Source organism: Perognathus longimembris, chromosome 9 (genome assembly GCF_023159225.1).
Source record: "Perognathus longimembris pacificus isolate PPM17 chromosome 9, ASM2315922v1, whole genome shotgun sequence".
Classification (NCBI taxonomy): domain Eukaryota; kingdom Metazoa; phylum Chordata; class Mammalia; order Rodentia; family Heteromyidae; genus Perognathus; species Perognathus longimembris.
The window spans coordinates 45,327,980-45,472,158 of record NC_063169.1 but is presented as its reverse complement, the minus strand read 5'-3'; the positions used below and the strand labels follow the sequence as shown (position 1 = coordinate 45,472,158).

Below are 144,179 nucleotides of genomic sequence, written 5' to 3'. Positions count from 1 at the left end.
TCTTTTGCCTTTATGACCTTGTTTTCTCCAAACTCAAATGGCAGTAACAATACTAATAACTAAAAGTCCCTGTAAATGAAAGCTCTGGATTCATTATTTTTTATCTTTTTTCTCTCCTAAAAATAGTCACTAAGATTATTTGAATTTTTCAATTTTTAATCTTCCTCTAACATTTGAGCCTCACCTGGTTATAGCATGCTCAAATGAGCTACTCTACATGGAAGGGCTTTGTGAGCCAAATTATAGATATTAGTGTCTCAGAGCAGCAAACTGTAGGGAAGGTGGGAGTGAGATTCAGAAAGGAAGGTGAAGTAGTCACAAAGGTTGGGTCTGCACATTCTGCAGGTATAAACAGGGCTCCCCCACACCTCTGGGCTACAGAATATTGCTTCCTTAATTCCTACATGCTGGCTTCAGAAGTCTAGAATCAATAAAAGACTGAAAGCTTGCTGGCCCAGGCAGGGACTGGACTATGGATTGCAGCAACATTATCTGAATTCATACACCCAGCAAGACTGCTTCTCACCTGTGCCTATTTCATCTTTTCTCTAGTAAAAAAAAAAATACAAGAAACAGAAAAAGGGAGTAGTTCTATCCGTTTGTTCAAGACAGCCTACAGAGGAAAGCTAAGTATGGACTGCAGTGGCCATTCACAACTATTTAAATTCTATGCTCTAATTTCTACCCCCTTTCCTTTCTCCTTCCCATCACTTAGGGTCCTCTAAACTCATGTGTCTCCAGTGTCATCCACTTTGTTTTTCTTTTTACAGAGAACATTTTCAAATTTTTGGAGATCAAACCTAGCACAGGGCCTTTGCACCTGCTTGGCAAAAATGCTCTACCACTGAACCACATCCCCGGGTCTACTTGCCTTCTTTGTCTCTGGTTCTCCATACTGGTCCCAGCATTCCCTAAACTCACTCACTCACTCACACATTGTGTGTGTGTGTGAGAGAGAGAGAGAAAGAAAGAGAGAGAGAGAGAGAGAGAAAGAGGTATAGACAGAGATAAGGGGAGAGAGACCAAGACAGAGATTGTGCACCTTATTCCAAAATATTTGTTTTCTTCTTTCTTCATATCCATAGACATTTGATAGGTCTTCTGTATTCACTCCAAAAATATTGTTGAGGACATGTCTGGTTTCTTGCCACTTCCTCTTCATTTTTAATAATTGTATTTAAATTTTGTACCTTTTTAGCAATATCTACCCCCCTCCCCAATTCCTGGCAGCAACCAGCAGTTCTACTCTGTGCCACTGTGAGTTTGACTTTGTTAGATTCCATGTAGATATGAGATCATAGGCATCTGTCTTTCCGTGGCAGGTTTATTTCACTTAACATAATGTCCCCAGCTCATCCACGTGGCCTCGTGCAGTACGTGTCTCCATCATAGTTATATTTTCCTGACCAAAACTGCCAAAAATCTCACTTGTCTGATTTATGATTTTACAACATTTCTTTAGCCTTTTTCTGGCAACTCTTCAGATTCTGAACAGTCTGAGCACAGAACATTATTTTTATCGGTGGCCTATTTATAATAAAAGTACTGCAAAATCAAGCCATTAGTTCTCTTTCTTTTCCAGATTTTTCCCTTTCCTAAACCATCATCTATTACTCTTCCCTTAAAACTTACCTCATGTACAAAATTACTCATGACCATTTTCTTGCCAGAGAAACATCTCAGAATTACTCTGGGTGCCAGCACAACCCAAGTCCTACATTATGTTCATGTCCATGGATTAGGTCTCTCTCTCTCTCTCTCTCTCTCTCTCTCTCTCTCTCTCTCTCTCTCTCTTTCTCTCTCTCGCTCTCCCTTTCTCTCTCTCGCTCTCCATCTTCCCCCTCTTTCTCTTTCTCTCTCTACTTCTCTGTGTGTGTGTGTGTCTGTCTGTCTGTCTGTCTGTCTCTCTCTCTCTCTCTCTCTCTCTCTCTCTCTCTCTCTCTCTCTCCCTGATCTTTCTCCACTTGCATTTTACAAGGCAATGGAGTTTCTTTCCCCTTTTAAAAAACACTAAATGAATCCTTACTGCTCTTTTTTCATTTCAAGATTCTGGGATTTAGAGCAATCAACTTGCTCAATAGAAGCAACTATTCAGCACCTACCACATGCAATGCACAGTTCTCAATGTGGCTATATAAATCATAGTTGTTCACCTTTTAGAAAAGTATAAATGAGTTGCAGAGTCACATCATGAATAAGCACATAATATACTAAGTAGAGTACTGAAATCCAGACCCCTGGGGACCATTCCAGTTCGCTCTCTAACTTAATTTGGAGAAGTTGGTGGTTTGTTTTTGTGTAACCTCATCACCACCACCTGTAACAAAGGACCTCTGAGGTTGACCTGTGATCCAGAGAGTTGAACTGCACCTGCAGAACCATATTTGAAAGGATGAATCATCTTTAAAAGATCACTGTATGGAATAGTAGTTAATTCACTGTTCATTTTAGTGACTCCTGAAGGAACTTCTATCATTTATTATATATATTCACAAGGCTAGTCTTCTCCCTGTTGTCCCTGGGGTCCCTGGTTTATGTCATGTGGAGGGGAGGGGGACTAAATCTGAGTATTGCTGAAAAGGGGAATTGAATAACAGAGCAATCAAAGGGGAATGCCTGAGGTTAGACAGCAGGTTAGGGCCAGAGCCAGGAATAGCCATCACAGGATTCCTGTGCGATAACCAGGCAGCCTGACCTCCGGCCAGGGTTCTCTCTCCTATAGTGATAGAGGCTGGAGAGTTTATCAGTGCTCATGCCATCTATCTTCTCCTTAAAATGGGGCTTGGGGCAGCAAGAGGAGGCCAGCCTGAGACTCCATGGCTGCAGGGCATGAAGGCAGTGGCTGCCTTCCAGAACTTTCCAAGGCCCCTGTGGTTGGCTGGCTCTTTGCCCAAGAGTAGTGGGAGGGGCACAGGCCATCTTGGTGGGAAGACTGGACAGCCCTGTGTCTCCTTTTCAGTCCTGGCTGCCCTAATCAGTCTCTAGGTAATGGATGCATTGTTTTCAAGAGAGCATCACAGCTGGACAAGGTGCTGGGGGCCAGAGAGGGCACATTATCCTTTATGCAAGCAGCAAGCATATCAAGTTGCATATCTCAGCAGTCATACTTGGTCTTGGATACTTTCTGAACTTTGAACAACATAGGCAATAATGTGGATGGCATGAATGAATGATGCTGTCAGAGGGCTGTGCAGGCAAGTCTGGATAGTTACTGCTATGGAGGAGTGGGGAATCTGGGAGCTGTCTTGTGGGACATCAACATAGCATGAATGTCTACAAGACTGAGAAGCAAATGCTGCCACAGCTTAAGTGTAAGCTCACATAAGGCTCCTCGATGTCAAGCCTGGGCAGGACTAGTCCTCTCCCTCCTACCTGGCACACAATGACAGAAAACTGAAGTGAAGCACTGTTGAGGTTTCACATTACCTCATTTGTCATATTGCAAGGACCCAATTGGCCTTCCAGAAATAAATCTGCAGTTTCCTGTAGGCAGGAGCTTTTCCATGTATGACTCATGCCCATCCAGGGCAGGACCCTGGGTGAGTGAAATGTAATCAACTTTAAAAAAAAGTTTTTTAAAAATTACTTATTTATTGTCAAAGTGATGTACAGAGGGGTTACAGTTACATATGTTAGGCCATGAGTACATTTCTTGTACTCTTTGTTACCTGTTCCCTCATTCCCCCCTCTCCCCCCCCTTTCCCCCTCCCCCCCTGAGTTGTTCAGTTGGTTTACACCAAATGGTTTCGCAAGTATTGCTTTGGGAGTTGTTTGTCTTTTTTATCCTTTGTCTCTCGATTTTGATATTCCCTTTTACTTTAAAAAAGTTTTAATGGAAGTTTCAATTGTATGAAACAAAGGCATCCCCAAACGCCTGCTGAAGTTTCTTCTTTGTCTTCTCAAATAAATGGAGTCACATCAAAACCTGAGTGTGGTATTTTTCGCTTTCCTTACTGGTTTCTGCTCAGTTTACTTTCTATACTCACAACATAACATGTAGTCAGTCCACTTGTGGAAGTAACTGAGAGTCTTTTAACTTTGTCTTCTGAGCTGCCTGGTATACCCTGCCCACTATCAACTCCCTTCCGTTCCTCCTCAGTGCAGGCTTGCCCAGGGATCTCTTAATTTTTGTGATTTCACAAATAACACCTTAGATCTAGCAATGATTCTCTATCCTGTCCCATCCTGTCTTTGGCCAGTACATGGTCTGCATGCTCTCATTTCCTGGATTTCCCTTCTTCCATTGTAGGAGGCTTGTCACTGATATATTGCCAGATGCTGATGAATTTACTGATGGGATGTTATTCTCTATATTCCATAGCACAAAGTGCAGCTCCTTTGTCTGGTAGGGAAAACTCTGCCACACCTTTATCAACATGATTCACCTCTTTTCTATTCAAACTCTTTATTTCAGTCAAAATTACCCATTGAAACCTGAAAATGCCTCATTCTTTTTCTTCCTCTGTATCCTGTCCCCTAGCTAAGGTACCTTTCTCCATCCTTTAGAGTTAAGACATGGTGTCTTTTTCTTGAGTACATCTCAAAGTATTAATTCTATGTCTCTCTTCAAAATGCCTAGATCATGAGTCCTGACATGCTGCATGCACTGTTAGCAATCTGTCTATACATCTTATCTCTCAATATCTATTGGATATTTATTAGGAAATGATGGACAAAGTGATAGGCTGCTTATCTACTTGATAAAGCCTTGAAAACACCCAATAAGTGTCAAGTCATGTTCAAAACCATTGGTTATGAAGAGCACTTAAAGAAAACCAGGAGACATTGAAAAATGTCCAAGGAATAGCCATATCTGTTGCTTAGCTTCTTCCAGTGTGGACCCTGCAATTAGCCTACCACATCTACTTCTGACGAAGGGCACACATTTGTGTAGTCTGTAGCCATGGAAGGACTGATGAGATTAACTAATAATTGAATAATAAGAGGACTATGCAGAAATCAAATAAACTAGCCAACACAAGTAACTGGGGTCAGATTCAGCCATACCTGAATAGGAACTAGTTGAGCAAACCTGAACGTCAAGTTGCCCTAGAAATGCTTCATTTGCTTACTGGAAGTATATGATAAGATAAAATCCTGAAGTCTTTCTTCAACATATATTGTAACTAGAAAATTCTGCTTTAAGCCAATTATCTTAAATTCTTTTGAATTTAGATTGCCTGGGTGTCATTAGGTCACATGAACTAGGAGGTCAGAGAGGAGAAACATAGAGGACAGAGAACAAAGGCAGACCATAATTTCAGAGTCAGCTGTTGTACAGCGAAGTGGGCTATGGAGAGGAGGATCTAATCAAAGTATCTTAAAAAACATTTATTATTGATTTTCAACCAAAAGAAATTGAGAAACATAATAAGAAAGAGTATCGTGTACGTTTGTACTGTTAGAGATCACGGTTTGGGGTATGGGAACAGATAAAAGAAATTAGATAGAATGAATCATCAAAATGGATATGTAACAACTTTAATTCCACTGGAGTAATCAGCTTTCTTTCTTCTGTAATTGCAATTATGCAATGATGTCTTTCTTCTGATAAAAGACATATTCACATTGGACTACAGCACAGGCTCTACTTATTGATGATCATGAACAAAAGTGTACAAAGAAAAGGGAGGGGGGAGGGGGGATGAGGGACGAGGTAACAAACAGTACAAGAAATGTATCCAATGTCTAATGTATGAAACTGTAACCTCTCTGTAATTCAGTTTGATAATTTAAAAAAGTGTACAAAGAGATAGACAGGCGAATAGAAATACTCAAAGTTAAGTGCATAACTCTATTTTTTGAAACATGAGATTTTATTTGAAGCTTGAGCACTTTTTAAAAAAACTGAACAGAAAATTATTAATCAAGAACATGTTGTGCCTCAGGATTGCTGCTTAATATGATTTTACCTATATAACTAGCTAACTACCTAACTAAATAAATAAATATAGGTCTTCTGCAAAAGCAAAGATATGCATGTATAAAATCATTTGCATGCAGGTATATACTGCTCTACAACTTGGCTTTATATTCTCGAATTGCTGAGGACAGCTTTCTGTGATGATTTTTAAAAAGTGATGGAATATGTATTGAAAGGATGTATATTGAGTTGGACATTAAAGAAGTACTTTCCTGGGATATTGCTTTTTCAACCATTGTATATTCCTCTCAATTATACCTATAAAGAACACCAGTAAAAATGATCAGCTCTTCATTCCTTTCAGAAGTTCTATAAAAGGCAAAAAAAAAATCAGTTGCAAGGTGTATTGTTAAACACATGAATATAAATTAATAATTTTGTAATTTTTACAACTAGTTAACTTTGAAAAAGTTGTTTAAGAATGATAAAATTGAGTACAGTACACAAACTTTCAAAAATATGAGATTGGGAATAGTGAGAAATACTCACTTTTAATCACTGAGTTTCCAAACAATTTACTTGAATTCACAGACAAAATTTTAAAGAGTTTTATGCAAACCTAAAAACATAGGCAATGCAGACACAACTGGCTGAGAATTAGTAGTAATTTGCTTAATAAAAAAATTCTGAAAAGGACTTGAAAACTAAGAAAATACCCCAGGGCTCACAAAATAATCAATGTCTTAAAATATTTATTATTGACTCAGGCACACATATTTTTTGGTGGAAATTATAACTGTGAAAAACCAAAGATGTGATTCACTCCATTTAGCTAGTTCATCAATTTATGAGCTCTTTTTAAAAGTAGTTTGCTTTTGACCTACTTTCCAGACATTCACTTGCTTGAGAGGGGTACAGGTGGCTGAAGTGTGTCCTTGGCTAAGACCATCTCTCTGTGGTTACCAGCACTTTGGCAACGATTTCTATGGAGAAAATTTGGCCTATGTTCCACTTACTGGTGTTCTGGAGTACCAAAACAGATGGTGGGCACCTCATCTCTGTATACAGATAATCTAAAGTATTATGATAGCATGGTATTGCTGGAATAGCAAGGATTGCTTAGGGTATCAAGAAGATAGCCATGACAAACTAATCTTCTTCCTCTTCCTTTTCTTCCTCCTTTTCTTAATCTTCCTTCTCTTATTTCCCTTTCTGCTCCAATTCTTGTCCCCTCCTAATAAAAACATATAATAAATTATTTATTACTATTGATCCTTTAGAAAAGCAATGGTTTTTACAATATTTCTCATTCAAACTATAACCACAGTGTCATTTTAGTTATTATTCCCTCCTCTTTTTGTTTTGTCTCTAAGGACATACATACTTAGAGTGGGACATGATACCTCAATAACCAGGAAACCTCACCTCCTTCAATCAGACTTCTATGAGAAGATCTCCAGAAGCAATTAATATCTCGCAGGTTGGCTCTAATCCAAATGATAGATAATAGCAAACCTGTGTGTAAACTAGAATTCTCAGTCAATGCTGCAGGTAAAATTTTGCAGCCACTTTGAAAAGCACTTTGGCAATTTCTAAAATGTTGAACTAAAATGTTAATATCAATCCAAACGAAATAAAAAAGCACATCTACATTAATATTTACCTACAGCAACTATTCAACTAGTCAAAAGGTAGAACAGTTATAACCATGTAAAATAGATATTATAATAATAATAGATATATTAATTTGCTCATGCACTCCTCACTCAGTTAGCTTGACATGTCCAAAGAAAGGAATACTACTCACTAGCAAAAATAAATAAAGCACTCACACCTGTCACATGAGTGGAAATGAAAGACCTCATGGCAAGTGAGCAAAATCAACTTAAACATCATAAAAGAATCTCACTGGTGTGAAACATTCATTAAAAGCCAATCCATAATAGCAGCGAGTACATTAGTGTTTTCCTGGAACTGGAATGGAGACTATTGCAATAGAAGAAGGCTTCATTCAGAGCGGTAATGGGAGCATGCTGCTGGTTGCACAACTATGCAAATTTACTAAAGAGTCTTAAGTTTTTTATAGGAAACAAGTGACTTAAAAAATGTTGCCATTCTGGAGAATGGATTTAAGTTCTCATATTTGTGCTCTACTACTTGAGCCATGCCTCCAGTCCCTTTGCTTTTTAGCTTATTTTTGAGATAGGATTTTAAGTTTTTGCGGGAGCTGATCTTGGACCATGATCCTCCTATCTCTACCTCTTTAGTAGCTGGGATTACAGAGATACAACACCATGTCCAGTCTAACAAGTAAATTTATGTCATGCAAATTACAATTTATGGAGGGGGGAAAGAAGAAAGGAAGGAAAGAAAGAAGGAACATAAAAGAAGTAGAGATAGAGGGGGGAGAGGTAAAGAATGAAAGAGGGAGAAAGGAAAGAGAAAAACGATGCAGCTGGAGTGGAACATCTTTCTAAGCTGTAGAGTGTTGCTCTATAAGCACTATGTACAATACATTGGAAACTGCAAGGCAAATATTCCACTAGACCTACCTATTTCTGGAGAAATGAGCAAGTTATAGACAGAGCTAAGGAAGTTCATAGATTGCAAAAGGTATGTGTGGAGGGGGGAATCTTTCCTTTCATCTATATTTGTAAAAGTAGCAAGAGCTATAAATATCTTTTCTTTCCTGGGATGATAATTTTATCCCTTGTAACCTCTCTTTAGTCCTAGAGAAAGGAGTCATTTAATTCGAGCCATGGGAACAGAAAGGTACCTCTATCTCTCTGTGTGTTAGCAGGCAGCCCCTCTGTTGCTACATTTTCTCTCACCTGCTCCTACATTAATCTTGCAAGAGAGGACAGAGAACTAGTGACCAATACAGTGATTTGACTCAGAGGCCTACAAGCTGTTGTGACCACTTGCTCAAAGTTGATGGACAGCTTGCATTCTGAAATCACTCTCAGGCCACCATCTGCTAACCCCAGATGCGCACAGCTAGGGAGGAGACCAGACTTTTCCAAAGTACTCACTACCTGTCCTAGAAACAAAGGGAGAGCTAACTACAGGGTGAACCTCATAGAACCCTGTCAAGTTGCTGCTACCCAGAACACAGTGTGCATATTCAAAGTCTGGCCAGGGCCTGTCCTAGAGCTAAGGAAACTAATAATGAAGTGACATGTCAGAGTTCTGAGTCCTTGGATTTAAACACATGCACACTTGTTCCTGTGTAGTTAGGGGAAAGGTCATTTTATCACCAAAGCCCACATACATTGGAAACCTTCAGTAGTGTCACCTTTAAGCCAGGGCAGTACTGTATTGTCTAGGTTAAAGAATAGTTTCCAAAAGAATATGTTTCTTTTTTACAGGTCAAATACCACACTGACAATGTGATAGACTGGAGCAAAAAGAGAGGTGAAAAATGATGAAACTGAGAGAAATTGCTACCTGCTTCCTCATCTTTGGAATCATATAGAGATTTCTTTCCTTTTTTCTTTTTGGCATTGGTTTTCTAAATTTAATTTTTATTGTCAAGGTGATGTACAGAGGGGTTACAGTTACATGTATAAGGTAGTGAGTACATTTCTTGTCCAATTTGTTACTTTGTCCCTCATTCTTCTCCCACCTTCCCTCCTCTCCAATTCGATCCTTCAGATTTGTACAGTTAATTTCCAACATATTATCTTGTGAGTATTGCTGTTGCATTGGTTCCATTTTTATCCTTTGTCTCACCATTTTGATGTTTCCCCTTCCTTCCCTAATTCAGATAAATGTATATGCAATATCCAGGGTACCAACATCAAATACAGTGATAACAGAGGCTAAACCATAGAGAGGATAAGCAAAAGAAATAATTTCACATAGTGTATTAAAAATAACAACAATGACAAACCACTTGTTTGCATATTTTGTCTTTTTTTTTCTGCCAGTCCTGGGGCTTGGACTCGGGGCCTGAGCACAAGGCTAACACTCTGCCACTTGAGCCACTTCTGGCCGTTTTCTGTATATGTGGTGCTGGAGAATTGAACCCAGGGCTTCATGTACACAAGGCAAGCACTCTTGCCACTAGGCCAGCACTCTTGCCACTAGGCCATATCTCCAGCCACGTTTGCATATCTTGAAGTGCATTTTGCTTACCATCATCTTATGTGATCATATACATAGCTATTGAGCTATTGTGATCATCCTAGGCATATATTAATTATTAGCAATGAAGGTAACCTGCACCAAAATCAATTCCAAATGGATCAAAGACCTCGAGGTAAAAGCAGATACTCTCTAAACATTGCAGGAAGGAATATGAGGAACACTAGGGCTCCTTGGCACAGGTCCAAACTTTCTTAATAAAGACTCAGAAACACAACAAATCAAATTGGACAAATTGGATTGCATGAAACTGTGGAGCTTCTGCATGGCAAAGAACATAATTTGCAAGATAAATAGAAAGCCCACAGACTGGGATAAGATCTTCACTACCAATACAACAGACAAGGGCCTCATATCTGAAATATACTTAGGATTCCCCCAAAACAAATCCTCAAAGAAACAGCTGCCCCAATTGCTAAGTGTGCTAAAGACTTAAAGAGAAACTTCTCTGTAGAGGAAATGAGAATGGCCAGGAGGCACATGAAGAAGTGCTCAACATCTTGGTCCATAAAAGACATGCAAATCTAAACAACATTCCACCTCACCCCAGTAATAATAGCCATTATCAAGAAAACTAATAACAACAGATGTTGTCAGAGATGTGGACAAAAGGGAACCCTACTATACAGTTGGTGGGAGTGTAAACTTGTTCAACCAGTCTGGAAAGCAATATGGAGGTTCCTCAAAAGGCTAAACATAGGGCTCTCCTATGACCCAGCAACCCCACTTTTGCGCATTTACCCAAAGGATCACAAACAAGGCCATACTAAAGCTACCACCACAACTATGTTTATTGCAGCATTATTTACCAGAGCTAAAATATGGAAACAACCCAGATGCCCCTCAGTAGATGAATGGATCACGAAATTGTGGTATATGTACAAAATGGAATTCTATGCTTCTAACAGGAAGAATGCCATTGCTCATTTGTAAGGAAATGGAAGGACTTGGAAAAAAATATTTCTAAGTGGAGTTAGACCCAAAGAACACACACACACACACACACACACACACACACACACACACACACACGTAAAATAGAAGCTCCGTGAATACTGGTTAACTCAACAGTAAGTAGGAAAGTGATCTTTCACCTCACCCCCAAGGGAAGAGTGCTAGGTCACAGTCAGAATGCTAGTACACTTAAAACCATCAGGAAGTATGCCACTTCCTAAACTGACATTTGGTCAAATAGCGTAGGATGCACATAGAACATTCTCCCCATCCAGGCACAGACTCACTTCAATCTTTTTGGAGGAAGAAACACAGGATAGATATGTCATATATGAACATACTCTGGTAACTTCAATCTTTACAAGAAGACATGACACTATGTTCCTGACCTACTTTTACAGTGACTGTCTCCATTCCACTGCTCTTCTACAGAGCAGAAGAGACCACTTTGGCATGAAGTCCAAGAATCCTCCTCCAACTCAAGTTCATAATATTGTCTAGCACAATTCATTTCTACTGTCTTCCTGGAACACTCCTCTCTAAGTTTTGAAGACATTCCACTTGCCTAGTTTTCCTTCTGCCTCACTGGATCTGCCTTCCTAGTCTCCACTTTCAGTGTTACTCTTGCACCTAAAGTGTTTAATAAAGAGTTCCTTGGATTTCTGTCTTGATTTCCACTTTTTTCTTTAGGAAATTCCACCCATTCCAATGAATTTTACTATCACCAGAATGCCAAGAACTCCAACATTTGTTCTTTGTAGCCCTCATCCCTTCCATGATCCTGACTAGCAGGACCAATTTCATACTTGAGTCCAGCAACTGCTCATCCACTGGTAAGTCAAAACTTTATATAGCCAAAAGTGGAAGTTTTGATTCCTCTTCTCTACTCTCACCCTACTGCCAAATTAGTATCACCTCAAATTTCTCTCACTCAGTGACTGTCCCAAGAGTATGCCACCGAGACAGTCAAGTGAAACTATAGGATCATGAGGTTCAGCTTGCACATCCCTTAATGGATTGTATGCCCTGGCACAGGGCTGCTTGCATGTGCCTAGATGAAAGAGGGCATCTTCTTTTGTCAGAGTGATGCTTATCTCACAAGCTGAGTGCATAAGCACTGGATTTACCCATAGAGACACCACTTTTATCTCTATAAAAGATCTGGAAAGGCGAGCTATAGACCTGTCATCCACCTAGTTACTATGGATAAAAATCTAAAGTCTTCTTTGGCACTTACTAATCTCTCAGGAGAAAGTTCTAGTGATTCCCCATCAGAGATGACAGACCAGGGTCATACAATCACCATTTATCACATGCTCTTCGACACCAGTACTCATTATCATACTCATTTCTGCTGATCTACTTTTTACAGCATAGCCAAATCCATTGCTGAAAACATCTCCCTCTTCCTTGTGTAAAAACCTTTTAATCATCCAATTATCCGTGGAATTAATATAAGTTATTTTAAAAAGCTCTCTATGATCTAGCTTTCCACAGTTTCTCCAATCTTCATTTATGGTCCTATTCTGTTCCCTTTCTCATCATGCACTCAAGACAGTAGTCTTTTGTCAGTTCCTCAGAAAGCCAAGCCTCTTCCTGCTTGAGAGCCATGCCACTAGTTCTCATCTGCCTGGAACATTCCTTCCTTGCTCTTCACAGGGCTAGCTCTTAATCTTAAAACCTCAATTTAAATACCATCCTCTCTAATAATCTAAAATGTGTCATTCCCATAAGTGCTTCATTCCAAAACTGTTTATTTCATAGAACCCAGAGAAATCTCTGGTTAATATATTTATTTGTTCACTATCTGCTTCCCACATAGACTTCAAATTCCTGAAGACAAATCCTTCTCCCCTCTGACATTCCATCCTAACTTCTGAACTTGGGCTGTCTAAATCATAATACACACTTCATTTTTTCTTGTTGAATGAGAAATTAATTGACCTAAGTTTGGAATGATAAAGGAGTTATCCAGATTAGATACCTTGGTAGCTAGTCTAAGTAAAAGAAGCAAATACAGTAACTAAGAAGATAGAGCACAGAACTGTTTGAGGAAGGCCTTTGGTCTGTTTGGGTAAGTGCATAAATAAGTCGAAATGGAAACTGCAAGCACTACTGAAAATAAATAGACAGGGCCATTGTATCCCAGAACAAACTGTATGGAGACATTCTGAAAGAGCTAGAAGAATCACTCTCTATTAGCTAAGGGTCTCTTCATATCCACGTATAACCAGAATCTTCTAACTGGACTCGCCTGTCATTGGTCTCTGATATAGAGTCATTTCAAAGTAGGAACAGACAAATCACTAGGATGTTTCATGATGACTTGAAACACCATCACTTGTTTTGCTGTTAAATATGTGAATGTGTATTTCTTTGTGGATTTAATTTCTGGTTAGGGAATAGTTGAAAATTTAATATCACATGCATTATAGAGATAGATTAGAGTAACTTTTTTCTGCTTTGCTGATTATCAGCTGTATATCTTGAGGAAGATAACACCTTCAGCCCTGTCATGTAGGTGGACAGGGATAAGTTTTATGATAGTACCTCAGAGATTTGGAGAGTAGTGGTATATCTGTGTGTATTTAAGTTATCACAAACTGGAAACATTTTGTATATAATATGTAACATTCCATTAAAAAGAAACCTGATTAGGAATATCCATTTGCTTGTATTAGTATAGACTGCCTCCAGAAGACTGTACAAGGATTCTTAACAGTGGGGATCTGAATGGACTGGACAGGGCTGAGAGATGGAATTTCACAGTATGCCTACTCTCTTTCTCCTCCTTCATCTTTTTTTATCTAGTTGGTAACAAAGCTATTTAAAAATATTTCACAGGCTGGGAATGTGGCTTAGTGGTAGAGTGCTTGAGCCCTGGGTTCAATTCCTTAGTACCACATAAACAGAAAAAGTGGTGCTGTGGCTCAAGTGGTAGGTTGAGTGCTAGCCTTGAGCAAAAAGAAGTCAGGGACAGTACTCAGGCCCTGAGTTCAAGCTCCAGGACTAGCAAAATTTTTTTTCATTGTCCTTTGTAACTATTATCTGTAGCTCAGGACTATTAATTTTTTTCCTCAAAAGTATAGCTCACGTTCAGACATATTTTTCCGTTTATGATTATTGTCTTTTGTATTACCTAGCTTGATACTAGATTTTACTTTCTTTCTTGTCACTCAAAGGACAAAGTCTCTCTCTCTCTCTTTCTCTCTCTCTCACACACAGTTTTTTTCTCTCTCTCTTTCTCCCTCTCTCTTGCCATGTGTTTCACCAATTTTTTATTTTTGCCAATTTAGCCTTTCTATCTCTATTTTGCAAGTATCTGGGATTGTGTGGGTCACTGAACTCAGCCCTCTCCTCTCTTTCTTGACAGTGTTCAAATGTATCATTCCTATCCTTAAGAAAACCTCTATCCTAGTCCTCCTTAGCTTACAATTTCCCTCTGTTCCCTCTTTATAGCTATTTCTTAAGCTATCCCATGTCTTCTCCCACTACTTTATCACTTGTGGCTGAGTGATATGTCTTAGGTTCTGGTTATGAGAGCTAAAAGCCATGTCTGCAGAAAGCATCACAGATGTAAAGGATACAAAGCAAAGATGCATTTTTGGATATCAATGAATGGTTTAATCTCCCAGAATAGCCTGCAATTGATTTATCCTTTGCAGCATTCAGAATATTTCTGCAGTCATAATCTTAAATGAAGTTTTAAAATAATTTGAATACCTGAATTTATGTGAAAAAGTCCAGACTCACGTATTCTCACTGAAAAGCTTGATAAGCCAGAGTTTTTCCCATATAGGCTTACTGCAAATTGATTTAACTATAGGCTTGACCCATGGAATTCCCTTGCACACTGACAGCCATGAGAAAGCCCACGCTTGCAGTGTGACACTCCTCCTGAAAATAGAGCAGGCGCATCTTGCCCTTTCTCACAGTCCTCTGTGCTGCATGAAAACAAGCATGCTTTTTGTCAGGGCAGACCAGGAAAGGCATATGAGAGCTCCATTTTCTCATGGTGCAGTAGAAGAAGATACAATGAGGATAATTCAATTGGAAATATGCCTAAGTGTTTTTTGTATCATCCCTGTGTTGGGTCATTCTTCTGAAGCCACTAAGGTAGGAAGAAAATCAAATGTGAAGAAATGCAGCTGAACATCCAAGGTCTGAAAGTGTGTATTGATAGAGATTGCCTTGACTTTTCTTTTATTCTTCCTTTCTGCAATAATATGGCAACCACTTTATCTCTTGAGTCAAAGAAACAAAGAAAAATGTTTATCAGCTCATACTCTTTTTTTTTTTTTGGCCAGTCCTGGGGCTTGGACTCAGGGCCTGAGCACTGTCCCTGGCTTCTTTTTGCTCAAGGTTAGCACTCTTCCACTTGAGCCACAGCGCCACTTCTGGCCATTTTCTGTATATGTGGTGCTGGGGAATCGAACCCAGGGCCTCATGTATATGAGGCAGGCACTCTTGCCACTAGGCCATATCCCCAGCCCCATACTCTTAACTTCAACATGTCTCAACCTATAAAGTAGCCATTCAGTGGTCCTAATATTTGATTTTCTTCCAGACACAATGAATAAGTAATCCACTCAAAGAGGGTTTTAGTTGTGGAAAGGGAACCTGGGTCACCATCCACACAGAATAAGCCCTCAAAGGCCCTGCACTGGAATCTATAAAGTAAGGGTGCTCTGTACCCTACAGTTATGCTGTCCAATTGGTAGAAAGTAGCATTTTCTAGGGCCTGGCCAAACACTTCACTGCTGATCTTGGTTTTGATCCTGTGTGTTACTCTACCCTAGGACAGCACACAGTATGTACTCAAACTGAAACAATAGGGAGTGTGCTATTTGTTTTTAATTAAAGTTTTATTAGAGGTTATTGAGATGTGATTAAACTGTTAACTAGAATAAAATGCATAGTTTATATTTCACTTCACATAATCAATCCATATGGTTATCACTTTAGGGCTGCATAGCCATCATTAACTTAATATTAATGAGTGGATTCTATATATTTATGTGTGTGTGTGAGTGTGTGTGTGTGTGTATGTGTACAGATTTTGCAGAGCTAGAGATGGAACCCAGGTCCTCATGCCTGCTGGGAAAGTACTTCACTGCTGAACTACACCTCAGCTGTAAACATTGTCTTTAAATGAATCATGAAGTACTATAAATTTTGTTTCCATATTAGGATTAGAACAGACTGATTAGTCACATTGCCTAAGATAGAATCACACTTCTGCTACTGTAGTGGTGGGATTGTCAAAAGTCACTTTGCCCAGTTATGCTTGTTTCCTCATTAGTGATAGATGAGGATGGAAACTGACAGAAAGCACAGTTATATGCAGTGGATGGCAAAAAGGACACAGAATGGAAATTCAACTGCTTCTCCCATGGATGAAATCCCAGGGTAACAATTAATATCTATGTGTAGCCTTAGAAAAAGCAAACAATATCTGTGATTGAGCTTTGGAGCCAGTCTAATTTTGCCCAGCAACACAAAAATCAGTAGATAAAACATCTTTAAATAGATCATGTCAAAAATTCTGGTGATTATTTTATTTGGTGTACTGCAAGGTATTATAGACATGATTATAATGTATCAAGACAGACTAAGACGAGAAAACTATGGCAAAATTTACACATTAAGAACACCAGCTGACCTTCAAAGCATCACCTTGATAGACACCTTTGTACAATTATTGCTTAAAATATTCTTGATTCTTCTGTTAGGGAAAGACCTCCAGTGACAATTTATTAATCAAATCCATTTTGGAGATGGACTTCCTCCCCATCCTCATATGACTAAAATATGCCAATTAAAAAGTCTTTTACAATGTGCTAGGCTTATCAATTGACTTTTTATAAAACTATATGTTGAAATAATAATAACAACAAAAACAACCAGTGGCTCAATTCCCATGAATGGGGAAGCTGAGGCTCCCAGATCAGGATCACTTGAACCCAGGAATTCAAGCTGCCCCTGGGCAACAAACAAGTTCCAGATCTTAGAGTTCTCTACCTTCCAACTTAACACATAACAAAACCTTCAAACAATATAGGAATGTTCTAGTAGAGGAAAAGCAAATGTCTTCCTTTAACCAAGGAAATTGACAGAAGTTGCTGTGGATTGTTCTAGTCGGGGTTCTGGGTGTATTTATGATACACGTAAACATAGGAGCCAACTCCGGGAGATGTTCACTAGGAGCAAAAAGGAGACTTCCATTCTGATTTAAGAGATCCTGCTCTTTTTTCCAAGGTTCCCTCCTTACAAATACTCTTTGTGTCCTTAGCCTTCCAAGATGGTGTTTTGGTTGAACCTTCTCAAGATTGCTAATCTCGGTTGGGTTGGGAGTGGTGGGGGAGAATGAGAAGGATGACACTGATCACTGATTAAGATGTACTTATAGGGCTGGGGATATGGCCTAGTGGCAAGAGTGCTCACCTCGTATACATGAGGCCTTGGGTTCAATTCCCCAGCACCACATATACAGAAAATGGCCAGAAGTGGCGCTGTGGCTCAAGTGGCAGAGTGCTAGCCTTGAGCAAAGAGAAGCCAGGGACAGTGCTCAGGCCCTGAGTCCAAGCCCCAGGACTGGCCAAAAAAAAAAAAAAAAAGATGTACTTATAAACTTATCTCTTGAATGACGATTCCTTTGTACAACTAATTAAATGTTATAAAAACATAATTTGAAATAAATAAAATGTACTACAATGATGAATTTACTCTTTTTGTGCATAAGCCTGAGACTTGAACTCAGGGCCTTAATGGTGACTATGAGCTTTCTTTGCTCAAGGCTAGTAGTCTACCAACTGAACCACAGCTCCCCTTTCAGCTTTTTGCTAGTTAATTGGAGATAGAGTTTCATGGAGTTTCCTGCACAGGCTGGGTATGAAACACATTCTTCATATCTCAGCCTCCTGAATCTATACGATTAAAGATAAGAATTTAGCCCAGCTAAATTGACTCTTTGATTGTAAGGCTATATGAATTCAAATAAAGTACTATTTAATTAGAATTATATCCTTAAAATTAAATCTTTTATAGGATAGAGGGAAATTTTAATTAAATTCATTTTAGTTTCCCATCACATCTGTCATTGATTTGTGACTATACCCCCAAACTACCCTTAAAAAGAATTGTTAGTGCTAATATAAATCCAAAGAATGAATAATAGAGCCAGAAAGCAATGAATGAATTATTCTTCATTCATTCATTCATCCATAAACCTTTTCTGCAATGCAGTACTGAAAGTGCTTCTACAGTATCTGTTCCATGGGTTTCAGTGACCTGTTTTTTCAAGCGATAGTTTTGATGGGAATGTGTATAAATTCCTGTATGTGCTCAATGAAAGTTACTTAAATTACTTTATAGTAACACCTCAAAGTAGAAAAGTTTCACAAAGATGCCATTCCAATGTCATATGAAAATTATGCTAATAATAATAGTTGTGAATAGAAATGAAACTTTAGATATCGGTGAAATTGAATGATGTCAATTTATCATTCAATATAACTTTTTAAAATCCCTACAGTATGATTATTTTGGTACTGTCATCACAAAGTACCACAAATGAGTGGCTTAAAGCAATAGCAGTGTATGACCTCATAGGTCTGGAGGTTGGAAGCCAAAACCAAGGTGTTGGCAGGTTTGTGATAGGGTCAAAGGTTCTCAGGAAGGAGACTTCTTGCTTCTTCCTGTCTTCCCATGGCTTCCAAAATCTTTTATGTTCCTTGGCTTGTAGTTGCCTCACTTTACTCTGTTTCCAAGGCAGATAGGAATATTTCCCTAGAAAGAGTCTACTTGTGAACTGCGGTGTCAGCTACTACCCAAGTGTTTCTGCCTGTCTTTCTGAACACTTGCCCTACAGATTTCAGATTTGCCCAGCAACCTGTTATAATCACTTAAGTCAAGACCTGGCAAAAATGTCATAGAAAATATCTATTCATCTCATGCAAATATGCATTTATTGTATGTGCTTACATTAAACATAGAGACATTGCTAGGTAGGTCTATTGCACTATTGCCAGCAGTATGGGGTTGGGGTTCTGTGTTTGGGTTCTGGAGCTGAGCAGTTTGGGCTCAAAACCTAGTTCTACTACTCACAGATTCTATCACCTGCAAAGTGGCACAATTTCCCTCCATAGATGCAGTTTCTTATGTGTGTGAAGGTGGGCAATGAGGATGTCACTTTATAAATTAGCTAATCCTTGTTGGTACTTTAAACAGTTAGTATCAGCTAATAACTATACTGGTGGTGTTTTGCACCTCACTTTTTCTGGCTCACGAAGCCTGTTAGGGTAATGTGGTCTCAACCTTCCAGTCTCAAGAACTTTAGTAACTGACAGTGAAATGTGGTAGGAATGTTCACACCAGCAAAACTGGCAGGTGCTGTAAGTCAATGATTTTGCTCCATTTTTGAAATAAGTAATATAATACCACTTATACTAGACTCTGAGACACTGAGCTTCTGGATGCGGTGTGGTCACCACATCTAGTATTAGGATTGGAACATACAAGTAATGACCTAGCTAAATGCAGGAGAGGCACCTAGAGCTGGCCAGAGTATGCCTAGCAAGTTGTTCTCAGCCAGAATTCAGAAGCAAGACACTTTTACTAAGCAGAGCTCAGAAGAGGAGGAGGAGATCAGGATCACCAGAGTGACACCTTCCTGGAGCTGAGAAAGGCTTGAGTTGCCTATAACTGGACAAACCCAGAGAAGTTAAAGAAGTAAGCAATATGGAAGAAAGGAGTCGCTTGTCAGGACTAGAGAGCAAGCCCATAGTGTGTGCCCTTCCAGCACCTGTACCTGTGCACAGCCCACAATGACATCCCCAAACACCATCCCATCTACACTATAACTGCTTGTTTTGCCCCTGGGCCATCCTCCAAGTCCTCAGTGCCTACCCCTGAAGTTTGCCCACCTCCTCACTCCACACAGACCCTGTGCTATGATCATCATTAATAGCTCGCTTCTAGGTCCTAGCTGAGTCTCTTTCTTCTTCTACTCTGCCAACCCTCAAGTCATATATCCAAGACATGGACTTCAGATACTCTGGAATACTAGCATCCAGGTGGGACAGAGTAACACAGCTTTCCCTTTACCTAATGGGTCCCTGACTATATTACTAAGCAAGTTCAAGCATGGTTCACCATGAACTTTCCTCCAGTCTTCCCAGAGCCCCCTCAGATACTAGCATTTAGAGTTACTCTTCTCTATTTCTGTTTTTTCTGTTGGTGAATTTCAGGTCTATTCCATGCCTCCTTCCTACTTTACCCCATTTCTGCAGCCACAACACATCAGAGTCACTTGGATACTTTAGCAACTCAGGAACCTTGTAATGATCTTGAACTTTTGTGCTCTACCACATGCCCTGTGCTATGCCAGATTTCATTGTTGAGTCTCTCAGGTGTCTGTAGAGTCACTTCTGCCTGTCACAATCATAAGTGGTGCCCTCCCAACCCAATTCAAACGCTGGGATCAGGAGATTACCCCTGGGCCAGAGACACAACAACATATGGCCTGGGACCACATAGCCTCCCTTAGCCACTCCAGCTCCCAGGAAGCCTCAGAGGAGTTCACTAGCTTTCTATTCATTTCTTTTCACTTTCCCCATCCCACAGAAATATGGCATTCTTCCTATTTTCTTCCTTGGGATTATGGAGGGCAGACTGGGCCCATTTAGTGTAGGGTCCAAACACAGAAGTGGCAATGGTGTAGGCCTGAAGATAGCTAAGACTGCTCAGCTTCTAGTGAATAAAGTTTCTGTTGAAAACTCCAGGGGGAAAAGGCCCTCAGCTAATAGTAGTTGTTATCATAAGTACATTAAGATTCATTCCTTGTATGAAAAAGAAACAATTATTGCAGTGACATGCCCGCCTTTTGTAAAAGTAATAGATACCCCTTCATCGTGACACTTCCTAACACCTGCCAAAATACTTACCACATTAAATTAAATCTTTAGTGTGAATAGTGACACCACACATTATGTAGCACACAAGCTAGACAATTGACTATCATAGTATTACTGTAAGAAACTACAGCCTGTGACTTCATTTCTCATCATTGGTTTAAAGATAATTTTTCCCATTCAATAAGTTGTTCTCCTATTTTCATTTTATCTTCAAATATAATTTCACTTTTATGAAGAAAATACTTGACAACAAACATAATTTGTCAAGTAAAGTATAACATTTTCAATTGCAGAACATTTTGAAATATCTTTTCAGAAAGAAGATTAGAAGGAGAAATAAACACTCACTGGAAACATAAATATAAACAGATGGACTAAAGTTGGATAATGCACAAAATCAGGCCAAAAAATAAAAAATTAAAAACAAGGAAGACTTTGATAATGAAAAATGTGTGGAGAATAACCTCCCTTGCTCTTATGAAGATTTAAAACACTTTCAGCCCAAACCAGACCAGATCCAAGCTGACACAGGCACCTGGTAAAGATGCAGGCCCCTGGTGTGGACACAGGCGCATGGCAGCCATCTTCCACAGGTAGGAGTCTGATAGCCACCTAGTACCATCTCCATACACCCTTAGACTCTGCTGCATCCTGGGACTTTAAGATGTGAAATAAGGCCCCAAGGGCCACTTTATCAAGGGCAAAAAGGCACAGTTAACCAAAGCCAGCAGTTATGCCTTCGCATTCCCATGAGAAACTCTGGATCCAGTTCATATACGTCACCAGAGTCTACAAACAAGACACTACAGAGTTTAAAAATACTGGCACTGCTTGAGATTTCCTGAGCTATTTTTAGCACTTTAGTCTCTCAGTATTTGAAGAGAGTCAAAAGGAGATGATGAAAAGAAGTCTAGGGGCCTGCTCCATCTTCCTGTCTCCCACATCTCCACCTCCACCCACCCCCAAGGTTCTCTTGGGCTTGTTTTCTCCCTAAGGAAGCTGCATCTCAAGGTACTCCTCCACCACCCCTGGACATCTGCTTGGATGATCTATTTTCTGCTACAAGCAGAGGACAGGAAGGAAGAGTTTGTTTCCTGTAAATAGAGGGAGAGAAAATTACAGCTATTATTGTTTTGACAACGGAAGCCCTCCCTGAAACTGGTACTACAGTTCATTCCTGACAGGCATCAGGCTCTGTTAAGAGCTCTCAGCAGAAATTCCTCCTAAGAGGTGCTGGAGGAAAGCTGAGAGGCTGGATGGCTTTGCCTCGGATGTCTAATGGTATGACGACGTGATTCTGGGCTATCCTGATACTGGGCTGTGGAAACAGAATGCAGCCTGTGTTTGATGACTGTTTTGCTACAAGCCTCTCCCACCCTGAATGAGCATGCTTCATCTTGACCATGAAGCACACTCTAGTTTATGCAAACATATATACCCCAGGGTTCAAAATGCCTTAGGAAGGCACTTTGTATCTACAATTTAACTGTTTCCCCCTGGTCTGCACTCTAAACCCTCATTTCTTTTTTTAAAAAAATTACTTATTTACTGCCAAGTGATGTACAGAGGGGTTATAGTTTCATATGTAAGGCAGTGAGTAAGTACATTTCTTGTTCAACTTGTTACCTCCTCCCTCATTTTCCCCTCCTCCCCTTCCCCTCCCCCCCCCATGAGTTGTACAGTTGGTTTACACCAAATATTCAAAACCTAATTTCTTTGGAATATTTTTTGGTATTCTTAAACTGCTTTTAGATGTATGCGTATTCGAAGAAAAGCTATGATTATTCACTACATTGTAGCATTCTGTCTCCGATTTTCAATATTTAATGTATTTACATAATTTCCAGAATATATTTGACCATAAACCTCAGACATGTACTTGCTATTTTAGGATGTTTTCAAATCAACTTTCTGATAGAGGCATAAAATTTCTTTGTGTATATGTACCACATTTTCCTGATCCATTTGTCTACTGAGGGGCATCTGGGTTAGTTCCATATTTTAGCTATGACAAATTGTGCTGCGATGAACATTGTTGTGCTGGTGGCTTTAGTGTGTTCTTGTTTGTGGTCTTTTGGGTAAATGCCCAAAAGTGGGGCTGCTGGGTCATAGGGGAGCTCTCAGTTTAGCCTTCTGAGGAATCTCCATACTGCTTGCCAGAGTGGCTGAACCAGTTTACATTCCCAATAGCAATGAAGTAGGGTTCCCTTTTGGCCACATCCCCTCCAACATTTATTATTGTTAGTTTTCTTGATATAAGACATTCTTACTGGGGTGAAATGGAATCTCAATGTTATCTTGATTTGCATTTCTTTTATGGCCATTCATAAGGAAATGGAAGGACTTGGAAAAAATTATACTAAGTGAAGTGAACCAGACCCAAAGAAACAGGGCTGGGGATATGGCCTAGTGGCAAGAGTGCTTGCCTCCCATACATGAAGCCCTGAGTTCAATTCCCCAGCACCACATATATAGAAAATGGCCAGAAGTGGCGCTGCGGCTCAAGTGGCAGAGTGCTAGCCTTGAGCAAAAAGAAGCCTGGGACAGTGCTCAGGCCCTGAGTCCAAGCCCCAGGACTGGCCAAAAAAAAAGAAACATGGACTCTATGGTCTTTCCTCATAGGGAATAATTAGCACAGGTTTAGGCTAGTCACAGCAGAGGATCACAAGAGCCTAATAGCTATGCCCCTATCAATGCATAAGATAATGTTAAGTGAAATGAACTCCACGTTATGGAAATTAGTGTTATATCACTGTTGTAATTACTTTCAACATGCCATGTGAAACCGTAGCTTCTATTGTTGTATCCCCTTCCTGTGGTTGTACCCGCACCATCACTGTATATACTGGTATTAGAACTAGGAAAGTGAAAGGGAATACCAAAATCGAGAGACAAAGGATAAAAAGACAAACAACTACAAAAGCAATACTTGCAAAACTGTTTGGTGTAAACCAATTGAACAACTCATGGAGGGAGAAGGAAAAGGGGAGGGGGGACGGGGGAATGAAGGAGGAGGTAACAAACAGTACAAGAAATGTACCCAATGCCTAATGTACGAAACTGTAACCTCTCTGTACATCACTTTGACAATAAATAAAAAAAAAAGAAATCAGCTTTTACCTGGTCAATATTTGTAATTTTAAAGTAAAGAAGGCAGGAGGTAATAAAAAGAGCTTATATTGTATTAAATAAACTTACACTGCATTCTCCTATTAATGAAGATGAGGTTTGTTACTCAAAGGAAGTGATTTTCTTCTATTAGGAGAAATACATTTTATATTGATGATTGAAGCAGGGCATATGTTCTGTTAAAAGTATGGGGAAAAGTTGTTTAAATTTCTTTGATGAACTTTCAATAAAAATAAGTGACTACAAAGCAGAGCACCTGGGGCTCGTGCCTGTTATCTGAGCTGCTCAGGAAGCTGAGATCTGAGGATCACAGTTTGAAGCCAGCCCAGGCAGGAAAGTCCATGAGAACTCTTATCTCTAAATAACTACCAAAATCCAGAAGTAGAGATGTGGCTCAACTGGTATAGTTTTATCGTTGAGCACAGAATATAAGATAAAGCACTCGGGCCCTGAGTTCAAGCCCCAGGATCAGCGCGCGCGCACACGCGCGCGCACACACACACACACACACAGAATAATACAGCAAATAAAAAAAAAAGACTACTAACAGGAGAAAGGTAATTGGATCATTTTTAAACTTGGCTATCTTGATATCATACCCTTCACTTGGCCTCTTACTGTTCCCTTTTTTTTCTTTTAGCATTATTTGCTAGTCTCTTGCCATCTGTTCATTGTTCTATCTACGCCTCCAACTTCAATAATATCTTTGTGGTTTCCTCATCTGTAATTTCAGGCATCATCAGTTACCTGTTTCTTCAAAGCTATGATCTATTTGATGTAAGTAGCCTCTCCAATATACGTCTCAACAGTTACATACAAAACAGAACTCTCCCCATCTGAATCCCAAGCATTTCTACTTGAGTAACTTCTACTGACATCACCTGACTGCTCAGTCAAGGTAATTGCTCCTAATCTTTCTTTTCCCTTCAGTTCACATATTGGATTTCCCAGCATTTTCGCCTAGGTAGGTCTGCTTCCAACCTATAGCCTCTATTTTCTCTCCTCATTGCTACTCTCCTATTCTAAGCCACTTTCTCTCTCACCTGAGCTACTGCAGAAGGTTCCACCTGGCAGCTGTATCAGGTGTATACACACCCCAAGCTACAGTCATCTCTGAAAGTGACAACAGAGACAAGTCATTCCTTGCTTAAGGTCCTTGAGTGTCTTCCTCAGTCACATTCAGAAGAAGTTCCAAATGTATTGTGTTGAGCTACATAAACTTTCCCTCACTTCTCTCTTCTACATAATTCAATGCTCTCTACCCATGTACTCTAGCCATCTTTTGCTTCTCTAGAGCCAGCCCTTCTCTACTGCTATGCCTACAATAGATGTCCTTTCCATGGCATTTTGTGTTTGTGGTTTCTTCTTGACATTTAGGTTTAAGCTTGGATGTCACCCTCTCAGAGAGTACAGACTAATTATTTTCCTAATTCTAACATTAAACTTATCATCTGATTATTCCTTGTTTGTTTTCTTACTAGCTTTTCCTCTGACTATATCTTAGGCTTATTTATGATAAATAAGGATGGACACATGATCATTTCCAAGGATACAGACAAAGTAGTTAGAGGAGCCCCTGGGATGCAGAGATACTCCATATTTGTGCCATTGATGTGAGAAAAACGTATGACCAAGGCCTGTAATCTTTCTTAGGAGGTCAGGACACTTTTCATGAAGAAAGACCGTGCAAAATATAACCCTGAATGATGAGTAGCAACTAAGTAAAAAAAAATTAGAGAAGATAGAAAAAAATCTAGACAAAAGAAAAATAAGTGTAATAACCTGTAGTTGGAGTCAGTCAAAGTGGCTCACACCTTTAATCCTAGCTATTTTGGAGTCAGAGATCAGGAGGGTTTTGTCAAAGATCATCCTGGGAAAAAGACGCTCTCATTTCAACCACTAAGCTGAGTATGGTTGTCACTTTGACACCCTAGCTCACAGAAAGCAGAAAGCACAGAAAGTAAGGGATTATGATTCAGGCTGGCCTGGACAAACAATTTTCTAAAAAATGGCTACACCAGAGAGCCCGGGCATGACTCAAGTAATAGAATGCATGTCTGGCAAGCATGAGGCCCTGAGTTCAAACCCGAATACTGTCACACACACACACACACACACACACACACACACACACACAATGAAATAACTGGAGTGGGGAGAAAAGATCTTGGTAGCTTCAATTAAACTAATAATGGAAGAGATACAGAAATTGAGACAGACTTGAGAGATATTCAGAGAGTAAAATGTTTTAAGTGAGATATCAATCTGGGTGTGAAAGTGTGACATAAGATTGGCATGGTGGCCTGTAATCCTAGCAACATAGAAGGTAGAGATTATCATAGTTTGAGACCAGCCTGGGCAAAGAAGTTGGCAAGACCCTATCTTGAAAAGCAACCTGGCTATGCTGATGTAATCCCAGCTAAGCAGGAGGTGATAGTAGAAAAGTTATTGCTGAAGGGCAGACTTAGGAGGAATCCTCTTGAGATTCCTTCTTTATAGCTGAAGTAGTGCATGACTATCAACCTATATGGGAGGCTGAGATAGGTGGATTATGCTTCTAGGATTATGCCTAGACAGAAAAAGTCCACCAGCCTTTATCTTCAGAGAAGGAAGTTGGGTACACTCACACATACCTATGATGCCAGCAACAATGAGAAGTCTTAAGTAGGTCTGTGACAAGGTAGGAGGCAAGACCCTACTCTAAAAGTTAGTGGTGAAATTGAACCCTTATTCCGGGTCCCACTGTTAGTCACTAGTTAAACATGAAGCCTCATTATCTTGATTTTCAGACCAGAATTCTTTCTAATATACATATGTGTTAATTTACACTGGGTCCTCAACTATTCCAGATGTTTGTGCATATGGTCCTAAAGAGTCTGCCAGGTGGCTAAATATGAACTCAAAAGAACAGGCAACAAAAGCAAAAATAGACCAGTGGCACTACATCAAATTAAAAAGCTATGCAGAGCAAGAGTAAAGAGAAGAGTGGCAGAGGGCTGGGAATAAGGCCTAGTGGCAAGAGTGCTTGCCTTGTATACATGAAGGCCTGGGTTCGATTCCCCAGCACCACATATATAGAAAAAGGCCAGAAGTGGCCCTGTGGCTCAAGTGGCAGAGTGCTAGCCTTGAGCAAAAAGAAGCCAGGGACAGTGTTCAGGCCCTGAATTCAAGGCCCAGGACTGGCAAAAAAAAAAAAAAAAAAAAAAAAAGAGTGGCAGAATGGGGAAAACCTGATACTAACTATACCTCGGATAAAGGGCTAATACCAAGATATCTCTCTCTCCCCCCCATATGTATACACATAATGTATACATATACACACATATATGTGTATATATACACATGTATGTATATATCAGATCTATTAATGCTAAGAAAATAAATCTCCTAAAAAAAGTGAAAAATGGGCTGAAGGCATGGTTCACTGCCTAGTATTACACTGTATTACACTGCCTAGCCATCAAGAAATTTAGAGTTCAAAAGTCAGCAAGCGGGGCTGGGGATATGGTCTAGTGGCAAGAGAGCTTACCTCATATACATGAGGCCCTGGGTTCAATTCCCCAGCACCACATATACAAAAAACGGCCAGAAGTGGCGCTGTGGCTCAAGTGGCAGAGTGCTAGCCTTGAGCAAAAAGAAGCCAGGGACAGTGCTCAGGCCCTGAGTCCAAGGCCCAGGACTGGCCAAAAAAAAAAAGTCAGAAAGCGAACAACAAAAACAGAAACAGACAAAAAAAAAAAAAAAAAGTATTACATCTGCAAAGACATTATTTCCAAATAGTTTCACATCCAGAATTACCAAGGATTAAAAAAAATTCAGTGTATGTTTCTTGGAGAACACAATCCACCCTATGGCCTGAGCCCTGACTACTAAGGGAAATGTGTGTGCACTTGCCTGTGTGGGTTCAGGTTATGACTGTGTGGGGTTTCTGTGAGTGCCTGTGTAATGAGGAACTAGAACCGAGTTCTAATTCATTGATCTCACTTCTGCTTCCTGGTTCATGTTTTCTGGTGGTTGCTTAGCTAGCTTTTATGCTGTCCATGACTCCACAATGAGTAATGGATTGTTTCCGGGCTTTCACTCCCAGTTTTAATGAATACCAACACTAATTAACTGACAGTAACATGTAGCTGCTCTTGGCTGCATGCATCTCTCACTGAGGTCATAACGACTGTTGGGACTGTAATTTATTACTGGGACTCTCAGCATGAAGACTATTTTTGCAAGTGCCAGAGCAATGCAAGGCAAGCCTTTCTTGGTAAGGTAAAATGTTCTGTTGCTCCTGGGCCTTGGCATAAGGACGCATCGGAGTCACCATAGTTCCATTGGAATGTGGTAAAGATTTCCAAACTCTACCATCTGCTGGGAGGGACTGATGACTACCATTGGAAGGACTACGGCTCATGTGCTAAAATCAGAAAGGGCAACAAAGCCTCCTTAACGATCAGGGCAGTGTCATTGGATGGTGATTCATACTGTTTGCCATAGCTTTATTCTGACAATGACAAAATTGCATCTTAGGAAGGAAAAAAAAAGCTTACCACAAAAGCAATCGCGAGGATTTTTGTTTAGGGGAATGGCAGACACCCAAGTCCTTGTGTGCCCTGCAGTGAGTGAGGTCACCCAGGCAGCCCACTTTAGGACCCAACTCTGCACTCCCTATGAACTCTACCAAATTAGCTTTACACGGTGGAGCTGTCTTGCTTCTCTAGAGGATCAAAGTAGCTGGACCCAGTCCCAGTATTCTGCAGATAACCAGTCACAGGATAGGTTTACACCCTGTCCTGCTCCTAGTACATCGTACTGCAGATTCCTCTGCATTTCCCACTCTATATCCATAAAGGAACTCTGTTCATGTATTGCTTTCTATTATCAGCACTAATCCGGTGACCTGGGATCATTTGTGTACCCAGCCCTCCTGTTACAATGCCTCTGGAACTGTGTAACTTTTTTCTCATGTGTGGAGCTACTGTTCCCAAACAAGTCCTTTTATCCTTCCTGTAATAACCTTTGTAATAGTAACAGCACCTCCTTGTAACACTTAAAATACTTGTCTCACAAGGACAGCGTGACAAGGGTAAATATGTCAGTATGATTTTTTTAAATGACATTTGAATTGTGCAAAATCACAAGACTCTCTAGACAAAGTAATAAATGACAATGACAGTGAAACAGATATATTCACACAAATAATAAAGAATGGAAGATAACGTAGGATAGAATGAATTTTGGTTCTTTGGTGATGAGTATTAGTGACTGATATGCCATGCTTAGATTCATTCTCTTTCTTCATTTGTTCAATACACATAAAGTAGAATCATGCTCCATGCATCTCCATGCATACAAATACACCGTTAATGTGGCCATAAAGTATTGAAACTAACTTCTTTAATGTCAACATTCAAATATCCAAACTATTGCCTCCCCCAATCCTAAAAGCCCAGTAAAACTACTTTTTGAGAAACATACTTGAATATCTTTTCTGAAAGCTAAAAAAAAAAATCAGATTTATAGTTGGGCATGATGGTTCATGCTTGTAACCCTACTTACTCAAAGGTCAGAGGCAAGAAGACTGAAGATTAGGAGTCAGCTGGGAAAAATATAGTGGTGAGACTATATCTTAAAAACAAAATAAAAGCAAAAGGGCTGGTGGATGGCTCACATAGTAAAACATTTGCCTGTCATGTACAAGGCACAGAGAGAGAGAGAGAAGAAAAGAAAGGAAAAAGCACATTAAATTATTTGCCTAGAATAAACTACATACTTAGATAACTGGTTCCAAATGACTTTTAATATTTCTAAAAATTAAGCCAGCCCTCTTATAACATTTACTGTTACATTTTTAATCTTATTAGATATCCATGGTTATAAAAGTGCAATGTGCTCTTTGTTACAGCTCAAAAAGATGAATAGAAGAATATTAATATTCTCCATTCAGTGTTGTCCCTCAACTCAGTCTCACAAACTAATGAAATACTGATGATAAGGAATAATATATAGCTCTATGAGTTAGCCTGGATGGATGCCAAAGTATATTTTAAAGAAAAAGAAGATATACATAGTATGGCCTGATATATATTCATATATATAAAGAAAGAGAGAGAGAGAGAGGCATAGACAGAGACAGAGAGAGACAGAGAGACAGAGATTCCTCAAAAGCACAATCATTGGGTCAGGCTGTATATATCACAATTTTCATTGTTCCTAAGAAGGAGAGATGCTTCAAAATAGTAAAACACTACATAAATTCAATCAACAGAAAAATTGAAAGCCCAACCTGACTTGTTTCCAGGACAAGAGAATATGAAGCATCTATGTTTGGTGAGAAGATATTTGATTGTATAAGAACGATTCTATCCCCATCCTGGACAGCAGTGCTTGTTAAGGTTGTTACATTGCCATGGTTTCTCATCCTTCAAATGTCTAAATGAAACTGAAAAATGTAAGTTACCATAACGCATGCAGAAAAATGTACTATAGGTACTATGTTAAATATAACCCAGGAAAAAAGTCCATGGGTGTTGGGCAAGGTGCTACATGACTACACTTCTAGCAGTTGGGACACTGAGGCAGGAAGATTGGAGATTAAGAGTTCAAACAAAAGAGCTGAAGACATAGCTCAAGTATTTGAGTACTTGCTTAGCAAGGTGTTATGTTCAGTCTCCAAACCCAGATTCTTTTTAAAAGCAGACTCTGTTCCTCACACAAGAGATCACTTGTGAGTTTGATCATCTTATTTTAAGACCACAGAGTATAAAATAATCCAAATTTAACATATTATTAAATCATGATAAATGTAACAATTTCACCCATTTGTGACATTCTCTGAAGTCATTCAATAAATAACCCCAGGGCTGGGAATATGGCCTAGTGGCAAGAGTGCTTGCCTCCTACACATGATGCTCTCGGTTGGATTCCCCAGCACCACATATATGGAAAACGGCCAGAAGGGGCGCTGTGGCTCAGGTGGCAGAGTGCTAGCCTTGAGCGGGAAGAAGCTAGGGACAGTGCTCAGGCCCTGAGTCCAAGGCCCAGGACTGGCCAAAAAATAAAAAATCAATAAAATAAATAACCCCAGAGTAATGTCTATTTTTTCACTGTTGTCATTCTTTTAGGCTTATTGCCTTCTGTCATCACAACTTGTCACATGCTGGCAAAATGTACAGTGATGAAAAATACTGTGTGTCAGTTTACAAAAAGTACCTTGTACAAACACCATCCAATAATGCATAAAAAGTTTACTTTCATCTCAATATCTTTACTACCATTTAGTGTCTCCAGACACGTGAAGGGAGAAGGAATACTCTTTGTACTTAATAAGGACAACCTAGGGCATCACTGAATAAAAGTTCTTGTTCCTTATAAAGCACGATATTTATTGAGTGCTTCCTCCTTAATAGGAACAGTCAGCATAAAAGACATAGGAGAAGACACAATAGTCATTGGTCACACACAGGGTGTGAACCAGTGAGTACATTTCCAGCAGAGATAGAGATGTGTACAAGTCACACTGGAAACTCAGACATGGATTGCCCTCAGTACTTAAGATTGTATAACATACTTGTGGAGAGTTTCCTACATAGTAATGAAAGATCAGCAATGCAGTACAGTGGCAAGGTACTGTCTAATCTAATAAATAATCAACTAGCAAGTTAAAAATCTGTAAGTTTGCTGGATGCCAGTGACTCATGCCTGCAATCCTGTGTACTCAATAGACTAAGATTGGGAGATTGTGGGTCAAAGCCACCCTAGGCAGGAAAATCTATAATACTCTTATCTGCTGTTAACCACCAGAAAACTGGAAGGGCACTGTGGTTCAAATGGTAGAGTGCTAGACTTGCCTGTAAAAGCTCAAGGACAGTACTCAAGCCCTGAGTTTAAGCCATATGACTGACCAAAAAAAAAAAAAAAATTCTGTAAGTTTATTTTGAAGCTCTTCATTTTGAGATATACTGATGTATTTATAGTGACACCCTAATGCTCATAATCATGTAAAAGATAAAAACAAATGTTTTGTGATAAGCCAGTTTATCATGTTACATTCCTGATGGTCCCCAAATGTGTTTGTATCCATGTGATAGTAAGGTCAGATTACACTGGGAACAGAAAACCTTACATTTTCATTTAGCTTTTCGTTGTCAGGGACTGATTTCCATGTGACATAACAATTATTCTTAAATTCAGCTTCAAAGATGAGCTATAAAATAAAAAATCTCAGGGAACTTTTTTCAATTGATTATGTGCTAAACGTTGATTACCTGCATATACCATGTAAAAGGAAACAGTAAATGATGTGGAGTAAGATGTACTTCCTTTCACTGTTTAGTTTTTAATCTAAAAGCATAATGGTATATAAAAGGAAAATGTTAACCCTTGAGCCTTGCTTTTGAAAAATCGTGTTTTTGTCAGTGTTCCCACTACATCCACAGAGGAGAAAATAAACTTGGTTTTCATATATTTATGTAGAACAGGAATAGTTCTTAAGAAGTGAATGTGAAATACTATAGTCATTTACCCAGCATCCTCCTATAAAGAAATTTTACAAGTCTCTAATGTATCCTCATTTAGCATTCATCACATACTTCTGAGTATAAATCCAAAAGAACTGAAATCATAATCACAAAGAAACTCCTAAATTTGTGGCAAAATTATTCACAATAACCAAGATATGGAAATAAACTTAATGTCTACCATTGGATTAATGCATAAAGAAAATGTAAATAAATAGGATGTCATTTACCTCCCCCCCCCCAAAAAAGGAAAAGAATCTTGGAATATTTGACCACATGAATGATCTAGAAGATATTATTCCAAGTAAAATACAGAAGGGCAGGTTCTGAACTATCTACTGACCTGAGATATCTAAGTTAATCAAGTTTATAGATACAGAGAATAGAATGATGGGTACCAGGACTGTACAATCAACAGAGCTATGATTTGGATTTGTTTATCCTCCAGAAGTTCATCTGCTAGAAGCTTGATTCTCAACATGACATTATTGAGAAACAGTGGGATCCTTCACACATTGGGTTGAGTGAGAGATAGCTAGTTCTACTCAATACCAACCAAATGAATAAATTAATGTTTCTCTCTCAAGATACTGAGCTAGTTTTCTTGAACCTAAATTCAGTCTTCAGGGAAAAGTTAAGTCAAGAGAACTAGAGTATTACCACAATATGTTATTATAAAATGCACCCCAAATCTCTTTCTCATGCTTACCTGATTTCTGAACACACTTCCTTTACCTAATGGTCTTGGCCATGTGTGATGCAGTACAAAGCACTCTCACTAGAAGCTGAAAAGATATGAGATGTCATCTTGAACCTGAGAACTGTAAGCTAAATAAACTTTTTTTCTTTATGCATTATCCAATCTCAGATTCTTCATTATAGTAACATAAAACAAAGGAAAACTATTGGACATGAAGTTTCAATTATACAAGGTGAGTGATTTCTACTTAATTCACTTGAGAAATAATTATCAATGGCTGCTAGCCTGGGGTGAAGAAAAAAGAATTTGGCTAAAAGAGAGAGAGGGAGAAGAAAGAGAGAGAGAGAGAACTAAACAGAAAAGAAATCCAGGCTTCAGTTTTCATCACGGGTGGCTGCACAATCACTTCAGGTGGTGGGTGTCCATTACTATTTGCTGCATCTGCCATCAGGTGGGCAGAGAGATTACAACAGAGAACAACACTGGGCCCAATTGTGTACTTCTGCTCTGTCCTTAGTCATGTGGTTATCCTTAACTGTGAGGGCAACTAGAAAATTCAATCTGATCTCTGCCTAGGAGGAGGAAAGAAACTGTGTGGCAAATATTTAGCTAGTCCTTACCAGCAATTGCCACTATGAATCCCAAATGTCAGCCTCACTCTTTCCCTACGGAAATCTTGACCTTCTCTTCATGAGAAATGACTCTCATACCATTTAGTACCTGCAGCCAGCCCAAGTCTTCTTCTTAAGGCTTTATGACCTTAAGTTTAAGTAATAAGCCCTTTGCTCAGTATTCAGTTTATAGACAGGAATATCACAGGCATAATAAGAACTTTTGTTTTGAAAAGGAAAGTAAACATTTGGTCAAATTTCTTGAATTCAGCCAGGCTTATTGTAAAGACATTCTCAGAAGTTCCTTCTCTACTAGGGACTACAAGAGTGCCTTCTTCTATTGCTCTTTCTAACTTCTCTCGTGGTCTTCCTTCAGCTAAGATTTCCCTTGTCATTCTTCATGGCTCCATCTGAATTTGGAGACATTGTCTCATTGAAAAGAAAAGAAGCCTTAGACTTGTTTCACCATGATGCAATATGGAGTCCAAAGGAAGTCTTCAGTGACAAATGGTGAAAAAGCTGTGGGTTGTTTTTGTTTTTTTGGTTGTTTTTTTTTGATGTGGGATTAAGCTTGCTTTGGTTATTTAATTCTCTCAAAACTTAATAAATTATTGGTCCATTTGCTTCTATTCAGTTCCGTGTGCAAATAAGCACACTCCTGGTTCTTTTGGAGCAGAGTGCTCCAGCCTGATTTATGACCAAGCTTTCTTGCCCTATGACTGTATCTTTCAACATACTGGCAGCTTCCCAAGACTATCTGAAACAATAGGTGGGAAAGCCATATCTTAATTTGTTCTTTCCTTAGGTCTAAGTCATTTTGTTGGACAAGAATACTTATTAGTTCTCTATCCTTCAGGACCTATTTCCTTCTTACAACTCATTGTTGTTGTTATTTTAGCACCATTTAGGTTTTCTACTGCTCCAATACACTAAATTTTAGGATGGATTTTCCCCTTTTCTTTTCTGTTTATAATTGGTTTCCTTTCTGATCTCACCTTTAATTGTAATACTTTGTTAAAGGGAATCAGTAGTGGTTGACACATTCTATCAATCATTTCTCTCAGTCACTTCCACTAGAGAGTTCAGTCGACACAAACTCCAAGTTATCACCAGCAGTAGTTTGAACAGACGGCTTAGCACTGTACAGCACAGATCACTACATTTCCTGCCTCCAGTTCCAATGTTATCACTGCCCAACATCTGATCTCCAGGACAATGCCACATATTCTAGCCCTTCCCCCTAGAGCCAATTATGTGTAACATTACCAAGGGTAGATTAACTTGTGTAAACCAACACTGTAAAGTATAACTGGCCTAAGAAAATAAAAGTTTATATCTTATTCCTACAACAGTCCAATGTAAGCGGTTTGGATTAGATGGTTCTCAGTTAAGTGGTGAGATTTGGGACCTAGACTCTTCCTGTTGAATAGTTTTGCTGCTGAACAGAGCCTCCAAGTACTCTGATAGATATTCTACCTTTATCCATCAATTGGTGGGAGGCCTCAATAGGAAGATCTGACCAGTCCTAAAAGTTTTACATTCACTTTAGCATACTTTTCAAAGGCCTACTGAATGATCTCTCTTCTGTAACATGTGGCCGGCAAAATCATTCCCCATGATGGGGGTACACATTGCTTTAGGAACAACTGAGAAAATTTGTTCTATTCCCCATCGACCTCCACAACTGTTTTCAGAACTTAACAACATGATTTAAGTTCTTTTTCAGAATAGTGAAGAACAGGGCAAATAACCAAAGGGAACCTGCAAATCTCAATAGACAGACAGGAAGGATGCTTTTAAAAATGTTAGTGGACTTCCTGCAAGTCCTTGTTCTATGCTTAGAGACAAGAAATAGTAGATGGAATAATTGTCTAGCGGGCTGAGAATTGGGGCTCTCGCATGCAATGATGCACTTTTACTTCAGGTTACCAATATTGTTCTTAAATATGTTTTATCTTTTACAAGAGTCTTAAAAATGAATCTCCAGAGACAAACTTCTCCTGTCTTCTTAGCATCCAGGAGCTTGCCTCAGGGTTGCATTCACTCAATGATGGGAATCATTTAAGTTTATCATGAGTTTTGATTTGAGGAAGCTGTAAATTTGGCATCTACATTTTATATTCAAATGAAACTCCCTGGAAAATTCCATGGAGATTGGCAGGGTAATCTGGGATGTGAGCTAACCTCTGAAGATATCAGAGTTCTTTAGTGCTTATGGATGGTTCCCTCACTCACCAGACAGCTCAACTTCAACATGAGGAACATAACATTACATGTCCAGAAGCAACTTACCCTGTCCCAACATGCTCTCAGCTGAGCTTTATCAAACACGTGTAAACAGAGGGAAGGATAAAGGGCTTCCATCCACCATTTCTGAAGCCTTCCATCTGCCAATATCCATAGTTTCTTAATGTGTGTGCTTGGCTGAAGGACCTCTATGTTCTTCCTATGATGGAGGCTGAGAATGAGAGCTCTGAAGATGGATGTTTCTTATTAGACACTGAGCTATCCCAGCCCCCATAATTTAGCTTTTTTGATAGACATTTTCATATAAAATATGATCCACATGTAATGGCAGTCTATATATCAAAACTCGCCACAGTGAATTCAGATAATTTAGAAATGGCGGAAAACATGTAAGAGACTTTCACAATGGGCTTTCCTTTATGTATGATATTTGGAAGGAAAGCTGTATGGCATTATAGGCTACTTGTTACTGAGTATCTGTGCTTTTAGACCTCTAGTTGAATATACTAGTCATTAATGATCAGCTTATCTATGCAGCCCCTGCTTGAATGTTCATGCTTTCAATATCTGCCTCTGCTTCCAGATGTTGACATTGGAAGGGTCCTGTTTCACCTCTAAGAGGCCATGAATAACAACACCCTGGAACTGTATTTCAGATATTGTATACCATTTATTGGCAATATAGCTCTATTTGTCAGTTATCGAGTTATCCATTTTGATGTAATGAATTTTGAGGAACTATAGAAGAAAGGAATACATTTGATAAAATGTTACAAGGAAGCCTTTTGACTAGTAAGATTTTTAAGTAAAGTGCTAAAATTCTGTTAGGATAGCTCTAGGGAGATGGAGATAGAGGCAGGAGGGTCTCAAGTTCCAGGACAGCCTGTGTTGCATAATGAGAAACCAGAATTAGGGATATAGCTCAATGGTAAGATATATGCCTTGCAAGTGATAGAATACAAAAGCTAAGCAAAAGCGAGGAGCAGTGAGCTCTATAACAATAAAAAAAACAAAGTCAAAATGAGGCAAAATCACTTTTGAGGGAGGAATAGTTTAAATGTAAACTCAATAGCTCACATATGCTTAGTCTAGATTTAAGTAATGCTTTAAAATTTGTCTCTTAATAAGTCACCAGGAGAATGTGTTTTGTGGACTGGCCTCATTTAACAGGGACTCTGCCTTTATTCAGATGCACCAGTGCATTAAAATCAGAATCTACTGTAACAGATTCCAATGCAGCCCCCAGATTAGTCACACAGAGAAATACACTATGGATTGAAATGCAACCTTTTTTTTCTTTTGTATGTGTGGTAGAACACAGAAGCTATTTTGTTTCACAAGTACAACATGATGGTTTTTATGGGGGAAGTGAAGAATAATGTGTCCAGTGGGGGTGGAATGTAATTAACTTGAATACAGAGTACTGGAATTTGGCCAGGACAATAGCACAGTTACTGAAAAAAATAAAGATTCTACTACAAACTGTATTCCAAATTAAAACTATAATAGTTTCCCCCAGATAGATGCATTCTCTTGGTTATTTCTTTCTTTCCCTCGCATAGGGGCAAAAATCCCGTAATGATATAGCCAGAGAATATATCAAGGACAGCATTTGCTGGGCACTCACTGTGTGCTAACCATTGTCTTCATGATACTGCTATGCTACACTGAACAGCCAAGCCCTTTCCGATACCCCCTCCCCCAACCCACCCATAAAATGCCTGCAATTTGGTCCCATCCTGGGCCTGCAAATATTTGTCAATGGCTCAGTGCACTTTCAGAAAAACAGATCCTGGAAGAGGCCAGGAGTGAGAAATAAGCTTAGGCATGGGAAGGAAATCTTGGTGTTCCTGAACTGTGGCCTCAAAGGCAGAGTGTCTGCAGGGAGCACTGGATTCATATGTCATGTTCTCCATGAACCTGCATACTCCCTGGTTCTAGATGCCAAAACCAAGATGAGTGTTTCTAAAACTTGAAGAGCTAAGTCCACTTGGTTCAGGTCTTCTTGTGTCCTCCCACCCTGTTTCCTTGGTCCAAGGCTATGGGTGAAAACCTAAAGTTAGTGCTCTTCACCACTAGACTACATAATCTCCATAAACATTCCAGGTAGATTGTTGGCTGCATGAGTGAATGTGTGAGAAACACAGATACCCTTCGGAAGTTTAGGAGAAATCGCTGTGCACATCAATCAAGTAAAACTGAAATAATTGTGGGCCAAAGGAACAAAAGAGCTCAGATAATCAGCACGATCATACCTAGATGTTTGGCTTGATATTTTTGTGACAGTCTCTGTGAGGTAGCTGTGGTAGGTAGCATCTCCATGACGACAGAATTTACCAATTCACAGTAGCACTGGAGGAACAGCACACAGAGACAACTGTTCTATCTGATACGGGTAGATTGAAAAGACAGGTAGATTGAAAAGACTGGTAGATTGAAAAGATTGCAAAAGAACTGAAACCAGTATAAGCAGCATCAGAAATTATCCTCCAATCACCTCTTCTAGGTTAAGTTGCTGATCCAGTTGAATGGTGGTTAAGTAAAATATTCCCAAGTTTATTGGGACTTTTAATATATTTTTTCTTCTTTTAAACCATGAAGTTTTTTTAAATTAAGTTTTCCTTTTATAATTATATAGATAGCAAGTACTCTTAGAAAATAATGTTAAGAATGTAATCTCTAAGAACTTTGTCATAGCAATCTTCCTGAACGCCAAATGAAAAACCAACCATAATTAACAACCATTGATACTTCATTGTACTTTTGTAGGCTTTTCTCATTACTTCTCTCTCAATTGTAGCTTCTCTTTTCATGTAAGACTTAAATAATCTCTCTCATACTCGTAGTGATCTTTGGAAGTATTGATTTTAATAACCCCATGGTATCCTGCCATGTAGATTTACTTAAGGTTGAAAATTCACTTACTAATTGTCCTATTATTCTCATTTTGTTTGACACTTTGTTCTTTCATAATGTTTAGTTATACTGTTTTTAATTGATTCATAATAAATATTGTACTTATTTTCTAATATTTTCTGAATTTAATATTACATTATAGAATACAGGTATATCTTATTATATACACAGAGAATATAAGATGTATAATAAATACAAGTTTTGAGGGGTTTTGGGTCAGTTGTGGGGCTTGAACTCAGGACCTGGGCTCTGTCCTTGAGCTCTTTTGCTCAAGGCTAGTGCTCTACCACTTGAGTCACAGTGCCACTTCTGGTGGATAATGAAGTTGTTAGTTGCAGATAAGCTTTTCACAGGGACTTTTCTATCCCTGCTGGCTTTAAACTGCAATCCATTTCAGCCTCCTGAGTAGCTAGGATTACAGGTGTAAGCCACCAACACCTGGCTCAGAGATACGATTTTTACCCAATTACTTTTTTTAAACTCTGGGTCCATTTTCAACATTTTATTGCCATTTCATCTCCCTCCAGCATCATGAATACTATAGATTATTATATTATTTGTTTATTGGAAAGTAAGTATGGCATCTCAACATTGTAATTTGTATAAATGTCAAAGCAATTCAATAAATGAATCATGTGACATTGAAAAGACCATTGTATCTGTTAGCTAAAAAATATTTCCTAATGTTGAATCATTGATTAACACATGATAAATATTTCTGGATTTCTGGCTTAGTATGGTTCCTAAGCATTTCATCTACCTATATTACTCTTATTCAAAAGTCAGTACTAGAGGTGCATCCACTATGTTGGTTCTCAGAAAGGGAACACCTGAGGTTGCTTATTGAAAAAAATTTTAATGGAATCTAAGATGAACTGGGTGACTTTTTTGGCCAGTTGTGAGGCTTGAACTCAGGGCCTGGGCACTGTCCCTGAGCTTGTTTTGCTCAAGGCTAGCTCTCTTCCACTTGAGCCACAGCCCCACTTCCAGATTTTTCTGTTTATGTGTTACTCAGGAATCGAACCCAGGGCTTCATGCAAGCTAGGCAAGCACTCTACCACTAAGCCACATTCCCAGATTCTTATTGAAATTTTAATATTGTGCTTATATGATCCATTTTGATACCCAAAACTTTATATTTATGTATCATGTTCAGTTCCTTGGCCATCTCAATGACCTCCCACTAGTTGGAAATGTTCCTTTTTATCTTATATTTAGGATGTCATTTTGATAATATATCTAGCTTTCTAAATACTGCATGCAATATGTTTGCTTTTTAAAAATCACATTTAACTTTGCAGTAGACTTCAGTGAGGATTGTGAATTACCATCCATACTAATTATACTTAAACACACACACGCAGAGAAAGCAAGCATGAATGAGGATTATGGGTTTGAGGGGTGATTCTCTCTACAAGAGCCATCCACACACCAAGTGGAGCAGGATGTGGGATTTTTGCCACTGACTTGTTTCCATTCATGGTCTCTCTTGTGAACAGTAGAAGCACAATGGGCTGGTTGGTGGTCTGCGCCTGTCCAGTCATTGCTGGGAAACTGTCAGGATTACAATGTTCCTTTGTTGGCTGAATTGGCAGCGACGCCAAGAGCTGAAAGAGCCACAGAGACTGAACCAGTGATGACGATGGCTTGGACCTCTGCGACAGCGAGAAGCCCTCCCACCTCCCAGTTGGCCACCCGGAGGCCACAGCATGGATGCGGAGATGCTTCGGTGCCCCTCTAGCCATATGCTGCGCCAAGCTGGCTAATGGAAGACTTGGCTTCTTGATAATCTCGTCCAAACACAGGAGAAGCAGCCATTGTGCCAAAATGTGCAAAAGAGAGAGCAAGCAGATAAAAAAGATTGAAAGCACATCATGAGGACGCGCTTGTGAAATGAGATGCTAAGACCTCACAGAAATTGTACTCATTATTGGCTAAACACTTAAGAGGATTAAGAGGAGGAGAGTAAAAGATATAAAAAAAAAATAAATCAGACTGAGCAACAGGAAAAGGAGTTTCCTTGTTGACATGTGTTGGAAAAACCTGATCCACAGAGCTGTGATGAATTTTAGGTGTTTGCTTTATTGTATTGTCTCCTAAGCCCCTAAATTTTTAGATTTTTATGTAGCTGATGGACAAAAGGAAAATGAACATTTTGAAACAGGTAGGACGAAACCATCACCACACCAAAAAGAACTTGTTTTCTCTGCCAACAGTTTTCTGCCAGCTCAGACTCCTGGTTTTATTTAAGAAGTCCACTGCCTTTGAAAGCACACTGGATCTTTTCTATAGTAAAAGATCAAATGATGTTAATCAGGCCACGGGGGCTAATCCTTTAATGCAACTGTCTCTTTGCATTATAAACATAGCAGTTATATAAGCTGGAATGATTTTTATCTTAGCTTTTCTTTTCTTTCCTTTTTTCCCCCCCTTCTGCTTCTGTCTTTAAATCTCCAGTCTGGCCAATCAGTTCTACACACAGTTTCTATTCCCTTTCCAACTCCTCCTGAAGGGACAATTTATTGCTCTGTCTTTTAATGAAAAAGTTAAAAAGAGACAGTACAACCATCTCTCTTCCTCTCCTCCATGGTCTTCACTCTGTTGATCATCTTAGGATATCCCTAGGGAACTACATGCAGCTAGCTCCTACTTCTTGCTCATTAACTCAGCTAGTCCTCAGCGATTGGTTCTGTCTAATGGATTCCATTCCAATCACCCTAGGTGTGTTTATAGCTGCTACCAATAGCTTTTCTTAAGCCAATCTTTGCTTCAAGAATACATCCAAGAATTCTGTGGCACATTCAGCCTGAAGAAGACTGTGGTAAGGGTGGGTTTCTAGCAATTGTCTTTAGATATTCCACCTACCCTCCTGCTGACGTAATATTCAGCTTCCACAGGAATTTAGAGCTGTCAAGGCTGGGACGTAGTGATAATGAGAGTTCTTGTTAGCCTTGTCCAGTTTACAAACCTTTCCTGCTGAGATACTAGCATGCTTTTAGTAGAATGTCACTGTCATAGATGACCTGTACCTGATTTCTTGGGAAAGTTAGGGTGAAAATCATTGAAAGAGCTATAGAATTGGATGAAAAATTCCATCAGATCAGCTAAAATACATGTATTCCCTTACTTTTTTTCACCCTCTAAGACCTGATCAAGCCTAGCACATTTGCAGATGCTCAAAAATTCTTGTTCAAAATTTTACCAAAAAAAAAATCAGTGAATATCATTTTATTTTTTCAGTAACTAGAATTTTCTAATAAGTGCACAATCTAGGTTGCTACTGTGAGAAACAGTGAGTCTTCCCTCTTTGGAAGTGTTCAAGTATACACTGGGGACACTGGTGTAGATAGAGATAGCCAGCTCCGATAGTTTGGCTCTAAGCCAATAAAAAACTTAAACATGTTGTATCTCACATTTTATATTCATATACAGTGATCATTAGTGGATCTGTTAAAAAGGAGGTGGTGAAGCAGAAAGTCTGTGGGCCTATACAGTACCAGATCATTTCCATGCAATGATCTTTTGGTCAATGGCGCCACCTCTCGGCAGTACACGAAGGTTGCCTGCTACGGGCCAGAGTTGGAGCCCACATTACATTTTCTCTCTCCACAGTATGTGATTGTCTTCCGTGATACATCCAGGAAGTGCCTGAGATTCTCCAGGCCCACAGGAGCTGCGTGTCATGGGTCTCTGATGAAACACAAAACCTTGAGTTTTCCATGCCAGTATTTTTTCACCATCTATGAATCCACTTCTACTTAGCCTAGTTCTTGTTTTGTATAATTCTTAAAAAAATGTTGGATCATCTACAGAACAAAATTAATCTTCACATTTTACTCAGGTTAAGAATTATTTCTTAATATTGGATGCATTTCCTTACTTATAACTCTAGGTACTTAAGAGGCAGTGATGGAGAGGAATCTGGTTCAAGTCCAGTCTGGGCAAAAAGTTACTGTGACCCCCTTCTCAACCAATAAGCTGTACTTGGTGGGGGTATGTCTGTGGTCCTAGTTATTCAGGAGGCATAGATACGAGGATCTCAGTCTGGGGCTGGACACCGATAACAATTGTACAGCTCATCCAAAGGAAACAAGGAAAGCAAAATCAAAAGTATTCCTCAGCATTTTCAAGATCTTAGAGGGCTTATAGGCCTATTTGGGGTTAAGATTCTAGGGTTCGGAGTGGTGCAGTGACTTCATGTAATTCTCCTACCAACTTCATACCTGTAGATGACTCCCTTGGACCCTACCTTTTGTTCTACTTCCTTCCTGGTTTGAGTTCCCATTTTAAAAAAATATTTTATTGTCAAGGTGATGTACAGAGGGGTTACTGTTAAATGTATAAGGTAGTGAGTACATTTCTTGGAGCTCCCAAAATTTTACAGCTTAAATGATACTAAAATATTGGGTGTTTGTAAAAACAGATTGTAATATCTTTGATGCATCTAAAGAAAGGTTTTATTTTTATATCTTCAACGTATGCTACTTATACTAATAAAGGACAGATTTCTCTGTTAACATGTAAAACCACGATCGACATATAAATCACAGTATATGTCCATTCAGGTGAAAATCTTAATATAACTTTTGTCTTTGGTAGTTGAACTGTGTGCCTCACACTTGCTAGGCAGGTGGTCTACTACTCGAGCCATGCCTTCCGCCTTGGGTTGTGAAAAACAGGAAGGCTAAACTCCTTGTCCTTTTTCATTATGCCCAAGTGTCAAGTTGCATAAATGATGCAATGACCACAACTGCTTCCGTTCCCATTGGGTCTCTATTACCTACTTGTGGAGTATCCTTGGGAAAGTTTGCTCTTGTTCTCAAAATCTTCAGTGGCTTTTGGAAGTCATGCCTGGAAAGCCCCTAACACATCACGAGCCTCTCATAAAATCTCACTATCAGAATTGGTCTTCTTTGTCGATTATGACTACTCATACTCCCATAGCCTTTATCACCTTGCTTATCCCTAGGAATTTGCTCCGATTCCCAAAGATGAAAGGATAACACAGAAAAGGGAAATGGTAGAAAATACAGAGAATCATGGTGAGAGCACAAACATTTGCTAAATCCAAATCAGCAAACATATAATGTTAAATACAATTCCATGGACCAGAAATAAAAATCGCCAGCTTTTGACATGCTGATGAAAGAGAAAAACAAATGAGACAGTGCCACCTCATGGTGGACTCCTGAAACTGCTAGCAGCCAATCAGCATTGAGATGTGAGGTTTGCTGCTAAACTAATTTCTTCTTTTCTGTCTTTATTGAAAGGTCCAGTAAAGAAGAATGCACAGTATTTCCAACTGTGTTACTTGTTCCCATATCCTTCTTTCTCAACCACCCTGAAGGGATGGGCATACAGGCACAATATTTTCAGCAGAACTTTAGATGTTGTTTCTTTTATGTCAATAGATCTTCCCTGTATGTGCAAATTAGCTCACTAATGCCTACCCAGTAATTAACTCATATGATAATAAAAAATATCTTTGAGCAAAAAAGGGTGGTGATATTTGTTTGGTCATCAGTGGATTGAAATGTGGCCTTGATTTCTATTCATCTGAAAAGAAGGCAGACAATGATTATATTGCTCATCATAAAAGTTTTATCTGGTGGTACATCCTTCAATTGCTTACTGCCAGCTGTTAAACTCAATAGTGTTAAATGAGGATCCCTGAAGTGCTCCACAATCAAGCAGTTAAGTACTGAATCCTTGGGGGGGGATTGATCAGGTTTAATTATCCTTATATTATTCATTTAGTTGTAATAGACTATGAGGAGAAACTAGCCCACTAACAGGAGCAAAATTCAATAGCCCATGTATAAAGTGTTGTATGGTGTATTCCTCCACTGTAAGGAAAATGCATTTTAAAGGTTGAACTTTGAGAATGGAAAGGCACTATAAAAATTTGATGGTCCAACTCCTTTTATAGATGACAAATAGCTCTGTGTGTATCTACTTTATAGTTTCGTGACTTTGTGTTTTAACCTTGATTGCCTTGTTTGGTTTTGTTACAGAGCAGTCTGGCTCTATTAACAAGTCAGGTTGTAAAACACCTTCCACAATGTGTAGTTTACTGGGAGAGAGCAGGCCTGGAGAAATGAGAAACAGCTGAAGGCACATGCAGGCCCATTGCTGCTCCTGGTTTTAAAGGCAGTTTAAAAGCTCCAATGAAGAAAATGGGAAGAAACAGAACATTAGCAGGGAACAGATGTTGCTCATCTGTGGCTCTTGCAGAGCTGTATCCTGGCCTTTTGGGACAAGGAAGGGCCATTCTGGCAGTTTGATATTTTTTCTTCTTTTACTCCAAATTTCCCCAGCCTCACCTGGACATAACAGAAGAGAAGAATAGGAGTAGCTACGTCTGGAATAACAATGTTTTATAGAAATGCCATGGTCTTTGGATCCATATATTTTTCTTGTAGCAGTGACTGGTTTTGTTTATTAAATTAATATTTTTAAGTTTTTGGTTTGGGCCACTCCACAAACACTGATGGCTCACACCTCCTTATCTCTGGCCAAAGTGATTTATACCCTGAAATGGGTCTCCCTTCTACATGGACCGCCACCATTTCCTCATCACTGTGTCTAAGGGAAAATCATTCCAGGTCTTGGGGAAAAAAGTTAGATCAAATGTAGTCTACACTCAGAAATCTTTCCATCTATTGTCATCATGACAATGTCACCTAGGAAATAGTCCAGGAACTCAGAGGTGTACTTCAATGGACAGTTGAGAATCCTGTGGCCTTATGGTTTGCCATTTGGTTTTTCGACCTTCTAAGTCAAGAAAAACTTTGAAGTGATTGGAGTAGCCATCTAATTTGACTGAGCTAAAGATACCTTGAAGAATCTGTTGTGTCCCTACATAAAGATTATTAATGCGCTTCATATAGAAGAATATTTCTACTTAATATTTCTTCCCAAATTCTAAACTATCATTTCTTGGCAAGCCTGTCTCTTCAGATTCAACAGGTTCAGTTTGGCATTGCTTAACAATGGGTTATGGGCTGAGAAATGTCTTTTGCGGTAACTTGCTCATTGTGCAGGCATCATAGTACATTTACACAGATCTCTAGAGCACATGTCAACCCCTTGTTACAGTCTTATGATGTCTTTAAGAGATGTGGTGAACACAACATGTGAGGGATTCTGCTTTACAGAAAACTTTTTTTTACAAGTAGAAGATTGTACTCTAATGATACAAAGTGACATATATGTAAATACACAAATCAGCATTGTTATTATTATAATTGTCAAGTGCTCTTCCATGCCCATAATTGCACAGGTTATGCTTTCATGGCCACCAGTTAGGATCACCACAAACAAGTTAAGTCTTACATTGTGCTATGACCATGATTTCACAAGATGATAGACTTCTTAGTTCCATTAGCATCTGCTACAAGTTTAGTACAAAATGTCCCCCCATTGGCTCATCCCAGCTGGTTGTTATTTGTGAAAGTGGTATAAGGTAGGAGGTGGTGCCTAGCTGGAGGAAATAGGGAGCATGCTCTATAATGTTGTAACATGTCCATTGTCCCCACATGTTTCCACCTCTCTCTACATTGATATTCAATCTTCCTTCAGGCCTAAAGTAATGGGTCCAATTGATCTTGGATGACCTTGGACTGAAGCTCCCTGAAACCATGAGCCAAATAAAGTTTTCCTCCCTGTAAATTTTTTCTCTCAGTTATTCGTTACAGTGATTTAAAAAATTTAATTGCATGGACCCACTGTATGATCATGTATGGTCTATTATTAACTGTCACTATATATGTATTTGCCAAGCAGTAAACATATATACTAACATTTTTGTATATGTGAGAGGGAAAGGCAGAGAGTAAGAAAGAGAATTGGAACCTGAACTCAGGACTTGAAACTTGCTTGACTTTTTCACTATTATAAGAGTATGCTACCACCTGGGCTGTTTTTACTACAGTCTTAGCTTCCAGATAGTTGAGGAGTAAGGCTTGTCCACTTTAACTATTCATTCCAACAGTTTTATCGAGCAGTCTTGAGGATTCAGATCAGATACAAAAGTTGATAGTATATGGCTATTTGAAGTGAAAAAAAATAGCCCAAGATAACCTTAGCCCTTTATTTACAATATTCCATCTTTCTACGATCAAGATTATCTAGTCAGCCAGGGTCCTTGTACAGGTTATTGAGTAAGATGTGGCTACTTAAGAGAACTTCAATTCACATCAGGTCATCCATGGAGAAGACCTGAGAGCTTATGGGGGAAAAGATTATTTATTCATGTAATTAAAAATGAAGCAACTAGGAGCTGGTGACTCATGACTATAATCCTATCTATTTAGGAGGCTGAGATCTGAGGTCTCAGTTCAAAGCTAGCCTGGGCAGGGATGTCATCACGACTCTTTATCTTCAATTAACCACCAGAAAACAAGAAGTGCAGTTGTGATTCTAAGCAGTAGAATGCTGGCCTTGAGCAAAAGAGCTCAGGGACAGCACCCAGACCATGAGATGGAGCCCCATGACTGACAAAAGGAAAAGAAAAAGAAGCAAAACATCAATGTCATCTTTATATATGCAGAACCCTTACACTATAACTGAGAGGTATCCAGGGGTTACTCTACCCAAACTGTCCTTGTTATGCTTAAGCTTAGGGTAAACAAACAAACAAAAAACAATGTCTTCATTTTCCTCCACTTCCACCTTCTAGGCTTGATTTTCAGGCTGTTCCTTGGAGCCAAAAGCCCTATCTTGGCTCTTTAGTTAAAAAACTGATACATAATGGAAGTTGCTGCACCCTAGGACTCTTTTTGCTGACTGTAATGATGTGCCACAAGCAAGAAAGTGGCAAAACAGAACAAAGCTCAATCCCTCCCTTTTGAGCAAACTTTCCTTTTGTCATCTTCCTTTCCCTTCCCAGTATTAACATCTTACATGGATCTTGGAGCTTCATTACTTTAACCTACATCATCAAAAAGCCATTGTGTGAATTCACCGTCATCTTTCCAGAATCTCTGTCAACAGAAAGTTTGGAAGCCTTCATACACTACTTAAAAAACAAATGGCCATCCAGCATTTATTTCTCCCTTCAGATTACTATAAACACAGCATGGTTTTCTGCTGATTATAACCCATCAACAATAGAACAAAAGTAATTTTAAACTTTTTCCTAATAGTGTTTTAAGTCAGGATCTTACTTGGTAGCCTAGGTTGACCTGGAACTTGTGATCCTCCTGTCTTAAGTCTCCAAAGTGCTGAAAGTCCAGGAATGTACCATTATACCAGAGTATTTTAAGTATTTTATTTTTGAACATATTGGATATGCTTTCCTAATCTCAGCACAGCTGATATTTTGCACTCCACAATTCTTTTTGAGGTTGGCTCTTGTGTCCCCTATAGAATTTTCATAGCAGCTCTGGCCTCTACCCACTAAATGAACTTTGCTACCCCTGCTTCTGTGAAAATCAAAGATTTCTTTAAACCTTGCCAGTTATCCATTGGTGCAAACTGACTCTAGATTGAGAATCAGTGATATAGACCAGGCGATATTCTTTTCCTCTAGAAAGATACAGCATGGAAGAAACAGTATTTATCTATATCTTGGTTCCTAAATCATCCTAAGTTTCTGGGATAATTTTCTCTGATCAATCTATGGCCATCTATTCCTTTACCGAATTCTTCACATTAATAACAGGAATAAAAAAAAATCTTACAAGGAATACAATTTCAGTGTACTTATAAATTTCCCTAAGTACTCACAGAGCCTGAAGAAAGAATCCCTCTAAAAGAGCATTCTAATTTCAAACATCTTTTCTTCCAATTGATTTCAAGCAAATGATGCTTTCTTTTGCATTGACCCTACTTTTCTATGGAAATAAATTGAATTTGTTTCTTAGGATGCTACCAGAAAGCTACTATGAAGATAAAAAAAAAAATTGCACTGAGACTTTGGAGGCAGTGATAAAAATTAAAACCTCCGCAGAGTTCTGGTGGCTCATGCCTGCAATCCTAGCTCTTCAAGAGGCTGAGATCTGAGGATCAAGATTCAAAGCCAGCCCAGGCATATCTGAAAGTCCTAATAAAGTCTCTAATAAACTACCAAAACAGCTAGCAGTCCAGCTCAAGTGTTAGAGCCGGGCCAGCCTTCAGCAAAAGAAGCTCAGGGACAGAGTCTAGGAGGCCCTGAACTCAAGCCTGAGGACCAACAAAAACAAAAACCAGAACACTACAACTTCCCCAACAGCCTCTGCCTCAGCGACTTTGGTGATTCCATTAAAATCCAATGGTGCCTCTGCGAAAACGCTTATAGAGTTCTTGCTTTGAGATAATTCCTTACTTTCTTGCTGCCTCCTCCCCTTCGACACTGAATTCCTTCCTAAAAGGCAAATTTATGATCTAATAGAGCATATTCCTTCTCCTTGCAGTCCCACTCCACCTCCCCCCCCCCCCCCCCCACGAACTGCAATCCCTGTACAAGTGTGATAGACTTAAGTGGAGTTTGGTAAACACAAATCTGCCTAGTTTGTGTCAATCATTGTGTTTGTCAAAGATAGTAAAACCCAAGGCCCACGTGGCGGCCACTAAGGGAAAACCAGCCTGAGGAATTGAGGGTGGAAGAAGCAGGGAGTGGGGGATTTGAGAAGAAAGGGGAGGAGGAAGAAGGGAATGGGGTGAGGGGAGAGAGAGGGAGGGGAAAGAAAAGGACAGGAAAGAGGGGACCAGAAAGAGGAGGGTGGGGAGGAGAGGGTAGAGGAACGGAGAGGGGGGAGGGACAGAAGAAAGAGGAGGAGGGAGGGGGGAGGAGAGGGAGGAAAGGAGAAGGAGGAGGGAAGACAGGAAGGGGAGGGGAAAGGGAAGGGAGGGAAAGAGGAGGGGAGGGGACAAAGAAGAAAGGGGGAGGGGAGAGGAGGAAAAGGGAGGGGAGAAGAGGTGGAGAGGGGGCGGGGAAAGGGGAGGGAGGTGGCCTGAGAGGGCGGGGAGTGGAGGTTGGTGGCGCTCTGGTCCGTGAGGCGGCCAGCTCGGCCCCGCGTGTTTGGGGTCCCGCATGGCGTCGGCCCCGTCGGGGCTCGGGGCCCGCCCCCTGCTGCAGTTTCTGCGGCTGGTGGGGCAGCTCAAGGTGAGCCGGCTAGCGGGCGGGGAGGCAGCGGCCGGGGCCGCGCGGGCGCCCAGGTTGAGGCCCGGGCCTTCCGGGACCGCGCGGCCCACCCCAGGTCGGGGCCGGCGTGGGCTTCGGGACCTCGGGCCTGGGGTCAGCGCGGCGGGGGACTTCTGAGACCCCCCCCCCCGCAGGGCTCCCCGGACACCCCGGTTTCCCCTCCGCATCCCAGCGCCTGCCCCGCTTCCCCGCCCCCTGTCCGCAGTCGGTTGGGGGCTGGATCCCCTTAGGATTATCTGCGGGGCTTGAAGTGACTCACGGATACTTCCAGAAATGACTCCCCTAACCTCCCCCCAGTTCCGTTTTTAAATCTATAATATCCAGTTTCGTCACGTGCCTCCTCGTTGCTGTGCCTAGAGGCCCTGAAGCATTCTCCATTTCCGCTTCTCTGTGCCAATGTCTTTGCTAGCTACTCACCGAACAAGACCCTAGGCTCTGCGAGAAAGATGACCGGTGGTGGAAGCAGTCTGCCAGAGATTTCTTTATTCCATCTACTGTAGAATTTAGAAGTTTGTTACAAGCTCAGGTTCAGAGCCTTCACCCCAGGATTTTTTTTTTTAATATGTGTAGGAAAGGATTGAAGGCAGAAGGCTACAACGTTTGTAGTTAAAAACAAACATAGGGCATTTTGTTCCCACCCTTCTTTTTTTTTCTAGTAAGACTAGGAAGGTCTGGCTATGCAACCTGGGCTGTACAAGAATTCAAATCTGCCTCACAGCACTAGTGATGGATTTATGGGCATTCAACTCCCCATCTCACGACCCCAGCTATCTTCCAGATAGATGGACAGATGGATAGAGAGAGAGATAAAATGGATATGCCATAATTATTCTTCAGTTTCATAGAGTAACTATTGAGCTTTTGTATACTTGTAAATTACTTTATGCTGGTCTACCTTTTTCATTCTTGGAGCACACTAGTTTGTTTGATTTCAGATGATGATCCTTTAGGTTACATTAGTAAAGTCTTCTGAAATCACGATTCTGAACATCTTTTGAAGAGCAAAGTATAGTCAAAACACTTGTTATTTTAAACGTTTTCTTCTTCTTACTCATCAGAGAGTCCCACGGACCGGTTGGGTATACAGAAATGTGAAAAATCCAGAGAGTGTATCGGATCACATGTACCGGATGGCAATTATGGCCATGGTCACCAAAGATAACCACCTTAACAAAGATAGGTGAGCTCTGAGGCCTGTGATGTCTGTGGGGGTACATCATTCTATTTGACTGAGGCTTCTGTTGGATTCTTACTAGTTTATGTGCGGAGAAAAATTATTTGAACGCAGCCATACAGACTCAGGATGAGAGAAAGGGAAACTCTTGAGTTGATTGCTTGAGTTGTTTTGTTTGTGTTTTGCCAGGCCTGGGGCTTTAACTCAGGAGCTGGGCACTGTCCCTGAGCTTCTTTAGCTCAAGAGTAGCACTCTACCACTTGAGCCACAGCACCACTTCTGGCTTTTTATTATTCTGGCTGTTTATGTGGTACTGAGGAATCGAACCCAGGGCTTCATGCATGCTAGGCAAGCACTCTACCACTAAGCCACATTCCTAACCAATTGCTTGAGTTTTTATAAAGTGACATTCAGATAGTTTGACAAAATCTGCCTTGGCCTCTGAGGACACACAACCATGTTAAAATTCTATTGCCTAAAAACCATGCCTAAAATTCTATTGTGTTATATGATATTTACATTTACCTAGGTCCTTTTGAGAATAGTGGTATTTATTTGCAAGGAGTTTGTAAGTATTTATTTTAGAGTTTTATGTACAGGATGAAGCTGAGAAAGGGGCATCCTCTCCTGTCAATGAACAAGTTTTTAAAATGATTTTGGAGCATGGGAAGAAAACTTAAATCACACAGTAATTAATTATAATTATAGGAAGACTTCTGTAAGAATAAATTTAGAGTAGAAAACTGGCAAGGTATTATAATAGGGGAGTTGGCTGGTGATTGGTTGATTTTCATGGAGGAGGTGGCATCTGAGTTGAGCTCTAATGTGTTAATGCAGGTAGAGAAGTAGAAGTGTAGAGGAAAGGGTGTCAAAACCAAAGCCCTGACAGGTAGGAAAATAAAGGAGTGTGAGAAGGCCATCAATTTAATTGCATTAAAAAGTTTGTTAGGAAACCTTGGAGTTTTGTTACTCAGCAAACAGTGAAGAGAGTTGGGGCAAATAGAAGTGAAGTCAGAAAAAGAAAAACCAAAAACAACTGCAGTGTTCCCTGCATGCTCTTGTATTGTGTGGAATAGTCAGAAATCGTTTTGGTTCAGAAGTGTTGTAGGCTGGTAGAATATAATTACTTTGGAAATTTTTATATTAAAATATTCTGTGAGGGTGGTGAAAGGAAAATATATTACATAATTTCAAAATGGTATAGGAAAAAATACTTGTAGTGAATATAATTCTGTGTAATTATTCAACATTTCTTACCTGGCCAGGTGTATGCGCCTAGCCCTCGTTCACGATATGGCAGAGTGCATCGTTGGGGACATAGCACCAGCAGATAACATCCCCAAAGAAGAAAAACATAGACGAGAAGAGGTCAGTGTTGAATATTGACTCTGCAAAAGACCATTAAGAGAATCTGTTGTTTCATCAGACCTACTTGAAGTAAAGGAGGCCCTATGTAGCCAGCCTCAGCATTGGTGTCTTAGGAATGAAAGTCAGCCAGGACAGGTTTAGAGTTTTCAAGACCTAGGCTAGTGAATGTGGAATGGGTCTCCTAAGATGATAGGCAACTAGCTGGGATGGCACAGAGTTTCAGACTTACTAGCTTTGGATCATTGGTGCGGATAGTGAGGGAAGGCCTTAAAGAGAGATTTGAAGAGTAAGTTTTGTTTTGTGTGGTTTGTAGCCTTACCTTCCACAAGTGGGAATTTCCTGACATAATCAGAAAATTGATCTTTGCTTACTCTCATCCTGTTTCATTCAAGAACAAGGATGTATACCTGTTCTCATGCCTTGTTGAACACAGGGACATACAATCAGGTTAATATAAGGCTTTACTTATCAATAATATATGGACAGATATATACATAGTGTTCATTAGCATAATGGAAATAGCCAGGACTTAAGTGACTTATAGAAATTCCACACTAGCTTTTTAGAGCTTAATCATAAATATAATCATTATTGTTAATTTGGTGAATTTTAAACTTAATCCTTTAACTTAGGGGTTAAACAATAAGTAAAGAAAAATTCATTTGTATGCTTTATATATTATGAGTAATGATAAGATATTCAGTGTCAGTGTGAGCTCTAAACTCAGAGCCTAGAGCCAAAAAGAAAAACATTTATGTGTGCATATGTGCCAGTCCTGGGGCTTGAACTCGGGGCCTGGACCCTGTCCCAGAGCTTTTTTGCTCAAGGCTAGTGCTCTACCACTTAAACTACTGATTCACTTCTGGCTAGGCTAATCTGAGATCCTCAGATCTCAGGCTCCTAAGTAGCTAAGATTATAGGCATAACCACCAGTGCCTGGTTTAGGAAAGACATTTTGGAAGCAGGTGACGAAAATCTTAAAAGTCTTTTTGAAAATGGTGAGTACTGGTTTCCAGTTCAGGGAGTGTTTCTAGCTACTTTTTAGTGTAGGTCTTAGGTTGGTCCTAAACTGCTTAGTAAGAGTCTTCATTGTGATAATTTTATAGAGTAGGTAGACTTAAATAGCTTCTCAGAGCTGATGGAGAATAGAATCCAGTAGGCAATAGTCTTTTTTCCCCCACTTGAGGCAAGAAGATCCACAAAGAAATCAAATTCTGATTTAAAAGTTCCGACCTACCCTAAAATGTAGTCACAAAGAAAATATGAAGAATGCATTCCTCTTCCTGCAAAAATATAGGTCCAGAGTAGATTGGCCAATATGACAGGAGAAAGGGAGGAAGCATAGGGAATACTTTTGTGAGTTACATTGCTAGGAATCAAGAATTCCTAGCTTGGGGCTGGGACTATGGCCTAGTGGCAAGAGTGCTTTCCTCATATACATGAAGCCCTGGGTTTGATTCCCCAGCACCACATATATAGAAAATGGCCAGAGGTGGCACTGTGGCTCAAGTGGTAGAGTGCTAGCCTTGAGCAAATGAAGCCAGGGACAATGCTCAGGCCCTGAGTCCAAGCCCAGGACTGGCAAAAAAAAAAAAAGAATTCCTAGCTTGATTGGGTGAATTAATACAACCCTTACAAGCAATGTAGATTCGTAGTTGCAAAATGCAATTGGCACTTGAACCGGAGGAGGATGAGCCATGAAGGATGACATACAAGAATAGATGGGGGGTGGGGGGGAAATCATTGTTTATAGAGCTCATGGTGGATGATATTTTTAACTGGTGGAGCTGGATGTGGTAGAGGAAAAATCATAACTGAGGTACCAGAGGGTGACCAAAGACATTAACATGAGGGCAGGAAGAAGAAAAGACAACCCACCCCTCTGGAGTAGATGTGTTGTTCCATAGAGAAATAAGTCAGAGACTTCTGGAATAGAAGGTGAGGAAGACCTACCAGTGTCATGACTGGAGCTGAGTTCTGGCCAGTGTCGCCCCATGGATGGACATGGGGGAACTGAGACATCTGAGGGTGCTGCTGTCCTTATGGATGTGCTCAGATATTGGCTAGGATGAAAACCTTTCTGGCCTCCTTAAGCCTCCTGACTGCTGCCCACTCCTTCTGATTCACAGAGGAATAAATGTCATAGGCAGAAGGGATAAGGGAAATGTCTTAAAAAACATCAAGTTCTGGGCCAAGAAGGCAAGGACTTGGAATGCACTGATGCTCTATGGCTTGTTCCTGCTGCTGGTCAGGATTTGGGAAGAAGAAAGGAAGACCTGGCAGGTGAAAAATTCTTTATGCAGATGGTGTTGATGAATAAGATTCAGCTTTCTGAACCATACTCTAAGGTAATTAAACAGGGCTTCTTGGCCTGTGTGGACCACACATAATGAGAAACAGGAAGAATTATTTGCCCAGAGGCTAGCAGGTACATCAGTCTCCTTTAAACTAAAGGAAAAGAAGGAAGAGAAAAAATACTTGATACTGGAAAGATGATTGTCTTGCAAGATAGATATTAAGATAAAGCAGAATGCATAATGAGAGCATAAAAGATAAAACCAGAGTAGAAAGCCAAAGCTATACTTAAAGTCTGGCTCCCTTCCTAATTATAATCAAGGAAACATTTTATTATAACCTGAACTGGTCAATATGCCTTACAGTGATCTTCAGAATTAGGAGGATGGGCCTAGAAACTTGAACATAGAAAAAGTGGATTATATGCCTTTGCAAAGGGAAAATATTACAATGGAATTGCATGCATATATCTGTGTGGGTTAATGTGGCTAATGAACTGCTTAAAGGTAAGAGGAAAAGAAGGTGACTTTATAGCAGGATGGAGAAAATGAAAATTACTATAAATATTTATAAAGACCTTATTTGTGCCAAGTTATAAGTACTTTTTCTTCACCTCAACAATCCTATGAAGGTACTGTTTTTAACAAATGAAAAAACAGCAGAACAAAGTAGGTTAAATAACTTGCCCAGGATTCTGCAGCCAGTGATTGCCAAGCCTGGCTTGAAGTCTGGTCAGGATTGAGTCTTATCGCTCGCCATTATACCACTGAGCTCCGTCAGTGTGGTGTGTGAATGGTGGTGCTACTTTCTGAGTACTTGTCGCAAAATCACCATAAGATATTTGCTAAGAGCTTTGAACAGCTCAGAACTTTAGGCAGATGTTTGCCATTTTTTTCTAAGAGGAAGAAGTGAGGGTAATTGTCACCTTTAATTCTGTTTGGACTCTATGGTAAAAGTATAGAAGAGAAGGTGTTGGGGTACGGGAAAGCTTGTCATATTCAGCCATGTATCCTGGACCTCAGTGAAACTGATTTCATAGAATTCCTTTTAAAAGCTGAGCATGATTCAGTGGTGTCTGCTACCAAATAAGAAGTACTGAGTAATGTCTCAAAGATATAATTCTAATTCCATAATGAGAAGAGGTACCCATGGATATCACATTTGGATCCAGGAAATAACGTTTAATTTCAAGAAAAGAGCAACATCTTTGGTTATCTGTTTATTCAAAGAACATGGTGATTTAACCAACAGAAAGCTTATTAATAAGTTAGGATTTAGATGTGACCTCCAAAAAATCAGTTCAGTCCTAGGCTGCATATATAGGAGGGTAGTATCTAGCAGGAGAGTGGTGATGGTTCACTTCTGTTTTGCCTTGGTCAGATCACATGGAGATCTCTGAATTCAGTGCTGGTAGCATCATTTAGAGAGGGAACTAATCCTTCTCAGAGCATGGTATTTGTGTTTCTCTACAGAGAGTTTCAGTTTTGTTATATTCACACATGTCATTCAAACAAAAGGAATGGGTAAACGTGTGTTTCTGGAATAATTTAGACAAAGGTATCTGTTTATAGAGACACTTTGAATTGATGAAAATGCCAAGTATTTTCTCAAGTAATTTGCTGAGAGTAAAAATAAGGAATAGTTGAAATACAGAATCAATTTTGTGCTCCTAAAGGTGGCATGAAGCTATAGGTCTGTGATTGAATAAGCTGTTCAGAACAAATATTACTTGGAAGATTGATAACTTTGATTAGCTCTGTAAGTGGATGGATTCTGTTAGATCTTTTTATTCCTGTCACTTTCGGGGTTATTTGTAAGGATGTGAACCTCTTATTTGGCTTTTGTTAGACTAGTTGCCAACTTAGATAAATATAAACAAAATGAAAATAATTTCTTACTATTTCAGGAAGCTATGAAACAGATAACCCAGCTTCTACCAGAGGACCTCAGAAAGGAGCTCTATGAACTTTGGGAAGTAAGTATATATGTTAGGTAACTTTTGATCGGTATTGAATTTATGGCTCATTAAAGTTTTGATTGGCTTGTATAATCTGTCTCTAAGTTACTGTTGCCTAGCACACATTTAGCATACATTTCTAGTTCAAGAACCCATTTCAAGTTCTCGTGAAGAACAAGGAGCTGGGATGACTGGCATGTGCCCACATGCCCAGCTGTCATTTTCTTTATCTTATAAGAAGTCTGTATAGGATCTCACTGCTATACTATTCTGTTGTTCATTTTGATGTACAATTCGTTTTTTTCAAACTTTGGAAAGGAAACTTGGTCCCGATTGTTTTCTTTTGTTTTTAAACTCACATATAAAATTACATGTGTGTGCTGGTGGTGCATGCCTGCTATCTTAACTAGTGAGGATGCTGAGATTCAGAGGAGGAGTGTGGTATGAAGTCAGCCTGCACAGAAAAAGTCATGAGACTCCCGCTTGAAAATAACCAGAGTTCCAGCCAAGGAAAGCAGCCAAGCATGCAGGAAGACCTGAGTTCAAACTCAAGTACCAGCACAAAAAAAAGTATATATTTATTTTTCATGCACAATATTTTGAAATAAGTATATGTTGGAATGTTTCAGTTAATCTAATTATTAGAGGATTACTTCCTACATCACTTTTTGTGGTGAGAACAGATTGCGTTAGAAAAAACTGCTGATATTTTTAATGTTGTATTAAAAAAATACAAGTTGAACAAGAAGTGTACTCACTGCCTTACATATGAATCTGTAAACTACACTTTGACAATAAAGAAAAAAGTTTAGAAAAAAGAAAAAAATACAATGACTTTTTTTTTTAGAAGTTTTCATAGTATTTCCCCTTCCCATTTTTATCTGTCTTTTTGTCTTTCGTTCAGTTCTTGTATTCTTTTATACTGAATTTTGAATCTGTTCCAAGGACTTTCTCATCCTGTGGGTCCCTGACCTGGATGGTTGCCCCAGGAGGTCAGACTAGACTGGACTGTGTTCGCCCTGAGCTCGTCCACTACAGGCATGGACAGGATCTCTCCCAGGATGCTTAGTGAACACCTATTGGCTATTTGAGGCTCTCCTGGTGTCAGTCAGTCATCCAGACATGCTCTCACTCTTCTATGTTTTCTGCCAGACATATGCTGATCTCATGTTTGCCTTGGGGCTGTGGGTGTTTTTATACACTTGCATATGGTATGGAGTTCGTGGGGATGTCATGCCCCTAGTGTCATTGTAAAGGGTATTCATGGGATTTTGATTTTCCTATTTGACTCTGTCAGTTTTTTTTCCATTTCTTTGTCTCCCTACTTATCATCCATATATAGTTACCCAGGCTATAAACTAGGAAGTCATTTTCAACTTTCCCTCTTATTCCTTTTTTTTACTTTTGTTGACTTCATCCTTAACAGTTTTAAGTCTTCCCACTTCTCCCTCATCTTCATGGCCATGACTGCAGAACAGACATGTCTGCGAGTGTTGCAAACTACGGGCCTTGCAGGTACTGGCCCTTGCCTATGAGAGCCTTTTTTTCTCAGCCTTTTTCTTCTCTCTCTTTCTTCAATATTCAGTCTATCCTTAGAAATTACTGGTGGTAATTTCGCCAAATGTCTGTGTCCTCATTGGAAAATAAAATTAGAGAATACCACCTTTTTTAAAAAGGGAAAAAAATCTAAAAACTTGTATTTCTTCTTGAAAATTTTACAAATTTATTAGTTTGCTATAAAATATGTTGTATTTCCTAATAGTCTTGAAGTATTTTTCTCATTTTCAGCTTTCAGTAGAAACAAACTCTTTAGATTGCTTTTCATGGAGGTTCTCCTTGACTAAATCATGAATTTGAATTTAGTCAACACTATCGTGACTGAGATGAGTACTTAAATAAAATGTTGTTGTTTTTTAAGTGCCTTTGAGATAAAGCAAAATATATATTAAGTTTCTTATTGAAATGATTTCCTTTTGTCATATTCAGCTGTATCAAATCAAAATTGTTGCCTTTATAGAAATAAGACATCTAATAAAAAAAAATCAAGAAGCCTTTAAGTGATTTGTACCACATCACCCTTCCGAGAAAGCATGACAGGATTATTATCGGAACACATCTGGGGTAGAATTACAAATGAGGACTTTGCAGGGAAAGCAGCTGGAAACCCGTTAGTCTTAGAAGAAAGATCCTATATAGCATTGATTGGGGCTTATGGCTATGGCAGTGTGTCATGTTGTAAGACGCAGGTTTCCTAGAGCTCCTTGTTTCAAGTCTGTACTGGAGAGAGAAGAGAAAAGGTAGAAATACAGCTCTCTCACTGCCTTTACCACTCCTGCTACCACACATGTGCACATACCAATGCTTGTAAGGTTCACAGATCTTAACTGTGTCTCCAGTACTTATAATCAGGAGGGACCTAATTAAATGTACACTGGGTAGTTGGTGGAAGTCTCTAGGACACATTTCCCAGTAAAATGGTAGCCAAAAATGAATGGTAAAGGTAGAAATTAGCATAAAGAGGAAATCCCACCAGGTAGTCCTAATCATGCTGCTTTAATTCTTCCCTTTCTTAGGAGTATGAGACCCAATCTAGTGCAGAAGCTAGATTTGTAAAGCAGCTGGATCAGTGTGAGATGATCCTTCAGGCATTTGAATATGAAGACCTTGAGAAGAAACCCGGATGGCTCCAAGAGTTCTATGATTCCACAGCAGGTACTCAAATGCTTTTTTTTTGTCAGCCATGGAGCTTAAACTCTGGGCCTGGGTGCTGTCCCTGAGCTCTTCAGCTCAAGGCTAGCGCTCTACCACTTAAGCCACAGTGCCCCTTCTGGTTTTCTGGTGATTAATTGGAAATAAGAGTCTCATAGACTTTCCTGCCCGATCTGGCTTTGAACTGCAATCCTCCTAAGTAGCTAGGATTACAGGCTTGAGCCACTGGTGCCCAGCTGTTGTTGTTGTTTTTGTTTTAATGTTTAAACATTTGTTAAATACTCACAAATATATTTAATGTTCCTAGTGAGACTCCAGATTTTTAAGCAATTAGTAATATAGTTTTATTTCCTACTTAATCTCAAGGAAACTGCAGTGAGAGAGACAAGAAGGGAGGAAGAAATAGAAGCAGAGAAGGGGGAAGGGATAAGGAGAGGGAAAGAGAGGGAGATAAAAGAGAGATAAACTAACATTGAATGCTATTTTCAACAAAACTTTAATTTGGCTTATTGTTCTTAGTGCAGTAAGTAATGGTGTGTTAGACCCCAGACTCAAGAGAGATAATGTATGTAAAAAGGCTTTGTGATTTGTGAGCAATTTACACTCACAAGGTCATAGAGATAAAAGAGGAAGTAGGGGCTTAAAATGGGAAATATGCTGGGTGCTGGTGGCTCATGCCTGTAATCCTAAGTGTTCAGTAGGCTGAGATCTGAGGATGGAGGTTTGAAACCAGCCCTCATAAGAAAAGTCCATGAGACTTTATCACCAATTAACTATTAAACAAGTGAGAAGTGGAGCTGTGACACAAAAGTTCAGGGACTGCACCTGGGCCATGAGTTCAAGCCCCAGGGCCCATGCAGTAAACAAATAAACAAACATGTAAATAAATAAAATGGGAAATCTCCTGAGTTCAAGCCCTTGGGTTTGCTCAATCAATCAAGCAATCAAATGGGAAATCTCTGAGTTCAAGCCCCAGGGCTGGCACAACAAATAAATAAGCTGGCACGATAAATAAATAAATTAATCAAATTAATAAAATGGGAAATCTCCATTGCTGATGTTACCCAGCCATAGTGTCAAACTGCTTTGGTTGACTGAATCCTACTTCTGTCAAAAAAACAAACTGTTTAATCTTCAATGAATTACTTAGCCTCTCTGGACCTTATTAACTTCTTTATCTTTAAAGTGAAGCTAATAATAGCTTCTACTTTATAGAGTTGTTTCAGGGTATACTGGGTTACTTCAGTACTGTGTCTGTCACTACCTGTTAGTAATTTTCTTCATTTTTATAGTTACCAGAATAAGATGCAGAACACACTATATTAGAGATGGCTGTTTTTCTTGCTCCCTGGAATAAAACTCATTCTTTTTCCTTGGAGCCGTACAGGGTCAGCTCAGCCTCCATCTGCAATGACAATTACTTAAAGAATGACCTTTTTCTGACCTTCAAGAAACCTCTTATGTCTTCATCAGATACAGAAAAGTCACAGCTCATACACTGTGCTCCAAGATAGGATTTGTATTACAATGGCGTTGATTCAGTTTTCCTTTTTTCCATTCCACTTCCTGTGCTCCGAACAAGGCCTCATTTTTTCTGTGTTGGACTATTGCTATTGTCTCTTCACTTGCCAACAGGCTTTCAAGTTTATCTTGTGTCTCAGTATCTCCTTTTATTGGTATAGGTATCATCCCATGTATTTTCATTTTTCAGTGCTGGGGATCAATCCCAGGGCCTCAAACATGGTAGCTAAGAAATCTACCATTGAGCTACACTGAACCCTAACATCAGTATTGGAGAGAGGGGGTCACAAGGAAAGGCATACCCTAAGGACAAGGTATCAATCAGGTAGGAAAGGAAAGGAACCATCAGAAAATAGCCTAGGGAATAAGTAATTTAGATTGAACACTAAGCAACAAATAGAACAGGCAAGAAAAGATGGGAACAAGATCGTGTTTTTTCATGACCTCCTACATTAGCTACCACTGGCCTGCTACAAGCTTAGAGCTTGGTTGAAGCCCCAGACAGAAATCTAGAGAGAGTGAAGCAGGGACAACAGGACATACCAGCCAGTTGATGTGTAGAGGTGTTTGCAAGAGAGATGTTTGCATTCTTGTTGGCATCCTGGGACAATCCAGAACCTCTTTTTTCCCTGCTTGAGGTTTCACATGTAGGTGCTGCATTCTTAATTTCAATTTTGGAATGAGCAGATAGATTTTTGGCTCTCTGGGCTCTGGGGTTTTTCCATAATTTCTGGTAGGGACATAGCAGGGCTGCCTAGTGGAGTTTCCTCTGGCTATACCCAATCGATGGTTCTTTGTCTCATTCTTATCCTTATACTTGGTGGCACCTGGGGTAAGGATAAAGTGGTTCCATTTGGTCCCTTCTCAGAACTCACAATCTCCTGCTTTAGAATGAAGCATGGGTCAAATTACAGAATAGAGCCCCTGATTCCTCTTGAGATTAATCTGAAGAAATAGATGTCTTCTCTTGTTGATACAAGAATGTCTTTTCTCTCTCTTTTTCTTTTTTTTTTTTTTTTTGCAGGAAAATTCAGTCACCCTGAGATAGTCCAGCTTGTTTCAGAACTTGAGACAGAAAGAAATGCGAACATAGCTGAGGCCACCAACAAGCCTTTCTTATGAGTGCTACATTTCTGTAATGTTTTATTTCTGTTTCATGTCTTTCTTTTTGCTATTGTTGGTCTGATGATTTCTCCAGATATGAGTGTTTATTTTCAGTTGGCACAGAACAGGAAGTCATATGAAATACCATGGATGAAGACTAGAGAGGATACTTCCTTTTTTTTAAGAACTAAATAAATATTAAATATCTTGAGCCTTGGAATATTTATTGCAAGTCTTAAAAATAATCATATTCTGACTTAATAACATATATCCCAGAATGCCATTCTCATTGAAGATCAGAAAATTTAATTTTGATTGTTTTTAAGAACAGATTTCTCTGCTGATATAATAAGGAATGGAGGAAGGTTCAGAAAAGAAAATGTTCATAATGTAGTCTCTCCAGATACTTTTATCAGATGATCACTTTCTTGAGTTAGATTTTGAATTCCACTGTGATTGCTTCTGGCCACTGAGTGTAGATTTCTGTGCCTGATAACCTTCCCCTCAAATCTCTTAACATTTTGGGCAATAACCTGAAACATAAAATTTTTTCCATCTGGTTTACAGATCTGAAGGCCTTGTTTATAAAAACATTTTCAGCAGGGAAGAAAAACTAATAGGAAGATTGCTGGAGTCACTGAGCCTTAGACAGATTATATCTCAACCTGACTTCTCATTTTACTTTCATGAGATAAGTAGTATTCCTTGTATCCCTTTATTCAGTGTACAACCATTGAATAGTTTGTAAAGGAAGAACATCCATGAAAACCTACTTGGTATTGTGTGGACCAATGAGGCCTGTCCCTTTAACTGTCAGTTTCTATTGGAAGAAGGCATTTGATGTTGGCCTGGTAGAAATTCTAGGCAGCGTTTCTTTGGAAACGCTATGTAGTATCCATGGATACCCAATCTGCAGGAAGCAAGGTGTGTGATCTCTTCAGAAGCAACACATGTGTACATACAGTTGCTCTGCACTGAAAGGGAAAAAAGCATGATGTCTGATTATTTTTGGAGATACTGTTAGTAGGCAAACAAGTCCATCTATGAATACTGTGCCATTTTTCTTCCTTTTTGCATGAAAACAGGCAAATAAAATAAACAGGAATATAAAATAATCTCAGAAAATTTCACCTATTTTCAACCGGAAGTTTTATTTTAAATGTCTTGCAATTTTATAAATAGCTAAGACTTCACAGAAAATTTGGAAGTCTGACTTTGGGTCAGTCTATACTCTCATCCCTTAAATCTTATCTCAGTTTACCATCTTCTACAGCCCTAAACCTTGTTTTTGAAGTAATGTGGTTTTCTTAAAAAAAAAATATATATATATATATATATATTAGTGCTATGAGTAAAATCTTTCAGTAAAATGAAGACTAGTAAGAGAAGTTAGTCATTAAATCTATTGGTAATATTGTCTACAATATTTGCATATGACTTAAGACCAAATTATTTCTTTTTGGAGGATATCCACTATTTTTTAGAATTACTTTCCTTCTAAATAGCAATTCCTGTTATTGTGACTCAGGGTAAATAATTATTCTTGGGTTGAACACAACAAAAAAGAACTCCTTGTTACTGTTTTTTTCCCTGTGGATTGGCATTCCACCAGCTGTTATATAATTGTCAATGCTCTTATATTTGAAAAAAAAATCGATTCAAAGCCTCTGTGGTGATATATGCTCCAATATATGCTTTGATATTCTTTTAAATTTGCAAGAATCGAATTCTTTGTGAAGAAGCCACCTCTACCCTTGCATATTTACATGCATAATTTCAGTCTTCCGGTTTAAGGTTGGGGTGTAGAATGTGTGTGCTCCCCACGTAGTTCCCTCCTTTACGGATATCAGTCACCTGCATGAGTAGCTGTCACTCAGTATAGACTGGAGAAAGTCTTAATATTAGAAATGATTTTAACATCCTAGGGTGGCTGAGATTACAATTACTGTCCTCTTGTCCTGTTCACCAAATAAGAAGTTAATTTAAAATTGCATCTGTAAAATTACATCCTTTATAAATGATCAATAATACTGAAGACTTAAATAAAAAAATTCAGTCAGCATTAAAATCAATTATTTTAATGATGTACATAAACATACATAATTGATATTGGTAAGGGGATAACAAGCAGTTTGGTGACGTCACCTGCTGCTGGAGACAGTTGGAAACAGGGCAGAGTGCCACCTGCTGAGCGGAAGAACTGAATGGACTTCAGTCAGTCTTCAGGGACATGCATATCATCATGGAAGCCAAGCAAAAAACTAAAAGCAAATAATAGCTATATGTTTGGGAAATATATGTTGAACTACACAGATAAGAATTACAACTGTGTTCCTGCTCCAGTGTGTACAATTTTTTTAAAAGATGACCGTCTATAATTACTGAAGGGTGGTGGCTAAATGGTCCATCATCAACACAAATACATACAGAAATCATTTTAGGAGACTTCCTGGAGAAGCTATTTGAATAACAATATCAAGACATCGGTGTTCCCAGTGGGATTTTGGTCTTCGTATCTGGATATGCTCAGGCAGAGACGGGTGAGGCAGTGGCCAGTAGCCAGCTCATGGACGCAGCTGCAGGCTGGCTGGACCTAGCACTGCAGCTCCTCCTCAGCCTGCCGGGGGCCTCCCGATGTGTTCTGGGAACTGGCATGCGCTGTGGAGTTGAGGACTTCCTCAAAACTGCCTCCACTGTGGTTTGCCCCACCTACTTTCGTCTGAAATGAGTAGATAGGCAAGAATGCAATTATTATTGATTATTACTTTAGTATATTCTTAAAAAAATGTCAAAAGCATGATTACTTTCAAATTTAGAAACTTATTCACCTTCAGAGGCAAATAAAAGAGGTAGTGAAGTTAGTTTCCTTTTGCTAGTACTAGAATTTCACCTATACTTGAGTTCTGAGATCAGATTCCTAATACCTTCAAGAGTTTATAATCAGACCTGGGTGCTCCCACTCACCAGAGAACTGATTAATAAAGGGGATTGGATTTTAGATATAGTTCCCCCAAAATTTACAATTCTATAAACATCTTTATGAGACTTAAATTTTCTACTTAGAACATTACTCTTTTTTTTGGGGGGGGGGGGGCAGTCCTGGGCCTTGGACTCAGGGCCTGAGCACTGTCCCTGGCTTCTTTTTGCTCAAGGCTAGCACTCTACCACTTGAGCCACAGCACCCCTTCTGGCCGTTTTCTATATATGTGGTGCTGGGGAATTGAACCCAGGGCTTCATGTATATGAGGCAAGCACTCTTGCCACTAGGCCATATCTCCAGCCCAAATTTCCTACTTACAACCGAGCAGGACAGTTTTAATTTCTGAAAACTATCCTCTGACAAAACAGTGTGCTGAATGAAACATGCTTTCCGCTCTCTGCTTTTAGAATTGGAGTCTGAGCACTAGAAACTTCACATCTTCTTGAGGCAAATTATTGGGATAGGAGTGTGTGTGTGTGTGTGTGTGTGTGTGTGTGTGCACTTTCAATTAAGTAGAAGCATGAATTTACATTTTTAAAAATATATTTAAGTGTAGACAGGTACTGCTAGCTCATGCCTGTAATCCTAGAAACTTAGCTGCTGGAACTGTGAGGCTCATTGTTTCAGGCAAGCTGGAGTAAAGTTTGAGACATCCCCTTCTCTATGGAGAGTTGAATGTGTGGTGGCAACAGCCTGTTTTCTGGCTACAAGGGAAAGTCTACCATGGAAGAGTGTTGCCCAGGCACACACCTGGGTGGGAAGCAAGGTTCTATCTCAGGAATAACTAGTGAAATCAGGGCTAGAATTGAGGCAGATGCAGTATGAGCATCTGCCTAGCAAGTACTATGACTTGAGTTCCAAACTCCAGTACTACCAAAAAGGAAAGGAAAAGTATGTGTGTATGTATGTGTGTGTATATATATATGTGTGTGTGTGTGTGTATATATGTATATATCACATATACATGTATCTATACACTCATACATAGATGTATTTATGTATGAACATGTATACATACATACTTACATATACTCACATACAACTATACATACATATTTTGAAAGATTCTTCACTAAATGCTTTTCAGAAGAATACTTAATGGGCCAAAGTATTTAATATAAGTCTTGTCCATGTACACATTGACCTTCCCTTTAATATCCACAATGTAGAAAAACACTCAATTTGGCACCACGGAGGAAAGGAAGATATGGAAAGGAAAATACTGCTACTGCTCAACTAAGGACACACAGTGACATGTCACTGTCACCAACAAGGCCACTCCCAGACATATGTACAACATGGAGAAAGGCATCACGACGCCTGGGGGAAAAGATTTTAAATATAATTCATTATTAAAAAACAAAACAGTAATCCCCCAAAAAAAATCCAAACCAAAGAACCCCAACATTTTAGTTGTCATGAAGTCCCTCTCTGCCACTTAAAAATTGTTAATTTTTCTCCCACATACATTGAAACACTTGTTTTTTTCTTTGTCCTTTGTTGAGACAGCATCTCACTGTGTAACCCACAATTTTCTCAAACTCGTGGTCCTCCTGCCTCAGCTTCCCAAATGCTGGAATTCTAGATGTGTGCTTGTATACTCCAGCTAGAAAACTTTGAACTGCATGTTTGGTTGCAGATACTCAAATCAGCTGTTAAAGGAAGCAGCCGCAGACAATACTACACAAGTGAAAGGACATGCTGATGTTTCCCTATCACTTACAGTATGGACAGTGGCATGCAAATTTCATTTTCCTTCTTTTTATCAGTAGTGGGGTTTGAACCCAGGGCCTCACCTTTGTTAGGCTGGTGGTTGACCACTTGAACCATGCCTCTAGCCCTGCTTTTGTCATTTTTCTCACCAAAATTAAAATCACTCCTTAAAGAAAATTTTGTTCTAACTGTCAAGTTGGCCTTCTTAATTTCTCACAATAAAATGGATGGAAAAAGGAAACAAAAGGTATAATGTATCTTGCTTGTTGTTTTTAAAGATTTTGGTTCATACCATATAATGTATTGTCAAAAAGTATATGTACTAAAAATACTGTTTGCTTGAGGTGGATGGAGAGTGGGTGGCAAGGATGTAACTACTCATGATTCACTGGAATATGGATGAATCTACTAAAGGTGGTTTCACAGATGCTGCTTGTGCATCTGACGGAATGTTTTGGATGAAATAGTGCTTTTGTTGACCATACAGATAATACCAGAAAAGATGTCATTAAGTAATATATAGCTAGGTATCAGCAGGATTAAATTTTATACAATTATGACGAACTGACAAGTGTTTCATAGAACATCAAACTGTGTTAGTTATTGATTTGGTATAAATGCTACCTGGTACATGTCAGAATGCAGGAGATGTCAGGAATAGGCCTTAGTTTATAGTAGAACGTTTTTTTCATAGAACAGAAATATGTCTATGAGTTCCTGCCATTGTAAGACTTGTGAATGAAAACACAACACAGAGACCATCAAGGATTTCAACTCGTTCGTAGTGATCAATGATTCGTTCCCCAAGCAAGAAACAGCCCCATGACCCTTAAGAAGAATGCTGTAGACATCTTGGAAGTTTATAAAACAAAAGTACACTACAGAAACTAAACTATATAATAGAAGAGTGAAGCATTATCAAGTGTTTAGTCTCAGTTGGGGTGGGAAGGAATAAGAAATGTTAACTATTGAGGAAGTGCGAAGTTTTGCATACAGCATGATTATCAGCTATTCTCTATTGCCTGAGTTGGTAGGCAAAGATGAATTTGGCATTGGCTGTGAGATAGAGGTGTGTGAGATAGATGGACAACCACAAAACCGAGAGTCTGCTTTCAGGAGGTCTTGGCACAGGCTAGAATCTGGTGGTATACCCCATGAGGAGAGGATAGTGAGAGGCAGAGGGTGTGTGTGAGAGGCAGAGCTTAGATCAAACACTTACATCACGTGTGAACCATGAGCTTACCAGAGTTGCAATAAAAGCAAATGAAAATAGGCGGGTCTTTATTCTTCTTTTGCTTCTCTGTATTTCCTTCTTCTAAAGAAAACCTAAAAAGTACAACTTCTCCTATGTCAGAACTTGTCTGAGGAACAACAGATGCCATCCTCTTTGAGTTGAATATGGTTGAAAACCAAGAACTGAGAAAATGATGTCTGTGATTTTAGCCTTTTGCTGTTACTGGATGTTCTAGCAAGAGATAAATGCGTGTCCCACCCTCTTAAAAATCTTCTCTGTGACTAGGGTTAATTCATGGCTCCCACTGGTCCCTGTGCATTCAGTAAGTAATGGTGCTAACAGGCGGAGTATCAACTCTGCACATGTGGAAACTGGCAGTGAAGGAAACTAAAGAAGACATAGTAAACCCTGGTAATAATTGCATCCTTGTCCCTCGACACCTGGTCAAAGTTAAATAGAGATGGAGAGTACATGGAAGACCCTCCCCTACGTAAAAGAACTTCCAGGTCAAACTCATTAAAAACATTTGGGAGCTGAATAACTTGTCAAGAGCTACACACTCCCCGGCAGCATGCACAGGAGCTGTGTAATCAGCGTGTGTACATGGCTAGTCTCGATCCGATGAAAGATCACATTTGTAATTTTTCAGGTAATAGTAGAATAAAAAAATGGTTCTAGTGATCGTATCAAGGTGCATTGTTTAGATAGTAACTTTTCAAAAATAATCCTAATAGTTTCAATGACTTTTCCCAAGGTTATTATTACCCTTTAAATCTACACTGATTTTACTTTTTGCTCGCTCTTTATCCTCTCTGTGGACTAACTTACCTGTGCCTAAACAAAAAAATCTGCTGAATTAAAAAAACAACACTACCACGGAATGGACATCCTTTCGTTTTATCTCCCATGGGCCCATGAAATGGATTCCTATAAAATAATGTATGTGTGACTGAGCTTCATTTTCCTCTCTTTGACTGCCAACCACACTGTGTTCAGCATGAAACTGAGGAGCTGAGGGGTAGTGCTGGCCATGGTAACAAGTGCTGGTCCATAGTCAAGCAAGAGGAGCTCTGAGATGTTCTGGAACCTTCCAAATTCACTCACATGCTACTTTCAGATATATTTCGTGGGTTGGAGGGGGGTGGGGATAGCATTAAGAGATTAAGTGAACACCAACCTAATTCCTCTTCATTTGCAGTCAAACCCTTAAAGGGTTTATTTAAACAAGTCCAAGTATACAGTAATACTGGTCAACACTGATTTTACCTAGACATTCATATGAGAAGAAAAGCATTTGGCTTTGTTCATGTCTACCTCTGCTGCACAGAATGCAGGGGGCCTTGTTTTGCCTAGGGAACGAATGGCAGCATGACTAAGCTTTTCTGATGAAATGGACTCAAATCACATGAAATTAACTTTGTCTGTACCTTAAGGCTTGTGACAGTTGTCTCAACCCTCTCCTCAAATGATTTGAAAGTAGGAGAATTCCTAAAATAACAAAAGAAAGAGAGGTCAGCTTAAAGACCTAGCGTCTTAGCAACCATGCTGTTTTGGTTTTCTGCTCCAGAGCTAGCTGTCATCTTGCCACCTATACCAAGCATGTTTTAAAACATTTCACTTCTGCTAGGTTTGCTCCAGAAACCAGTGCCTGAGATTGAATATTTCTAAGTAAAATGGTTAGACGCTCAACCGAGGACTAAACAATTCAACAAGAGGAAATGACTATGACATTCCATAGTGCATTTACTAATTAATTGTTTCTATCACCACATTCCTAATCTTGACTCAGTCTTTTGGTAAAGAATGGAATCCATCTGAGGCATGCCATATTTGAGGTTTTGTACTTTGAATTTTATTTTATTTCAGTAAATGTCAGACAAGACAGAAATAGCTCGGGGGGGGGGGGGGGGGGAAGATCATAGGTTTTTTATCACCATGCCTTACAAAGTAATTATTTTTGATAACTTACATAAAGTAGTGTTCTTGAAAGTTAATTCATTCCTTATTTTATGCTGAATTATACCTATTACCTAATGCTTGATCAAAATGATGTTGATGGAATATATTGTTTTCCCTCTTAAAGAAGTACCATCTATTTTCTTACCACTTAGCCTTCCCAGCTTATTGGAATTTTTTGGTGCTTTATTCATTGTGTTATATAACCTATATGGCATCTTGTTGCTTTAAGTGTAAATACTTCATCTGTGTTTTCTTGGTTTTCAATTACTGCATTTGGCCACATAACATTACAAATTAATGTCATTTCCTTTGAATATGGTATCACTAAGTTGAATATAGTATCTCAGGAATTGAACTTGAAAAATATATACTGCATCTTCCAACAATTGCCATTATTTTCAGGTCATTATCTGCATTGCCATTATTTTCATTCAACTAACTGTGACTGTGTTTGAGAAACCACTTTCTAGTTTACCTTGAGTAAAGAAAAAGTAAAATAAGAGGAATGGACCAAGGAAACTCCATATAGAGTGTATCTATAAAAATACAAGCTTTGCCATATGGTGTGGATTAAATCATGGTTTCATATTATCCAGAGGCAATTACCATTCAGAATTTTTTTAAGCTCAATTCTGCTTGGTTGGGAATTGGGCTCTGACACTTTAATACACTAAATGGTCAAAAATACACCTACCATTTAGGCTGCAGGATTAACAGTGGTGAGTTCAGAGCATGTAGCTGTGGCATCACACCTACAGGTGACTCTAACACTCATCAAAATCCTATGAATAATCCTTCAAAATACCTTTGTTCTGATTACATATTCATGAAATTATACTCAAATGATTCAAAAGCATAAAGTTGAAGCACATCACTGCCAATGCAGGCTTAATTTGACTGTGTCTGCTCATTCTCCTGACAACCAAGGAGGCAGATAGTTAAGCCTAATGGTTCATGAATATACGTTAAATTACAGAATTAGTTTTACTCTCAAAGTTAACTTCATAATGTCTTCATAGGAGGATATTTGACATAAAAACCATTAGATGGGTTCTTTTCACAGAGCAAAAACCAAGCTACTCTCTTCCAAGCCTTCTTTGGACACTTAGATTTAAAATTTGATAACAAGCTCAGAGTATGTTCATATGCACTAGTCAATGGTAGAGGGAGCAAATTATTGGAAAATGAGGTAAGAAATCTTGAATCTGTATCCCCTATTTACCACCAAATATGGAAAGCCAAACAATGTGGTTAAATTACCTAATTAACCAAATAACCAGAGTAAAAGAGATTTCAGCAAACAGAACAGACTCTTGTAATTGAATTGTGTTAGAATGCATGATGCAGAGCAGGGAAAAATATTTAATCACATTTAATCAGACCATACCCAATCATAAACTAGTAATATTGCAAATGACCCTAGAATTTTATTTCAATGATCTTAAACTACTTGCAATAACTAAACTCCTTCTACAGCCTATTCAAATCACCATGTATAAGATAAAGCAGGTGTAAGAAATATACTGGGGTGTTCCCAGAGGCTTAATCTAGCCTCTAATTCCAGCAGTGTCAACTATTTCCATTGCTGATGAATTCATAAATGTATTTTCACTTTGCAAGTGTGCTGGGTATTTTTCAAGCCTGTGCTAATTTGCTTCACACTTAGCCTCTCGGCATCCACATGAAGTCGGTCTTGCAATGTACAGAAAAGGAAGTGAGAGTGAGATAAATCACTTGTCTCTGATCACAGAGGAGGGTAAGCCAGTGTGTCTGGTCAAACACAAACCATTACACTCTGCATGAGGCAGAACATGGAATGTTAGCAATTTCCTTCCATAGAAAGTGGGATGGGGAGAGAAGCTCGCAAATAAGCATCAATAAAGTAATATTTCATACACACCCTACATTAATCGTATGAAAAAGATTTTATACACATTACCTCATGGCAGGCATACTTATGGAATGGCGAATGGAGTACCTTCAGAGCACAAAGAGATTAAAGAGGGAAAAAAGAAGATAGCAAATTTAAGTACATAAAAACTCTTGCTTCACAGTTCTAAAATATCAGTTTTTGATATCTAAACTATTTTCTGCTCACCCAACTAAAATGATTATTTGTTTTCTTTGGGAATGGAGGGGGTTGGGCACTGTCAGCTTCCAAAGGGTATGAAGGCAGAGTAGACGGTCCACAGCCACATACTATTCTATTTCCTGAAGGTTTCCTGGGTTAAATCTGAGGTGTAGTGTCCCCCTGGTCAGCTCAGTAACCCACAGACATTGTCTCCAAGTCCAACTTGTGTTTCATTCCTTTCTGGTCAGAATGGCAGCAAGGCACAAAGGGTAGTACCCAGGAGGTGTAGCCAAGTAAGTGGAAGCTACTCCATTGAAGAGCAACTGACCCTAGGAATGTAGGAAGCATTTGTTCAAGGAAGCATGTGCAAGCTAACACAAGTCACACAGCTCAACATGAAGAAAGGACTTCCTCATTCATTCTGCTTTGATTGTCAAGAACATCTAGCATATGTATAGATAATAGATATATAGATATATAAATGTTCTTGAGAATTTTAAGAAATTTATCCTCTTAATCATAGAGTACCAGGCTCACCTCCACTCTAATTGCCTGCTATTTTTCCATTGTGTCCCAGTGAGGGAACAGACGTGGCATAGGGAAGAAGCAGGAAGGAGTCCATTTTCCTGGGCTGGTGCTTGTTCTTCTATCCCGCTTTTCATTGGTCCCTGCTTTCTCCAATCTACCAAAGCTAACAGATCATGGATCAGATTGGTGATCCTCTCCCAATAATATCCACTAATTTTTAATAGACTTGGCAGCATTTTACCCAAAGAAAGAAAGAAAGGGGCAAAGAAACTCGAGGGTCACTATAGTCTTAGACACTCTACATAGAAATTACACTCAGGAGACTTTGTTCAAAGAAATCCATGATGAGCAATGTGCTCATCTTAATTACAAATAAGTTGTTAGGAGAAAATATTTGAAGCTCATAATAATATTCTAGACAGCTAATGCAGAGGCCTAGAACAGACATTTGCAAAGTGTAACACATGCACTTTCCCAGCAAATGTTCTTCTTCCAACTCCAGAAACATCAACACAACTGCAAGAAATTCTGAAAAATTCAGAAACTAGAGAAATAAATTTTCTGTTTCTCAGCTTCACTGTGTAGAAGTTTAGAACAACAACAACAAAACCCCACGATACTCTTGATTCCCACATTGTTTACAAGATCTAAGGAGCTTGCTGATGGAGAATGAAATGATGAAGAAAAAGATTTCTAAGAGATTCCACAATAAGTGAAATTGATAGGAAGGGTTCAGAAATGAAATGGGTGCTTAAATAAACTCAAATGTAACAGGTGCTTTGTAACTAATTCCTTATCGCCATTTACATTCTCACCAGCTTTTTGCTGGTGGCAGTGGGAAGGAAACAGAGGGCCCTAGGAGAGCAGGGGGGAGTGATGAGCCACAGATCTGTCCACACAACCACACAGCCACACAGCCACGAGGAGCTTACCCAATAGAATGAGACCTGCATCCAGGCAGCATGGGAAAGAAGAGCAGGGGCAGGTTAGCACACAAGATTCAAACAAATGCCCACACTGCCCTTTCTTGTCCCCTTTCAAGAGCTCAAAAGGAAAGATGAGCTGGCTCTATTCACCACTTGGATCCTTGAATCTCCAAGGAGCTGGCTGGTTTGAGGACCCCCCTATGGATTCTAAAACCTGTGAATGCTGAAGTCTTTATAGAGCTACACAATGTGCTATTTATGTACCTGCACACATACTTTAAACCATGTCTAAATTACATATACTATCCAACATAAATGCTACATAAAGTTTATATTACATTGTATAGGGAATAGCAGCACACATAAAAATCTGTACATGATCAGTAGATATGATAATTTTTTAAAACATTTTTTAACCCACAGTTGCTTGGGTTCATGGATGTAGAACCCAAGGAGCTGGCAGGCCAGTTGGACTGACTTTCCAATTCGGCTTAGAGATCTTTTTGTTTGTTTTTGTGAGTCCTGGGGCTTGGACTCAGGGCCTAAGCACTGTCCCTGGCTGCTTCTTTTTTTTTTTTTTTGCCAGTCCTGGGGCTTGAACTCAGGGCCTGAGCACTGTCCCTGGCTTCTTTTTTTTTTTTTGCTCATGGCTAGCACTCTGCCAACTTGAGCTGCAATGCCACTTCTGGCTTTTTCTATAAATGTGGTGCTGAGGAATCAAACCTAGGGCTTCATGTATACAAGGGCAAGCACTCTTGCCACTAGGTCATATTCCCAGCCCCTAGAGATTTTTTTTTTTTAGTAACGTATTATGATTTTTGCTTCTAATCATTTTTCCATGTTTATAGCTATATTCATTAAACATTTGGTTCCTCCAGATATCTCATCCCTGCTGGATCACAATCTGACTAATTCACTGTGAATTATAAAAAAGATGCTAATCGTGTCATAACAACCTATCTCACAGCTTGCATTTCTTCAGTGTACCCTATATTCAATGTGACTTTGGTGCATCTTCATGGGGAACATTTTGGTGAGGTAATACTTATTATCAATGTTATCCTGCAGATAGAGAAAGAGGATGTCACAACTAGTCCCAGGGACATCTTATGACAGTCAAGTTTAGACAAGAACTTTAAGAAACAGAACCTGATTTTTTAAAATAAAACATGTAAATCAATGGTGCTTTTTATTCCATTTTTTAAAAAGCCTGATCAAAGTTTGGCAATTTTTATTCCTTTAGAAGTATTTTAACAAAGAAAGAACTGTTTGTCTTCTAGTGTATCTAATGATTGCCTGACAATCTTTTTGGAAAAGTTCAGAATTTTGTTCTGAAAATGCTCCAATGAAATGTATAGGACAATTAATACAAAACATAGAATAACCTTATGCTTTACATCAAAGAAGGATGTAAAGTATAACATCTGTGCCAAATTTTCATTTTCCCTCTGTCATTCTATAAACCGGCATGCTCATTTGCACAAACTTTCAAAATGTAATAATTTATTTTCCATTTAAGAGTCTTCTAAGTTGAAAGCAATTTAAAAATAACCTATGGACTTATTAATTGTTTGAGCCTAATTTAAGACTAAAAATTATTTGTAACAGTGCTTGTTTACAGGGAATCATCATTTACACAGAAATGTTAGAAATTATAGTTTGGGATAAAAATAAAAACATATTTCTGAAAATTTTTCAGCTCCTTAGAATAATTTAGGACAGAATTTGAGAGTCTAGCAATACAGGTTACATTTTCAAGTTAGCCCTTCAATGTGAAATGTTCACGATAGCCTTGTACATTGGATGCTTGTGAGTCTATTTTGGGAGGTGGTAGAAACTTTAGGAAGTAGAGCCTAGCTGGAGAAAGCAAATGAATAGGTCCCCAGTCCCTTCTATCATTGCTTCCTGTCTGCCATCAGATGAGCATCCTGTCATCTACTCCCACCGCCATGATGTTCTGTTTCATCATGATCTCTCTAATCAAGCCTAGGACTATGGACAGAACATTCTGTAACCTTTATCCCAAATAAAGCATCCCTCCTTTTAAATTGTTCGAGCAGTATTTTGGCATGCTAATGAAAAGTGTGACTACTACAGAAATTGCTATCATAGAAGTGAGCTTGTGGGCTGGGAATATGGCCTAGTGGCAAGAGTGCTTGCCTCATATACATGAAGCCCTGGGTTCGATTCCCCAGTATCACATATATACAAAATGGCCAGAAGTGGCGCTGTGGCTCAAGTGGCAGAGTGCTAGCTTTGAGCAAAAAGAAGCCAGGGACAGTGCTCAGGCCCTGAGTCCAAGGCCCAGGACTGGCAAAAAAAAAAGTAAGGTCGTTGTTGTGACTAAACCTCACAACATAGCTTTTAATCTTTTGGTTTGTGGGGAGCAATTTGGGAAAGTTTGAAACTATGGGTATATTTGCTCCAGAATGTTATAAATGCCAGAATGCCAATAGAAATGAGGACAATATGGACTATTTCCTCAGGTTTCAGATGGGAATGAGGACTCTACTGAAATAGGATTAGACACCAAGGCCATCCATGATTTGTTTGTGTCCTGAGACTTTAAAAGTAACGGTCTGATTTCTGTGAGACCTTCTTTTCTTCCTTCCTTTTGGATTGGGAGTATTTATTTTGTCATCACTGTGTATTGGAATGTGTGACTTTCATGTTAATTTTACAGGGGTTCATGGTTAAGTCTTAATCTTGAGTTTCAGAAAAGGCTTCTGACTTGGATTTTTCAACAACGTTGGAACTGTTCAGATTTTGGGGACTCTGGAAGATGGACTAAATGCATTTTGCATTATGACGAGATGGCCAAGAACCTTCGGGAGCCAGGAATGGAATGTTAAAGTCTCAATATGAAATGTCCTCCACAGGCTATTTTGGGAAGTCGTAAAAATTTTAGGAGCTGGGGCCAACCAAAGGAAGTCGTTTACTAAAAGCTTTGCCCTTGATGTTATACCAGGTCCTTAATTCCTTTCTCTCTTTCTTCTTCTTTTTATTTTTATCTTTTTGTGCCAGTCCTGGGGCTTGACCCAGGGCCTAGGTGCTACCCCTGAAATTCTTTGGCTCAAGGCAAGCGCTCTATCACTTGAGCCACAGTTCCACTTCTGAGTAGTTTGTTGGAGATAAGAGTCTCACAGACTTTCCTGCCTGGGCTGGCTTTGAACTGTGACCCTCAAATTTCAGCCTTCTGAGTAGGTAAGATTCTAGGTGTGAACCACCTGTTCCTGGCTTCTTTCTGCTCCTTGTCTACCTCAAGATGAATAATCCCTGCCACTATCATATCTGCTTTATCAGGAGCCCAGAATTGGTGGAGCCAAGAACTAAGACTGAACCCTGAAATGGTGAGCAAAATAAATCCTTTACCCCTTTAAGATGATTCACTCAAGTGTTCTGTTACAGCAACAAAAGCAACAATAATGAATATGTTGTAGGTTCTAGAGAGAAAATTGGTGAAAAGCTTAAAAGTCGTAGAAAATGGCCTTATCCCATTTGTGTGAAAACAAAGCAACATTAAAGCAGGAGGAATGGCAATTAACATAGCATGGATAGTATCTTGAAATAGTGTGTAAACGTGAATATAGCATCTAATCACATATATGCAACATAGTCTTCATTCTTCAAAAAGCCAATGACTGAAGCCTTAAAATAGTATAGAGGCCTGTAGATACTTTCTTTCATGTGAGTCACCTTGTAACTGAGATCATCACTTAATAAAGATAAAAACTAACGTTAATTGAAAGTGCCAGGCTATCTTTGGCCATTTTTGTAGTAATAACTTAGTGACTTTTTTTAATGTGATACAAGAATTGAATTCAGGATTTCACTCAAGTGAAACACATGTGCTATCAGGGTGCTACACACCTCAATGTTTTTACTCTTATTCTTGTTTTGTAAACAAGAGCCTAGGTACAGACGAAGTAAGTTTCATCTGTTCTCTTAACCTGCCCTCCTGAAGCCCAGTTTCCTAGGAGCTTCTTTCAAAGGCAAGTTTTCTAGAAACAAGTTTCCAGGAGCAGATTCCTGGAGGACTGTCACCAAAGTCCCACTAAGGCAAAACCTCAGAAAGGAATATTAAATGAGCTTCAGAGGTAGCTGGAAGGGGTCCTCACAGATGGAGGAATTCTGGGTGACAGCATTATATGATAATCTCAGTGTTGAAGGGAAAATTTTAAACTATAGATGTACAGAACAATTTTGTAAACATAGCAAATTATAATTCCTCAGATATTAAACAGCAATATAGTCTTTCCTGTTGTTGTTTTGTTTTCTTCCTCCCTCTTTCCCTCCCTCTCTCCCTCCCTCCCTCTTTTCCTTCGTTTCTCCCTTCCTCCTTTCCTTCCTTCCTCTCTCTGCCTTTCTTTCTTGGGCCAGTACTAGGGTTTGAATTTAGGACCTTTGGGCTCTTGCTTGGCTTTTTTCCCCCCAAGACTTGTGCTCAACCACTTGATCCATACCTCCACTTCTGGCTTTTTGCTTTTTAATAGGAGATATGTGTCTCAGTTTCATCTGCCCTGGCTGACTTTGAACCAGGAGCCTTGTATCTCATCCTCTTGAATAGCTGGGATTATAGGTGTGTACTATGGGCACACAGCCTGGTCTTTCCTATGGTAAGAGACTGTTTAATAAATTTACATAAGTGGTTCAAAGCCACTAAAATGACTTGCAACTTTCCTTGTAATCAAATGAAAGGTAAGTAATAATTTACCAGGTTAACCTCATCATGCTTTCTCTGAAGAATTTCAATTGCTATAACAGCACAGAATTAGGAAAATTGAAGCTAAAGCAATGCACATATATTGATGCATATCCTTACTTAACTGAGAAAATCTCCTGAAGGATATCGGCCAACTTCAAAATCAGTTAACAGATATTTAAACAAGCAACAGATATGAGAGTAAAAACTAAACAAGATAACTTTGTTATATATAAAAGTGGCAAGAAAACATTTTTTCCTGGTATCTATAGTGAAGATATCTGGTTCATAATTGAAAATCTACTCTGTGTTCACACTAGTTTTATTGTAGCAATGAAATGCTGAAAGTAACTATAATGTGGAAGGTACTTGTTTAAAATATTTGCAACCACTATATACAAGATATAATTGGGCCATTAAAAATGAAGATGTAAAAAAAAATGAACGTATTGATAATAAATTGCTAAAGAAGAAAAACAATGAGTAGAAGGAAAACCCCAATGGTGCCTTTTTAAAATGAAAGAATATGTGGTTTTGTATTTAGCACAGAAACAAACCCCAGCTAACTGTATAAAAAATGTAACCTAGATGAGTTTACCACAGCATATTCCACTGAATGCATACATTAATTTATCCTTTAAACCAAGATTAAAAGCTCAGTGCCAGTGCCTCACACCTATAATCCTAGCTACTAAGGAGACTGAGATCTGAGGTTTGTAGTTCGAAGCCAGCCCAGGCAGGCAGGAAAGTCCGTGAGTCGCTAATCTCCAATTAACCACCAGAAAGCTGAAGTGGCATTGTGGCTCAAAGTGGTAGAGCGCTAGCCTTGAGCAAAAGAGCTCAGAGACAGTGCCCAGGCCCTGACTTCAAGCCCCATGACCAACAACAACACTAAAAACAAAAGAAAAGAAAAACAAGACTAAAATGTTTAGCATATGCTGCTTTAAAAGAAAAAAAATCCCTCATCATCCTCAATCTTCTACTTTTACCAGTGGTAAGGATGCTTTTTGAACTAGGCCCCTTGGTAGACCTTCAAGCAAAAAATGTCTTAAAATAATTTTTTAGGTTTGACAACAATTAATATCATTTTTATCCACCAAAGGCAAGACCAGCCAGTCGTAGGCAATGCTCCCTTGGCAGGATGCTGTGGTTCTTTCCCACATACCTCATGTCTCCAAACTTCTTGCTGATGGCTGTCCCAACATTGCTGAAAGCTGCAGTTGCCTTCTGCCCTGCGTGACTTAGGGTTTCGTGCGTTTTCTTGTAACTAGAAGGAAAAGAGAACCATGGTAAGCAATGCTGTCTTTTACAATCGTCATGAAAACATTTATCTTCCTTCTCTCACCTCTTCTTCTTTTGGAAATTCCCTTTTTGAAACAGGTTTAGGAAGAAAATGACGTCACATCATGGGGATAACAGGCTGATAACGACTGGTCAGAAAGAAAGTCAGGACATTAAATCTGAATCCAGGAAGAATTTATATACATAATCCCAGAGATGAGTGGGCAGATCTTCACCACAAAAGTGGAATTGAGCAGAAACCCTACATTTTTTTTTCTTGAAAATATTTATTTAGTTTGTATCCAGGCATTTACAATGACATCCACACGTATCTCCTATCTTCATATCTTAAATATTTTTCCTAAAGACCTGCTGAATAAAGTCCAAATCCTGCTTCATACTATTCTAAACTGTCAGTAATTTAAACATAGTTACATGTTCAGCTTTATTTCCCACTGTTTGTCCATGCATACCTTGCTCTTGATACTCATTAAAAAGATCTCGTAGATTTCCTACCTCTATCATAACGCTAATTCCACATGAAGTAATCATCCATCCATTGTACCTTCCATCTCAGACTGAGCTTCAATATCCTGTTCTTAGGAAAATTCTCTGAAGTATTTTTCAGTTTGTCTTCCTCTACATTTCCACAGTACTTTATCTGAACTTCTCTTCTAGGCATGCTCACACAGGCCTTCTAATATGCTTATTATTATTATTTAAATCTTTTTATTATTGCCATTCAACAAAACAACTTATGAATATAATGCATCTTATCAACATCACCACTTTGAATATTCTCATCCAACCCTCTCATCCTACCACTGTCCTCATTTTTCTTAGTTTTGTAGGATAGACATTGAATTTTTTACTGTATTCTTCCCCATCTTCTTCTCTTCATCTACCCCCTGGAGCTTCCCCATCTTCTCTTCATCTACCCCCTTGATCTTCTCCATCTTCTTCTCTTTATCTACCCCCTTGATCTCATCCTACTCCTTTCAAGTATCTGTTTCCTGGTGTTTATTTGTCTGACCTCTGACTTAGCCTTTCTAGGGAATTATACTATTTGAGTTCTCCTCTGGATCGACCATCTTTCAGTTAATACATTCACGTATACTTGCATACCACCCAAAGTAGTAATTGGTTCAGGAGAGCAGATCTAGACAAGTGCATTGGAAAGTGAAATCAGTGCATTTGGAAGTGAGAAAAGCACAGCATTATGTAGAAATAAAATGTATTCCTGCCCTATGGTCTGAGATTTAGAATTAGGATCCCTTCTTTGCTCCAAAGCCATCCCCCATTCTTTGCCTTTCCCATACATAAAGACAACAATAACAGTAGAAGAAAACAAAAAAGAATTATCATTTTTGTATGTTTTTAAATTCTCTCAAGGCTAGGTACACAAAAGACTGACAAGAAAAAGCATGACAACAAACCTTGCGCACAGATGCTGCCCTGACCTGCTTCTTCTATATTCTTGGACTCTTGACTCTTTCTAGAAAGGAGATCATTTGCATTGGCCATGTAATTATTCCTACTTAATGGGTCAGTCCTATTCCAGTTTGAATCCAACCGCAGAGGAAAATATGCCAAAATCTTCATTAACATACCATAAACTTTCTTTTCTTTATGAATCAAACTAAATAGGTCATGATGGCTTAATCAGTATGCAAAGTATTACCTCTGGGAATCATGCACATCCCAGTGCTTTGAAATTCTACCCAACTAATCCAGCCACAGCTCCTCATTCCTTCATGTCCAAATATATATTCTTTTATCATGAGAAGTCTAAATCTCATCTTGGAATGGAAGTCATAAACACTAACAGAGCCCCAGAATTTATACCATTCAAACAGATAAAGATTCTGTTCTCACTCCTCACCAGATATGATTAAGACCCTCCTCTATCCTATCTACCCAGTGGGAAAAAGGGAGAAAGCCCTTCTCTTGAATTTATGTGATTGATAGACCTACTCAAGAAAAGGGATTGAGCAAAAATGAGTTCATTGAGTCCTCACTACGATCACTAGACACAGTGCCAGTTCAAAGATACAGCTAAGCCTTGATTTCAACTCCATGTTCTCGCTGCAATAAATGTCACTAACAGTCACCAAGTTGTCTAAGCAAAGACTTCAGAGTCACATTTGATTTCTCTGCTTGCCTCACCATCAACCTCCAAGCCACTGGGACATTCTGTGAGAATGACTTCCAAATTCTACCCTCTCTGTCCCATGCCTCTTCCTCATATCATCACCCACCTGAAACAGAACAATTACCTCCTAAGTAATTTCCCAGTTTCTACTCATACCTCCGGACAACGCAATACACTAAGTAACCAGCATGATATTTTGAAAGGTCAGTCATAAATGATACCTTCCAATAGCTTCAAAAGCCCTTATAAAACTCTCACTAAGGAACCCCACAGGCCGAGACTTCATTCCCCTGACTAATTTCTCCACACAAGAGATTTCATAAACTAGTTCTCACCTCAGGCTCTTTGAGCAACTTTTCCTCAACTGGAAAGCTCTCTCCTAGATAATTCATTTTTTTGACCGTATTGATTTATTAAACTGTAATTCCTAGGAAATTGGGCATCCATATTTATGAAGAACCGTGTGTGCAATGCATTGCAGGAAATCCTTTAGGGTTTACATGATAAGTGAAGAAGGCAAAAAGCTTGTGTAGAAAATGGGAGTTGTGCTCACTCACAGAAAGGCTGAGACACATGAGGAGACATGGATGGCACAGACCTCCAAAAGCATGTTATGTTCCTTAGTGATGAAAACAAGGGCATCCAGTTCATTTCTCTACACTTGGCAAGACACAATTCTGAATTACTAAGATCACTAATGTGACAGACTTCTATCGCCCCAGAATTAAGTTTCCCCCCACTTCATTATTCCACTCTTCTAGATATTCCCCTAGATCATTCTTTTTTGCCACTGAAGCCTCCGCTGAAGACCCAGGACAGGATTTCCATGCCTGGGCCTGAATCTCAGCAGCTTTGATCCTCTCTGCACATCACTTTATGCTGTTGTCACTACAGAACTTTCAAGAATATTCGTCTGTCTCCACTGCATTTCTTGCTTCCTGCTCTTTCTTCTTTTAATAGGGAATCACATAGGAATCCTGTCCATCTTTGTTGAATCCTATTATCCTTAAGGACTAGATTTACCCCAGTATCTTAATGCCCAATAGTAGACACTCTTTAATGCTTCTTGAATAAATGATTGGGTAAGACTTCTTTATGGCTTTCTGGTCACTGTATATGAAGAATAACTGAGGCCATGGGACTAGTTCAAAGCCTCTGTCCCTTTTTCCTATTTCAACACCATTGGTTGATTAAATGCTTTCTTTATAAGAAGAAAACTTCTCCCCTGCCTGAGCCTTCACTGGGTTGTGTCACTGCCCACAAATTTCCACTTGTCCCTCTTGTCATGACTACATTCTGACTCCTTCAGAGCTCTGCTTACACAAGAAACCTCCCCTAGGACCCAGGCACAACTCAATTTCCTCCTTCACATTCCCCTAATATACTGTGTTTTCTTTCCTATACTTTTCACAGTTATTTCACTTGCAAACAAAATGCAACTGTCTTCTTGGGGATACCGTCAGGTCCATCAGCACAGGGAATAAATCTGCTGTATTCATCCATCCAGAAGCTTTTCCCTAGGTAGACTCCCTGGCCACACTACCAATTTGCTTTTCAGACATGGGAATAGACAAACGTTATATTCTTCCCTATGTGAAGAGGCCAGAAGTCATTTGTGAATATACCTTGTGCTCACTCCAAGTTCCAGGATGAATATGCTTCTCACTTCTGCCTCTGTCACACCAAGCACAGTGGACACAGCCTTGCACAGATATTTCTGTTCCCTTACAATCCCTTCAGAAACACAGCATCCCTGTCCCTATTTGGAGGCATACTTATCCCTGCTGTGATTAGGGAGGCCAAGAGGAAAGACCCACTGTTCTTATACCTAGAGATCAGTATAACATGAAGCCTAGAGACCTGAACTAAATGCAAAAGCAATCAGACCTAGGGAACTGGAGGTGGTTCAGCCACACACCATCATGGCCACTCATTGGTATTAGCCACAAAAGCGCTAATATGGAAAGACCCAATCAATGGCAAATAAGCTTATTTAAACCAGGATCTAATATTCAGCTGCCCTTTTCAGGATGGTTTATAACATGGTGTGGAATAAAATTTAATCTGGTGCACACAGATTGTTATTGTCAAGTTGGAGAAAGTTGCTTAGCCTTCAGAGATAAACTTAGGCGCTCCCTGGCTGTATTCCCATCTCACTCTAGGCTGTGCCCTGACTCTGTTCGTGGAATCTTGTGGGTACACAAGAAGAGAAGCCCAGAGAAAGGCAAAGTCAGGAAAACATTCTCTGTTCACATGGAAACCAAAGCAGCCACCCTTTGGAGACCTCGGACTCCTCATACAAAGAACATCTTCACAGATCATGGCTCAAGGCCAGCACGGGCAGGAAAGTCAGTGAAAACGCTTATCTCCAATTAACCACCAGAAAACCAGAAGTGGTGCTGTGGATCAAATGGTAGAGTGCTAGCCTTGAGCTGAAGAGCTCAGGGACAGCACCCAGGCCCAGAGTTCCAACGCCATGACCAACAAAAAGCAAAACAAAATCTTCACATAGGACCAAAAAAAAAGCCTTACATGTTAGTTCTTAGGAATTAGCAGGCAAAATTGGCCTCCTGAGAAGTGGAAACAATTGCTGTCAAATCTGTGATATCTGTTTCTAATCTTTGGTATCTTTATACTCAGGTAAAATGTACTTCAAAGAGAAAAACTGTCTTTCATGTACATATTAAAATGTAATATCTTTACAATCTAATGAGTGGAAATAGGGAAGACAATGCACAACCTGAAGGCAAAAATGTCTTGATGAATTTGGGCTAAGGTTGAGAGCATTCTGGGTTCCCCATCAGTTTGTAGCCCTCAACAAACAAACAAAAATCACTCATATATGTGAGAACCTGCCTCCTTTTGGCACAAGAATAATTGACAGGAAAATATGTAAATTATTAGAAAAGACAAAAGTAAACATGTAAACTATAAAACTCCATAGAAGTAGTTGAATGGAATTAGATTTAGCCAATGCATTTTTATGGTATGAATTTTTTTTTTAAGAGTTGGCTTTATTTGCGACATTTTAATGATGGTTCACAGCTCTACTTTGCTTCTAGAGAAAATATGTTTTCCTTCACTCCAAGGAAGAAGTTGGCCTTGTAAGTAAAACAAATGAACACAAAAGAAGGATGAAGAGATAGCAAGCTACCCAAAGTTTTGAAACCTTGCTTTGCTGTAGTCTTACTTACGCAGTAGTGGTTTGCATGTCATGCCAGCTTTTGCTAAAGTTCTGCTTTAATTCGTTCATCAGATTCATGCCGAGCTTTTGTTTGATCTCAACCAGATGTCTTTCTTTGGCTGACAAGACTTGTCGTAATGTCGTGATTTCGTCTTCTAGCTACAGGTAGGAGAAAAAAATAGTGAGGCAAAATGTTAGACCAAAGAGTACATTCCCTAAAACTAAGTATATGCATCAAGTCTGCATAGCCTTAGCTTTGGTATCACCAAAAGTTTCTTCTATATGTATAATAATCTAATAGCTGAAGCTAGAAATAGAAGTTGTAGTTTTTGGTGTTATAAAAATAGCCAGTGCTCCTTGTGAACAGCATTCATATTGCGCTGGGTGTAGCATTGCGGGCCTACATTCCTAGCACTCAGGGGGCCAAGGTGGGGGCATCATAAGTTCCAGTGTAGTCTGAGCTACACTGGGAATCCCTGTCTCTAAAACAAAGTAAAACAAAATTCAGATTACACACCAAAATATAAATAAGAACATAAAAATTAAAACAACTGTAACCTATTAGAAAACAGCCACCATTTTTTCCTGGCTTTTATGTGTCCAAATGGTCAAAGGCTGTACATAAAATTATTTTTGAGCAAAACTGGTTCTGTAATGTACATTTTACTTTATAAATTATGTCTTTCATTCGTTCTTGAACAATTTGATTGCCATCCAATAGACCGCATATATTTGGAATATGAGATTTGTTAAATTTTGCCATATTTATCCAGCTGTGCAGCCATTACCATAATCAAGGCAATAAACATAGGTATCACCTCCCGAAGTGCTCTTTATAATTTCTTCTCTCATTTTCCTTCTAACTTAGCAGGCAGCCACTAACATTCTTTCACTAGACTTGATTTAGCTTTCCTTTTGGTAAGATTGGGGTTTGAATTCATGGCCTTATACTTGGCGGGCTGGTTCACTACTGCTTAAGCCACACCTCTAGCTTTGCTTTTTGCTGGTTATTTTTGGAGATGGGGATTTAGTGAACTTTTCTGTCTGGACTGTTTTTCAACCTTAGTCCTCTGAATCTCAGGCTTTAGAATAGCTAGGATTACAGGCATAAGTGTGTGACCACCTTCTCTACATTTTAGTTCACGTAACAATGAACAAGTAAGACAACTGGAGCATTTATAGTCAATAGAATATTATTTAGCCATAAAAAGAAATAAAGAACTGAGAATGCTATAATACAGATGAAGCTTAAAAGCATTAAGTTAAGTGAAGGAAGCAGGCAAAAGAGGTCACATATTGTATGACTTCATTTCTCTGAAGGACTCAGGACAGGTAACTCCATAGAGACAGACTAGTGGTTGTCTGAGACTGAGTTGAGATCAACAGCAACTGCTGAGTATGAGTGATTTCCTTTTAGGGAGACAAAATACGTGTCTGGAATCAGATTGAGGTTGTGGCGATACAATGTGGTATGTTTATTCCCTTTGAAATGGTTAATTTTATGTTTAATAAACTTACCTTGATATAAATTCCAAGATAAGCAAATTAACTGAGCTGATTAGATTCTTAGATAAGTATTAGATTGTTATTTAACTGAATAACAATCTAATCATTAAACTAATCTAATCCATTATCTAGTTAGATAGTGAGATAGATAATAATAACTTTGCTGTAAAATTTATGTTGCAAACAGATAATTTATCATCTTGTTTTATCTAGGAGACTATATGAAATGTATAACAAGATCCCAGAAGAAATGCTGTGATGAACTGATCATCAGTACAGTGTTTAGCATTTAGTATATTACAAGTACTGCTCCAAAGTTTGCCTCTTCTGGCTATTGCTACATTTGAGTGACAGTCACCAAGAACTAAAATTAAAGTTCCAGTCTCTTTGGATAGGCCATACTGATAAAAGTTATGAGTTATGAACATATAAGTGAGCTGTTCACTATCTCAGTCTAGAAAGAACAAAAAGTCTTCAGAAAGGAACTGAAAGAGAAAGGCTCAGAATTTAAACCAACTTTGCAATTCTAAGAGACAGCAACTTGACAGAATTGTGCGTTCTAGGGAAACCTCACACTAAATGAAGAGAAAAGAGCCAAAAGAAAAACAGAGGAAGCATGAAAACAGAATTTGCCTAATTGATAGCTTTCTGGTATTTTCCCACTCCTATTAATACTTAATTTTCTTTGAGTCATTTTATCTAGGGGGCAAATACAGCATTAGGTTGTTATATAATCACATCTGACATTTTTTATGCCAATACTTCATTTTTCCAAAAGCTAAGAATGTGGAATGCAGCTTAGTGAAATTAAGGTGGATGAGGAATGACAGTCATGCAGAATTTTTGATCAAGCATTAGAAAAAAATAGATGTTTAAAAACCAGAAAAGCAGCTGGTAATAAAACAGAACAAATATTTGAAAGAGAACAGTACTTTCTGATAGACTGATAAGATTTATTAAAAATGCATATTTTACTTCTGTTATTTATAAGTTAAATATGTGTTTAAGCTACAAAATAAGCTAATTACAAGAGCACACACAAGAGCACAGGAGCTGAAGATTAAGTTGGGTTGAAAGAGACTTATCTTGTAAAAGACTGAATTCACTCAAGGCAAAGTTTCTGATATGGTTATGTTTTGTGGTATCTCTCACTAACAGGAAATGCCTTCTTATGTCCAGTGCTTGATAAGCACACAAACATGATTAGGCTGTGCGAGTGAGTGAAGATAGGACATTGCTCAAAGCCTGAGGGCCTCCTCAGGAGGATATTAACAACTGAGTGGTTCAATCCCCAAGTGGGTACAGTGGAGAAGGGATGAATACAGAAGAAGAGCTAGAAGGCAATAAAAGGATAGGGAACTAAGAAGAGGAGAGAATCAAGGCAGACACTAGATACACCTGGCACACCCAAGATATCTTTATGGTAAAGTGATCAAAGATAAGAAATCCTTATATACAAAGATCTTGCCACACCCCAGTGCCTGAAACAAAGGCAGACAGACAATAGACTGGCCTGTGGAGAAAGTTGTACTCAAGTAGCTAACATGACATCTTCCCTGCTACAGAGAGGAGTTACCTTTAACCAGGGGTCTAGGCAGAATGTCTGTGAGAGTTGAGACACAGACACTGAGTTGTCTCAAGGATACCTCAGTATATCATCAGGCAAGTGGTGAAATTTCTGAGATGAATCTCGGTGTATCCTGTTGTAATGAAATCCTAGGACTGGAGGTCAAATCTGAATGCATCTGTGATGTGGAGAGGACTTGATTTCCTGCATGTGTACATGCGTGTGTATCAGTATACAAGTGCTTGTAAAAAGTAGGGAAAGCAGATGTAGGAAAGAAAAGCACAAAGCAGGGTGGCAGTGGCAGGGAGAGAAGAAATAGGAATGAGAGAGGAAAAGCTGCCAGGACACACTTGTGTTTGCTTGGCTCTTCACTAGCCCGAGGGAAGACAGCTATGCCCAAATTCTTCTGAAGTCAGGCTGCTAACTGTGACAACCCGTGGAAATTCATCTCTGAGGAAGCCAAAAAATAAGAGACAGGATGCACTGAAGCCTAATGCTCTTTCCAAAGGATGAAAACATGGCTATCTTCAGATCAGGCTCCAAAAGTCTTAGAGATCAAAACTTTGTGGGAGCTTAATGTTGTGACCAAAAGAAACTGGAATATCTTAACACCAATGCTTTTTCTTTCTTATTACATCGGTAAAATAAGTTCAGTGCTGATCTTTCAGATAATACAACATTCACAAAAGCAAACTGATATTGGTGGATGGGTGAGTCAAGGTATTTTATGGTAGTTGGTCTGTTAAAAGAGATTATATCTGAGCTTAAACTTTAACTTTGCCTGTGAGAATGTGAGTTTTGGCATAGAGTCAGCTAGCTAACACTAGTCTGCACAGCATAACTTCTAGATACTGCAGTAGACATAAACAAGTTATAAACCATTCTCATTTGGGGCCAGAAGACTAGGTGGATTTTGCCCATTGTCTATTAAGGTCAACTTTGGTTCTTGTACACTAGCATATGTAGCCAAGCAGTGGCCATGTGTAGACCAAGCTAGGCATCCGGATTATTTGATGTAGGTGTTGTACTTACCAAGCCATTTTTTAAAAAATGTTTACCAAAGGGAAAAGGCCTACTCTTCCATTCTAAAGTGAAATTACAGCAATAGCAGGCACACAGAAAGGAATGCCACATCATCTTCACACGTTTCTTTGTTCTAAAGAGGCTGATCTTGTAGAAGTGCAGTACAGAGTAGGCCTATAGTTGCCAGTGTTTACCAGAGTCTGGGGAGGGGAAGTAATGTTGGGGAGACTAGTAATATCTCATTTCTTCTATGACAGGTCCCCAAGGAAGTTCCACAAGATCTAAATAAGCCAAATTAATTATAGCTTTCCTCTCTACTCTTAAACCTTTATTCTGTACAAGTATATGTCCAGTCATTTTCAGACTTTTTCATTTAGAACAAAACAAATTTCTAAGACTCTGGTGAATACTAAGTTGACCTGAAACAAGAACTACTCTTTAAAAAAAAGAAAATTTTCTCTGGTCAGGTTTGTAAGTGATTTAGCAAGTCTATCGTATCACCAAATTGAAAAGAAGTGCAAAATTAACACTACTAAATACTGTTGATTAAAGAGCACAGCATTTCATTTTACCAACAAGAGATGGAAAATTAGCATTATAAAAATACCTTGGAAAAAAACAGTTCATTTTGAAATGTACTCATTTATTGCATCTTACTGAATGAATGACAACATAATTGCGAAGTGAAGATGGAAATAGCAATGATAGGAAGATTACTACTCATACCTGAACTAATTCTGCCCTGAGCTCTTCCTTCTCCTCTTCAGAGAGCATGCTGGAGAAATCAGCACTGGCTACTGCGTCCTCATCTCTTCCTTGTAATGGTTCACTCTCCAACAAACCTTTAAGCATAATTGATAAAACATAAATCAACTTTTAAAAAGTGAATTTAGCCAACTTCTATTTTTGTAGTTTAGAGGCTTAGACACAATGAGTAAATGTGCCATGGAAAACCAATGAGAAATTCAAAAAAAAAATAAGTTTTCCAAATAGGTGATGAGCTCCAAGAAAAGAAAGAATAGAATACTCTGAAGACCAACTGGAAAGACAGAGTATGGAAAGCCATCTTCACCCAGTTCACCATGATCACATGCATTCATTGTGTTTACCTGTGTGATACAAGCCCACCCAAGGAGAGGAATTTAATGTGCTATTTTACAACATTTCTTCCATAAATCAGTTTAACCATGACTAGGCCATCTGTCTTACAGTATAAAAATGTGAATAATTTAACAGAGGAAAAAAAGCTAGAAAGCTTCTATAACCAACCAAGATAGAATTGAAACATACATCTGTAAAGAAATTTATAGCCAGGCAGAATGGCTCATGCCTGTAATCCTAGATACTCAGGAGGCTGAGATAAGAGGATTGATGTTCCAAGCCAGCTCAGGATCAGGAAAGTCCAGGAGACTCTTATCTCCAATTAACCACTGGAAAACAGTATGTGGAGCTGTGGCTCAAAGTGGTAGAGTGCTAGCCTAGAGCAAAAGAGCTCAGGGACAGCACCCAGGCCCAGAGTTTAAGCTCCATGACAAACAGAAAGAAAGAAAGAAAGAAAGAAAGAAAGAAAGAAAGAAAGAAAGAAAGAAAGAAAGAAAGAAAGAAAGAAAGAAAGAAAGAAAGAAAGAAAGAAAGAAAGAAGAGAGAAAGAGAGAAAGAGAGAAAGAGAGAAAAGAGAAAGAGAGAAAGAGAGAAAGAGAGAAAGAGAGAAAGAGAGAAAGAGAGAAGGGAGGGAGGGAGGGAGGGAGGGAGGGAGGGAGGGAGGGAGGGAGGGGAAGGAAGGAAGGAAGGAAGGAAGGAAGGAAGGAAGGAAGGAAGGAAGGAAGGAAGGAAGGGAGAAAGAGAGAGCAAGAAGGAGGGAGGGAGGGAGGGAGGAAGGGAGGGAAAGGAAGGAAGGAAGGAAGGAAGGAAGGGAGGGAGGGAGGGAGGGAGGAAGGGAGGGGGAGGGAGGGAGGAAAGGAGGGAGGGAGGAAAGGGAGAAAGGAAAGAAGGAAAGACATTTATATTAAAACCAAAGTTCCATAAAATTAAATAAATAAATAAATAAATAAAAATGAAAAGAGTTTAATCTGAGTCCCCTGGGTAAATCTGCCCTCACATAGCTGCAAATCTTGACAGGTAAACTAGTGGTGAATTCCTTCTTCCCATCTGCACAGGAATGTTCAGCACTTGAAACACAGTGCTGAGTAGACAGACAAAAAACTCCTCCCTCAGAACTCATAACCCCAAGTGCATGATGCATGAACTTGTCACCTGAATGCACACCATGTGAATGGACCCAGACAATCTAAGACCACAAGTTAAAAGACCAAGGCTTTCTCGAGTTTGGATGTAGTCACCCGAGGAATGTGGAGCAGCTATGCTGAAGAAACTCAGTAGATAGTGCTTTCATCTACCACACATCCCAGAAGCCCCTTTTCCAGGAACAAAGGCAAACAGGAGCTGGAGAAAGGAGACCTCTCATCTAAAAAATAATTTTGCTGGTTTGCACCCAGATCTAGCATTGATTTAAACAGAGCACCATAGTATGTGCACCAAGAAGGATCATGAACAAATATTGTAATTCTGCTACCAGAGTATTTGGAACAAAAGGACAGCTGTTTTATTACCTTTAAGTGCAATAACACACAGAGTTGTCTTAAAGATAATTAATTCCCTTAGTTTTACCACTAGTGAAGAACTTTAAAAAGCAGGCAGGCCTTAAAAAACCTGTCAAATGCTCCCACATGCCTGCTGAACTTATCCTTTAAGAGATGTGTATTACTGTGACAACTCATCCACTTCTACAGTAGTAGCATTAATCTACTTGTGATGATAGAGCCCTGATAACGTTTGAGCTGGCTCAATACTATTTCATTAGGGCTTAGATTTCAATACACAAACTTTGGGAACATACTAAAACCACAGCACTATTTCCCTGTCTTATAACCATTTGAAGAATAGTAACTAAAATGTTATCAATTATGAACCAAGAGATAAGCTTTATGTTAAAGTACTTATTTATTATTATTTATTAATCTTTTTTTTTTGCCAGTCCTGGGGCTTGGACTCTGGGCCTGAGCACTGTCTCTGGCTTCTTTTTGCTCAAGGCTAGCACTCTGCCACTTGAGCCACAGCGCCACTTCTGGCCATTTTCTGTATATGTGGTGCTGGGGAATCGAACCAAGGCCTCATATATATGAGGCAGGCACTCTTGCCACTAGGTCATATCCCCAGCCCCTTATTTATTAATCTTGAAAGGAAATCATCCATTAGTGTCTACATATTTTTGCCACATCCCATGAAGCATTCTTGCAGACTAGGTAATGGCTTAATGGCTATGATTGAAATGGAACAGACAGCTATAAATTAAAATGATTACAAGCTGTCAGTTTATACCAGTGGTCATGTGATATATTCTTGGCAAATAGGCAAACGTTTCAAATTTCTTGTAAATAGTAAAATAATCTTGCTCCATACTAGGGAATTAAATAAATCAAACAAAGGAGAAAAGTACACAAAATCATCCTGATTTAATACAAGACAGAATTCAGTAAAGTAGCTTAAATGAAAACTTATCATGTCCAATGAGAGTGAAAACTGTAATATTTATTACATTTTCTTCATAATGCTGGTAAAAATAGCCTCAGGAATTCTTTTTTAAAAAATTGACTTCTTGTCAAAATGTTGTATGAAGGGGTTACAGTTTCATATGCAAGTATATTTCTTATCACCACAGGAATTCTATTAACATAAAACTTCAAAATATAGACTTACTCCCTAAGGGGAAAATTATTGAGATTATCTCATTATTGTAGAATTTATGATTATCTTTGAGTACACAAAATCTTCCAAAAACCATTACAAGTCAATTCTAGAAGGATGGAAATTAAAAGTAGAAAAGAAGTTGTTAGAACTTGACTGTTAGAACTAGACTTGTTAGAACTTTCTCATGCACATCCATTATACAACTGCTAATTTTCATTTATTTGCTAGTAATATTCATCCAGTCTGATACTGAATTATGTTTCCTGTTGCCTTGGAGTTCTAGCAGAGGCTTCAAATGCCAAGAACAATACAACAGGTGTTTTATGTCATTATATCTTAGAGCCAAGTCTTTTTTTTTTTTTTTTTTTTTTTTTTTGCCAGTCCTGGGCCTTGGACTCAGGGCCTGAGCACTGTCCTTGGCTTCTTTTTGCTCAAGGCTAGCACTCTGCCACTTGAGTCACAGCGCCACTCCTGGCCATTTTCTGTATATGTGGTGCTGGGGAATTGAACCCAGGGCTTCAAGTATACGAGGCAAGTGCTCTTGCCACTAGGCCATATTCCCCAGCCCTTAGAGCCAAGTCTTGAACCCTACTGTGGAACACACCAAGAGATTTAAAACTGTTCTCCTAGGGCCAGGAACCATTTACATCTAGCTTTGAGAGTGGGGTCAAGAAGAGCAGGAGACAGTGGCATTGCGGGAAATTCGCATGCACATGAAAGAAACCATAGAAAAGACCATATGCACGATACTCCAGATCTTTTCCTGTACAATGCAGCATACATGTCCCTACCACCTACTGTAGCATCTCACAATCCAAGATACCTCTTATAATCAATGGTGTTTTAAAATTATGTCATAGCACTTGCCTTTCATAGTGATACATAAAATGATTAGGTATCTTAACATCATTGGCATCCTAGTTTTCTAAAATAGTATACACAGGCACCCCTAAGTATCCATAACAGATTGATTCCAGAATCCAACCAGATACCAACATGCTCAGATACTAAAATACTTCATATATACTGGCCTAGTAATTTGCCTATAACTGATATACTTCTTCCTGTGTGTTTCACATCATTTCTAGATATATTAGATTTTTAAATCATAAAGCCTAATACAATATAGATGCTATGCATACAGTTCTTATGTTATAAGGTTTAGGGAACAATACCAAAGGGAAAAAATATGAACATGTTTGGTACAGAGTAGTTAAAAATATTTTTAGTACACAATTGGCTGACTCTGGAAGCAGGATGGGCAGACATGGAGGTTTGAAGGCATAAATCCACATCTATATAATTAAAAATAAAATCACATTGTTTTTAACAAAATTTCATTTTTTTTCACCTCATTTCTTTCCATCTCATTTATAAACTGACTATATAAATTGTTATCACTTGGCCCTAGGATGTATTAAGAGCTAATTTTTCCCTAACTAATTATCCAATTCATAACAGCATGCCTGCTTGGTCGTTATGTTCCTAAAACATCTTTTCCTCACTGACTCATGGAAGAGACCTGGCTCTATCCTGCAAAATTTATCATAACATTTTGATTAATGATTCATTGGCTGATTACAACACAGTGCAGGGACATTGAAAAAGTATGTCTTTGGACAAACAATCTCAAGAAGAATTTCAACTCAACTCTTTCAACTTTGCAACTACATTAGTTTAAACCACATATCTATAAAACAAGGATAATAAATGCTACCTGTGAGGGTAGGTTGTGAGGAATTACAGTTCTGCAAAATTCCTAGCACTGTGCCTGGCATATAATAACTAGCAAGCATGTTATCTCCCAATCTGGTCAAAATTGAATAATTTTCTTCCTCGATTGGGACAAGTTTAACAATCCAAGTGCCATGAAAGAACAATTAGAAGGTATTACTGTGTCTCCAAGAAGCTAACAAAGAAGTTTCACTTCACTGAACCACTAACATATATATCCTAGTTACATACAAAATAATTTGCCTAAACCACTATGCTCTCTCTAGTCTGTGCTTCTCGATGAATCTCTCAGCTCCAGTAGGGTTGCCCTATGTTCATTTGGCAAACCCTTTCTGGCCACTGCTTAAGGGACGAGAAGGGACAGCTGACACAGGGTGGCCTTTGGATTCCTCTCTTGGGATATTGAAATATCAGAAAGGACTAATAAATGGAGTAAGGTTAAATCAGATCCTGGCAGAAAGGTATAAGTAAGCAGTCAATCTTCTCTAGAACTGCCTGAGGCAGTCCTTCCTTCCTTCCTTCCTTCCTTCCTTCCTTCCTTCCTTCCTTCCTTCCTTCCTTCCTTCCTTCCTCCTTCCTCCCTTCCCTTCCTTCCTTCCTTCCTTCCTTTCTTCCTTCCTTCTCTCTTTCCTTTATTTCTTCAACAGAAATTGATTGAAAATTGAATTATGCATGACTCATCTGTCATTGGGCCTATCATTTTGCTTGTCTTAAGGCCTGATTGATTTCTGAATTTTGATGAGCTTTCTCTTTAGTGTTAAACCATTTTAAAAAATCTGAGCTAGTTTACATGTATTTTTCTTCAAACTCTGAAGTAAACAGTGATATAATACCACAAACCTTGGGTAAAGAAGAGTTAATTTTAGACTCTATCAGTTCTAACTTCCATGATGAGTGATGGCCTCAAATCAGTTTGAACTTTCAATAAACCATTCATTGCTTCAGCCAGCTTTCTTTAAACCCACAGAGGTCACTTTGCCATTGGAACAGCGAAAAGTATTTTACAGTCTGAAATAAATGGTGTAGAAGCCTACATTATACCTGGGCACTAAGTGTCAATTTCCTCCTGTGCTTTTCCCAGTGCCCCACTCTGCAGGGGACCAGGTGAAGGGCAGGCATCAGGATCAGTCATCATCCTTTCACATTGACCTTGGAGGGCACCCGTACACAGAAGCTGTACTGATCCAGGCTCTTGACCCTCTGAGACAGATGAGACGGTGTTAAAGGTTTGTGTGTATTCTCTACATGGATTCTAAAGGCAGATCTGAAAACTGAAGTCAAACTTTTCAACAGTATATCTTTCAACATGCCTCTTCTGTATAGTGGAAGACATAGTGACCCTGGCTAACCTAGAAGAGCTACAGATACATCTTCAGTTGTAGAGCCCAATCAACTAGGCCCCTCTGGAAGGGGAGAATTTGAGGACTACTTGGAATGTTCCAAGTAGTCTGTATTTGGGGAAATTTCTACAGACCCTCACAAAGGTGGGCTTGCCTTTAGGAGGGGCATTCTTTCCTTACTCCAAGAAACAAGAGGCCAGTGCTCTGTGCTTCAGTATTTGAGGGCTAAGCTCAACATGGCTGGCCCTATGCTGGGACTGCCTCCTGACAGCATAGCCAAGTCAGAACCCATGGTTCCATTTGGGCTATTCTCTTACACATAGCAGTCAGTGATAATGTGTCTTCTAGTTGATTTCAGGAATCACTAGTGATTTCACTTGAAGCCAAGGATACAAAACAAATTGGGCTGTTTTCTAATAAACTAAATAAATCAATTAGGTAAAGAAGCTGGACACAGATAAAGTTCACTCTCAGAGTTCAAAGTGATAAGCAGAAAATAAATAAAGGCCCCTTCTCCATGTTGTTAGTATTCATATGGCTACTTTCTCCCTCATCTAATGCCTTTTTGATGATATATGTCCTATCACCTTGTCTAGAATGTAAGCACCTGCTCAACAGAAACTGGCTTTGCCCATCCTGATATTTCCTCCCTATCTAGCCGCCCCCCTACCCCCGCCATTTCCTAGAATGATGACCTGTCCTATAGTACAAAGATGTAGGTCCAAACCACAGTGAAGAGCAAAATGCACTTGCTCTACCAGAGCTCCTGATGGGAATATATCTTTGCAAACATTAACCCAGGATCAGTATCTGAATGTCACACTACTGGGTATAAAGGAAAAGGTCATCATAGAATCTCAACAGACTTCAAGGGTGACTCTTCCTCCTCCACCAAACCCTTCTGGAAATTCTCAGGCCCTCTTAGGGAGTCAATATCTTCCATTTTCTCCTTTAGCCCTTTGTCTTCAGTGGCTTATGCTAACCCCTTTCATGCTAGCTCAATCCTTGTAACATACATAAAGAATTGCTACCAGGCAATTCTTTGTTGCTCTGCTAAAGATATTTCTTGGTCTTGAGAGAAGTTAGTGAAGGACACAGACCATCTATTGCAACCAGGAGCATAAAAATGTACTTTAAAAACATCTTTGGGGGTTCTTCTTTCTGAATCTTTCCCAGAAAAAGGAGTTCCCCAGACTCTCCAGCCATAATGAAATGATGTAATTGCTGCTAGAACTGCAGACACTTTCTCTCAGCAGCTTCTCAATTGCGAAAAGTGGAATAAATGTGCTTCTTAACCACACACAAAGGGCCACAGACATTCCATATCTTCCTTTTCCTCTACAGAAGCCCATTAGACAGAGGACATCATGTACAATAGGCTGGGACTTCTACCTTCTTGCAGGCTAACACATTAACCTGCCACAGCTTCATGGCAGTTGCTTGCAGATCCTAGACTCCAGGGTCACTGACTCAAACACAGCAAGTAGTATGAATGTGACATTCAGGTTGCTTCCCTTTACCAAGTAATGTGGAGGGTGACACAGAAGCGTGTAGATGGGTCCTGTGTACATAGAAGATTTGCATCTTAACTGTATATCCCTGAGCTCAAAGGATCTGAATCTTTTTCAACAGGCAGTAAGCAAACTTGCCTGCTTTTGGTTCTGGGGGGAGATACCATCTTTACTACATCAGAAAACAAGCAAACCTGACTCATACTACTGAGGAAGAAACGATCTCTGTCTCTCAAAGCTCTACCATCTTTAAACAGATAGTCCCCAAAATAAAGTCATCAAAACTTCTGCTGATAGGACTTGCAGAAACAAGATAAAGTTTATTAATTTGCTCCAGCTCATCTAGATAATGAGATTTGAATGAAAAGTGACTAGGTTACAAAATTCATGCTTTTGTGACTCCATGTAAAGACTGGACAGGCACTAAGATGTGTCCCTATCATAATCAAGAACCCCATTATACTCAAGATACTCATCATACACTCTCGGCTCATATGGACTATGTCATACCAAACTCCAACACCCAGGTCATTGATAACTTCAGCTCTACATTGGAAAGAGGCTAGAGTAGACTTCCTCTATCAAATCTTGTGGATGTTGATTACATGACACTGTTGACATCTGTCTATCCATTTAAATTTTCACTGTGATGACAATGACTCAGACTTTTGTCACATATCCTCACACTGCAGAAATCTTCGCCAAATTTTATCTCCCTGCTTGTATTTCTTCCCCATCACCCAATCTATATGGTACTCAAATATTTTGAACATATCACTTGCATCATGTCAAAACACAGTTCAAAAACTAATCAAGATGGATATCTGTTACTTCAAGCCTGAATTTGAAATTCTTATATATACAGCTAGCTACAAATGATGGATGCAGCCAAACTGTCTATTATTTCCCTCAAAAGCCTTTAAACAGCCAAACTGTTAGAGCTTGTATTTCTACATTTGAGCCCCTCTGTCACTCTTGAAAGGTTCTTTTCTCTTCCTTCTTAGTTTATCTTCTTTTTATGGAAGACCCCTTCAAATTGTGAATAATACTAGAATAGTAAGTTATGATTCTGTAGTTTTTAATTAATTTAAAATATTGACTTGGGCTGGGGATATGGCCTAGTGGCAAAGGGTGCTTGCTTTGTATGCGTGAGGCCCTGGGTTCAATTCCCCAGCATCACATATATACAAAATGGCCAGAAGTGGCGCTGTGGCCCAAGTGGCAGAGTGCTAGCTTTGAGCAAGAAGAAGGCAGGGGCAGTGCTCAGGCCCTGAGTCCAAGCCCCAGGACTGGCAAAAAAAAAAAAAAAATTGACTTCTCCATATATCAGTAAGTATATACTACATGTTATTATTATACATATATATGATTTAAACTGTAGCATTAATTGCATTAGAAACTGTATGAACAACAGTAGTACATATTATTATAATGACAGAAAAGTAAGTTTATGTAGAAAATATTTCAGATACTGTCCTGTAAATGTTTATTGTCTCTAAATTATGAAGGATGCGTGTCAAGCCAGTAATAATAGTATTATTTCCCAAGCTTTGGTTTAATTTAGTAATGTCACTAAAACCAGATATTGTATCTGTAATGATTATACTGAGATTTTACTAACCACTTGAACAGAGAAAAGATTTTATGCTTTTTACTAAGAGTTGTATCTAAAGATGCTTGTGAATAGATAGAGGAGAGACTCGACAAATGGGCCTCCTACAAAATAAAAAGTTTCTGCACACTAAACTAGAAAGACAGCCAACTATATGGGAAAAGATCTTCACCAGCACAGCAAGAGACAAAGGCTTAATATCCATCACCTTCAGAGAACTCAAGAAACTAACCCCCTCCAAACCCAGTAAACCAATTATTAAATGGGCAAAGGAGCTAAAGAAAGACTTCACAGGAGAAGAAATAAAAATGGCAAAGAAACACATGAGGAAATGTTCAACATAACTGGCAGTAAAGGAAATGCAAATAAAAACAACCCTGAGATACCACCTCACCCCATTTAGAATGGCCTATACTCTGAACTCAGGCAACAACAAATGCTGGAGGGGATGCAGAGAAAGAGGAACCCTTCTCCACTGTTGGTGGGAGTGTAAACTAGTACAACCACTCTGGAGAACAGTATGGAGGTTCCTCAAAAAACTCAGCATAGACATTTCATATGACCCAGCCATACCACTCCTAGGCATCTATCCTGAACAACAGGATCCAAGATACCATAAAGACACCTGCACATCCATGTTTATCGCTGCAAAATTCACAATAGCCAAAATATGGAAACAACCCAGATGCCCCACTACAGATTAATGGAGACAAAAAATGTGGCACAATGGAATACTACATAGCATTTAGAAATGACAAAATAATGGCATTTGCAAGGAAATGGTCAAATCTTGATCAAATAATGTTGAGCAAGACAAGCCTAGAGCACCGAGAACAAAGGCGCCTGGTCTCCCTGATATATGGTTATTAGGGGGTGGGGAGAACAGTAGAGATCATGTCTGTAAAACAACAAACTTTTTTTCAAATGGTATTTGCACATGTTTTGGTCAGCGACTTTACATTATGTCTCTAAAACCAAACAATTACTGAATAAGAATAAAAAGGTCTAGGATAGACCTATCAAAGGTTCACAAGAGCTCAACAGCTACATATATATGATTATATAGGGTGAGGCAAAGCAAGATGAACTCCAAGATAGGGAAACAGGAGGATTTTATCATTGTCATTAGGTTTTACGTACTAGATGAATTTCTTGTGGCATACCCCAGGTGGTTTTTGTATATGATTTTGGTACACTGGATATTGTATATATGCTTATCTGAACTAGGGAAGGGAAAGAAAAATGAGGGAGGGTATAACAAATATAAGAAGTGTACTCACTACCTTATTATGTAACTGTAGCCCCCTGTACATCACCTTGTCAATAAAATTTAATTAAAAAAATAAAGATGCTTGTGAGGTGATAACAGATTAAGTTCTTATATTCTGTCTTTTCTTTTCTGTTCTAATACACTCTTTAGATAACAATCCAAATAGATGTGGATTCAAATTGACTAATCTGTAAAGAAAGATTTCAGACTCAACAAAATCTGACTTTGACTAAAGATGGAAGTGACATGCTACCAGACGAAACATATGGAATTCTTTCCTTCCATTTCTTACTCATCCATATGCAGGAGCTGACTGTTTTCTGACTGCAAGAGACACATCACTAACATAAAATCCTCAGGTTAACTGTGTGTGCTAACTGTCTTATGCCCATAGAAGTTAGGAAAATCCAACAGAATAGTAAAGATAGGGAAAAAATATGTGATTCCAAATTGTTACCCAAGTAACCACTAAAAGCTCCTGGATACACAGAAACATAAAAATTATCATTTTTATGACCAAGATCTGATTAGGATTCCTATTCAGCTTCTGCAATAAGAATTGGCTTCATTTACATAAGGCTCCCCCGTCCCGTGTCCAGCCTCCATCCACATGATGAAGACATTGAAACCTTTGAGAATTAGAAGTGATTGTTAAGACTTGCCATTAGGATGAGGAGTACAAAGACACTGCCTAGGGAGATGGGAGTGGCTAGCTTCATATCATCTGTTCACTCGGTAAAGGACAGAAGATGTCATTACAGGAAGACAAAATTTTTATTACTGTGTAAGGACAGCTGGCCTTTCAGACTGGCTTATTTGACAGATACCACATTCCAAGCTGTCATCTGCGGGTTTCTAGATCCAGACATTTTGTTTCATCAGTTTATATTATATTCCCTTCATATTTACAGATGAATTCCAAATTCCTTTTTACTTACAAGTAAGTAAAAGGAGAACAAGTAAGATGACTTGGGCTCTTTGGGATATGCTAGGAGCTTTCAGAATGCTAGTGGCAAACGAAGGCAACTACAGCAGAGGTCATCAGCCTTGTGGGTAAACAAATCGGGGAAACTGGTTTGCCTAGCAGCCCCCACATGAATTATGTGATAAGTTCTGTGCACTTTACTTCTTCAGAATCTAGAGTAAAATGATGAATGAAATGAAAGGCTCTTAAAGATTAGATGGTAAGCATTGTGAGAGAGGTAGAAGACTTCAAAATATTCTGGCACTTAATATGTTGCATTTTAATTGCATGAGTCGCTGTCTTTTTCTTCCTTTGAATCACAAGGTGTTTCAGCCTTTGTATACTCCTTGCCTTGTTCATTCATAATAGGCACTTAACAAATACTTGTGGAATAATTTAATGAGCTATCATGGCCTTATGTATGTACCATTCAAATACTTACAAAATATATCTGGTACTCAGCAAGAGAGACATCTCTCTTGAAGATAAACTGACCAAGACTCACTGCCAATATGATGGTCATAAACAATGGTAACAAATAACAAACATCAGGTATACCAATCAGCTCACATCGATACATCAGCTACTTGGTTTTCACTGCATCCTGCCCTTTCAGAACTCCATTAAGCTGGAAGCTAGCTTTGCTTCAATGCTCTCTTCAAATTTATGCCTTCATCTTTGCAGGTTAAAAAAAAAATCCTAAGTCCCTCCTTTCTTGGGAAAATTACAAGTAAGGAGATGAAGATATGCCAGATTTGTTCTGACATGCAGACGTTAATTGCACTGGCAATGGAAGACAGCTACAGTGGGATCTTATAAACATCCTGACAAGTTGAACATGATTATTTACCTGGGGCCATTTACATTAGAATGACATTTCTTAATGTCATCAGGATATAGCTGTGTTATGATTTCTAACATCCATGTTAATTTATATTGTTTAAAATGCATCAAAGAAAGGTTTCCTTGACTGAATATTCTAGCATTTTAAAAAATACTGTTCTAGAAGTAGGTCGAAGGAAAAGGTATAGAAGCAATCACATTTTCTGAAAGGTGGAAACAGAGAAGCTTAAGTTCCTTACAAGTCCTGAGGTAGGTGTGTTCCTCCAAGGGCAGCTGCTGAACATCACTTGGTGGGGCCGCCTGGACTCACAAGCAGAGGGAGCTGGCCAAACCAGAGCTTTTATTATCAATTTGAGGTCACGTGGCCTTCTCCACTGGATTTAGCATTTCAACCACCATATCCAAAGCAGGGAGAAACACTAAGCCAATTTTTATTAAAAGATATAAAATTCACAAATATTCTCTATTTATCCAAGCTCTCATATTTCAAATAGAAAGTTAAAGTATTTGGTAGATCTTTATTGATTCAATTATTTGCTACTCTTGCAAGACACTGTTTGACACACAAAACAGATACATGCTAGCTCAAATGATAAACCACACTAAAACAATTCCAAAATAAAGTCATAAAACTCATAGCAAACTTATGAATAAAAGCTAAAAATATAGCTATAGAAAAACAAAAACAATATTTAATGTTCCTTATGGATAGACTCTAGGAACTTCCTCTTGTGACCAAACCTCAAATTGCATGAGGAAAAATAAATAAGCCTCTTGCAAGTGTACTTAGGAACAAAAGCCAAACAATTAAGCTTCTATGTCTTCCTCCTTCTCTCTATTCTGCCCTTTTTTTCCCCCACAAAAATAATATATATACCTGCTCCAATTCACCTCTCTAGGAACCAAGGAAAAGATGAAAATCCAACTAAAGGAAAAGCTCCACATTCAACACAAGAAAACATCTAGTGTATATTACATAAAACTTGGGACCAGGGCACAGCTGAAGTGGTAGAGCATTTGTTTAGCAAGTGTTAAGTAAGCCCTGAACACAAACCCCAGTCCATCCACCAAAAAAATCATATTACATATACACAGCAGTGTAATAAACGATTCTGAATTTTAACTAATTAACAAAAAGTACCCATTTCACTTAAAAAGAAATTCCTTATACAAAACCCTCCTTCTCTTCCTGTTCTACTTTTACCTTTTGTTTCATTCTACAAAAGTAGACTTGATACTGGACTTTGAATTTCCATTATTGGGTTTACCTGAATCTTCCTTAGACCCTCCAGCTACAGCCAATGACTCCTGGAGCAGTTTCCATCTCCTGTCATCTCCCAGGAGTGGACAGACACACCTATACACAGTCAGCTCTGCTGGACAGGCCACATTCCATCATAGGTCACTCCTCAAATGCTCACTCACCTTGGAAATAGCCCAATCACCCAGTAGGGCTGGTTTAGAAAATCATGAAACCAGCCCATTGGCAGTGCAAGGTATCTAGTAAGAACATGAAAGAAATGCTATTTGTCCCCAAGGTATATAAAGAAGAGGTAATATGAAAGACTTTCTCCAATAGGCCCCAGCTTTTTTCATTTTTTTCTTTTTCTTTTTTTGGTTGTGGGGCTTCAACTCAGGACCTGGGTACTATCCCTGAGCTCTTTTGCTTAAGGCTAGCAACTACCACTTTGAGCCACAGCAACACTTCTGACCCAGCTTTTTTTTTTTTTTTTTTTTTTTTTTACCCTCTATTCCTTCCACAGTATCAAGGTTTGAGCAGGGATTTGAGAGTAAGGTGATGCTGTAGTCACCAACACAAACGAGGCTGGCCACATGTTGACTGGGACTGAAGTAAGACTCAGAGGCCTGAAGCTTTAGGAAGATTTCATCAGAAGTATAGGTGGTCTTTCCCTGCTTTTAGCAAATCACTTCAGTAACATTTAGTTTCCCTAGTTTCTCATTTCAAATGTATAACATGTAAATAGCTGCCAACATTTCCAAAAGCTCCTCTATTCTTCCTGAAATCTGGGTAGGAAATTAAATGTTAAAGAGATAAAGAATGGGCATGGTGGCTCATACCTATAATCCTCACTCAGGAGGCAAAGATAAAGAGAATCAGTTTGAAGCCAGCCAGGACAAAATGTTATTGAGATCCTATCTTAATCAATGAACCAGTCATAGTAGGTTCATACCTGTAATCCTAGCCACATAGGGTAAATAGGTGGGAGAAACATGGTTTGTAGCAGATTCTGACCACAAAAACTGAGAGAACCTACCTGAAAAATAATTAGAGCACAAAGGGCTGGGAATGTGGTCCCAGTGGAAGACTGCCCACCTAACAAATGTAAGGCTCTAAGTTTAACCCCCAATTCCACAAAAAGAGGGAGAAGAAAACAGGGATGAAAATACTTGCTTCTAATCATGAAACGTTTAGCAAGAATAAAATGTACATATTAGAAGAGTTTAAAACAGATCCCAGACAAGACAATATAAAGACCAGATTAAACATAAAAAATACAGCATCTCTAGTAATAAAGAAAGTGCACCTGAATCTTTTATATACCACTTTGTGTACCACTGGGCTCTAGCCCATGCCAGCAGAAGTAGAGGTGTTGACCTACTTGTGAGACTCAATCTACGGGGAAAAAATGATGGCACAAAGGAGAAAGGCAAACAATACACATCAAAGCACAGTTGGAAGTGGCAAACAACAACAGAAAGGGAAGAAAGTACAGTACCTCCATTGTCACACAACTTCTCAATTATTCAAAGTAATCAGTGAACCAATAGCTATTGACTATGAGGAAATTTTGTAATATACTGTTAAATAAAAAAAAAAAAAGCAAGTGTCTGCGTCAGTTCACACAGGAGCCATTTGGAGAAGTTATGCCTATCATCCACATGTTTGTTTCAACACTGAGAAAGGCTCTGCAGCAGCTGAGCTTGGACGGGGGAGACGATAACATTCTGTATTGTAGACAACTTGTGATACTGATTATAGGTTGAAACAATAGTTTGTATACATCGGGTTAAATAAAATATATAGCCATCAAGACCAATTTGCTTCTTGCTCTTTCCATCTTTGAATATAGTTATCAGAAAATGCAAACAGAATACATTGTGTGGCTTGCACTGTTGTTCTGCCTTAAGTTTCAAGGTTTCATACATCTTTCTGTTAGACTCAGGCACCGTGAACTCTGGCCAGGGTCAAGGTCTCCACTGGATTATAGAAGTCATGGAGACATAATGTGCTTGTCCCAGTGACTGTGACCAAGTATGGTTCAGGGAAAACAACCCTCATTCCTGCTGGCCCCATGAGTTCCTTGTATAAGTCAGACTAGACGGCCCATGCACCAGCAGGAGTTGAGCTGGTTCTTCAATAGGAGGAGATAAGAGACAAAGGACTCTGCTCAAAGGCCTGAGAAGTGAAAAGACTTTTCCATGGAGCACAGGGCCCACACATCCTGGGCTGACACCTGTCCTTCTTCCTGTAAGGATCCACCAATCACCTCATGAAGACACAAAAGAGAACTGCTGACCCTGCTCTATGTTCCTCTGTGTTTTGTTTTGTTTGTTGTTGTTTTTTAACACCTACAATGGTTAATTTTAAATATTTTCTCCTTTTGTAGTGGTAGTACTAGGGTTTTGAACTCGGGGCCTTGAGCCCTGTCTTGGCTTTCTTGACCCTATCTGGCACACTACCACTTGAGCCATGCCTTCAATCTAGCTTTTTGCTAGTTATTCTGGAAATTAGGTCTTGTGTACTTTCCTGCTCCGGCTGGCTTCAAAATGTAGTCTTCAGATCTCAGCCTCCTGAGTAGCTATGATTATAGGTGTGAGCCATTGCCACTTGGTTTGCACTTATATTTTAAATTATAATTTTAGTATTAGTAAGAAAAGATTCTAGAAGTCCACTATCTTAGAGACAGACATCAAATATTCTACTCTAGTAAGTTCTGATCTGAAAACACCTAAATCCTGGGTGCTTAAATATATATATATTTTTAATCAGGAAAAGGGATCATTGGTTAGAGAGTCCAATGGTCTTATAATTATGGTAGAAATAGAGCCATTCCTAAATTTTAAGCCAGATTAGCCAAATACCTCATTATATCTTCACAGTGGAATCAGAGAATATTTGAACACACAACATCAGAGAAAGGGTAGTATGATGTTTAGCAATATTAACTAGGATGTCCAGTGAAGTATTAGTGAAGACAAATAAACTTAAAAAGTAGAATATGTGACTCATACAAAAAGAGAAGATGATACACACTTTGTGATAAATCTAGGCATCAAAAAATATTATTTTCCAAAAAAATTACAACACAAACCTCAAAATAATCATGTTAAATATCATGATATTAAAATATGTGAAACTATAGTTTCAAATTTTATAAAAAAATTACAAATACATATATTTTCTTTACATAGGAAAAGACTATATGGAAGAAATTCACCAAACCCTTCTAATTAAGAAAAGTGAGGGAAGGAGTGAGTTGGGGAGAAATAGATTAAAATGTTGAAAAGGATGACATTGATCAAGATCATGTTTCCTACTTCCTTTCTATGTGTGTGTATATACATATATGTGTGTGTATATATATATATATATATACATATATATATATATATGGTGGATATTCTGGCTGTATTTGTCCCTTGATACTTTTTTCATCCATCTATTCCCATCCTACTTTTCTTCCCTTCTTCCAATCTCATTTCAGTTTCCTGCTATTCATTTTGTTATAAACTGTTAATTGATAAGAAGATTTATTTCATTACATATACTTTAATCAATTAAATTGTGTATAAAAACACCTGCCTCTGAACACACTGACATAGTCTTTCTTTTTGGTTCTTCGTGCCATGAAAATGTAATAATTTAGTAAATAATACATATTCAGCAAAATATGTTTAGGCTTCATTATTGGTAAAAATTATAATCAACTGAATTCAGACTTTGAATCTTCAGTCTATAACTCAAGTACTCAGTTGAATAGTTAGAATTGCTTGTTTTAAACTTGTTTAAAATCCTTTCCTTTGGAATCAAAGAAAATATCCATATGTTAAAGAAAAGCTTTCTCTTGTGGAAATCAGATTTTATTTTCACAGCACTAGATTCTAAGGTCTAATGCTAGGTTCTACAGGTCTGTTTCTATGTGCTGACAAAGGTCAGTAATCTAGTATGTTGACATGTTCTAATGTCTAAGGAATATTAGATAATTTCACCACTTTTTTTCTTTTTTTTTTTGCTGGACCTGGAGCTTGAACTCAGGGTCTGGGTGCTGTCCCTGAGCCTCTTTGTGCTCAAGCCTAGCACTCTACCACTTGAGCCACAGTTATTAGAGATAAGAGTCTCATGGACTTTTCTGCCTGGGCTTCGAACCACAATCCTCAGATCTCAGCCTCCTGAGTAGGTTGGATTACAGGTGAGAGTCAGAAAAGTCCACTGACTCACATCTGTGATCTAACCTATTCAGGAGGCTAACTTCATACTTCTCTGCAAGTGTGACCATTAGGAATGCCTTCAGACAATTCCCAATGTCCCTTGCAGGAGAAAACTGGGCTTAGGTGAACAGAACTGAGAAAGCTTTTCTCGACCACAGAAGCAGGCTTTGTCCCTAGTGATGGCTCCTGAAGTGGCAGTTATTGTGCCAGTGCTTTATGCACATTATTTCACATGGGTAGTCATCAAGATCATCCATAATTTATAGATAAGGAGATTGATAATTCCAGAAAGAAAGTGGTAGAACTGGGCTGCCCTGCTTTTTGTACAGTCAGGTGGCCTGGCTCGTCTGTTTTTACAAACTGGCCATGCATTCATGGTCACAAGTTTGGAAAAATATTTTCTTTCCTTCATTAATCCGAGTGCCTATGTGCAGGGAGAGGCTTAGGAAACAAATCCACCCAGTGCACAGAGGTGGAAAACGAAAGCTAACTTTGTAGTTATTCAGTTTCTCCAGCTGGCCAATACTGATTGCTAACACTACCCAAGATACTCTCATGGAGGGCAGACACGGTAGGGTTTAATTGCCTGAAAGCATCGAAAGGGCTGGCAGCCTGTGGATGCACCGCTATAGTGTTCAGGGTGCACTGGAAATGGACTGTAGAACTGATCCTAAAGGAAGAAGACCTTAGGCTCCTCTGGAAGAGCAAAACAGAGATCAAGATTGGTCAAGATCACACTCAGCTCATGCAGAAGCCTGGTCTTGGCTTGAAGCCCAGGGTGTAATCCTAGCTCCTGGCAGTGCTTAACTCTGCTGACCTTGCCCAGACCTTGGCCTTAAGAGCCAAAATCTCAGCAAGAGCTCCAAAGCCACAGGTCCCATAGCTTGCACCATACACAAGATCTGAAGCTGCTGCCTGGGCCTTACTTCCAGAAAATGGAAGTGGACCCCAGCTGTGAGCAGCACTTTACCACAGTGTGTGTGTGTGTCCTGACACGCTCCCTCCCTCTTTCACTTGTTTTCCTGTGGAGATCCTAGTGATTCTACTGTTCCAGGTTATGAACACTAAGTGCCTTTTAGACACGCAAAACCAGATGGTACAATCCCTGACTTTGAGTTCTACTGGGCTTCAACTCCCTTTTGACTTTATCAACAACTATGTGTTCTTTGTGACTCACTGATAATCGGATACTGAGCACTCGAATGTGAGGAAACATAACTATCACTTTATATAAACTTCAAGGGTGAATCTTAGTTGAGAGCAATTATTGAAAAGATGTATTTGTTTCCCAAGTGTGGCCCAACCATAAGAAAACAGTAAAGTTTTATGGTATTTTATAAATATCAAGTTTGTCTGATTAGTGCTTTCTACTATATTTTGCGTATGCAAAAAACCCAGACTTTTTTTGTTTTTAAATCCTTCTAATCCCCCACATGTCAGTCTTCACATTAGAGGTTGGCAGGCAGAAAGAAGGGGGTGTATGTTGATCTGGGTGTAAAAATATTTTCCTAAGATTCTCCCTAGTAGAAAAAGAACCCAGAAATGAAGATTAGCTGCAGAACACTAAGGAAAAGTATATTTCTTGCGCTTCTGAGCTTGTGAACAGATACGCTCCATATGGATCCGGGTAATGAGGGGGTTCTAAGAGATGATGGAGGGAAGAGGACAACCAAGACTTAAAAGTAATGTGATTCAAAGCACTGGAAGACCATGTCTCTTCTCTAAAAGAGATCTGTCTAGAGACATCATGTGGATTGGCTAGATCAAAGCAAAGGGGTCACTCTATCCTAAGCACAAATTATTCTAAGTCTGTTTAAGGAAACAGTAACATAAATTAAACACATACCCTCATGGTTTAAAGAAAAAGTTAGGGAATTTTTTCTGATAGCTGTGGGAGAGTCACAGCATACTGGCGGTGACCAGAAACACAAAACTGTCCAGATAGCTCTGAGGCGTTGTCTTTTACTTATTCCTACCCAATCATTTAAGAACTTAGAGAACACTTTGGTACTGAAGGGGAGAAATGTGAAGGCTGAATCTGTCACTCATTGGCTAAATGGTTGTGGGCAAGAATTGTACTGCCTCTTCCCTCTAGGCCTTGATTGCCAATAAGAGTGAGAGCTCAGATCCCAGGATGATGAGTGAGGTGCAAATGCTGATAATCTAGTATCAGATACAGAAATGCAAGGAGAAAAGGGAAACTTGTTGTATAATTTCAATGAAATTGATAAATGCAAACATGTATCATGATAAAGCATCTATTTCAAGCTATTAAAGGCCATGCTCTTTATTAAGCTTTCTGAAAACATAATTTGATAGCCATTCAATGTGTAATGCACTTCTTATGAGTAATTTAGTAATTATTGGCCTTGAACTGAGACAGAAGCTTTCATTCTATTTACATTGATTTGTAGGTAATTTTTTCCAGGTATATGTATTATTAAGACAGTACAATAAAACCCACTAAACACTGTTAGACAAAGGGGGGATTGAGGAAGCATGAAAAGTACTGGAATAAAATGAAGGGAGTAAACTTGTGGAAAGTACAATGCACTCTATGAAATAATAATAATGAACTACCTTCTCCAATTAATGTATGTTGTTAAAAAAGTTAACAAGACTCTACCATATATAAATCAGATATGGTAGTGTGTGCCTGTAATACCATCTGTCTGACAGACACAGGTGGGAGGTTACTGTCTGGGGGTAGGCTCAAGCAAAAAGTAGGAGACCTTACATGAAGCAGAACTGAAGCAGAAAGGCTATGGAGGTATGACTCAAGTGGTCACAAGCATAAGCCCTGCATTCAAGCCCTAGTACCAACAGGTACTACAGGTTAAGAAAGACTTTAAAGTAAGGAGGGAGTAAATATATTGTTGAGTTTTTCACAGATGCTTCTGGAACAAGCCCAAGTTCATGTTTGATCTTATTTCCTTTTTATGAGCACCAAAGGAATTAAGGATATAGGGTTGATTTTTTAAAACAAAAATAGTCATTGTCTGAACTGTTTGAGGCAGCATCTCACCATGCAGGCTAGGCTGGCCTGGAACCCACTTATGTAGCTCGTGCTGGCTTCAAACTGAAGAGTCTTCTACCTCAATTTGGTTTAAAATCAAACTTAAAAACACTGTTCCAGTTCTATGGAATTGGAATCTATGAGGTCCATTTGGAAGAGCTGTATATTTTTAAGCACCACAGGTTGGAAAATACTCCTTTTAAATAGTATATGATGTAAACAATACTCCCAGACTAGCCCCTCACTAAGGCCTAGAGACATGATGCTTTGTCTCCTGGCTTGAGACTCATGATAACCACATAAGGAACAACTGGCTGAGTTATTGGTCCCAGAGCACTTCGGGCTCTGTCCCAATGCAAGACCAAAGGACAAAGGCATAAGCAGAGAGGAAAAGCCTCTTAAGTGTTCTGGCCATGAGAAGGAGTTGCCATGTGAAATTCCAAAGGAAAAGAGTTTTCTAGGACAAGGTAATAAATAATTCAAATGCTACGCTAGGTACATCTTATGAGATTCACATATTCATTTTTGTTGTTTGAGACAGGGTCTTCCTCTATTGCTCAGGTTGGTTGTGAAGTCTGGGGTTCAAGTTGTCCTCAGCCCCCTACGGATTTCTGGTAGACCATGCCAGACTACCTGCTGAAATCTAAATAGCCCTTCCATCAACACTTACACAAAAAGCTCAAAGATGCTGAACATGTAGACTCAGGGTCTTTTCCCTGTTGTCAGTTGCTGTTTCTAATCAGCTGTAAACCATACATTTAAACTTATAGTAGCACTCTATATGAATCGTATAACTGAGGATTAAAACTTGAGCTCCATAGGTAATGCCAGACAAAAGGGCCCAAAGCCTAATATTAGCAGCTTTTTTTTTCTGTTTCTTTTCAACAAAATTTTCCACAGATTTCTGTCTGCATGAATCATGATAGCTCAACAAGTCATCTATAAATCGAACTGTCACTGTTGCCTCTTGAAAAACAAATGCCCATTGGACTATAATTTCCAAAACTTGGGCAAGACTTCAAGCTTCCAGCTCTCCAGCTCATGAAAAGTTGCTGCATAAGGAATGGGGTACAGCTTTCTTCTAACTAACACTGAGGCTGGGAGTGGACATCTTTACCTACCTTTTGTATTTAAATATATAAATAAATAAATATACATATTTTCATGTACATGTGTTTTATGTAGTTACTTTTCATTTACTTACACTTTTTCTTATGCATGTTTCTGTATATATACATATAACATATATATCCTGAATATATATGAATGACATGAGCTACATGCATATAAAATATAGATGGGGAATCTATTTTCCATCCTTCCCCAGCACTCTGCAACCATGCCACCTGAAGCTAATTGATCATAGAGATTGCTTCTCAGGCAGGAAGTCACAGAAAAGAACTTGGGGTGTTTCAGCCACGCTGATTCTCAGGTATTTCCTAAGGTCTCTGGCCCACTGCCTGGGGTGTGGGAAAGGGCAATGATCTTCAACAGCAAGGAGACACATTTTCTCAGGAAAGCATTGACCTCACCCAGGAAAGCACCTCAGAATAGGGAGGAAAGGTAGAGTAGTAGGAAAGAAAAATACCACATGAGCAGTTTGAAAAGTTTTTTAAGACCACAATTCTGCTATACCCCACTGGGATCAGACCTAAGCTATAATTGTCACACACACACACACACACACACACACACACACACACACACACACAGACTGAGAATCAGTACAATTTAATATGGCCTCTCAAGTTCATGCTAGGCCTAGCAACACAATTAGAAGCTGAACAGCCCTGGCTACTTAGAGGAAATACTTGCAACTATTTCAAATATTTATTTGGAAAAGTAAATCAAATTCAGTTTCATAAACTGTTGGGTACAATGGCGAACAGGGTAAGTGTTTGGCTGGTATGGGCATGGCAAGTATTTTCTACTCTCTCTGAGTTCTTCCAAACTCAGAAAAATGGGCTCAACCCTCCCAGGCAAGTTAAGAAAGGGAACAAAAATCAGTGCATGTTTCCTTGGAAATGAAGATGGTGGTAGGTGGCAGATTCCTTGTGAAGGTTTTATTGTGCCAAAACTAAGCAGATGATGAGCTCTCTGACATCAACATGTCCCCTAGCGGCCAGGTGATGTCACTGCAGGTTTTGCCTCATGAAAGAAAGTCTGAGTCACACCACAACTGCATGGCCATGTCTCTTCCTCTGGTAATAGTTTGTTTTCTAAGTTACCAGCCCTGAAATACTGAGATCAGGCCAAGGGTCAGGGGACTTTGTTTCCTACATTTTCAAAATGTTGATTGGTACACACTGACTCAAAATAATTTCAAGGTACCAGGATTACCTGAGTTGTTAGGGCAGTTGATTGCCTACAGCTAAATGGCTGGCAATCTGAGGCCTAGCTAAGTATATGAAGAAAATGAAAAATTTCCACTTGCAGCCAAAAGCAACCTCAATTCCCACCCCCACCCCACACCTGTTTGACAACAAAGGCCCTGAGTAAACAACAGGAAAAGACAATTTTTTTCTTCTCTAGCAGCAAGTCACAGACGCTATTAGAAAAGTTGGTGGCTATGCAGTAGAGATACAAAAGTCTTTCCTTAAATTTTGTTCAAATCTTTTATGATTCTGCTTAGATTCTGCCTTGAAATAACAAGCCTCATGTGCTATTACACCATGTAAATAAGTAGTGGCTCTGGGTTTTTTGTTTGTGTTCTTTTAATTTTTATTTTTTTTTTAAATTTTATTGTCAAACTGATGTACAGAGAGGTTACAGTTTCATACGTTAGGCATTGGATACATTTCTTGTACGGTTTGTTACCTCCTCCCTCATTCCCCTCTCCCTCTTCCCCCTTTCCCTTTCCCGCCCATGAGTTGTTCAGTTCATTTACACCAAACAGTTTTGCAAGTATTGCTTTTGGAAAAAATTATACTAAGTGAAGTGAGCCAGACCCAAAGAAACATGGACTCTATGGTCTCCCTCATAGGGAATAATTAGCACAGGTTTAGGCAAGTCACAGCAGAGGATCACAAGAGCCCAATAGCTATGCCCTTATGAACACATAAGATGATGCTAAGTAAAATGAACTCCATGTTATGGAAACGACTGTTGTATCACTGTTGTACCTACTTTCAACATGCCATGTGAAACTGTAGCTTCTGTTTTTGATGATCCTCTTGTATCCCCTTTCTGTGGTTGTGCCCCCACTATCACTGTATCTTATCTGAGTACATTGGAAACCGTGTATACTGGTATTAGAACTAGGAAACTGAAAGGGAATACCAAAATTGAGAGACACAGGGTAAAAAAGACAAACGATTGTTTTTTGTTTTTTGCTAGTCCTGGCACTTGGACTCAGAGCCTAAGTACTGTGCCTGGCTTCTTTTTGCTTGAGGCTAGCACTCGACTTCTTGAGCCACAATACCACTTCCAGTTTTTTCTGTTTGTGTGGTGCTGAGGAATTGAACCCAGGGCTTCATGCATTCTAGGCAAGGACTCTACTGCTAAGCCACATTTTCAGCCCCAGCTCTTTTGGTTTTGTTTGGGTTTTTTTTGGCCAGTCCTGGGCCTTGGACTCAGGGCCTGAGCACTGTCCCTGGCTTCTTCCCGCTCAAGGCTAGCACTCTGCCACTTGAGCCACAGCGCCGCTTCTGGCCGTTTTTCTGTATATGTGGTGCTGGGGAATCGAACCTAGGGCCTCGTGTATCCGAGGCAGGCACTCTTGCCACTAGGCTATATCCCCAGCCCTCTTTTGTTTTTTTAATCTTGAATTTACCTTGTTTTTCTAAAGAAAAAAGTCAGAAGCCAGGCACTGTGGTTCATGACTATAATCTAAGATTCTCAGGAGGCTGAGATCTGAGGTGTGAAGCCAGCCTTTTGAAGTCAGTGAGACTTTTATCTCCAATTAACTACCCAAAAGCCAGAAATGAGCTGTGATCCCAAAGGGAGAGCACTAGCCTGGAGCAAAAAAGCTCAAGGATCGCACCCAGACTCTGTGTGCATGTCCCATGACCATGCCACAAATAGACACTAACACGGACACACACACACACACACACACATTCATCTCAAGTCTGGTGGTGTTCAATGAAGTAGAGGGGAAAAGTCATGGTAGCTTAAAGAACCTGAGGACTGCGAAATGCTCATATTTCTTTTTCACACATCTTGCTCACACATCTCTTCAGAAGATAGGGAAACACATCCCATGTATACTTGATCTTACATTCCATATCTGAAGCCTGTTTTTCTATTCTGACACACTGAATTTGTGAAAAGCCAGCCAAATGGGAATACAGTTGTTCCTGAACATCTGTGCTACTGAACAAGTTATACTTGCTAACAGATAAATTCCTCTGCATTCTTTCAAATTTAAAAGAACGCCCTTCACTTAATTTTACATATAGTCACTCTTTACCATTTGCCTTTGAAATTAAGGAAAGGCACTGAAACATATTTTGACAGAACTTGGAGAAGAGCACTTGATCTTTCCCTGTATAGGAAAGGACAAGCATACCTAAGTTCAACAACCATAACAAGCAGCTAGACAACAGAGAGATGCAAATGCCAAAGGGCAATTTATTGTCCTAAAAAAATCATCCAGAAGGACAAATGAAGCAGTGCTCAACATAACTAGCCATAAAAGAAATGAAATTCAAAACAACATTGAGATTCTACCTCACCCTAGTAAGAATGATCATTATCAAGAAAACTAACAACAACAAAAGCTGGAGGGGATGTGGCCAAAAGGGAACCCTATTACACTGCTGGTAGGAGTGTAAACTTGTTCAACCACTCTGGAAAGCTGTATGGAGGTTCCTCAAAAGGCTAAACATAGACTCCCTTATGACTCAGCAGCCCCACTTTTGGGCATCTACCCAAAAGATTACAGTAAAGCCACCAGCACAACTATGTTCATTTGCTATCACTAAAATATGGAACCAACCCAGATGCCCCTCTAGACGAGTGGATTAAGAAAACCTGGTATATAGACACAATGAATTCTATGCTTCTGTTAAAAAGAATGACACTGCCCCTTTCATAAGGAAATGGAAGGACTTGGAAGAAAAATCATACTAAGTGAAGTGAGCCAGACTCCCCAAAATAAACTTATGGTTTCCCTCATTGGAAATAATTTGTATATGACTAGGGTAATCCTAGCAGAAGAGCATAATAGATTAATAGCGATGTACATTAATAGCTATGTACGTTAATAGCTATGTAAGATGATGCTAAGCAAAATAACTCCAAGTTATGGAAATAAGTGGTTTATAAATTGTTGTCATTTTCAACATACTATGTGAAATTATACCTTTTTCTTTGTCTTTCTTCCTCATAGTTTTACCCCAGATGTCACAGTAACTGATTTTGGTACCCTGGGTATCATATACACATTTATTGGAACTAGGGAAGGGAAGGGAATATCAGAATGGAAAGACAAAGGATAAAAGATGAACCAATGCAACAGCAATACTTATAAAACTATATGGTGTAAACAAACTGCACAACTCATGGAGAGGGAAATAAGAAGGGGAGAAGGTAGGAGAAAAATCAGGGAGGAGGTAACAAGTTTGATAAGAAATATATTCACTGCCTTACATATTAAACTGTAACCCCTCTGTACAACACTCTGACAATAAATTTCTTTTAAATGTAAAAAAAAATCATCCAGAAGAAAATGAAACTAAGAATACCATTAGGAATTTTTAAAGGTAATTTGAGTCAGGCAAATGCCAATTATTACAGCTACTAGGGAGATGGAGGCAGGAGGATCTCAAGATCCAACAAACCCAGGTAACTTCTTGAAACTCTGTTTTAAAAGAGAGAGGAGCAAATGGTAAAAAAAATAATTAAACAAATAACCTAAAGTTTATTTAAAAATTAACAACATAAAATTAAGAAAAGTGAGGGAAGAGGTAGGTTGGAAGGGGTGGGTGAGAATGTTGAAAGGGGAGAGATATTGAGCAAGAGGCATTGTATTCATAAACTGCTTTGGTAAATGGAAACTCCTTTGTCTCACTACTTAAAGATAATACAAGTATTCAAAGGAAGAGAGAGGGGAGAGGAAGAGGGAGAGAGGGTGGGAAAGGCTTAAGAAATAGAGAAGTGCTTAAGTCCCTGAGTTTAATTCCTACTATAAACTACCCCCAAGAAAAAGCCAAAACAAAACAAAACAACAAAAAACCCAAGTATTTGAATAAAAGAACAATAGGAAAGAAAAAAACAGCCACCACTAAAACATAACTGAGGTCAACAAAGAATGACAGTTTAATAGCACATGCAGTCTGAACTCACACACAATTAAGTTTCCATATAAAACCTTAGAATTGAAATTACTGCAGTCAAAACATAAACGTGTACAAGAATGAATGGTCCCATATTGTTTCCTTTGGTCTAGCGAAGGAGGACCATCTGTTGAGTGCACAAAATCTCTAAAAACATGCTGACAGAACAGCAGTGGTTCTCAGACATCTTACGTTCCCACGACGGATTTGCTTCAGTGACTCCCACTTGCTACCTAGTTTAGTACTGTTTTCAGAGAATAACCTAGAAAACCCATTACAGGAAGTAAAGGACTAAGGACAGTATTTGGTATTGCTTGTCTTGCATTTGGACAAAGAAAGGCATATTCATTCCTACCATCCATAAAGATACAGTTTGCTGAAATGGTTCAAGTTATGAGCAAGGTAGTTCATCAAAATGTTTGCTACTCTCAGCTATTTTGAGGTGATTGTCTTCAGCTACAGGTGAAAGTGGCAACACTTCAACAATGGAGAAGAACTCTAATAAAGGCAAGAAAGTGTGAAGACTATTAACTTGATTTCTTATATCTTACTATATACTTTTTGTTCTGTGCTTTGTCATCTTTTAAGGTATTTGTGACTCCTGCTTTTCCTTTACATCCTTCCCTGTGTGGTACATATTAAACACACTTAAAAGCAAAATGGCTCAATTTACTATAACTATTTATATAGTCAGGAAATAAAATCAAGTTTCTACACCATCAGATTTGGAACAACTTCAGAGCGAACAGAAAATAACAATGGGCTTGGTGAAAGGAAGCTCATGGAAAAGTACTAAGCAGAGGGAGGCTGCCAAGACTCATCTCTGCTCTTTGCCCATGTGATGAATTGTCTTTGGACAAAATCCATAAAATCAAAGGCACTGATGTTAATCATCAGGAAAAAATAAGTTAGATTAATAAAATAAAATTAATGACAGGATGTAGCAGCCTTGATTTTCAAGTGAACATCTGAAAATGTTTCCTTATTTAGATCTATGATAAAAGATGCTACCGGTCAGGTTTATTTTCCACCTTCTGTTTGATATTCTTTGTTCATAATACAGTTAAATATAATATCATTTTCCTTTGAGGTCAAAGATATGAAGCAGGTTTTCAAACATTTTCTACTTTAAAGTCCTGCACATCAGTTGCCTTTGTGCTTCTGATCCACAGAGCACACTTCTGAGCTCAATTAGTCAAGCTTCATAAGGATGGTAATTATTACAAAATAATATACACAACTGTTATTTCAGCATAGGAAAAATTCTTTTTTAAAGTTGAGCATGTTATTTTAAAGTCTAAGTTACAAAGTGAATCCAAGAAAGCTTAGGGAAGAAGTGAAAGCAACTGAGATGCCTTCTATTTATACCAAGATGACCTTATGACAGCTCCAACTGGTAGAGAAAAACACTACCCATGGCATATACCATTGCCTTAAGAAGTCATTCACTTCTAGAGTAAGCTAATTTTGTAGAAGTATTGTAATGCTTCTGCCTAATGTAGACCTAAAACTATCTTAAACAAATGGCAATCAGAATGTCTTTCATATAACCTAGCCCTATTAGTGACATGAAATAAAGCAGCATGGGCCCAAGTATGACTTGATCCCATGGAGAACTATCCATTCTGCCAAGTGAAATCTGATCATAGAAAGTGTTTTTCATAGAAATCCTTTAGTTTGGTGTTTTTTCAGATAACAAGTTATGCCCTATTTAGTGAATTATGAAGTCAAGTCAGCAGGCTGGGATCAGTACTTAACAATAATAAAGTAGACTAAGATCTGAGGAGTTGGAGTGTGGAGCCAGCCTGGACAAACAAAGCCACAAGATGCTCATCTATAATTAAAAAAACTAACACTTGTTGCATGGCTCATGTGATAGATTGCCAAGCCTAGATGAGTAAGTTGAGAGACAGGGCGCGGACCTGAGTTCAAGCCCCAGTGGTGGTGCAGATAATAGCAAGTCACAAAAATAAGAATAATAACAAAGTAGAATAGAATGGAAAATACAAGGGCAGATAATATTTCATGAAATGTTGTTTTACTAGAGTCATGACATATATACATTCAGGGATGTCTTAACATGACACAAGATATTGGTTATTCCAAAGCACTTGTTATTTAGTTTTATGGCTTAATATAGTATTTACATTTTTAGCCACTATCAGTATAATTCCTTTCCAACAAAGTAGAGGTGGGAATGAGCAGGATGGGTGAGGGGTGAGGAGTGATGCCACTTTCAGCCATACTAAGCATGCCAGCTATGAGAGGAAGAATCAGCAATGAAGGATGAAAAGGCACCTGTCCACTTGGCGAACCACATGTCTATGAACTTATCTTAGCAGAGATGAGCAGCACTGTAAAGTTTCCACTTGAGTCATGGCTTTTGTCAGTGTTGGGAACTTGTTCCAAACTGCAGCTTTGTTGGAATGCACAGTGTACTTTGGTAACTGAGGAAGGCTCTTATTTAATAGAAAAGCCCATAAAGCCTGGCATCTTCTCAATGGAAACTTCCCAATCAAGATCTCTATTAATGATTCCTTAGTGTAAATGCTCCCTGAATCGTGCTCTCTGACTTTGGTTTCTGTTCTACTACTTAAGAGAATGGTTACCTGCATGATCTCTCCAAGGAAGTAAGTACAGGTTTGGGATTAGGATTGTTTCTTGGCAGTGTGCATATGTGCATGTGTATACATATGTGCGTATAGGCATGTGTATATATACACAAACTTCATAATTATACACACAGGTGGATTTTTTGGCTAGTGTTTGACAAAAATAGTACATTTCTAGACATCCTCATCTTGCTAGTCTTACTTAACAATTTCTATTGAATGCATATGCCAAAGGTTATAGCTGTAACTCATTCTTTTAAATGGCTGCTATTTCACTACAAACAAATTTGCATGCATTCACATATTTCCTTATTTTCACATACTGCCCTTTTGGTAGATTTTCTAATTTAAATTTTTCTCCCTTGTGAATGGTGTGCTTACTATGATCAGCAATACAGTGAACAATCTTTCTGCATGTATTATTACAAAATGTACTTTTAATTTTCTGAAAATTCCAAGAGAAAAAATTTAAGTTAATAGATGCTGCCCAATAGTTTTCCAAATAAATAATCACAATTCACACTTCCACCTGCATTCCCCATACTTCTTGTCTGAAACACTCTTACTCAATTACTATATTATATATGATCATCTCATTTTTCCATTCATACTTATCTTGTTTATTTTTATACATAATATTTTAGTCCACTTAAAATTAATTTAATAAAACATATGATAAAAATCAAACTGTATTTTTTAAGCAAACACTCAATTATTAAGTAAGTCCTCTTTCCCACTGGATTGCATGCACTGAAGTCCAGCAAAATTCACGGTCTCTGTACTCTATTATGCACATTTATCTCTGGTATGCTGTTTTGATGAATATGACTTTATGACACACACTAACAGACCAGAGCAAATACCTTCCAGCTGTATTTATCACAGTGCTTTATCCATTCTTATAATGAATTCCCCTTTGGTGAATAAAGAACACTAAATCCAATTCCAAACTTTATTTGGCTTCAAATTTGACTACAATAATATAGTTATCAATTAGTCTTCTCACGTCTCAAATTCTCCTCAGAGCGGTTTTGTTTGTTTATATTTTGCTACATTTCCTCTGTCTCAGAGTTCTGCTAAGGCCTTTGTGTTGGCAAAATCCAACATGCTGTCATTATCCTTCTGTTAAAAAATGTTACATTTATGCAACCACACCTATTTGCTTTTCTAATGTCTACAAGCTGCTCTTATACTATACTGACAGAGTGGAGCCTACTCCACTCAACAGAGACTATGTCCCAAAAGCCTAAAATATTTACTCTCTGATCTTTGCAGAAAAAAAAAAAGTTGTAGGTCTTTGGCTCTAGATTTAAATTTTTATTTTCCCCAAACTTTTTACACAATATTTTTAAGCTTCTATTTCTTCTGTATTTTAACATTTCTTTCTTTTTTTGAAACAGGTTTGAAAGGGACTTAATCTTCAAAAAATAACTTTAAATTATCTCTGATTTCTACTATTTTTCTTTTTGCTTCTTATTTTCACAACTCTTTGCTTTCACTATTTTAAATTTGTCTTTTATTGTACTTTTTACCACTAGCTTTTTTGCTTTTTGTTTATTAGAGAGTGTCTCAATCTATCTGCATCATCAAATGATACTCATCTTATTACTGGCTTCTTAAGTATTAACTTTTACTGTCTACAATCTTTCTGTGTCTCAAAGATTGTGAAGTACTTTCCTGTTCATTATTTTCTACATGGTTCCACAATTCAGTTTGATTTTTTGATGGGACCAATTGTGTTTCTAAATTTCTAAATTGTTAAAAAAAATTTAGTTGTATTTTAATATTTATTTCTACTTTAGCCCGCAATAATTATGGAATGTAGTCTATGAAAGCTCTTGGAATTTTTTAAGCTGTTATTTGATCTGTTTCAACTAATTTTCCTGTGTTTCATGTTAAGGAAACTAAAGGAAGGACATAGAATCTGGCATTTTACAATAGAAACTTGATGAAATTGGTTTGCGAATTGAGTCGTCAAGGTTTCCCTGCTCTTACTGAATACTTACTAATTTAAATGTATCACTATAAAAGGTGATTAATGACCAGCTCTTCCTGTCATTGTGATCAAATAAGCTTACTACTTTATAGACCGTACCTCTTTTTAATCTTATGTCTCTTTTCAATATAAATTATTTCTACTTGTGTTTTTTCTTTGTCTTGTGTATTTTTTTACCTGTGCTTTTTCTCTTCCAACTCTAAATATATGCTGCTTAAAGGATTTTGGTTGTAGCCTAACTCGGTATTACATGTTTATAAGGTTAGCTAGTTGAGATATTAACCTGAACAAAAGTTTGAGATTCTATCTGAAAATAAACTAAAAAAAAAAAAAAAAAAGACTGAGGGAATGGTTCAAATGATATAGCACTTGCCTAGCAAAGATAAGTCCCTAATTTCAATTCCTATTCTTATTTCAACAGTCTCTGTTCTACACACAGGTATTAGTCATTTCATATTTTGATATAGTAATGATGCACAGTCCTTAATTTTTTATTTATTTATTTTTTGCCAGTCCTGGGCCTTGGACGCAGGGCCTGAGTACTGTCCCTGGCTTCTTTTTGCTCAAGGCTAGCACTCTACCTCTTGAGCCACAGCGCCACTTCTGGCCATTTTCTGCATATGAGGTGCTGGGAAATTGAACTTCATGTATGGGAGGCAAGCACTCTTGCCACTAGGCCATATCCCCAGCCCCTTAATTTTTGTTAAACCTTTAAAAACACATATATTTCCAATTTGGTTGAATCCATTTTCTTTTCTTTGCTATTTAGATGGCTTGATTAAATATCTGTTCACTTCCTTTTTTTTTCTCTTGCTTTCAAAGTTGTAGTTCTATAGGTAGTTGCTTTCCCTTCACAAATAAGTGGATTAAATATGTGAAGCCAAATTGCCTCATATAAATAAATAATCAAACAAAATCAAGTACTTGTTATATTCGAACAAAACACCAACCATCTCTCCTCTGCAAACACAGACATTATTGCTGCACTGCTTCCAGTTTCCTGGTGCAGGATGTGAGTTGAGATTCTTTCTGCATCATGTCTACCTGAACCACCATATCCTCTTATGCCCAGAGGGCCAAACTTCACATTGATTTGGTGAGAGAGATGCCTTCTAAAGAGATGTGTGAGATAATAGCAACTTCTACTCTTGCCGCAGCCTAGTGTGGCAGTAGTGGCTTTGTCTGACTTTCTGTGGCTGAGCTCCTGGTGATTTTCTCCCTAACTTCACAGTGTCAAAATGCAAGAGGCAGCCCAGTCATTTGCAGTGCAGATAGAAGAGGTACAGCCCAAGTCTGTAGCCAACAGCAGGGGCTGCAGCTTGGTGCCACAGATTCTGGTGGCAACAGCTTGCCAATTCCAATAGCTTCTTAGTTACTAGCTGTGGCAGCAGCAACATGGGATCCCAATTCTTTGGAGTAGCTTTGCCTTTGGTCATGAAAGTCTGAAGTATGCTACTGCTACCACACAATGATTCTTAGGCCATTTAGCTTGGCTTGTTGTACATCCTTTTTGTTTAAAATCATTGGGTGAATTTTTTTCTCTGTAACTAGGGCTTGAATGACAGGCAGTCCCCATTTCTCCCCAAAAAGCTTTCTGGTATTACTATAATAATAATTTAGTACTTTGACTTTTTGATTAGCTCTTGTTGCACATTCCTCATCACTATCATTATCTAGTTAGAACGAATCAGCATGAGTGTCAATCAAGTTGCCAGGAACTGGGCTTTGCAGAGAGAAGATTGCTAATGGCAGGTTCCTTCCAGTTCTTTCAATCAGCTCTCCTGTCTTCTAGTTACATACTAGTCAATTTCACGGGTTTTATAAATGTTTTCCAAATTTGTTCTTGTACAAATCCAATGATGCTTTGTTCATTTTTATTAAAAGTACTTCCTTCATCTCTTTCAGTGGAGTCACCCAGAAAATATCAACTATGTCATTGCTTCTATTCAGGGACCGTCCCTGAGCTCTCTTCATCTACATATGCTTCTTTCAAATATTTATTTCCTGCCACTTCTCACTACTAACTTGGCTCCAACCTCAGCCTTGCAGAGTTCTTGATGGCATGTCTCAGGATAATCACCCTGAAAGCTGGCTGATTCATTTCCTTCAAGCTCTCTTAATGGTGTTCTCCTAATATCCTTTTCATTGCTATGTTCTTTTCATTTCTATTTGTTATATACATACTGGTTATATTGGAAACTCCTCAAAAGAGGAGATTTCTCTAGGTCTCCATTTACTCACCTGTGAAATGCAGGTACCATTACTCATATGTAGCTGTCTTCTGGAAATTAAAGTTCTGTATGGCAATGCATACTTAGCCACTGTTCAGGTGCTCCAAAGCCTGGAAGTTGGTAGGATCTTGAACTCCAATAGCCAGTCCAAGACTCCTAACATCCTGAGGTCCTCGGCTTTTCTCAATCAAGTTGATTTACTGTCTGACATACAGTTTACTCCAGAAGTAAAGGCTACTTTAAGAATCTCTACCCAGGGCGTGGAACATCATCACACAGCCAGATGGCAACTTCCCTCCTTTTCTACCTTCAACCAGCTCTCAACAACCACCCCCTCAACACTCCTCTGCTACTATTAGAGGGGTAACCACTCATCTGCACCTTGTGTGCCCTAAAAAAACACAACTCCCACGACACTTGGCTCACGACTTCAGCTCACGACTCCTGGGAAAGGCAGCTTGTCCTTGTACATCATGAAAAACAACACCATGCTGTGTGCTTCTCCAGCAGCTATATATCTTATATCTCCCTAAGGCCTCTGGGTGCTCTTGATGTAAGTGCATCCATCTTGGGGAAGGTACTGATCCAGGTTAAGAGGGTTTGCAAAATGCCCAGCCAAACTACACTCATTTACAGATTAAATTTATACTCAGCATACAAGCCTACCTGTCCTCTTAGTGACTGGTTTCTATAAAGTACAGCTTTGGGCAAGTTCTGCTGAAACAGGAGGTGTCTTTGAGACAGCCTTGACCATACTAATTGCCCCATAGGAATGAGACTGATAGGAGATATATGGGAAAAGATAGTCCATAGAAACTTTCTATATCAAGTTCAGGTGCTCTAGAATCATCTTAATGTTCCAGATACTCCTCAGTTACTGAAATCAGTGCAGCAACTAGTACTAACTCTTCCAGTTCTAAAGGAAAATCCTAGGAGAAGAAAGAAACTTCCTAAGATCTATGGCTCATTCAGTACCCAGGTAACATGGAGAAAGCCTGAATTTCTACAGTTACCTGTGTTGACATCTTCTACCATCCATTCTAGTTCATCATTGTACCCACAGAATCTAGACATTGCCTAGCACACTAAAGCTCTTCATCAATATTTGTGACCACATAGATTGACATGAGTCATCATTATAGAGGGGTAATGAGCACATTTCTTTTGAACAGTATTACTCCCTCCCTCATTTTCTTTCACTTATCCCCTACCTCCCCAATTTGTAAAGTTCATTTCCAACAAAGTAGGGTACAAATTTTTATTATACAACAATACATACTTCAGCACTGGGATTAAACACTCAGCTTCATTATCAGTACAGCATTTAATATTGATATTGTTGTGTGGGACACACCTGGATCAGAAAGAGGAAGTCGACTAGCTGGCCCTGCCTGTTTCTCAGTCCTGGGCCACATGTGGCTAAGATGGCGCCTGATGCTGAACCCAGAGGCGGTTCTGTGGGCTGTGACAAAAAATCTGGCCGCCTCTAGGATTGGTCCCAGCGCTTCCGCCCTTACAGACAGCTCATGCCTCCCCTTACAGTCCCTAGATAGGTGCATGTACACCCGTCCCCTTATTTGATTGGCTCTTATGCCTTATAAGTTACATGTGCTCAATAAACAAGATTTTGCGCTGACTTGTCTCCCAGATACGGGTGTCTGATTGTCCTCAGGTGAGGGAGGGCTGGGTGTGGGCAGTCTGTCGACCCTTTCCTTTCTTGGCTCCTCTGTTTGGGGCATGCCTTCCCCTTCTCTCCCGCAGGTCAGGGGAAGGGGGGGGGCGCTAAAAACCCCGACATTGTTGGTGAAGTCTTACTTTGGTTTCCTTTCTCTTTATTCTAAGAAACAGTGTATAAATAGTTCATATCACTTTTGAAACCATTGTTGAACTCCTCAACTTTCTTAGTTCTTTATTGAATATTGTTCTACATGATTCTTCATTCTTGAAAGTATTCAATTCTCTTGGTCATTCCTAAATCCTAAAAAGGTAATTTTTTGTCTCATTTCTTGATCTTTCAGAAATCTGATTTTAGGATGATTCCCTGTGTTAATCATTTAAATCATATCAGATTTACTATTCAATTACTATAAGTTAATTGCCACAGTAAATAAATTAGTTAAGACATCAGATAGATAGATAGATAGATAGATAGATAGATAGATAGATAGATAGATATTTCACTGGGTTCATTGTCATAATATTTGCACTTTTTCCAAATCTTAACGAGAAAAATTACACAGTGGGATTGAATCTCACTTCTAAGGTTATAATTAATCATCATTTCCTCCCCTTCCAGTTCCAGTTTGTAATCTGCACAGCACCAGAAAATACTGTAAATTCTCACAATTACATGTATTGAAAGGCATTTAACAGTTACAAAGGGCTATTATGGTAATAGCAAGTCATTTGGCTCCTACTCTGGGCCCTCAGAACAGGAGGCTGGTGGGATTGTGTTCATTTATTTAAAAGTACTCTGAGCAAGTAAATAGAAAACATTTTTTATGCCTCCATAGATCATTAAAAAGGACCAGGAAACAAGTGGTTTACACGGATGTTAAACAGTTCCACTTTACTTTTCCTCATGGAAGGTGAAATCCTCAGATTAGGGTAATTAACAGTGTTCTTTGATCAAGAAACAGCTGAATTCTTTTTTAAAATTTATTTGTTGTCAAAGTGATGTACAGAGGGGTTACAGTTTCATACATAAGGCAGTGAGTACATTTCTTATCAAACTTGTTACCTCCTCCTTCATTTTTCTCCCACCTTCCCCCTTCCCCAATTACTTCCCTCCCCCAAGTTGTACAGTTGGTTTACAGCACATAGTTTTGTAAGTATTGCTGTTGCATTGGTTGATCTTTTGCCCTTTGTCTCTCATTTTAGTGTTCCCCTTCCCTTCCCTAGTTCCAATAAATGTATATACAATACCCAGGGTACCAAACTCAGTCACAGTGATATCAGGGGTAAAACCATGGAAAAGAAAAACAAAAGGAAAAGGCATAATTTCACATGGTACACTGAAAATAACAACAATGATAAACCACTTATTTCTATAACTTGGAGTTCATTTCACTTAGCATCATCTTATGTGTTCATATATACGTAGCTGTTGAGCTATTGTGATCTTCTGCTAGAACTATCCTATCTATGTACTAATTGTTAAACATATAGTACATGTGGATTGAAAAATCATGTAGTACATTGTATTTGCAAGTACATATGTATCAGGACCTACAAAGGTAAAGTCACGTTTTTTCTCCAAAGAAAAAAAAAGGTGCTAGGCTGGACATGTGGCTCCGTGATGGAACATGTGCTCCGCATGTGTGAGGTTCTGGCTTCCCTCTCCAGCACCAATTTCAAAAGACATCATAAACCACATGCAGCATTAACTGTGTCCAATTAAGCACAGCAGGTAGTAGGTAATCTGGAAAATTACTCACTTCCAAATAAATTTTTCTTTGAAACTGTAACAGTACAAGCCTGCACCTCTTTCCTTCCCTCCCTCCCACCTTCTCCCCATAAACCACTCTAGCTTACAACGCTGTGTGATGAAGTAGCATTTATAGGATACAGAAATAAAGTCCAGCCTGTGTAGCATTATTTAAAAAATCAAAGGAAAATGGAGGTATTTGGTGGCTCTCAGGGCTACATCAAGGCTGATATACACAGGACTTTGACTTGGGTATTGGAAGAGTAAAAACATATATAGCACCCACTGAAGTGATGTGAGGGCTTTCATTTTCTCTTTAGAAGTCATGGAGTTGGGACAGAGCAATTGTACACTCAGATAATATACTGGTGGGAACCTAGACTGGTGGGAACCTCAGGTTACACAAAATAGCAAGCTCTCTTGGAAAATAACCTCAATTAACTGATAAAGTCTTCACTAGAAAGAACTGGAGGCATCGAGAACCACTACTCTACTACTCTCCCGTATACAATTCCTATCCTTATTTATCACCTTTATCTTCCCACTCTTTACCAAAAACTGGTATACTACATGGTTTGCTATCTTTTCATTCACTTTGCTTCTTCTCTAACATGTTAAGCTTCATAAAGCCAGAATTTTTCATTTTATTTGTTAGTGTTTCTCTAAGTACTGATTACCTGGTACACAAATAATGTAGATAATTATGGAAGAAAGAAATGAATCAAAACCAAAGAAATAGGGTTGCTGTTGAAAAGTATTACATATTCAGTGTTTTACACTATGTGTGAGTGAATCTGGCCTATAGAGAGATCATTACTTATAATTATAATTTAAAATATTTAATTAGGTAATTAATTTAAGCTTGTGATTTTAAGTGGGAATCTTAATTTGTTAGTGATATTGAAACAGTAAAGAAAAAGTTAAATAAATTCATTATATTCGGTTCCTGGTCAGGGAACCAAAAATAAATAAATTCATTATAGTTACATATTGAACATAAAGATTTACAAAAAAAAATTAAGTACTTGGAAATGCTGATCATTTAGAAACAGTTGCTTAAATATGACATTGAGAACTGTATTAACTAAATGCATATGTCAGTTAATAATACAATCTGTATGTCATACTGTCCAAACGTTCTTTTAAAAGTAAGAAGGGCAGGGCAATATAGCAAATTAGAGTTTTCTACCATTTTGAGTCTGTAAATGTTAATATTTGATATTTGAAATAAGTCCTCAAATAGTCTTCTTCAACAAGACATGAAGTGACTAGTACGCTGCAGACTATGACATATGGGGTTGTTCATGAAGAGAAAGGACCACTGGACCCTCAGTGAGGATACACCCAGTTCTTCTAGTGCTACCACTGGCAAACTAGCCTATGGCAATGGCCTGACTGTTTTCGTTCACAAAATGTTGAGTTCCCTTCCAACTCAAGATTAAAACACTGCTCCTTAAGGGTAGAAAACAGGTTCAAAACTCGTTGGGAGCTGAACAAATGACTGTTTACAATGTAGTAGTTGGAAGATCACTAGGAGTAACATAAATGAGACTAAAGAGATCAAAATGAGGTAGACAGAAACCACCTCAGCCAACTCTCTAACTTTGGAAAGCAGAGATAGGTTTGTAAATACTCAATGATAACAGAGCCAACAACTCTGACAAAGAATGTACTTTTTCACAGTGTGGATGAATAATACTTCTAAGGGCGAAGGAATTAGTAGGTTTTACGGTAGGTGTTCCATCCCAGAGACAGTTGAATAGTGATCTACCTAATACCTAAAAAATCCAGCAGATTAGGGGAATTATTACATCTATTTGTATTAAGACTTTCTTGACACCTTACTGTTGAAAATGAGTTGGTATTACCATAAGCTAATAGCTCATATATTCATTTTATGGAATCTACTCTGAGTTCTATGAGGCTGAAAGAATGCCCACATATTGTGATATTTCTGTAGGCTATTTTATCCTGATGAAAAATTATTAACAAAGTTAAAAATATGGTCCATTGAAAGGTCAGTGAAATTTGGAGATAAATGGATACATAATCATCATTATTTCAAACTCTAGCAGACTATCAGTGAGGGCTTGGTAGCTGGCCCATTCAGGGAAGGAAACAGCATTTTTACAAGTTTAATCCAACAACTTCTTACAGCATGCAGAATATAAACATGTTTCTTCATAGAACTCTGCAAAAAGTAGTTAAGTAAAACAGTTTTGCTAAATGTGCAATATAGAAGAATATGCTGTTAAATTATCATAGCTTTTATTTCTGGCCATGAAACTGATGTGTCTGGTTGAAATAATTTTAACAGGTGTTTCCAAAGTTTTCAACTGCACTGAAAATCATCTATCAGACAATTCACACTCCTTGTAAGTCTGGGTCCTCTCCCTCCATTAATCCACTGCTATAATAGAACCTCTACAACCAAGATAACCAGGAAAACATGGACAGCCAAACCACATGGTTCCTTTGTACATTTCATACTATAGTCACTGAGTTTCCTTGGAGTTTGTTTCATAAAGATGAAGGAAAAATCTAAATACCTATTCATTTGGAAAATATCTACTAGCTATGCAGTGACTTCTTTTCAGCTCTAAAACTCCAATAACACAAAAATTTAAACAAGCAAGGCAGAATTTACTAGTGATAAGGAAAACTTGGAGTTGGCCTGTAGTTTTTGCCTGGAAAAATAGCTTTAGAAGCATCTCTTAGGTTTCTTGTTTCAGTCCCCAGAGATCTCAGGTGCACTCTTTGTCTCTGTCTCGGTCTCGGTCTCTGTCTCTCTGTCTCTGTCTGTCTGTCTCTCTCTCCTCTTTCTCTCTTCTCTCTCTTTCCATTTAGCAGTGGCAGTAGAATACTGAGCATTGTCTGTATCACTCCAGCACTTCTTTCAATTTAGGAGTTCTTATAAGAAGTTATGATAAGCATTTTAAGATAGAATTCATTTCTCAAAAAACTGAAAGGTCTGTCTCCTGTTACCTTCTGCCAGAGTTATATAAGCTGCTACATCCACTGAACATCACTCATTCACTAATCAATTCATGCATTGCTTTCCCAGGAAACATTTATAGTTATCTCCCATCCACCAGACACTATTCTAGGCACTGAGCATTTAATTTCCTGCCTTCCCTCACAGAGGTTATTTGGTAGATATAAGAAAAAGAAACAAATAATTATACATTGTATAAAATGAAATCGTTTGATTAAAAAAACAAAGGCAGAATAAAAGCCTTAAGTATATATGTATATATAATATACACCTACACAAATGTTTGCATACACATACAACTGTACATATTAAACGTTTTCATTTGTGCCTTCATTTGTTTTTGAAACATCATCTAATTTCAGCACAGCTGAGCTCTCTGTTTACCATTAGGGACTTCTCAGAATTTACAGAGACCCCAGCATGCTGCTAAGCAACAGACACCAGGATGTTCAAGTCCTGGAGCCCAGAACATGCACTTTTCTCCATAGACTATGCACTCCTTCTGCAAGCCTGCACAATTATCATATCCAAGCCATAGAGACCAGAAAAAAAAATCAGCAAATTGAAAAGATAAACACTGCTGGCATTTCCTCCTCTTGATTGATTAAACTGTTAGGAGAGACCTAATGAAATGTGAGCAAAACATTTAATATGCCTGCTCTTCCTCACTGTTCTGTTAACAAACTTGCAGTGTGATTTAATAGGTAACATTGATGTCTCACATACTATACCTGATCTTTAACCAAATGGCCAAGAAGTGATATATTCATGCTCAGAAAGAACTTTGCATGTGGGCTAGATGTCCAAATTCCAGTAAATAATGTATTTCTTTCTACCTACTTATCTTTCCTTAGCTCCAGAAAGTTATTTTTAGTTTTGTTGTAGGTAGTGTATGAAAATCCAAAGAATTTTCTGGTAAGAGAATATATTTAAATAGCAAAGCAAGCTTGACCCCCTAACTGCTACAACAAAAATAGGAGAGTAAGCTCATCAAGGAAGGATTTTGATGTGGTCACATCTGTTCCCCACCTCCCACTTCAGAGCCTGGCACAGAGGCTGTTCAGTGCAGATTTCATGAGAACTTAATAAAGAAATCACTTTTCTTTTTTATTGCTATATTAGTACCCAAACACCATCCTGAGGATCTCACATGCCTTACCTACATCAACCTACATGCAGCCCCATTTTCACCATTTTGTGTGTGAGCAACAACACCAGGCATACCTAAGATAAGTTATATATATATATATATATATATATATATATATATATGATGTGTGTGTGTGTGTGTGTGTGTGTGTGTGTGTATGAACCAACCAAGTGATACCAATAGTCAGCAAAAATGTGGACTGCCCTGGCATTTGGAATGTAGAGGGGCAGAGAGAGGAAGAGAGGAATGAAGAAAGGAATGAGGGAAAGAGCAAAAAGGAAAGCAAGTGAATACTGATCGGTTTCTCCAGATTGAATGGCCCTAAATTCAAAGCAATTACATGGGACTCATATATCTCTAGCACATAAGACAGATCCGATTACAATGAAACATTTGTTTGCTTTTAAACTTGGGGAAGGGTTAAAAAGAACAGACAACAATCTGAAGACAGAGGTCATTGCTGCCAAATGAGAAGCCAGGCACTGTATAAGAAACCAGGGTCCTGAGAGGAGAGAACACCTCTGGCAGTGGGGCTCATGGCACCATCCAAAGGGAAAGGGTCTCCAGTCCGTCTGGGGAGAGCCCTGTGGGGAAAGCCCAACAGAATTCACTGATGCTGAGTTCTTTGTGTTTCTGAGGTCAAATCTTCAAAATGCAGTTGTTGCTGTACTTTTGTGAATTGTGAATCCTTCTCTCACTGCAAATAAGCCAGGGTAATGGTGAGTATCTAAAACGGGATGAAGCTAGTTATAAACAAAGTTTCCCATCACTAACAAAGGCCATAAGTTGGATTTGCATGTAACTGAAAGATTTAGGATAAGATATAAAATGTTAGGGCTTGATATCATTGATGTATTTCCCCTTATCTACTAAGGAAAGAAAGCAGTAACTTCATGATTAAATACATGTAAATCAACATAGAAAAAAAAGACAGTGTGACTCAGATTCTTTTCAAATATACGTCTGAGTATCTTTTAACATGTCTGATTTACTTCTGTTTACTGGTATTCAACCCCGTTCTTTTCTTTAAACACAAGATTTACTTTTCCAGTATGTATGACTGTGTATTTGGGAATAGAAGGTTCATAAATTTCCTATGGCATTATAGCTTGCTATGAAGTGTCTCCTCATAAAGGCTTATGAATTAGAGGTTTGGTCCCCAGCTAGTGGCACTATTGGAGTAGTAATTGTATCGTTTGGGTACTAACTTCATCAGCTGATTAATCTACTGATGAGTTAATATGGAATGGCTAATTTAGAAGTGGGGTTTGGTTGGAAGACGTAAATCACTGAGGATGTATCTTCAATGTATATTTTGTCCCTAGCCTTCTCCTTATTCCCTCTGCCTCTTGGCTGCTATGAGGTGAGCAGCTTTCCTTCACTAAGCCCTTTGTCATGTTTCTGCCTTGTCCCAGGTCTAGGAACAATGTTCAGCAGTCCGTGGACTGAAATTTCTGAAATGACGAGCCGAGCTAAAACTTTCCTCCTTTTCAGTTGTCTCCCGCAGCTATTCTGTCCCAGAAACAAAAAGTAATGACCACAATGCTGAAATATTTTCCAATGTCTCAAGATTCTCTCTTGATTTTTTTTTTTTTTTGCCAGTCCTGGGGACCTCAGGGCCTGAGCACTGTCCCTGGCTTCCTTTTGCTCAAGGCTAGCACTCTAACCTCTTGAGCCAAAGCGCCACTTCTGGCTTTTTCTATATATGTGGTGCTGAGGAATCAAACCCAGGGCTTTATGTATACAAGGCAAGCACTCTACCACTAGTCCATATTCCCAGCCCAGGGTTCTCCCCTGTATAGAACAATCTACAAAGTGTAAGTGTCAATCATGTCACAAGGAAATTACTTGCTTTCCAATAAACAGACAGCCCTCTCATAGCTTCTGCAAAAATCACATTTCACAAAAATTCTAAGTGACCAGTTATTTCTATACATTCTTTAAACTATCTGAGCAATAATGCACACCCTAATCCTAAGAATGTGCTTCCTTTTTTGAGGGAGGGTATTGTTGAGAATGGGCCACAGTGACCTGATGGAGCCTCTTATAAATGGTTGGAATCATGCAGATAAACAGGAGTTCAACAATAGCTATGCATTTATGTCAGTGATGCTTTTCATATAGTCAATAAAAAGTGAGCAAGTGTTGAGTTTGGAAAGCAATCAGGATAGGCTACCCCCAAATATGCCACTCTGGCTTAAGAATTCCTTTGAGTGGATGGTATTTCCGTGGCTGAAATCCCATATCTGCCTGAAAGCAATCCTTAGCCCAAAGGAACTCAATTGTCAAAAATCTCCTCCCTAGAAACTCCTCTTTTCTGATTAGTGTTACAGACTATAGCTTTTACCACTCATTTCTCCAAAAGGCCCATTTAGTTTTAAAATAAAACGTCATTTCCTTCTCCCAATCTTGCTCTTTAGTAATGACAGTTAATAAACTCTCAAATCTCCCTACTCTTTGGGGCAAGCATTTCTTTCTGTGATGGGCTGATGAAAGTAAAAATTTCAAAAGCAATGAATTTGTAAGCCTTTCTTCCTTTCCTCATCAAACTGTTATCAGTTTAATTCACAGCCTTCAAACAGCCTTTTCTGTCACATGGTGCTGGTAAGAGCCTGTCAATCATTTGAAATAGCATGGCTACCTTGGAAGTTCCCGTGGGAGGCCTAGGGCATTAGAAGAAAAGACAGGGACAGGACTACACATTCCTCTCATAACTGAGTAAGATAAATCATCTTTCCCTATCTTCTTTATGGAGAAATATTAGGAACATTTATAGATAACAAATGTGACAATATGAGATGTCTATTGACATTAAGTATGTATAGACAATAGGGTTTTAGCTTTTATTTTTTTTTGCTGCTTTGAGCTCATTCATCTAGAGACAAAGAAACTACGAAAACTGAAGAGACTCCCACCTCCCACTCCCCTCATGGCAAGCTACCCTTTTCTTTCAAATAGCTTCCATCATCCCAAACAAGGACAAGGGCAAGGGGTTCTTGCTATTCAATGTCCAAAAAACCAACAAAAAATATTTTGCCATTGAAAGAAAAAAATGTTTTCAAATTGCCAAAGGGTTGAAGAGGATTCATGTTTTCAATATATATCAGGGAATATGTAATTTGTGTAAGAAACAGATAACCAAAGATAACTGGAGACAATTTATAGCATCTACGTACTTTTCAGTATATAGTATACTTTCTGGTTATAGTAAAGTGACACCACTTGTAAGAGAGAGAGAGAGAGAGAGACAGAGAGAGAGAGAGAGAAGAGAAGAGGGGGAAGGGAGGGGAGGGGAGGGGAGAGGAGAGGAGAGGAATGCTGGGGCTTGAACACAGGAAATGAGCATTGTCATCTTAGCTTTTTGGTTCAAGGCTGGCACTCTACCACTTGCTCCACATTCTGGTATTTAGTATTTAGTTGGAGATAAGAGTTTTGGGGCTTTCCTGCCGGTGCTGGTTTCATGATCTTCAGATCTCAGTCTCCTAGTAGCTATGATTACTCCCATGAACCACGGGCTCTGGGCAGTGCTGCATTTTTGCCCTTTGAAAAAGTAGTAATATGTTAGTGAGTAAGGACATGCTTGTAGATTTGTGGCTTTATTCTGGGAATTTCTCTTCCTCTCCATTAAAATGCAAATTCACAAAGAATTCACACTGTGAGCAACTATTTAAAATGCATCTTTCCTTGAGGAAGCAATGATTCCTTTGAGTCAATTCAAATGCATCAGAATGTTCTGCTGCTTTCATGGGTGTATTTACAATATCTTTTCACTTAATGCATATATTTTAAACAAATTACATTTGATTTTTGTAAACATTCAATGAAAAGGATAAGCTTGAAAAAATTTACATCTTGAAGTCATCCATTCATATGTTTTCAATTGCATCCTAACTCAGGAGAGTTAGTTAAGTATCTCTGAGGTATCATGGGAGAATTCAAGGATAGCAGGAATGGTGCCCAGCTGCCTACCTGCAGAATAAGCCAGGCCAGTGGAGGCTGACACACTCTTCTGCACATGCCACTTGAGAGCATGATGCTTTAACAGGGATTGCTAGGATAGCTGAAGTACAAGTTATCCGACTATTCACTTTCTCCCTAATTTCATTAGATATCTTCTTCAAGTAATAATGTACTAATACACTTGAAAAAAATGGTTAAGTGAATAAGACACATTCACGTAAACAAGTAATTATAATGCTCATGAGACAACAAAAATCGTTTAAGGGAGGTATTTCTTGTGATTTGTCCTCTCAAACAACACCTAAAAAATATAGATCCAGAAACAAGGACATGGGTCCTGAAACTTTTCTTTAGAAAGTACTGAGATTACTGGATACAAATGAACATGGAGTACAATAATATGTTTGAATGGTTCTGTATGTGAACTGAATTTTCCTTGCTTGTGGGAAAATTCTACAGTGCTATAAAAAATCATGCTGTGTGACTTTTACAGAATCCCTCATGTTGAAAGCAAAACAAAGACAACTTGCTGTGTATGAGCACACAGCCCCCAGCTCCCAATCTGCCATACTGTGAGGCTTATTCTCAGAGGCCTCTGGCATTAAGAAATCACATTCAAATTCCAGCACCTAGGTTCTGCCCACCTATGGAATGAGCAATACAACTAAAGATTGACTTTTTAAGACCTCTTTGACCATATGAAATAAAAGGATAATTGCTATTTGTAACTTTGCACACAGACTGTTTTTGCATATCAATTTAAGGGGAAGGTACAGAGTAATAATTAAAATCCCAGGGTTTGGAGTCAAACCCTCCCATTCCAAATCCAGGTTCTAATATGTCTAAGGTGTCTGAGATGGGAAAGTTACATAACTATGCTGTCATTCAGATTCCGTATCCGAATTCCTTATCCAAACTGAAAATAACATTACTTTCCTTGTGAATGTGTTGTACTTATTAAATAACATGATGGTATTTTCACAGGGTATCTGGTATTTAAAAAAAAACACTCACATGTGGCTCTTATCACCTTCAATATGAATTAATTCTAATTATCACTCTAAAAGTCCCATGGAAATGGAAGTGTTTCATCTCATCAGTTCTAGGAGTTATTACTCGTAGGGATTACTACAGACTGGTCTGTGTCTCTCACTGACAAAATGATCATGTCAAGTTCACCTTGTTTTTTTCTTTCTTTTTTTTTTTTTTCAGGTATGTCCTCTTTGTGTAGCAGGCTGACTTTGAATTTGCTATGTAGCTCAGGCTGACCCTGAACTCTATCCTCCTGCCTCAGCCTCTTCTCTTTTTTTTTTTTTTTTTGCCAGTCCTGGGGCTTGGACTCAGGGCCTGAGCACTGTCCCTGTCTTCTTCTTGCTCAAGGCTAGCACTCTGCCACTTGAGCCACAGCGCCACTTCTGGCCATTTTCTGTATATGTGGTGCTGGGGAATCAAACCTAGGGCCTCATGTATACGAGGCAAGCACTCTAGCCACTAGGCCATATCCCCAGCCCCTGCCTCAGCCTCTTGTGAACAGGCAATTTTGGGTACAAAGATTATTTGGTAAAAGTTGAACACATTGAGAGACTGGGCAATATAATGTTTCAGATTGTGTTCGTGACCCAAATGGATTTAGAGTTGAATGAATTAAAAATAAAGATATTTACCCCATAAAGGTGACATAGGTTTAAATAAAATAATATAGGCAGGGTCATTGGCATATCTAAGAAAAGCAACAGTAAGCATTATGAAGTGGTGGGCACTATTTTAATACCTTGCATAAAAATCTCATCAAAGCTTCATTCAGTCCTAGCATATTACTACTATTATCCCCATTTTACAAATGAGGAAAACACGGTGTAAAGAAATCAATAACTTGTTCATGAGGATATGAATTATAAATAACAAAGATAGGACTAAAATCAAGACAGTTTTCCTTGATTCCAGGATCTCAATTACTGTGGAGAGATATCCTGTTGCCTCCCAGAAGTGAGTTGATGTCTAATATTTGTTAATACCATCATAATCAATAAAATATGTTGAAATATTCAAGCAAATCAATATTTGTTGAAATATTTATTATTTACCATATCATATTGAATAGCAAATCTTGTCATAGGTCACCAAACATTTCTTGCTTATAAGATTTTTGAAGGAATATTTTCGAGTATACATATTAGAGTACTAAGAAACCAAGTTTACCTGAACAAAGGCAATTCAAGATAGGTTCCAACACACTATGCTATTGTTAGCATAAATTACAAGAGTATATGATTTGCTGCAAATGACTGACCAAATGTCCATATCTTCATTCACTTCCAATTTTGTATTTACAGGTACCTTTGAAGACATTAGGAATACTCTTAATAATACCTTTAAAATAAGAAATCAAAATACATACCAACTTTCATACTTTGAGATTTATGATTGCATTGTCTACAAATTTTAAACATAAAATGTAAAACAAAATTTCCTAGGAAAATCTGATCTACATAACATAAGAATCTTGGCTAAACCTTTTGCTCTTTGTTAGAGGGAAGAGGGATTATTTTATTATAAAAATACCATATATTTTATTATAAAATACCATATTTTCTCTATAAAGTAAGATTTTGCTTTCCATGTAGCATTAATGAAATGATACAACTGTATTTTCTATATTCATTTTTGTTGTATTTATAAACTGTATATATTTTCTATATTCATTCTTTATATATTCATTTTATTTATAGCCTTGTTTCTTTTCTTTCATCTATTTCTAATTTATATTCTCTTGCTTTGCTTTTGATGTCTGTGTAAAGTACCTCAAGGCCTTCCTGGAACAAGTTGAGAGTAAATAAATGTCCCATGAGCAAAGTATAATGAAAGGTAACATTTTGATAGGATTTGCAAAAAAGAGTAATCCAGTATTTATTATGTCATTCAATGACTTTTGAGAATTCAGATGAGTTCATTTTGTGAACAGAAAAACTAGGTATTATAGTAGGTTGAATAACTGCCCCCAAGGATATTAGGCCTGGAACCTCTAAATGTTAGTTTATATAGAAAAGAGTTCTTTATAGACAGTAAGGTGAGGATATTGACCTGGCAAAATTAACCTGGATTATCCAGGTAAACCCTTAATATAAAGCACAGTGGTCCTTTGTGAGAGAGAAGCAATGAGGAGAGAGAAAAGAGAGAGAGAGAGAGAGAGAGAGAGAGAGAGAGAGAGAGAGAGCGCAAGAGAGAGAGAGAACAAGCCAGCAACAGGCAGGGTAAGAAATGGAAATGTGACCTCCCAAAGACTGGGTGGTGGCGGCCACCAGCGGCTGGAAGGGACAAGGAGCAGATTCTTTGTAAGAGCATCAACAGAAAGTTTGCTCTGCAGTTCCCTGACTTTAGCCTACTGGAAGTAGGTTTGGACTTCTGGGCTCCAGCAATTGTGAAATACATTTTTATTTTTATTTTTTAGCCACAACGTTTGTGGGTTTTGGTAGTTTGCAACATCAGTGATGGGAATGAACAAAACTATTAACTTGAATATATACATGTGCTAAATGAAAGGCTTTTTTTTTTACCTTTACAGCTTTTGCAGAAGACAAAAATCAATAAATTTATTTCTATATCAAATAATAAAATATCTGCTTAAAGGATCAATAAGTTTTTATTTTTAAAGATCTTCCATGTGTTTCAAAAAATGCTAAATCACTAAGCAACCATCCATACTCTAGGTATTCTTGCACTTACTGTGAAGAAATGCCTCTAATAAACCCATCATAAATTGAAAAATACTATGTGTTGAGAATGCTTCTCATCTAGGACACATCATTGCTTAGGAACCCTTCAGAGTAGAGGTCAGCAGTGATCCCGTGGCTGACAGAAGCTGTGGTTGGCTGCCACAGTCCAGCATCCAGAGAGCACACTATCACTTTCTCATTGCTGTCACAAAATACTTGAGATAACAAATGAAAGAAGAGATTCACTTTTGGTTCATAGTTCCAGAGATTCACTCTGAAGTGAGCTTGCGCCATTGTTGTGGACCTGTGGCAAAACCCCGCAGGAGGCATCAAGTGCTTGTAACTGATCACCTTATGCAATGGGAAGCAGAGTAAGAGAGGGGCCAGAGTAAGAGAGGGGCCAGGGACAAGACATCCTTCAAAATATTCATAGTGACCTTCTTCCTCTACCCAGGCCCAACCTCCTACCATCTCCCTATAATGCCATTAAATCAATGGATTCATTCACTGATTAGGTCAGAGCCTTCAGGATTCAATCACTTCCTTAATGATTTGTTCTACCTGATGAGTATAACCCTTTGACACAATAGCCTTTGGAGGACACTTCATATTCAAGCCATACTGCATTATTGTAACCCATAGAAAAGAGCAAAATTCTAAGTACAGTACTGGATGGGTGACATTTTCACACCACTGTAAAGCTGAACATCCTTATGTCAAACACACAATAAACCACCTGTGCTACTTCATCATCACCTACAAGGCCTAAGGTCTTCGATGCTCTCACTGAATTATGTGGCTCTATTTCCTACCACTAACTTCAGGTAATATGACATTCGACATTCTAGTGTATCGTACAATCACCAAATGAATGTGTGCATCTTCCTCTACTGCAAGTACTATAAAACAGAACACAAGTCTGTTTTTGTGTTTTGTTGCATGGTGCTTGGCAAAGGAAAGCTACCCTGAAATATCTGCTTACAGGTAAAGCAACCCAGTGATACCTGAGGTCTCCAATCTGTAGTTTTAGCTGTCGTCACAATTTAGATAATTTTTTTATTTACTATAATTCTCTTCTAATTTCATAGAATAGTAGAATCATCTGGGAAGTGTTCAAATACGCCAGTGCTCCAGTGACTCCAGTTGGCTTGCTATTGGATCAGCTAAGGTCTGCTTAGTCCACTTGTTTATCTCTACAGGGTCTTTATCCTTAAGTTCAACCAAATCACAGAACAAAAACACTTGAAAAGATACTGAACATATACAGATTTTTTCCCCATCACCACTATTTCCTAAAAACACAGGATAACCATTATTTTATATCACATTTATACTGAATTAGGTGTTATAAGTAATCCACAGATTTAACTACGTGGGAAGATACAAGTAGGTTCTTTGCCAATTCTGTATCATTTTATACAAGGGACTTGCGCATCCCTGGATTTGGGGATCTTCAGGGGTGTCAGTCCTGGAACCAATCCACTATGAACACCACAAGATAAATGCAGGTAAGTTTCTCCAAAGAATTCCAATCTGGGAGTCAGGATGGGAAAGTCTCATGTTGTTCCTGCCTCATTTTGTTCAAGTGTGAAAGCTCCTGATTCAGTCTCTGCTTTTGAATTTAATCAATAAAGAAAAGCTTGACCAAAATGGTAGTCAGGCTTCTGACCCTTCTCCAGAAGCCCACCTGTGCACTTGCATGTAAACTCCAATTTTAGCAAGCAACTCTGAGAAGTCGATATACGGCTCTCCTTCCCCAGTTGTCGAAAGTGGGCCATCCTCAATGTGTCGCCTCACCCTCCACCACACCAGAGGCATCATTACTCTGGCCCAGCCTCTCAGGGATTCCTGTTAGGTGTGGTCACTGGAAGCCTCCGGCCCCCTGCTGTTTTCTCTCAGTAATTTTCCACTCACTGACCTCCACGTTGCTCACTGTGCTATATATATTCCCACTCGTCCAGACCCTGTTAAAAGTAGAGCCCAATCTCTCTCACACTCTGGGAACCTTCCCAGTGATCTCCACGACGATTCCTAAATTCCCAAAACTGCCCAAATCGAGTGACTCTCTTTAACGTCAACGACTTCCACCCTTGGTTGAGTTCTTTCCCATTTAGATGACAGGGGGAAATACTGGAAGTGGCATCCTTCTTGGCTGAGGGAACCCATGAGTATGGTTCCTATGGTTCCTGCTGTTCAGATAATGGCAATCCTGGCAGCAAACCGGTTGGGTGACTCCAGGCCCTGGCACTGACTGTCAGAAAGCTCTCTCATTCAGAATGTTTCTACCCCTGGGTCATGAACTTCCCTTCCCCCCACCCTCCCTCTTGACAGGCTATTATGTATATGGAAAGGCCTAGCAGCATTCCCTCCTGTCTAAGACTGGACTCTTCAACCCACTCCTAGGTGGCGCCTCCAAGGTTGACTTGTGAGTCAGTTTTCTCCGTACCTGTCTCTGGCTCCACTTACACCCACCCCACTTCTGACTTTTGCCATCCATTTACTCCCATTCTCGAATGATCCCAGGGTCTTCCCAACCCCGGTCTGTCCAAGTGTGATTCCCAAGATGAAAGCCATCCGCAGTGAGGGCGCCGCGAGGAGAGCCCAGGAGCGCGGGGGGTGGGGGGCCCAGGCGGTCTAACCGTGGCCTTGGGGCCCAGTGCTCTGGGACAGATGGGGAGTCAGGTCGAGGGAGCGGTGGGGGTCGCTTCCGAATAGCAGAAAACCTGGGAACAAGGGTCAATCTGCTTCAGGTCAGGCAGGGGTCTGGGGACGCCCCCTTGGATTTCTCTACGAAGCAGAGCGCGCCACCACGGATTCTCGCCTGGGGACAACAGGTTTTTGGGGCGCCCACCAGGGTGAAGAAGTGGGGGGCGACAGGCTGCCGAAAGGAGTAGCGCAGTGCACGGGCGCGTTGGCGCGTTTCCTGCCCTCGGACCGCTCGCTTTTCTGATCTCCAACCCCTTGGCTCATGTGCAATTCCCACGGCTAGCCGCGAGTCGGGCGACCTGCGTGGGAGCGGAGTTCTGGGCGCGTGGGGGGGGGGGCGGGAGAGCACCGACCGTTGGTCCGTGTGCTAAGTTAGATGGTGCAAGAAAAGCGGCCAGACGCGCGAGTCAGCACCGGATCCTTGGGGGCTGGGGGGCGGAGGGGGGCGATCGGCGACCACTCACCTTGTGCCTGCGCCTCCATGGTGGCCCACTTGGGACTGAGCGCGGCCCGGAAGCTCTGGCGCTTAGCAGCGCAGATGGCAGCGGTGCCCCGGCTCGGAAGGCAGCTTGGCCCGTGCAGCTGGCGCCCCGTCCCAGAGCGCGCGAGTCGCGAGCCCGGCGTTGAAGTGGGCGGGCGACGGCAGGCGGCCACCACTGGCCGCCTCTGGTTACCTCCGCCCCTTCCAGTCCACCTGCTCCCCACCGCGCGGCGCGCCCGAGAGCCGGCGACCCAGCGCCCCCTGGCGGTCCCTGCGCACACGCCGCGTGGGGTGGCTGCTCCAGAGCCGCGGAAATGCCCCACAAACCAAGTTGGCTCTGGGTAGAGCAGCACCATCCCTCCTAGGTCCCAAGAGGGAGGAAGGGAATGTGGATTCACTAGTGGAGATAGAGCGAGGGTTCTGCAAGGTTTGGGGCCAACGCCTTTGTTGAGTGATTGATCAGTACGTGACTTTGTGTTTTTATGTGTGTTTCTCTGTAAAAACACCTTTCTTGGCTGTATCTTGTTGATTTCATTATCGTGAAGCACAGACCTTAACTACTACACTAGTATATGCATTTCTAATTAAAAACAAAACAGTAGTCGCCTCCACAAGTAGGCTGATTTTGGTAGTCATTTTCAGAGAAGACTAGAAATCCACAATTCCTTTCCAAGACTTTTCTGGCCAGTTGATTAGAAGAAAGCTTGGCTAGTATAACAATCATCAATTCATGCCTTACTTCCACTGGTGTTGAGCTGCTATAAATGTTACTTTTTCTTAACACCTACAACAACTTCTGTAAAATGCCCTTATTTACATTTTATCTGTCAAATGTCAATAGTTTGTCATTTGTGTTGAGGCGATGAATATATATTCCCCTTTTCTCTTAAAATGGATGATGAGCTCCAGTAGGGTTGAATATGGTTGTTATACTAACTTTCCCTTAGTTCCTACCAAAGAGTCTTAAATTTAATAGTTTAAAAAGACTTGTTGAATAAACAGCTAACCCAGTAGATTATGGTTTATCCATGTCCAAGTTACTCTCAAGATGTAGAGTACTAAATACCCATCAACTCTTACATCTTTGTCCTTGGAAGGAACAAGGTCATTTACTTACAGTTTTTCTGGCACATATACAAACACGTTAATTTGCTTTGTTTTGTTCTAGTTTTGTTGATGATCTCAGCTTAGGAATCATGTGTGGAGTGAGGACTAAATCACTCCTAGCAGTTATTGAGTTGTTTGGGTTTTTTTAGCCCTTGAAATTAAACACCAAGTTAGGCTGGACTCCCAGCTGTTCAAATGAGTTAAAAATAGCTTATGACTTTCCAACCTAAGGCATTTAGCCATAATGTACACTCTGACTCATTTTTCTGATTTATAATATTTAAGTTAATACCCCTCTAATATTTGTATCACTGTTTATAATTCTAAAACAGTGGTGTTCATTCAGAAACCGTGACTGAACCTTTGTGTGCCATGGGATTGTGTTAGATGCTAAGGATACAGTTAAAAGACCAGATCCCCAACCCATCCCCACTCCAAAGAGATCAACCAACTCTTGATAAAAGCCAAGTGAAGTGGTGAGGGCTGTGCCTGAGGCAGGCCCAGAACCTCCTCCTAAGTAAAACTGGTGAGAGGAGGGAAAGGAAACTTATTTTGCTTTCAGTTGAGTCTTTAATAATGAAAAGTTAGGGGCTGGGAATATGGCCTAGTGGTAGAGTGCTTGACTCGTATACATGAAGCCCTGGGTTTGATTCCTCAGCATTACATATATAGAAAAAGCCAGAAGTGACATTGTGGCTCAAATGGTAGAGTGCTAGCCTTGAGAAAAAAGAAGCCAGGGACAGTGATCAGGCCATGAGTTCAAGCTCTAGGACTGGCCAAAAAGAAAAAAAAAAGAAAGAAAGAAAAAAGAAAGAGGAGGAGGAGGAATAAAAAATTAGCCAGGTAAGTTGTGGTTCCCCCAAAATGGTTTGATTCAGGGAAGTTTTTATTGATGTAGGCACATCATAAAAAGAAGGCTTTATAGTGTGTATCCCACTTTCTCATTGTTACAAATAATGGTTCATT

At 39.0% G+C, this 144,179-nt stretch overlaps 2 protein-coding genes and 1 long non-coding RNA gene across 10 annotated transcripts; 2 read left to right on the top strand and 1 right to left on the bottom strand.

Annotated features, from left to right (window-relative positions):
• The first annotated feature begins 49,949 nt into the window (after positions 1-49,949).
• Hddc2 (HD domain containing 2) lies at positions 49,950-62,767 on the top strand. Of its 2 annotated transcripts, XM_048354025.1 has the most exons (6): positions 49,950-50,076; positions 51,174-51,295; positions 52,555-52,657; positions 56,859-56,927; positions 59,483-59,621; positions 62,164-62,767. In XM_048354025.1, exons 1-6 carry the CDS (start codon positions 50,005-50,007, stop codon positions 62,259-62,261), a joined length of 603 nt encoding a protein of 200 aa, XP_048209982.1. In that variant the 5' UTR covers positions 49,950-50,004; the 3' UTR covers positions 62,262-62,767. The 2 variants fall into 2 exon arrangements, with proteins under 2 accessions (XP_048209982.1, XP_048209983.1); XM_048354026.1 differs by lacking the exons at positions 59,483-59,621; positions 62,164-62,767 and adding an exon at positions 57,814-58,875.
• A 1,538-nt stretch (positions 62,768-64,305) lies between these two features.
• On the bottom strand, positions 64,306-142,261 carry Tpd52l1 (TPD52 like 1). 7 transcript variants are annotated; one of them, XM_048354020.1, is made up of 8 exons: positions 142,090-142,261; positions 89,796-89,911; positions 84,984-85,132; positions 79,522-79,623; positions 72,069-72,107; positions 69,598-69,658; positions 68,180-68,262; positions 64,833-64,962 (listed from the first exon to the last, which is right to left on the bottom strand). In XM_048354020.1, exons 1-7 carry the CDS (start codon positions 142,106-142,108, stop codon positions 68,218-68,220), a joined length of 531 nt encoding a protein of 176 aa, XP_048209977.1. In that variant the 5' UTR covers positions 142,109-142,261; the 3' UTR covers positions 64,833-64,962; positions 68,180-68,217. The 7 variants fall into 7 exon arrangements, with proteins under 7 accessions (XP_048209975.1, XP_048209978.1, XP_048209976.1 ...); XM_048354018.1 differs by lacking the exon at positions 68,180-68,262 and having other exon boundaries at positions 64,306-64,962; positions 142,090-142,260; XM_048354021.1 differs by lacking the exons at positions 68,180-68,262; positions 142,090-142,261 and adding an exon at positions 103,516-103,538 and having other exon boundaries at positions 64,306-64,962.
• LOC125357257 lies at positions 112,918-136,568 on the top strand. The gene is made up of 3 exons (XR_007212099.1): positions 112,918-113,239; positions 124,919-124,922; positions 136,532-136,568. It is a non-coding gene; the product is annotated as an uncharacterized LOC125357257 (long non-coding RNA).
• Positions 142,262-144,179: the final 1,918 nt, after the last annotated feature.

What these genes read in the sequence shown, in the direction of transcription:
- Hddc2 (XM_048354025.1), top strand. Translation starts at nt 50,005, where the DNA reads ATGGCGTCGGCCCCGTCGGGGCTCGGGGCCCGCCCCCTGCTGCAGTTT. An exon ending in AACCACCTTAACAAAGATAG is followed by an intron (nt 51,296 to 52,554) that starts GTGAGCTCTGAG and finishes TTACCTGGCCAG; the next exon opens with GTGTATGCGCCTAGCCCTCG. An exon ending in GTTCTATGATTCCACAGCAG is followed by an intron (nt 59,622 to 62,163) that starts GTACTCAAATGC and finishes TTTTTTTTGCAG; the next exon opens with GAAAATTCAGTCACCCTGAG.
- Tpd52l1 (XM_048354018.1), bottom strand. An exon ending in AAGAAGTTTGGAGACATGAG is followed by an intron (nt 72,108 to 79,521) that starts GTATGTGGGAAA and finishes TGTGCTCTGAAG; the next exon opens with GTACTCCATTCGCCATTCCA. An exon ending in CAACTGTCACAAGCCTTAAG is followed by an intron (nt 64,963 to 69,597) that starts GTACAGACAAAG and finishes TACTCATTTCAG; the next exon opens with ACGAAAGTAGGTGGGGCAAA.